Source organism: Manacus candei, unplaced genomic scaffold, assembly GCF_025592945.1.
Source record: "Manacus candei isolate 608988 ecotype Guabito, Panama unplaced genomic scaffold, ASM2559294v1 h1tg000017l, whole genome shotgun sequence".
Lineage (NCBI taxonomy): Eukaryota > Metazoa > Chordata > Aves > Passeriformes > Pipridae > Manacus > Manacus candei.
The window spans coordinates 15402171-15530660 of record NW_026138065.1 but is presented as its reverse complement, the minus strand read 5'-3'; the positions used below and the strand labels follow the sequence as shown (position 1 = coordinate 15530660).

Below are 128490 nucleotides of genomic sequence, written 5' to 3'. Positions count from 1 at the left end.
CTTCTTCCCCACAATCCCTTTTCCTCCTCACTGCAAAAACTAAGCACGTTAAAGGAAACAGATTTACCCAAATTACAATCCTGCATGTGAGCCAGCCAGTTTTCATGGTACTGCAGTCAATAGCATGTGCTCTTGGAACACACCACTTTGGATATCAAAGAGGGATTTGATCAGAAGGCTAATGGGTGTTCTGAGCAGCAACATTTGTCCCTCGGTTTGCTTTGAAAGCTCGTTTCCATGTACAATAAAAGAAGCCATACACTTTTGTGCAACTGCAACCCAACACCCACAATGAGTGATGTTGTGAAATAAGTGAAAGGAACTACTGATTCACTTAGTCATCTTCTGTCACAGATGCCCAATGACCAAACACTAATCGACTCTTTGAAATCTTTTTCAAAGTAGATCTATACAAACAGGGGGGAAAAAATTACTCCAAATACTTGTGGTTTTGTCGGTAGCTGCTGTGACTACTGATCAGTCCCTCTGCTGTTCTTCGGAAATAAGAGATGTGTTTGGAAATTCACAGTAGAAAGAGATGAACTGGCCTTGAAAACTTACCCTTAAATTAAGAAATACATATTGATACTTGAACTACTAATGAAAAAACACATTGTGGGGATTTTGTTCTCTTATGATACTGTATATCATGCAAATTAATAACAGTCTAGATTAAGTCTCCTGCTAAAATGATTCCTCAGGCTTATGGCTTTGAGATCAGAAAGTCTCAAATACACTTGCCCTGAGTCCTAATGTGCTTGTGCTGTAAATACTCCAGAACACTCAGAGAAGCAACTGAGCTTGACAGAAAAGGGACTGTTTCGTCCCCTTCTCTCCACAACTTCTGGAAAAAGGTCAGCTACTTCTGCTACTTCTCCTTTCTTCTTGAGACGGTGAGATCAGGAAAATACTAATCTCTTACCCCAGCTCCAGAGAGGATGAGAGGAGCCCAGACACTTGGTCTCCTGCTGGTTTTAAATGATTAGTGGCTGTTTTCCTGACGGGTTGTGTGTGCTAGTCCCTCTTCTAGCTTGCACTGCTGGTGAAAGCCCAGAAACTGCTTCCTCTGACCTCTGCAGGGTTTGAGTGTCTTGGTTTTCAGCCTGCCTTCCTTGTCCCTCTGGAGCATATGAACCATTCTCTCCCACTACAAGCACAGGGAGCCTGTGGCAGGGTGAGAACAAGTACACATGTGCTTCACAGGAGCAGGTCTGGGCAGCAGGGCCAGTATTCGGAGTATTGGTGGTATTCCTGCACTGGGAAGAGCAAAGGAGAGGTGTATTTGCTAGAAACCTGTGAGCTTGGTTGTCTGAATAAGTGAGGCCCTTAACAATGTTATTTGGACTGCAGTACTTGGAGGCATCTAGCCAGGATTTAATTCTGTCTTCTGCAGTATTCTGCAGTGTGCTGCTGCACACTGGAGTCATGTCCCTTTTCATTTTTCTCACCTTCCTGTGCTTTTCTCTGGCCAATTGAAATTTGAAAGGTAAAGAAGGAAGGAATTTTTTACAAGGATCTAGAAGTGCATGATTTTTCCTCTTATTGTGAGTTTTAATATTGCTGATATCCATCAAATTTACTTGCTGCCTGACATGTCAGTGTGAATATATGCAACTCTTTTTCCTGAGGATAGCTGAAGTGACAGATGATTTCATTGTTGGGTGTACAATAGGCATAAGTACAATGGAAGAGAAGGGCTGACATCTGTTATGGTGATATGTTTTCAAAAACATGTATTGTCATCTCTTTCTTTTGTGTGTTATGCAATGATAATTAGGAGTGGCAAAGTGAGCAGTCATTTGACTGCTTCACAGTGATTCAGTTTCTGCTCAACAATCTGTATTAGCACCTTCCAGTGTCTGACAGTGCAGTAAGTATCTTTGAATACCACATCTTTCTATTTCTGAAGTAGTGTGCAAACCGAAGTTTATATGAACTGACTGAAGTCAGCTCCAGATGCTTCCATTCTGTCCATGAAATGTTCACAGCATCATCCACCCTGGAACTAAGTTCAGTGTAATTTTCTATTACGCTGTGTTTTCTCTCTCCTGGTTTTCCCTCTACCCTGAGCATGAACTTTCCGTGATATTTCATGCCATCCACCATAACAGAACAGTAAAACTATAATACTGTAATGACCAAACAATGACTAACCTGTAAATGAACAATAATCTTTATGTCTTTGCTGAATTTGACTTGTATTCCCCATCTGAAAACTGCTGCAAGTCCAGATATGACTGATGGGTAATAGAGTACCGCAGCCCACTTGAGGTAGTAACCTGTATTCTCTGCTGATGGTCACATTTCCCAACAGCTCAGGATCCCACCATGTGGGGGTTCTACATTTTTTAGGTAACATGGTAGTTACCCAAAAGTCCATTTCTAATCTAAAAATAAGAGTGAGCAGGTAGAAGAGAAAAGCAGAGGAAGGTATAGAGGGGCCATAATTGCAAATACAGATCCAAAACCAATAGCTGCAGTCGTAGCTGTCAGCACACAACAGCACTCACTGTGCACTACACAGAGCTAAGAGGGACATTGAAGATGGTCCATGCAAAATCAGAGTTGATTCTTTCTGTAAAAGGTAGTTTGGGAAGAAGTTAAAGCATCAGCAAGGGAATCAGATGTTGGCGAAGAGTAGGGCTGATCTTTTGAAGTGAGAAAGATCACAACAGGAGAGGGCAACTGAGTCATAAAGAGCTTTCAGAAAAAAAATTTAAATGGGGTTGCATTTTTGTTTCCCTCACTGAGTGCTTAATTTTCTCCCCAAACACCCTGCATTCCGCATCACTTGAACATATGCTCTCCAGCCTATCTCACCACCACCATCCTATGTGCTAAGGAAAAGCTGTGTTCCCTGTTTGACATGCAATCTCTTTGTGATTTACTCATTGAACCTTTACATATGTAAAGCTGTTTTCCTCCTTAGGGGTGCTACAGTACTCAGCATTTTTTACTACTGGTAGCAATTTTCCATGTGGAGGTGACTCGTCTCCTCCCGCACTTTTTCTTGGGAGGTTTTTGCTTCCAAACTGAAGGTCTGAAAAGGCAGGCTGGGAGGGATGAAACCATGCTCTTGTTAGAGGTGCAGGCTGTTAAGCAACAGAGTGGAGATGGCAGGGCCATGAGGAGCCTCAGCTGTGCCAAAGCCACCACGACAGCTGTGGCTAATGAGAGCTGTGGTGACCATAACAGGCCCTGAGCTAGTCCTGTGGTCAGATTGTCAGTGCAGGGAGGGGTTTGGTGTGAAGATGTATTCCCATCCCTGTCTTGAGGAACAGGACTATCTGCAGCAGAAATCCAGGTAAGGCAACAAATTACAGAAGCAACTAGTCTCCCATGTCACTTCAACATGTATTGATATGTAGGGTTATTTTTAACTGTTATTTTCATCTGAAAAGTGGAATTAAGAAAAGCTAGTGAAGACTGAATTGCATCTCAAGATATAGACATTGTAGTAAAATCTGAATATCTGTTCCTTGATCTCTGCTTCTGATTTGCTATATAACATGGGTAAATTCCTATGTGTGTTCCGGACCAGAGACTGAGCCCTGTAGTCAGTCTGGTTTGTATGATTTCACTAGTAAAAATACAAAAGCTAGGAGATAGGATCTTCTGGCACTAGTATCAGCCTACCCTTGCCCCTTTTTCATGAAGATGATGAGGAAGGAGCTGTAGGTGAAGGTTTTGTGTTCTTTAGTGGTTCCACAGAGACAAAGGGAGACTGGTGGGGTTAGAAGCAAAGACAAGTGGAGTATGCAGGGCTCTGTTCCATCATAGCTATGTGCAAAAAACCACTTATTACCTACCAGTACTTCCCTGTCTCTTTGAAGGGTTGAAATTTAAGTAGTGAATGATGGTGCAGGCTAGCTTCATTTGTGTTTGGTTTATCCTTAGTCTAACTGCAAATATTTCTCTTTTGTAAGAGAAGATGAAATGTTTGTGCCTCTGTGGTTATCCTCACAGCAGCCGTAGCACATGTGGTAGATCTGTCTTGAAGCACTTGGAATGAAAGGAGACTAAATTACTATAACTTGTGCTTGCTCTTGATAAACTTGTCACAACTCTCAGGTTGTGATGAGTCACTAACTTGAATAACGGGGGGCTTTACTTCTTGTCCGAGAGCCTGTGGAAAGGATAAGGAAATTAGTAGGACTGCCTATGACTTCCTGGGGCGGGAGGCAGGACAGATAGTCTTTAAGACACATATATGAAGAAGAAATTCTTCTAATGAACCTGTCTTGAGTTGTTTATTGTCTGCCAGTGCAGTTGCTATTAATGTGGTGTGGTGGACAGTGTCCTGAACTACCATCAGCTGAAAAATAGTAAAAAGCTAGTATATTGGCTTCAGTCCTCCCTCTTTGCTTGTATGTTTTGCTTTTTACTGCTTGAGTTTCTTCTAGAGGTGATTTCCCTGTGTTGGTACTTGAAAAGGTGTGGGTGTCTTTGTGTAGGAAACCACCTGTCGTAGTGACCTGGGGAACTTATACTGAAGTGTCTGTCACTGGGCACTGACAGAAAGGCCATCTGAGTTCCTTTCAAACCAGGCCAAGGCCAGCCTTTCTGTCACACTAGGAAGCTGTGCAGGGCAGTGGTGATAGGACTTTTATAACTGTCATTACTGGATTATTCCAGCTGCAAAAGTGCCTGTGAAATTGGAGTCTGTGAGAGTCTCTCTTATGCAGTCTCTCTTATGGTTGCACCATCTCCTCCCAGCTTAACTCCTTACAAAAATGCAACAAGAAAGTGAGAATTTAAAAGGCAAAAAGACTTTCTTTTTCTTGGTCTATGCCTGTGTAAATGTTCACCTTCTCACAATTTTTTATGTGTCAGTTCTGACTGTTCTTGTGCTCATGAAACAGAATTAATTTAAAAGAAGGAAGTTATAGCTGAGTAGCAGTGTTCACTAAAAAACATCTCAGCTGTGTGTCTCATTGTGACAGTCTTTAAGACTGAACTTTTGGAATAAAGATATAATAACCTCTTATTCCTTGAAGGACCCTTTTTGTTGTTTAGTTGGGGTTTTTTGCTTGGTTTTTTTTTTAGTCATTTGGTGGTTTGGGTTGCTTTTTCTATTTCTTTGTTTAAACCATCTCTTCAAATTCTCTATTAATTTAAAATGTAAATCATACCAGGCTTCTCAAACATATTTCTTAAAAAAACTCTGCAGACAACCTTATTTCAAAAGCAAACTAAACGCTAAACTGCATTTTGAATATTGCTTATAGTTGCTTAGCTTTGTGTGTTTTAGTTGCATGACTAAAAAGCTTGTTTGTTGCCTTTTTCTCTTCCTTGATTCATCTTTTATTCAGTCCTTTGCATTATATTCTACCTTTTTCCATTTCCTTTATCCTTTAGGCAGCCTGGTTTCTCTCTTGATTTTTTTTCCTCCACTTTCCAAACATCAAAATTGTAAAAAAATAAGTTAAAACTGCAAACTGCTTTCTCAGTGATTCTTGTGGCACTTGGTGATGGACCTTTTTATTAATCTTAGTTTCAAGTCACATGACTGTATCTCTGTGACTAAGAGCAAGGGTGGTTTTGTTTGTAGTGTGGAATACTCCTAAAAACAATGGAGCATATACTTAGTGATTGGAGCTATAAGGAGACCATTCCTTAATTATGTATTTAAACCTTCTGTTTGTCACTTGCAGTCTTCATTTTAGTATGTACATGCTTCTTTGAATCAGGGCCCCCCTATCCCTCTCTCCCCACCTTTGTCCATTGTTTGACTAACAAAAAAAAATAATTGGGAGGTCAAGTGGAGAGTAAATTCAGAGGTAGAAAGTTCTTGATCATGTTTGTCTTTATTGCCACTTTATGTGGTTCTGCAGAATAGGACTGCAGTGGCATCAGAGGGCAGGAGGACTCGGTGGGGCAGTGGTGCTCTAACCAGTGGCAGAGAGGTTCTCTGTTCATGATTTTGGCCTGTCTTTGCCCCTTCTGTATAGGGAAGCAAGAGGGTTACTGATGGGTATAATTGACAGCTTAATAACCCAGAACTTACCATCTGCATGTCCTCTTTCTCTTCTTGGTTGGCTTTTGTCAACACCATTTAGGGCTGGGTGGCAGCAAGGTAGACAGAGGGCAAGGTGCAAGCTGTGGGAGGAGACTGGTCGTACCCTTACTAGAGATAGCTTGTTTATCTACCATTTACTTTCTATTCCCATTTTACTGGTACAGAGTTGAATTGTGCTGGTTGGACCAAGCTATGAATACTCCCACATTAAAGCTAGACCTTTTCAGTAGGCTCTTTTTAACCTGACTGAGTTCTCACCTGACTGAATGCATAACTGTATGGGCAAATGTACCAGCGTAATGGGAATGAGAGCACTGAAGAGCAAATTAAAAAGTGAGGAAAAGAGACAAGGGGCTGCTGAAGTTGGTTTTGCTGCTGAGAGATGTGCCTGTTAAATCTCAATGCAGCAGTGTGATTACAGCAGCAGAGCAGTGTGCGTTGTGTTAGATATTCACCAAGTGTGTCTCTTGAATATTCTGGAGAGGCATCTGTCCTCCCTTGTCAAGAATTGTCATGCTTAGTCAAGAACATGAGAATTTTATTATTATTATCTGACTAGATGAAGGCAAAAGTGGGGTTTACAGTTGTAAAATGTCATTCCTCTCTTAGAAATGTAGCCCTCCTGGGTAAGAGGGATTTCTTCTAATAACTACCAGTTTTAGGAATAGTCAAGGTACAAGGAAAATGTCTCAGTAACAATGGTACTCAGCCACTGCATGCTCTAAGTCTGCCTTTGGTAATTTACATGTGCAATCCAAATACCTGTGCCAGGTATTTTGGTAGCCACAACTGAGCACAGAGGGAGTTCAGGTCCAAATGGACAAACGCTTGCTGAATGTGATCTCCTTAGAGAATCAGTTGCTAAGAAATGCTACATGTTGGGATGTATCCATAATCCTACCAATAACAAGGTATGGTCCATTAAAACTAGAGCTGCAAAAGAAATTTGGCTAATCTGTGAAGATTCATAAGATGAGATTCCTCTTACAATATGGTCTATGATGGAAGAAATGGTAAAAGTGATTCTGGTCCATTTCCCAGCAGTTGGGAGCTAGGAATACTCTTGGATAAAGTGATGAGAACCAGTTTCTTTGCATCGCTGTTGGAGGGGTCAAACAGCCATTTCCTGCCACCAAGGAGAAAGCCTTGTGAGAAATACGTGTCTTCTGGCAGGTATTACATGTTAAAATCCTGCCACCATAGAGATAAATGGGAACAGGACTCTCTAGGTAAAGTATTTTAATGGGAAGCTGTAGGGTCCATCCTCTTACTCAATGCCCCTGCATTTCTTTTGGGCTTTTTTTTTTTTTTTTTTGCATTAGTATAGTAGAAAAATATTGAAAACCAAGCCTTGTGCTTGAGTGCCCTAAACACTATATGACAGATCAGGCTGTATTTTGACCTTTGCATTCCTGGCTGTATGACGCTCCAGTTTCTAAAGAAGGGATCAACCTTGTGATTGTGCACTCTTGGAAAGAAGTCTGACTGCTAGGCTATTACACACAAACTGTTAACTGCATTCAGGACATGTCTGCCTATTTGGACACAGAATGCCCAGCTATCACTTGCTAGTTTCTGGATTACACTGTGATTTCACCTGGGAATAGCCAGAATTAGGTCAGACTAGGCATCTGAGTGGATGAAAAGCAGAACCAGGGATGTTTGGGCCAGACAAGATAGATGCCTGGTTTCTTCTGACCTGAGGCTGCAGCAGAACAGTATCTCTTGGATGCCTAAGGAGAGGGGTAGGGGAAAACATGCAGTCTAAGTCTTCCTCTGTTTTTACAATTGATAATCACTAACAGACATAGAACAGCTTTTTCAGGTTATGGAGCACTGATTATCTCGGATGTGTTGCACAGGGAAAGGGAAAAATGCAGGACTTGATCTGTGTTTTGCTAAACTCATAGCACATGTGAATATGCTCCCCAAAATGAGGAAAGCCCTTTTCTGTTGATGGTAGAAGATTCACAAGAATTCACAAGAAGATTCACATAATTTGTCTCCTAATGACCGATGGGTGCTCAGCTTCCGCTGAAGCCAATTTTATGTGCCTCCTGGAAAGGGTGTTCTACTGATTTCTGTGAAATATTTGGAAAGAAATATTTTTGACAAGAGGTCTGGGATCATAAATGTCATCTGAAGTAGTTCCCAGAACTTTTTAATGGAATTAAACATGCTGCAGGGACACTCACGTCCCTCACCAGGATTCCATCCAACCTCTTCATTGAGCGGTGTTGTAATTGCAGTATGTAAAAAGGGTGAATGAATTGCTTTTATAGATAAAGAGTAGATTAGACATTTAAATGGGTCTTATTTAAATGCTTAAAGATGTTCTTATTTATTGTTGACTTAGCAACAGTAAGTTATGCGACTTTGCAAATTTTCATTTTTTTACAAATTAAAAAAAAAAAAACAACAACCAAAAAAACGAACCAAAAAAAACAAACAGAGAAAACCAAATGACAACCCAAACTGGATCCCTTGCCAGTTGGATCTGTGTTGGTAAACGGCAGAAAGTAAATAACAAATCACATAGTGTTGTATTTGAGGTTTTGCCTCTGTCAGTGTCTGCAGCCAACTACCTTTGAATCACAAGATAAGAGTACATGTAGTTCATGGATGCTTACAGTAAATAATGTGACATTTGGGAATGTGATACTGCAGGCTGTGCATCATTTCAACATCATCATTACCAGTATTTGCACTGGAGTACTTTTAGGATGCAGTAGCCTGTTGGGCCTCCAGAAGGTACAAGACATAGATTTATGTTGAAGTTCTAAATCACACAGAAGAGGAGGGGTTAAACCCAAGTTTCCTGTATCCCAACAGAGCAGTCCTTTAACCCTGCTTTATTTGAAATCTGAATGTCTTCATTTTTCATGGAAAGGTGATCTGTTTAGACATCTATCTCCAAAGAGGAGAGCTTCCAGGGAATTAGACACTACTCTCCAGGATTTTTCAGGGGGTTTATTTTGGTTGTTTTAGTTTTGTGGGTTTGGGGTTTTTGTGTGTGTGTTTTTTGTTGGCTTTTTATAATTATTATTTGTATGAAGAAGGGAACATCCTTCCCAGGAACAGCTAAGATGGTTCTTAGCTGCAGCTCTGAAATGTATGAAGAAATAACAGGCAAGGTGTGAATATCCAAATTCATCCCTGCTTACAGCTGTAGTTTAACTTTCCTTAACCCCTTTTGGTGCCAGCATTGAGGAGCCATGTTGCCTGTAGATGCTGGAGTTTTCTGAATCATGGTGGAGAAGGATAAGTGCAACTCAACAGTGCAAAGCTTTGATTTCCTAGGCATGGTGAACTTTGTTTGAAAAAACTGTGGGTCCAAAATTACTGTCTTTTTCTGTTAGTCTTTACCTCATGTGGTTATTTCCAACTGAATCATTCAAAAGACTGTGCTATTCAAATTTGATGAGTGCTAATTATCCACCTTAACAAAATGAGAGGACAAGGGGAAAACAAATAGGCTCTTGCGCATTCCCACAAAAAGGTTTCAAATCAGGAAAGAAGACAGGCTGCTTACAGGTAAAAGAAGCAAAAGGTTCCCAGCAGTGAGATAGTGGAAGTGAAATCTTTGCTCTCATTCCTGAGGCTTTTTGACACACAGTAAATTTTTTCTCCCTGTCCCTCCCTCCATCATAGCTGATCTTTTAAAGCTAGCAACTTCAGTGGTTGCTTCAGAAACTTCAGTAACATTCGAACCAACGTTAGTTCTTCAGTTTCAGCTTTTCTTGAGTTATTAGCAGCCCTTGGATAGGGATGCGCTCTTGGATCTTTAATTCAATTTGTGCTGTTTAAAAAAATTATTCTCTTGGTGGAGGCTGGAAGAATGCATTAGGACAGTCTAATTTGACCACTCTGCAAAGAAAGCATGTGGGATCTTGGCCAGTAATGCTTGCGGGTAACCCAGTGACCTAGTGTGTCTTTCAGAAATTTAGCCTTGATCTGAAGATTACTTGTAGCCAGCCCCTTCCTTGCAGCCTTGGGTATTTCAAATACTGGTAGTTGTTTTACCTTCCTCTAACAGATGGAGCCCTCTAGTTATAGTTACTCTCTTTGTATAAGTTCCTGTAGATTGTAATCAAGTTAACTTTTGACCTTCTCTTTGATACATTAAATCCAATCATCCTCACTATGAGACCTTGTGTCAATTTTGTGTCATTCTTATAGACAACTCTTTTTTTTTTTTTTTTTTTCAGATGGGAATGGCAAAGGGTCAAATTCTCAGTAAAAGGAGCTCCTGTGTACTAACTTGTGTTTCTAACATGGAGGTACCATGGCCTTCTCAGTATTAATGTGTAGGTGTTGGTTTATTGAGGTAGTTAAACATTAATATTCCTGTTTCACAAACTGAGAAACTGGAGCTGAGCAGTCAAATATCTTATTCAGGGTCAGACTGTGATCCACTGATATGTACTCCACTCTCTGCTGGATGTCCACAGCTCCTGACATCTTAACCTGAACACTTCCTCCATGATGACTTTGAGACAGTAGCTGTTAACATGATGTGTATGTGTGTGCACACCTTAGTTTAAAAAAAAGGCATCAAAAAATTGTTAGAAAATTGTTAAAGTTAAGAAATCTGACACATCAAAGAAAAAAAATCACTATTAAGACTGTTAATAGTCTTAATATAACCTTTTTCATACATTAAGGAAGTATCTCATGATGTCAGTGCATATGCTTTAATTTTATCTTTCTACAAATACTCCTCCCCTCACCAAGTATACAGACAACAGCAAAGGTATAAGTAGCCAAAAATAGAGATGTGGCCAGAAATGTTAAAGCAAATTCAGCTGGTAATTGAAAAGTGAATGTTACTTTCTTCTTCCAAAGTTACTGTAAGAAATGCCTTTGCTTTTGAAATACTCTCTGTAATTAGCATCTAGGTTGGACTCCTGCCATCAGGCTGAAGAAAAACAGATGATCTGATATATAAAAATGTATGTTTTGTTTTGCTTATAACAAACATATCTAAATAACTCTCTTTAGATACAAGTATAATTGATGCACCAACACATATGTTATTATTGAGGCACCAAAACTTGAAACAATATATAACTTAAAACAGGCTTTAGAGAAGCTTGAAAATCTAGCTGGCAGTGTCTAGAAGGAATATGAATTTTCTTACCAGGTTATGACCTTGCAAATTCCTTTATAGGGCTTGTTCTTTGTTAATATTGCTGAGGCTGAGACTATTGCATTTCAATGCATCTAAATTCCTTTCCTTTGTTTGCCCCTGGAATGTGTGTTCTTAGTCACCTAGCTATTGAAGGCTTGTGTGCCTTTTTGTCTCTAACCTGTCCTGGAACATTGCTGTCTCCATGGCAGAAGAGGATAGGTATGGCTGATAATAGTATCTATTTAATGCTTTCCTCAAATAATGTCTCCTGAGTAGGAGGAACAGGCAGACTAGAGCCTGTTCTTGAGTAGCTTTGTAAACTTCTATGACAGTATTTCAGACCCTTACAATCTCTACGGGGCAGGAGGGAAGACTAATATTTTCTTAGTTCAAAGGCCTACAAAATGGATAATCCAGTTTATCAGAAATTTGGATTATTCTCTGACCAAGCAAGTTGTGTTTTGGCAGAAGTAAACACAGTTTATAAAGACCAGTTTGTCTAATCAAGAAGCATGAGGATAGCCAGGACAGAGTTTAAAAGGACCCAGTTTGTTCAAACAGTAGAAGTAATATGACTTTTTTTTTTTTAATAGCATTTTACCATTGCTTTTAGAGGGAGATAAACCAAAAGATAGCTGAGAATTCTGCTTGGTATGTATATACATCTTATAGGTCCTAGTAAAATATAATTTATCAATCTGTGCTGTAACACTCAAAATCAATCTGTTAAATCAGATATTTGACTCAAGCTACCTGAACAATTCCAAGCAATGGAAGGGGGGAACCCCAAATATGTCCTTTTCTTAGTAACAATTTACAAAATGCAGGAAGAATAATCTCATATTGTATTGAAATAGTTCAATACATTCTCATAGTTGTCTCCTATCCTGTCACTACTAGGACTAGAGTTACTAGGATTTGAGTAAAGTTGGGTTTATTATTAACCAAAGCTTATGTAAGATGTTATTGCATCTGATTCTATTTTTGCAGTTACTTGGACTCTGTTGGTTTTTTAGGTACAAAATGCTGCCTGTGCGTAAGAGTGCTTATACAAGGAAATTGTAATTAGTACTGGCTTGGCAACAAACTGAGGTTCATAAGGAGGTTGGTGTGGCCAGCCTGTGCTTCCTGCAAACCAAAGGGTGATGTTTTGCTTTTCTGAGATTTTGAGGTAGGGCCGCAGGGGTTGGGTGAGGTAGAGGAGGATAATACCATGTATATGATGCAGCAGGCTTGAGCTGACAGGGTGCTGCTGCCACAGCTGGAAACCAGACCCTTTGAGGTGGATGCCATCAAGTGCTGCAGCACCCAAGCTTGAGGGAATCAGAGTCTGTGCAGGATCCTCATCCCGTGCATGCAAGGTCCCAGGGCAGGGACAGAGACCAGCAGCAGAGCTTGTAAGAGGAAAGGGAGCAGGGTGTGCAGCTCTTTTGCTAGTCTGTCACAGAAAGCTGACTGCAAGGCAAAACGTGCACCTCCTGGTTGGGTTCTGAATCAGCTCTGAACCTTTCCAAGAGGTTACAGGAATTGTCCAGAACAGTGCCAACCTGCATGAGCCTGATGGTGCTGCCCTCCATTGCATGCAGAAATATGCCCTTGTGCGACGTGTGGTTGGTGGATCGATTAAATACCACTCTACGCAATCAGTTTGTCCTTTTAAAATGTCTCAGTACTGCTAGTACTCTGTTGACTTCCCCCCTCTTCCTTTTTCTTTTTTTCTTTCTGGGAGGCATAAATGGAAACAGGAGAAGACCAAGAGAGTCAAAATCCCAGGATGGACACAAACAGGGTTTTACTCAGGAACAGGCATTCATAGCCTTGCTATGAATGCTGGGACATGGAGAATATCTCTGGCATTTTTTTCTTGCCATTTCCTATACTGCATGATGGCACTGAACTCCATATGCTCCAGGCAGGCACACTGCACCACAGTTCTGTTCCCTGCATCCCTGGCCTTACCCACTGCCCCAAATGTGATGGTGCAGCGTGTAGGTCAGTCAGTTCTGGCACATGAGGTTGAGGAACTGTGAAAAAAGCTGTGCTATGGCCTTGTGAGAGTGAGGGGAGGATGGTGCCTCACACATACATGTCAACCACAGTCTCTATTATTTAAGAGAATAGCCAAAATCTCCTGGCTGCTGTGAGTCAAACACATGGCACACTTAAATGTGCCATGGTCATGTGCAGCCTGTCAGGGAGAAAGAGCTTTTTTTAATGTTTTTGCTTTGCCTGATTCATTAATATATACAGAAATATATAGGTCTGCCTTAAACCTTTCAATCTCTGCTTTATTTTGTCCCACATCAGGGGAGAGAGAAGGAAGCAGAGGTAGAAACTGGGACCTGTGGCTCCTGTGTGGAAATGCACGTTGGTTTATGGTGAGGGATCCCATTATCTCTGACCCACTTACCTGCAGGCAGCCCGTCGTGCCTCGCTGCTGCTGTCAGCTAAGTACAGCCCTGGGGAGGCATCCTTTGCCATGAGCAGCAGTTGTGGCTCCTCACCTGTCACCCTGAGGGCAGCTCATGCTGGGTGTCTCCAGCTGTCCACATAAACCAGCCCAGGGTGAGATAGTGCCCTTAGAAACCTGGATGTTTTGCTGACTGAGGGCCCAATCTCACTTTCAAATCTGCCTTGTACCTGTCCTGAGGGTTGAAAACCTTCTGGGGCCTGAGAGCACCTTGGAGCTGCTGTGAAGTCTGAAGTACGTGTGGATGTTTTCTAGAGGAAGATTGCCAGAGCATGTCACAGCTGTCTCTGGCATGAAACTACAGAAAAAAGAAATGCAACTTATCTGTGCCAGTGACACAAAAGTATGAGGTAGCTCCCCCAGGTTTTATCTGAGCCATTTCAGCGTGGGGGGTGGATTTTGTGGTTCCTTAGGAGTATGGAGTGTATCTCAGGTTGGGACAAACAGCCTCAGAGCTTGGAGCTCCAGCTGTGGAACACCATTACTTCTGCTAGATCAGGGTGTGAGCCCCTCTGGAGAAAGGCCAGCATCTTGAGGAGGGGAAAATGAGGCTGTTGCGTGAGAGTTGGTGTCTTTGCCTTATCCAAGTCACAGACATAAACAGACGAAGGAAATAGGCTAGTTGATGTATGTTCTCTTGCTAAATAGCATTCAAATTAGAAATCTGCCTGCTTTTCCCAGGAAAGTGGGGGGAGGAATCTGCTTTTCATCTCTCTTCTCTACTCTGCCATAATTAAAGAAAAAAAAAGAAAAACAAACTAACAAAAAACCCAAACAAACAAAAAACCCCACCAAATAAACCAACCCGCAAATAAAAATAACTCTCAGGACCTTAATTGTCTTTTAATACTCCTTTGCCAAGCTGGATAGAAATCAGTCAAGTCTCAAAACTATTTGGGGTGGAAGGGTGGGGGTGGACTGAGAGTTCAATTGCATTTTAGGGCCATAGGACAACAATTCAGGTTGGAAGGGATTTGGGTGGATCATCTACTTCAACCTACTAACGGAAGCTGGATAAGTTATTTTAACTTATTAAATGAGGCCATAAAAAAATAAAACCAAAGCAAAAAACCCCTATTTACTCAAAATCCTGCAGTAATGACTGAAGACTGAGTGCAGCTCTATGTACGTGTGTTTTACACAAGCTGTGATTGCAACAGAGCAACAGTTCCTTGGGCTTTTGTTACTAGTTGTGCTCATATCTCCTGACCTTTCTCTTTGGAATAAAGAGGGATGGGTTGGATCTGAAGAGGCACTGAATGGTCTGGCCTGGCTCTCACTCTTACCTAGATGAGGAAGCCACGGCAGGATCATGCAGACTGGTGTTTTGAGGGGTGACAGAACACTTTCCCATAATGCTGGTTGCAGTGGGCAAAATCCTAGGGAGTATCTCCTGGTAGAGCACCGCTATCCGTAGGGAAAGTGAGCTGTTGCAAAAAGCAAACCCTTGTCCTTCTGTATGTCTCAAATCTTAGGAAAGATGACAGGGAATTTTTTGAAATAAATACAAGTAGGACTATGGAGAAAAAAATTTGAAAAATTAGATTATTTTGGGTTTTTAATGCATGGAAATCAAAGTGGCTTTCTATTAAAATCTGTCTTGCTTTTTCTTTAAAAGAAAGCAGCAAACCTTTTAACATTTTCCTATGGCACAGTGAATCCAAACACAACAGTGACAAGCTGGTTCATGGGAACCGGAAACTGAGGCAGGCTAGAAAACAACATCCTCAGGGGAAAAAAGGAAAAAAAGAATGTTGCTTTCAGAGCTGTTTCTTTTTTATTTTTATTTTTATTGCTGTCGGAAACAAGTGACCTACTGCAGCCAAGTAGGCCTGGGGCTAAAATAAAAGGATCTCCAGAAGGCAACCAAAATACACAGACCAAATGATGTACTCAACATGAGCGTAATTGCTACTGGGCGGTCCATTCCCCCTACCAATGTCTATCATTTTAATTTCTGAGGGAAAAACAAATGTAACTGGAAAGTTTCTGTGCCTCGGTTATTGTTCCCAAAGGAGGAAAAAATTGAGCAAAAGTGAAAATAGACAAGGACATGAAGTTAAGGGGAGAGAGAGAAACTCGAGGAAGATTTGATGTAAAATGGTTCTCACTGATATGAATGGAAGGATATAATACATAGAAAATAAGTGTTACTGTATTTCTGTATCTGTGTGCTGTAAAGTTGACAGATAACAAACTTAAAATAAGCCCACAATTAGGGCTTATTTTAAGCTGGAATGAGATGCAGGAATTGGATTGCCAGTTTTCAGTAAGACATAGGTCTAAGAATTGGAAAATACTTACGACATCATTGTAGTCTCTTGTTCCTGCCAATATGTGACTCCCTTGTGAGGCACCAATTCAGTAATGTACCCATGTACGCTAATGTAATTAAATGCAAAAACAATTAAAAGTGGACATTTGCCTCAGTCTGTATTATTGACATGGGAATAGCAAAAAGCAAAATCCTCCCCCCTGCATTTGTCTGCTCTTTCTGTGAACCTTAAAAGCCTCAGATGCTGACAGTGTGATCAATATGCTCTGACAGCTGTTTTTGATGACTTCTACATTCTTAAAACCTGTATGAAAGAAATTTGCAACTGAACTAATACACTCAAAACTTTTTTCCCTTATCAATTGTAACAAACCTTTTTGTTTTTCCTATGAGAAAGAGCTTTTTTTCATGAAGTAGTGAGCCAAAATTATAGGGAAGCATTTAGATGCTTGAAATAATCAAGGTGTTACTATCTCAAAAACTTAGGAAGGGAGACACTTTAGACTTTTAATTTGGAGAACACCAAGAAGTCTGTCTTCAGGTCCAAAGAATCTCCTTTTCCATTATCTGTTGCTAAGTGCACTACTCCCCGGGGGCTCTGTGTGATTCCAGTAAATAACCCCCATCAGATTTGGTTGTTAGTATCTGCTAATCTGGATTGATATGCAGCTGCTTGCCTTGGCTACTTATTTCACAGGAAAAATCACTTTTTATGGGGTACACTTTTCCCTACTAGCTTACTTTCTAGTGTCCAATTTTATCCCATAGTTTGCTTTGTGTTTCTGTAAGTACCTTCAGGTTTTGGACTTAAGATGAAGACTCTCAAAAATTCCCAGGCCTGTCTCCCACTGCTGGTGGAGACTGCTCAGTTGGACTGAATATGTTTAGCTCTTGTGAAGAGTCTCAGTCAGTTCCTGCCACATAATTGTTTTGAAGCTCTTTTCCAAAATCCCTCATGTTTGTTTACATCTTTCTGAAGTTCAGATGAAAATCCTCCTGGATTGTCACTGGCCTTGGTAAGAAATGCATTTTGCCTTTTCTGAGTCCAGACTTCCGAAGACTAAACTGGTTGGTTGCTCTGTTGTTCACGCACTGTATTGCCTGATCTCACTGTGTGGGACAAATTGGTTGTCACTAGAGTTTAATTTAAATGATGCAACTTTGCAGTAGGGATGGAACAGGCCCAGGTCTGATTTTCACACTTCCCTGTTACTGTGTTTTACATAACATTTGTCAAATTATTTTCCTTCCAAACACTGTGTATAGCTGATGTTTCCCCAAGTTTGATTCCATTTAACATTATCCTCATTCCTAACCCTATTTTGTCTTACTTCTGTTCATCATGTACTGTGTGGATGATGATTAAGATACCATTCAAACCTGCTTTCAACATAATTCAAAAGATACCGAGGGAAATTTGATCTTTCGAAACTTCATCCTTTTCTTGGAAGCACAACATGATGTTGACATTGATCCCAAAGAGAGCATTCAACCAAACAAATCAGAAAAGTTGAAGCAGTACTTTGTGTTAATATACTCTACAGCTTAAGTAAATCCATTGACTTTGTTAAAGGCAGGTCCTTAGACAGTATTACTCAACCGAAGTGTCTATTAAAGATCTTGACCTTCACTGATTTACACTGGCTTAAAGTTTTGTAAGAATGTGTATAGATATTTCAGAGTCCTGTTATTTTGTTTTTCTTCTGCTCACACTGAACTCGATGAACTCTTATTGTTAAGATGGAATAATTACACAACTATTGACAAACTGCTCTGTGATCTTCATTTTCAGCAATCTAGTTGAATACCTCCCTAATCTCAGGTATGTGACACCAGAGTTTAAAGAGAAGTATGTGATCACTGCAGTGTTAAAGGGGTGCTAAAGTGAACTTATCTGTTAAATAGCATACAGTAAATGGCTAAAAGTGAACTTTTTTGCTGTGGTTTCAATTAACTCATACACTTGACTTGCTGAGGTAGAGTACTTTTTTTTTAACCTCTGCTCTCAGTTCACTCATTCAGCCACTTCTGTGTAGAAGCACATGCAGATTTTGGGTGTTTATGAGAATCTATTTCATAAAGAGAGTGTCCAAGGTGGAAAATGTTTTAGGACCAGGAGGGAATGCAGTAAAAAGCAATGAAGACACTCAGTGAACTTGGTGGTGGAAGATGCCATGTGCTGCATTACTGCTTGTCAGCTGGCAGAGTGTACTAAAGTACCAGCGTGTGTGGAGCAAGCTTTCTCAAGCCTTTTTATAGTCTTAGAGGCAGCCCACCTATACCAGCCCTTAGGAGATGATCACAACAGGAAACTCCCAAAACGTTTATTCTACTGCATAACAATGCAGATTTTCCCTGGGAAGATAACTTGGTTTTTTTTTATCCTACTTTGAATTTCAAAAGCTTATTGATAACCTTCCACCTTTTCAGTCTCAGGGTTTGTGTACAAGAAAATACTTTTTCTATACCAGTATGTCTGGTGGAACAGCGCTGTTCCCTATAATGCAGCTGCTGCTCTTGCATTGTTCCTCTGGCATCTAATTAAAGTGTGCTTGAAAGATGTTGCATCCCAGAGCTGCCTTTCAAGACAAAGGGCATCCATCTCCTTATCCTCTGTCCCTTTTATGGGAGGCATCAGGTAGAACATGGAACTGGTGGTCTCATGTGCCAGCAATTCCAGACAACTGGTGAAAAAGCAGCCGGCTACTACGGGACCAGCTTGTAGCTGATGTATGGTAATTTAGATTGAGATCAGGAATGGTATAGGTTTTGCCTCGGAGACAAGGGGATTTGTTGTGGTGCCCGTGGCTACTCCCATGCCCTAAACACTGATCACATTGCTAGAGAGCCTCTGCAGTTTATTCCTCCAGTGGTTTTATGAGCTAACCACACCCGCTGCTGGTTGCTACAGTACCAATTTACAAGATTGACTGGTTTGGATGAGGAAACCCACATTTCCTGAGGTATCCCAGGCAGCTCAGAAGCCAAGATCTTAAGAAAATTAACAGAAGTGGTGATTTTTTTTCAGCATTCAGCTTTAGAGAAGGCTGTTTGTTTCTCCTTCTGTGGAGGAGGCAGCTGCAGACGCATGCTCTCAAACATTAGGAACTTCTGGTATTGTTCTTGTTGCAATAGTTGAACTTGCTGGCCATTTTTTTGGTTTTAGTCTTGATCCCACAATAACTTTATGCCCTAGGAGTAATCAAACTAGAGTCTTTGAGTGCCCTTACATAGGTGGCTGAGGGGCTGGGTGGAATAAGCAGATGAATCAGTCCTTAACCACAAAGGAGGAGAGGTCTGTATCATTCCTTTGCACCAGCTACATGCTGCTTGGACTCTTTGAGATGAGTCAGTGTTAATAGCACAAATTTATGTACTTCATATACTTTGTTTTCTCCTGTGTTAATCATAGAGTGTTTTGGGTTGGAAGGGCCCTTAAGATCATCTAGTTCCAAATCCCCTGCCATGGGCAGGGACACCTTCCACTAGACCAGATTGCTCTAAATCCCAACCAACCTGGCTTTGAACACTTCCAGGTACAGGACATCCACAATTTCTCTGGACAACCTATGTCAGCGCTTCACCACCCTCACAGTAAAAAATTTCTTCCTAATATCTTATCTAAACCTACTCTCTCTCAGTTTGAAGCCATTCCCCCTTGTACTGTCACTACATGTCCTTGTAAAAAGTCCCTCTTCAGCCCTTGTAGCCCCCTTTAGGTACTTGAATGTGCTATAAGATTTCCCCAAAGCCTTCTCTTCTCCAGGCTGAACAGCCCCAACTCTCTCAGCCTGTCTTCATAGGAAAGCTAAAGAGGCTGATAAGAATAGCTTAATGTAAGACAGGAATGGGTGTGGGAAGCTGAATGGTGAAAATACTTTTGAGCTGTGATGAACAGTTAGATCAGCTCATTTGGTCTTCTGGAGCTGCAGTATTTTTGCTGCAGCAAGGCCTTAATGCTTTGGACAACTCTTCTAGGTGGGGAGAGAGGCCAGGAGGAAGAGCCTGATCCACACCAGCCACAGCCTGTCTGGATCTCCAGTTGCCTGTTAGAGCTTTCCTGTGCTGGCCCTGCAGCTTTCCTGAAGTGCTGAAAGTGTCACAAAAATTATAGTTGGGGAGATATGAGAGGGTGGACTTTTTTTTAAAAAAGAGTTTGACATTTCAGTTAATGTTTTTTTAGCTGAAAGTTCCTAGAATTCAATTTCTTTTTCCAAAATTACCAATAACTGTCCTGAGAGAATCAGTTTACCACATCAGTTTTATAAAAGGACATTAAAAACCCCCCCAAAAAACAAACAAAAAAGACAGCTTGTAAGGAATTGCTGGCATAATTCTAAATAAATTTTTTACTAACAATTACTGTTAAATGCTGTGGAGGAACTCAAGGAACTAAAAATACAACTTGCAGTTCCAATTGTGAGCTTTGAAATATTACAGTAATATTGCAAATGAGTTATAGACAAGATCCAGCCTAGGGTAGTACAAGGCTAAGGCTACACATCTGGAAATTTCAGAATCAACCCATGCAAAATATGTAGCTCGAAAACAACATTAACACAGCAGCATAACTGATCGATTTTATGGCACATATTTAGCAAATGCTGAAGCATGTGAGTCTGCTGCGTAATGACTGCATCCCATGTAGCTGAGCTCCCTGGGAGTTCTCTTCATCTCTCTAGGAAGTGCTTTGGTCATTTTGCAGGGAAAAAAAAAGAGGAAAGATATATTCCATCCTTGAAGAGGCCATAGCCTGACACTGGTGGCATGCTAAAAAAGGGTGGAGAAAAGGTATAGGAAAGGATGAGAGTCACCACTAAATGATGGTCTGATTACACAACCTGGACATGCTCACAATTTGATGGTTTTGTCTTGATCCTACAACTTGAAGCAATCCACCACTCACTGCCCCCAAAGTCCCAGAGGCTTCCACAGCAGGCATTCCGTATGATATATTTTTCAGAAGGTTTTTGAAAATAACAGCAGTGACGATAATTACTGTTGGAACCTCAACTATTGCATTTCTTCCCTTACAGCGAAGTGATTTCTTTTTATTTGGTTTCCTTTAAAAATGATCTCCTAATCCTTACTAGTGGTTTATCCTATCAACTAGCTTCCATGTTCATCTTAAAAGTACTCAGGGTATACACTTTTTAAAATTTGAAACGCTCTTGTTAAATGTAGGTATCTGAATGTCCCACCTCCTAGCAAATACGTGCATACCCTCTCACGCAGAAGTATGCAAAGAAAGCTTTAAGACTCTCACTCCAAGTTAGTCTTTATTGTAGTTTTCTGGCAGAAAGGGAAACTGTTGGCCTGTGAAAGGATTTGTCACGTGGTCACCAAATATTCATAGCACTGGTAGTTTCATCTGCATGCTTTACCTGACAAAGAATCCAAGATCCTAAAATTCTAGTGCTACTGATCATATGGTTAAATACTGTAATAATAAGTAGCTACTGTAGCCCTAACTTAGATCCTGTTTGCAAGAGAACTGAATATGCCATTTTATATTGTTCCTTCTTTAAAACAAATACTCTTTGCCTGAAAGTGTTTCCTTTTAAATAAATGTCATGTGTGACACTTTTTGAAAACAAGAGGGATAACAGAATGGGAAATTACACTTGTTTACTTTTCCCAGTAATGAAAAAGCAGGTAATTTCTTACAACTTCCCTTTGCTTAAGAAATGTCTTTAACATCTTCATAGAAATGAGCTGGAAATTAAGGATCCAGCCAAGTGCAAGCACTGAAGTGCACACTTGTGTTCAAGCAGGAGTCATTATGGGAATTACTCATATACTTAAGATGGAGCATGTGCTTTATGTGGCTGAGCTAAGTGAGCTGGTCTTTCTAAATTCAAGATTATATTTATTTTCTTTTTTTCTTGGTACTTTTTTTTTCTCCTCTTATAATGTGAAATAGTTGCCTACAAACCTGACTTAAATAGCACAATTATATATGCTGATGCAGAGCCATACACTAACTCCTGGTTGCAGATAAACCTGAATATTTTTGTGAAAATGAGGACCAGGTTTACCCAAAATGCAGGTGTACCCCAAATGCCCCTAATATTGTTCCTTACCCACTCTGTTCATAAAGGCATAAAGAAGGTATTATCTCCTCATGTCTTTGAGTAATGAACAAACACAGACCACATCGCACAAGTGCAATGGGCTGAGCTGCTTCTGTTATCTGGTCAGGGGCAACCCTTCTCTGTGACTGCCCCACTAAACTCTTGCCAGTCTGATGGGGCTCTGCCAATGGGGTGCATGTGTTGCTCCTTGGAGAGCAGCAAAACCACCTTGCTGGGTTAAGATTTGGGGCCTCCTCTAAAGCAAGGAGCCTGATGGCAGCTCTTCCATCTCAAAAGTGCTGTGAAGAAAGTGTGCTGGTTTGCCTTGCTGCTGGTGTTAAGGTGCCTATGGAAGGACTCTCTTTGCTGAGGAATGTGGGTGGTGTTGGGATGAGCAGCTCTCTGGCCTTCTTCCTTCCTTGTGCTTTTAAACGTGCATATTCCTCATTCTCTTGTTTTGGGTGTGTGCAATGACAGGAACTTCCAAACAGAAAAAGAGGTGTCTTTTGTTATGGATGGGTGAGACACACCCCTACATAAAAGAAAGCCCTGCATAGTGGGGTACAGCAAATGGTTAATAGCAACCATATACTCTTATCTAGCCATAAGCATATTGGTTGTTCCAATATGTTGTTCAGAACTGTCAAACCTATTCTTCCAACAGCCTCATACCAGACTTCTTGCTTTGCTGCCTGATAGTTCATATCTTTAACTGTTGATGAATATCTACATCATAAATGTATTAGCTAACATTTAAAAAAATAATAATTAAAAACCTCTTAGATTTCTTGAGTCTTTTGATCTGCCATGGGCAAGTGCCCTTAAAGGACATTACTTTGACCAATATGATTGATATAAAACATTCTTTAAAAATTTTAATGGACAATTTTCTCCATTCATTAAGGTCTAAGGATAAAGTTAATCAAATCTTGGTTGTCCCTGGATAAAGGTTCCATGATGCACAAGACAGCAAGACTAGGAGCTGGATACTTGTTGGAGGATGTGTGTGCACTTCCTAATTTTTGAAAGGTGCTGTCTTTTTATTCTTTGCCGTGTGTTCACATGATTTAAACAAAAAACCTCAAAAAAACAAACAGCAACCAATTTTTTACAGTATTGGTGTTCTTGTAAGAACTCTCATATTTTTGCGCTCTTTGAGTTAGTCGATACACATTACTATTGGTAGTATAAAACTTAAAATATTTATCAAATGAGAGAACCCTCCATCTCTATGGATCTGGGTGCACAGATGGTATATGCAAAATGCAAAGATGTGAGCAGCTGAGGGACTCCTGTACATCTATAGGCCTCAGTCCAGAGAAGCATTTAATGTCAGTGTCTCTTTTCCATGGCCCTCAGTTGAAATACCCCCAGCCTCAGGGGCATTGATATATGTTATGAATCGTGATACTTCACTGCCTGAAGTATCTTGATATGACTCAATGCTAACAACACTTTAGATTTCTGCATTTTGGAAAGGAGAAAGATCAACATTTCCGTGGCAGGCAGACTCTCTGATTCAATGCACCTCTGTAGTACATGCTTTTTTTGGCATTGCTATGAGTAAGTTGGAGTTAGTATGTCTAATAAACATAAATGAAACCTGGAATATAAAACACAGGGCAAAAATACAGTGATTGGTTTGAGGCATACTTGTGGGATTTCCATTGATTTCCTGGGTTACCTATAAAAATCAAACTGAAAGAGCATAGGTTTAGATTACATATTAGGAAGAAATTCCTTGCTACGTGGTGAGGCACAGGAACAGGTTGCTTGGAGAACTGTGGATGTTCCATCCCTAGGAGTGTTCAAGGTCAGGTTGCATGGGTCTTTGAGCAGCCTAGTCTAATGGAAGGCATCCCTGCCCACAGCAGTAGGGTTGGAACTAGATGATCTTTAAGGTCCCTTCCCACCCAAACCATTCTATGACAATAACACTATAAACAGGTGAAGAACATGGTATTTGTTCAGAGAGGTGTGGAAGAAGAAGATGCATGTTTGTACTGCAGTCTCACTTACTGAGCTACAAGTATGTATATTGAATTTTTCCAGGGCAGGAAACTCTGAGCTAGTGTAAATTAATAGAGTTCATTTATCATGATGTTGCTGACTTTAAAGGAGGCACTTGATGAATTACGTAGCTGCATAAATTCAGTCTTCCTCTGTCAGGAACTGGTAAACAAGACCTATGCAAATAAATAAAGAAGAAAATGCTTAGGTTTAGTCTGTATTGCTATTGGAAGCCATTGCTTTTACATGGAGTCTCTGTACTTACAGTACTGACAATGAAGTCAGAAATAAAGCATTATGATGAAATTAATCCATATCTCCGTCAGAATTTCTCGTGATAATAAAAATCTTGCATAAAAGCCTATCTGTTAATGGAGCATAGAGACTGGCACTGTCTGTATGCTCCATCAAGCATTTCACTGTGGCCTTCTTGTGGAGTTTGTGTTCCTGCAGTGTAGTACTTAGGTTTGGTCTAATTCCCACTGCACTCAACAAGAACATTCTAACCCATTATTTTCATTTGAAGAGTGGTTAAAGCCTACAATTCCTTTCTCTTCCCATGCTAACTGGGTGATTGTGTAAGGAAACAAAGATAATCCTAAATTAGACAAGTTAAAAGAACAAAGGATTATTGTGATAGGATCAACTTAAGTTATTTTTTCTTCTAGTTGTTTGGGTTTTTTACCTTAAATAAATTTAAAAAAAAAAGGGATAGGGTGATGAAGAGAACTCTTTTTAGAATATGAGGAGAGCAAGACAAGCTGCATAAACTGAGGGCCAGATCCTCAGGCAGAGTAACTGGTGTAATGTCTCTGAAGATTTCACCTGTTGTATCTTAATGCCAGCTATGTCAATAATGTGTAAGCACTGGTAACTATTTAAGTCACTATTTCCCTTATATTGAATGGGAGGGTATGTGTGACAGATGTGCAACATAAAGCAAATTAACATAATGTAAAAGATGACAGGAAATAGTTAATAATTCATCAGTTCTGCAAACTGTGGTATCATGTATTTAGATGCCTGTTTGTTTCTATTTCAGTGCCTAGAAGACAGTTTCAAAATGTACTGTAAACAAGAGACAACCTTCTGTGAGACTCCAGTGTGTTAAACTCCTCCTGAGAATTTTTCTTACTACTGAAAGAACATTAAAAATAGTATTTTAAGAGACAATTGGTACTTCTAGGAAAATACCAATTAATAGAGAAGTCAACCTATTTCTAATAACCGTGCTCCTTTCCCCCCCACCACTCCCCGCTTTTTTTTTTTTTTTTTTTTTTTTTTTTTTTTTTTTTACTGATTAAAAAATACTTCCTGGTGCAGTTGGAGAACTTGGCAGGCAGTCTGCATTTCAATGGAGCACAACTACTGCCTTTTCTTCCCTTGGATTCTCCTCTCAGCCCAGCTGTAGTGGCTTCCTCCCTCCCCTGGCTCTGCTCCTTGTGCATCCAGGACCAGGTGTAGTCTGAGGCTGTGGTTATTTACATCAAAGCTTTAATGCTGTTCTTCTGGCAAAATGTTATGGAATTTTACCTTCCCAGATTTCAAGTCTTTTATATTCATGAACAGAAATGTTTATTAGGAGACAGTAATAATATAAAGCCCCGAAATACACTGAATTTGAAAAAAAAAATAAAAATAGAAAGCCTGACTGGAAACCAGAACACAGCACAACACAATAATACAGATAGATGTGTATCATCTTGGCTGCTACCTGCTGCAGTGGCTGGTAATGGAATTAGTCATAGCTAGAACCTTGTCACTGGGAGTTTTGTGGTGAAGGCACTCTGAAACCAGTTGTGAAGTCTCAAAGTCTGGTGTTCTATCACCAAGAGGCAGGATCCTTTCAGTGGTATTGACATTATGCCTAAATAAATTAGTCCACTGACAGATGAGGCTTTCCTTGGAAACCTCTTTTTCGTCATTGCATTCTAAGGAAGAGTAAGCAATAAAGTAGGCAGGCACCTAACTGATACCGCTGACAAAGCAAACTAGGCAATTTCAACTCGGTTATTCATAGGTTGTCATAACTTCAAGGTGAGGTTATCTCATGCAGTTATTTCTAGCGTTATTGACTTCTGCTAAAAAGGTAGTTCTCACAGTAGTGGTGACAAATGCTTATGACAAGTTTTGTAACTATCTTGTTCCATCTGAGGAAAATCAAAAGGTCTTGCTTGTACTCTTCTCTTGGCTCTCTTGTGAATTACTGAATTACTTCATAAAGTTTGAGAGTCTGTGTCTGCCTGTCCCTTATAAATTTGCCTGCTTGCCCTCTCCAACACATACCTAACCACATTACTCGGTATGATTGCAAAGAACATTGACAGATCCTCCTATCCATGTGTTGGGCTCTCCTGCACCACACAGCTCACTCAAACGGAAGCTTAGAAGTTGTCAAGCACCTGTTTCAACATGCTTAAGAAAGCATGAAAGAGCATAGCTCTTCTGCTGTTCCAGCACCACTTGAGTGCCTCAGAAACCTCTTCTTTTAACAATCTCCCTGCATGATAAGCTGAACTATACTTATATTGTTTGTAGACACCATAGGTGTGTAGACCAAGACATTCTCCCTATAAATTGCTGCTTGGAAAATAATGAGTGAAAAAGATTTCCTTCAATATATTTACTTATTTTCAGAAAAACACAGGTGGAGAGTTTTTGCTAGTTTTATTGGATAAGTATGTGTCCAGATCCATGATAACTGATTCAACTGCCCTGCAGTGTATTAGGGCTCCCTTCTTGTTTCTTATTTTGCTGTTGCTTGGGTCTTTTTTCTTTTCTGCTGTTTATTTTCTGATTTGTGAGATTTTGCTTGTGTACTCTTTGCAAGATTTCCTCTGAAACTGTGAGGTTTAGAACCTTTTTTTAATGAAAGTTGAGATTTTAAGCCACTTCCAAAGCAAAAATTACCAACACTAATGAGATTAATAGTACAAGTTAACCATTTCAATATTCTTGACTTCATAGAGGCATAGACAGAAGGAGACTTTCTGACTCACCTAAACTACTCTGTTACCTCGTGAATGTCATAAAATTTTTTTGAAAACTTACCAAGTGACATATCTAAATTATTTAGATGTTTCTTGCCAGATCCTTTTGCTACACAGCTATTTAGGCTGTTACTCCTCCAGGGACTGAGCACATTCTTCTAGGTGGGTACCTACCACTAGGTAGGGGAGATGACGCAGCTTTGAAAATACTGTCTCTGTAATTCCTCTTTCATCGTACAATTAATGGAGGAGAAAATAATCCATTGATTACATTTTAACTCTATTACATATGCACAAGTTCATAAGCAGTGCCCTACACACCTTTTGCCAATGTCATACTCCTGAATCTCTGCCTTCCCATGCCAACTGCAGGGGAACAATAAGACCAAATGAAGCACCTCAAGAAATGATCTGCAGCTCGCTCCCCCATTAGTGAAGTTTTTTTCACTAAAATCAAAGTTTATATAATTTAAGTCTCACAGAATCATTTAGGTTGGAAAAGACTATTAAGACTGAGTCCAACCATAAATCTAACACTGCCAAGTCCACCACTAAACCATGTTCCCAAGTGCCTTGGGAGATGTCTTTCAAAGACCTCCAAGGGAAGGTGACTATCCACTGCCCTGGATAGCCTGTTCCACTGCTTGGCAACCCTTTTGACAAAGAAATTTTTCCTAATATCCAATCTAAACTTCCTCTGTTGCAACTTGAGGCCATTTGCTCCTGTCCTATTGTTTGTTACTTGGGAGAAGAGATTGACCCCACCCTGCTACAATCTCCTTTCAGGTAGTTATAGAGAGTGATAAGGTCTCTTCTGAGCCTCCTTTTCTCCAGGCTAAACAACTGCAGCTCCCTCTGCCACTCTTCAGAAGACTTGTGTTCTAGAAATCTTAGTTCTGTCCTTCTCACCACAGCTGATGATTACCAGATGATTAACTTCTTTTTTGCAGAAGCTTTCTGACATTTGAAGTTTGTTGTTAGTCACTGTTCCTTCACCAGTCACCCAGAAGATCTCTGACCAATATTGTTGATCTCTTGTTTTGTCCCCTGTATCTGTCCAGTCAGCTATCCAAGTAAATCACATTTTTCTTACTGAATTTCCTTTTTTCCCCAGTCCTCTGGGTTTACAAAAACTCTTTCCTTTCTAATGCTGTCATTCAACACACACCCACAAACATACTATCTCCAGTGGATTATTGCCAAAAATAAAAAGATGCACCAGTACATTCTGTGGCTTGCCAGAGAGCATTAATGAAATGAAGAGATATGACAGTCATTATTGCTTCCGATCTAGAAGGCCTGCAATTTTGGTCCAGATTAAAACTGACTTGGTTGGTCAAGATTTGGTGTTGATAGATCCAAAGTAACTGCTATTACTCTCTTTGTTTCGTTCAATAGCATACTAGTTTAGTTATTCAAAATATAATTTTTCTAGGGATTTCAGTTAAGTCTGGAAATCTTGACATCTTTCTGGCATCTGCTCTATTTTCTTACAACCTCTGCCATCCCTTTATTTTTCAGAAGTAGCTGCTGAGTTTGCATATTCCAGTTCTTTGTTACAGAACCGTTCTCTATCAGCTCTCAAAGATTCTGAGTTTAGTCTAGGCCAGTCATTAAGTATTCTGTGACAAACATAAGGTGAGAGTGTTTAACTTAAGTATTTTTCTTGCTAACTCTGTCTATAATCTATAGGATACTTAATCCCTGTCACTGGGGTCACTGTACCAGCAGCCTGCTCTCAGCTGGCTTTGGGCAAAGTGTTTAAACACTTTGACCTTCTTGGCATTGGGTCAGTTGGCTGATTCATGGTCTGAATCATCACTCGGGTTTTCCTTCAGAGTTTCTTAAAAGAAGTGTTGTGATGTGCTCAAAAAGCTACTGCAGGTAGCTGCAGTAAGAAAGCTGCCCATACAGGCAGAATTAATGACTGATGTTGAGCAGTCTGTCAGTGATAGAGAACTTGCAAGAAAAGGAAATGAAAATGATAGAGCCATCGGTAGAGCTGTGAATGGTAGAGCCTATGCTAAAAGGGATTTAAAAATAAAAATTAAGAAAATGTTATTAGTTCACTTGAATGTAAAAACAGAAGAATAAGCAATAATCATAATAAGGCTGAGCAGTTATATTTGTGCTTTGTATTTGAGAGAAGTCCAGTGATGTAGAAATCACAGGATGGAATCAAAAGCATTTCAGTGTTACTCTTAAGAAACCAGGATGCTAAAGAGGAGTTGCTTGACTTGCATATTGACAGGCTGAAATTACTTTCGTCTGAGAGTTTTGAAAGAGGTGTCTGAGTGGGTCTCTCCAATACTGATTTACTCCACAGACACCTATTTGAAACCATGGAAAACATGAAGAGGTTTGACCTAAACTTGACATCGAAGCAGCAGTTTCAGAAAGATAACTTATGGTCTCATTCTGGGAAAGATAATGGAACAACTAATATAAGAATGGGTAAAGAATGAACAGGTGAGCTTGGTACCACACAGTAGTGCTCTGGTGTCACATACATCCCACTAAACAAAACATTTCTGGAAGTTTCGTTTCCAGAAATCATGACTGTTTAAGCAGTGTTCTGCTTCCTGTAGAACATTTCAGTTGATGTCATACATTGTTTATGTCAGAACCTAGAATAACTTGATTTAGTGCAAAACAGTATTGAAACTACATGACTGACAGGTCTCAAAATATAACTGTGATAGGCACAGTGTTTTTAGAAAAACTTGGCAAAACTTAGTTCTTCACCCAACCAAGATTACTTTTAACAGTGCTCTTGGAGTAAACAAACCCACCTAACAAATATTTGCAGCCTGTGCAAAGGCTGAGGGAGCACCAGATGATGGAAACTTGCAGCACCAGGAGAGAAGTGGTGGCGATGCTCGGTAAGCCTGGCACTGCCAAGCTCAGGCTCACTATGCAGTTACACAGTAAAGATAAAATACAGGCTGTGTTTGCAAAGTGCAAACCTGGAGGGCAGTGGCTCTGGCAGTAATTTAATCATCTTTGGCTGGATAACTTGCCAAACCTCAATATCTGGTGTGTTGGTAACCGTTAAGACTAATGTGATCCTTTAAATTTAAGAAGTATTTAAGAAGTGAATAATTTCAGGCAGTATCATCAGAACCTATGCTTGCTCTGTATTTTACACAGGAGATGCTTTTATGATCCAGTATAGAAATCACAGGAGATCCAACTGGTAATAATTAAAAGAGCCTAAAACTGCTTGTAGTGGGACACAGGGAGAAAAAACCTGCTTGAAGAGTCAAGCAGAAGGATAGAAGCTGATTAGACTGCAAATCGTGAGTATCTTACAGTCAAAAGGAAACGAAGTTGACAAAACTTCCTTTTCATTTTGAAAAATGTGTAACATAGGTAATAGAAGTCAGGACATTTCACATTTAGTATAGGTTTTCAACTGAGAGGATCAGACATTAGAGCATTTAATGAGTGATGGATCCTCGCCAAGAAATATCTAAAAGATATTATAAAACTTCACTGTGATATGATGGTTTATTGGCTTATATCTATGGATTTATGACAGTGGTATTTAATGAGTCTCTTTAAATGGAACATTTTGAGTGAAAGTGAACTGTCAGTTTGAGAAAAGGATAGAGTGACACAGGGAAAAAGCTGTGAAGGAGGAGTCTGGGATGGGTCTGTGGGAGAAGAAGGGTGGAAGGAGGAGAGAGGGTGAGGATTTGTAGCCAGTGAGGAGCTGGCATTTCATCAGCAGACTCCTACAGGACAAAAAGTAGTTAGGAAACAATGCTGACAGTGTCAGATGGCAGAGAAAAACATGGGAGCCTTTCTATTTCACTGAAAGGGGGAATGCTGTGGCAGTTCCTAAAGAGCACTTTGCTTCCTCCCAGCTTGAGTACAACCTCAAACTGCTGAAAAATCCCACTTGCTTCTCTGTTACTCCAGAATAGATGTTAAACACTTCCCAAAATAGCAGAACTAAGTATTTTGAAGGATACTTTTATGGATATCTTTTAAAACATGAAGATTAAAATGAACTCAGACTTCATAGGGAAGAAAAGAGAAATTCCAAGAGGAAAAAAAACCAAAACCCCTTTATAAGGCATGGGATATTTTGGTCAGCCAGAACAGCACTTAGTGATTCTCTTTCTCTTTTTCACTGTCTTCTTCCTTTTTGTGGCTGAAGTTCCCTATCACGAAATGGGTATTTCACAGCTTACTTTCTGTTGGAAGCTAATAGGAACTAACCATTTGTGTTGTTTACAGACCAAAAATCTCAGCTAGAAAGTGAAAGTTATTCCACATAAGTGCATGAGGAAAACATGCACTAACCTTTGAGCTTGGTACTTACTAGTCCTGCTTTGATTCTGACACTTGCCAGTAACACTACACGCTTCATGCCAGGAGCTGAGTGGTTTGGCTTCCAACCTCGGTAATTTCATTTCAATGATTTATAATCTATTTCTGCTATTTATTAAAGATATGCAAGAGTTTCGACATAAATTACTTATTTATCTCTCAGGAGATTAGTTCTCTCATTTGTTTGCCAGGATTTACTGGAAAAGAATTGAAAGTTGCCTTACAGAATAGATAGTTCAGGCTTGTCTTTGTTTTCATTCTTTTAAGTTGTGTGGTAGGGATATTGGGTATTTTCTGGTAGAATGACTTTAAAAAATAAGTGTTTTTAATGTGAACTAGCTTTTAATTTGAATATAAACTTCTATTGAAATTGCATGGACTCAGACTACAAAAATTACTGTTTTCATCAAAAAGCATCCATTCACAAGCATCTTTGCTTCCAGAACATTTTAGGAGATAAAACTACATAACATAAACAAAAACATTAAAACTAAATAAAATATGTAAGCAAAAATATTTAGGTAGAAAGCAAGAGTGGTGTTAATAATGTGTACACTGAGTTAATTCAGCTTGTTGGAGAACTCCGCTGAAGTCATTTATGTGCCTGTAACTGTGGAAATGTGCCAACACCCTGTGTTAAGCCAAATCATGAGTATCCAGTCAATGAAGGACTTAGAAACTTAAGTTCTTTACTGTGTTCAGGACAAAACACGATTTATTTAAGCAAAACGCTGATTCCCAGTCGTTAGCTTGCCTTTACATATTCCTACAAATTACGAATGGCCTCTTATTTTTCTGACAAAAATACGTGCGGATTTTCCAGTGCTTTGCTGGGGATCAGGTGCATTACATCACACAACTTGAAAGACTTTTAATACAGCATACAACTGGATAACTAGATGAAGCTCTGTGCAATCAGTGTTTGGAAATGGGTAGGTTCCAGGAAAAGCTTTAATATCCAAGATGGGTTTGAGCCGAATTGTTGTGATAACAACAATTTGTGCTGTGAGTTCAAAATCTTGCTGATTTTATTGAAAACTCGTGTCAGTGTGGACACTGTGCTCAATGATGGAAAATCCCATCGGTGATCATTAAGCATAATGAAAACAACTTGTGCTGTTGGTGAGAAATATCTCAAATTGGCTGCTGTAGATGCCTTTAATGTTGACTGGGGCTAAGGGAGGGTAGGAGGTCCTGTTCTCAGTTTCATCACTTGCATGGATGTTCTGCAGGACTCTTGCAGCAAAACTTCCTCTGGTGTCTCTGAAAGCTTGAGCGGGGTGTTCATGTGTCATTGTTCACTTCTGATGCAAGGCATGTCTGGGACTCTGTTGTACTTTGTCTCCGAGTTAGTGACATAATTCAAGGAGAAAACCTGTCGAGCCTGTCAGGCTGGCCGAGATTTTGGGCCGTACTGGTCTAACATGCTCCGCTATTTGAAAAATGTAATTGGAGGTTTTAGCTGTGTTCCCAAAGCCTTGCTGTTTGAAGAGAAAAAGAGTTCTAAACATTGTTCTCTCCTTTGGCTGCTGCACTTACCTTGTCTATAGGACAAATCATATAAAATCAGTAAGTCAACAACTCCCACAGTTGAGCAAATACTATTATTACAACCATTCTGAAGTAGAGTGTAGATGTGAAGCTCTAATAAACTTGCTAGAGACGGAGATTCAGAGGTTTTGGCACTTTTTGAAATTAATTTAATGACTTTTGAAAGACAGCGTGAAATGCTGGACCAGCTCCTTTGTCACTGGTAATGAAAGAAGAAAAAAACCAACTCTGTATAACTGTGTCTCAGATTCCATGTTGCTGCATGGGATTTTCAGATATTTGAAATCTGACTGTAGCTGTCTGTAACAATGCAAAAAGTAACTTGGAATCAGTGACTACGTAAGGGTATTTATGTAGTCCCCAACTTTGACTTTGTGGAAACTTAAGCTCCTACCCTAGTTAGTGGTGTTGCTGCTTAATATTGGGTTTGAATATGCAAAAATGGAATAATGAATTCTTATTTGAATATATGTGTTGTAAGCAAACTCACTAGACTGTCTTGGGCTCATCACTAAGGTTAATTTGTAGCAAGCTGTAATGGTCCTTGTTGTTTTAATTCTTACAACTACAGAAGGGTCAGGGGTTTAGAGAATGTAAAAGCAACTTGCAGTGAATTTAAATTTATTTCTCCACATAAATTGCTTGGGATATAATAGTTGTGGTTTCCTCCTACTCTTACTTTTTTCTTGGTGAAATGACACATTGTCATAAACTATATATTACAATGTAATGAAAAGAAACGTCCCTTAGTATGCACAGCCAGGGCCATTATGGGTAACAGATGCCTCACGCAAAATATGGAGCACATAGAAATGGAAGGAAAACACAAAGCATAGCAACGGCTTTGGGGGGAAATGAGGACAATTATCCAACTCCCTGTCTGTATGTGAATCATTTGTACTATTACCAACATTTTATCTCTACTTAAGAGCCTATAAATACTTCCAGAAGCACATCTACTTGAGAAACAAGTGTTATACCCCATGCTAAACAAATTTTGGACTGGTTCCCAAAATAGAACAAGTTTCAGGGCAAAGGGGGAAAAAGGTGAACTTTACTGTCACTCTAAGTAGTTGGGTTTCTGTAAGCTCTCGGCCTTTAAGGAGTCGACTTGTGAGCAGCAGGGGTGTCCTGGGTAGGTGGAGACTGTCCCAGATGTTAGAGAACTGAGTCAGGCTCTTGCTCCAGGTCACACCCTCAGGGAAATTTTGTGTTCGTCATTGACTTATAGGGAGCTAAAGAAGACCAGGTTACAGTTATCTACTGTGCGTATCTATGACTGCCTCCAGTCAATTAAGGTTTTCGAGCACCCAGGATATATTTGGGAGTAGTACAGCAGTACCTTTGGGGTGGGATTTCAATTACCAAGAACCTCACCCATTAAAACTAGCTTTTCTTTAGGACAAAAAAAACCAAACCTAAAAATCAGGCAGCTTCAGCAGTACTGTGTGATTCTGTCAAAGGATGTAGTGATAAGGAATTTACCTTTTTATGAGGGTTTTCTGCTCCTAGAAAACTCTTATTTTTGGCAGGGATGTAACATTTATTATTGCAGTGCCTGAAGAATTTAGGATTTCTTTGCAGTTTTACAATAATTTGTCACCTTCTTTAGGTAACAAGTGTCCACGGAGTTAATGAGTTCAGTGGCTTTGTTAAGTCAGTAATTTAAGAATGACTCTTTTAAAACAAATACTTTTCAAGACCTTTGTTAGACTAAATTACACTTTGCCAGAATAAAAACAAGGCCCAAATCTATTTGCCTGAATTAGGGTTAAATTAGCATTTAGTGCTGGGATTAAGAAGAGAGCTCACTGCTTCAGTTTCACTCTAAACTGAGGCTTCATGAGGATTATGAGGGAATTTCAGTGCTATACAGAAAGTCAACTTAGGTTTGAGCATCACCCCTGCGCCAGGCAAACCCTCTAGAAGTAACTGCCAGAGATTAAAAGATTTAAGAGCTGTACTGCCTGTAGTATTAAACTTTGTAAAATAAAATAATAATTTAAAAAAACCCAAACCAAAACACAACCTCTTGACTCTTTTTAAAACTCAGAGTTCTGCAATGGGCATGTTATGCTGCCTCTAAATAAATATTTGTTGAGTGACTGAATGTTAACTACTAGGCATTGGTATTGGCTTCAGTATCTGCTTCATACTTCATTTTCATTAAATTGGACTATTATTGTATTATACACCAAAAAAGCATCCATTAACAGATCATATTCCTGGATTAAGCTCTTACCTCTTCAGGGATTTTTTTTTAATATGCTAGAGTCTTGTTTGCATTCTACATGATGAATCAGGGTCCTGCTTAGCAATGCATTCAGCCTTTACTCTCTACAGGCCAATAAAAAAAAGTCCCTTAAAACCATAGTATTTCTAAATACTAAACTATTGAAGGTCAAGGGAAAACCCAAACCAAAACCACTCTTCATTTAACAAGCTGTATTTCATCTGTTTCTCCATTGAGCTTTCCCAATATTTAAAATTATATTCTTCAGAATCATGATGGGAGTATTTCTGTGTTATTTATCATGGGTTTTTCTTGTAAACTGATTGTATTGTAACACACTGCTGTATTAATTAGACTGTCTTTGACCACCTTTCCTTGGGATAGGCCTACAACATCCTCAGTATGTAATTTTGAAAAATGTTGAAAGATAAGCAGAGTAGTTTTAAGCCTTTTAATATTTACAGGTACATTCCCAACGTTTTGGCCATCATGTCTTTTTTTCATGGAAGTGTGACAGCCGAAACGTCTGGAATGTGTCTGTAAGTAATCAATGCCTCCAAATGCTGTGGCTTATCTGTGAGCCTTGCTTGAAGGTGTGCACTCCATATTTGGAAGCTCTCAAAGACATCTTAATGCATTCCCTCAAAATTACGTTTTAAACTGGCTGGTCCAGTATTGCGCATGGAGTGTGTTTTGCTTTCTGCCTAGGGTAACAGGGGCAGTGTTGTTATAGGTTGTTCTTAACATCTGTTCTTGTGTAAGAGCAATATATGTGTCTTGTTTTATGTTCTTGTATAAGAATTCTCTCTCTAGAATGAAACTGTAACAAGAGACAAAGGAGCCTTTAGGATATGTGTGCTAGCTGAGGTGTTGTTTCCTACTTGGCAAGCAACTGGTGCCACCACGGAGAAAGGGCACAGCTATTGACTTTGCAGAGGGTATATCTATACTGAGACACAGGCACACACCTGTGATTATGAAAAAAGGCATGAGTGAGTGTAAGAGACTGGTTGCACGAGGAAAAGTACTCTTTTTTTATTTTTTATTTTTTTATTTTTAAACCGTGGTTCAGGCATTTTTTTATATTTCCATCTGAATAGTACCCACTTGCATTTGTGGACCTTTTGTGTTCTATCTAGCTTATAAATATCACTTTTCCCCTGCTAACAAATTAACCTGAAGTTTGATATTTTTCTGTTTCGTTTGCTATTCTGTGTAAAAAATGTATCCTGACTATATCTTATTCTGGTATGAGTAAGTGAAGAATTCTGTCTCCTTCCTTCAAAGGTTCAACTGTGTTGCAATAACAAGGCTCTCCTTTCTCCCCTTCCCTTTCCCATAATGTCATTATTTGTTATTACAAGCATCAACTTTTTGCTTTTGCAGTATTGAGGAGACAGAAAAAGAAAGAAAACGGGCAGGGATTATTAATGAATCTCAAACACTATGTCCCCTCAATAATCTGCTTTTAAGAGCTGCTTTTAATTTTAAAAAAGCGCCTCCTCAGCAAAAGATCGAGTATTTCTCTTCTGAATACTTCTGACTACTCTGGAGCATGAATTGCTGAGCAGTGTCAAACTTCTGTATGTTTTACTAATGCTCTTCAGTCAGTACAGGTGCCAGTAGCATGCATACATAAAACAGAGTACTAGAAGTGCTTTCACTTCACTGATGATGGCTATGCGCATTCAAAGTGGTGCAAGTGCTGATTTGTATGGTTGATTACATACATATGCATATCCTGAGAAAAAACAATGCAGCATAACTCGTCCTAAATCAGTGGTGTGTTTCAGAATAAGTGGCAGTAATCAGGAGCTTGCTTGTATCTTGTTTGGGTGATGCCGTGTTCCTGCCCAGGAGCACTAGAAGGATGAGCTGCCCCAGTTACTACCCTGTGCAGATCACCTGAAGATTGCTTTTAGGAAATCAAAAGCTCTCTATTCTATTCCTATAGCATCTCTAGAATAATTCACATAGGAGCAATGTGGGTCATTTCCAAAATTTTCCAGAACAGAATGGATAAGACCTAGCTGCTTGTATTTTCTCTGACCACCAAGAGCAATGAAGCCCCTATGTTGGCTCTGTTGAAAACTTTGGTGGAGGGAGCAAAAACCGGAGTTAACCCCTGCTAAGGTCAGTTCATGACATTTTCTGAGCCCTTTTACCCCTTCCATCAGCTTTTATCTCAGTTATACCTACTAGGCTAAGTGTAAAATGGTAAAACATAGCAAATGCAAGATAAAATGTAAGGAGTAACATGGAAATACGAAATGAAAAAAGCCCTTACAATGGCTATAGTAATTGAGAGGACAAAGTGTGCTTACTATTAGTTCAAGGTTTTGCTTGGCTTTTCTGGCAGCTCTCGTCTCATGTGGGTTTTGTAGAGTAAATGTGCTCGCTAGTGGTGTGGCTCCTATTGAAGCTTCTGAGTAGTATAAGATTAGAGAAAGTCCACCTTAGGGTGGGTACTTCTGTCAGTAAATATTGACTGATCATAAAAGAAATCAAAGCAGTAATGAGGTGCATTTGAAAATAAAATTGTATGATTTTTCTCTATTGCTCTCCAGCAAGGACAAAAGTTTCTGCCTCTCTGCAGTTGCCAAGGGATCCCTTATTGTCACAGATTGCTTCTAATAAAATGACAGTGCTCTTAAAGATGTATTTAATCTTCCCCTCCCTGAATAGTCATGGGAAAGAGAGGGAATTAACAACTCAAGTGAGCTCTAGAGGACAGGCCATTTATTTTCTTCACGGTCAAGTTGGAGAGTTCACTTGTCAGAAATAACAGTATGGACAACTTCAAGAGGGAGCCATAAGAATCACTCAGGCTTGCTTCACCTTCCTGATCCAGCAGAAAGATTCAGGTTTCGCTGGGCACTGACCTGTGCTGAAGCCCACTAACCTGTCTGTGCAGAGGAGGACAGGACAGGTGTTGGCTCTTGGGTGGCACTTAGATGTGAATTCTCCTGTTGTCAAAGAACCTTTAGGCCTTACTGGCCAAAAGAGTAAGAGATGTAGACTGTTAATCAACTACACCATATCGATGTGGGCAGAGCCAACAGGTCAATGAGCTAGACCTGAAATAATGGAAATTTACTGAGTGGTTTAGATTTAGTCAATTTGAATGCTTTTCTTGTCTGATTTTTGAAGGCAAGTTGTTTATCGAAGTGAAGTGCTTTAAGATACAGCAAGGACCATTGACATCAGCAGAGATCAATGGAGGATGAAGAGGTCTATTTAATCTAGGAAATGAGTGACTTGGCTCTTTGATCCTGTTGCATTCTCTTATTCCCAGAAGGTTAAATTTAGTCCTGCATACACAAATTTTGTTTGACTAAGTTTACTTAGGTTTTAAATATTTGTGGGTTTCTTTTGTTTAGGTTCTCTTGTATAACAAGTAAAAAACCTAACTGTTACCACATAATTAGGCTGTTGCTGTGTAAGCATGTGTAACTCTTTTCAGACCTGAGAACAGAATATGCAAATTCAAACACAAATGCATTTCTTTGAACATTCATACTGTATAAAAGGGGGGGGGGGAAAGGAAAACTCCCTCTGATCCATTGTACACAAACTAGCCTGTGAAATGGCATAGGGAAATTGTTCAAATTTGAATTACCAAGAAATAAGTCTGGTTTGGTTCACGTTGCCTACAGTAGTTCCATTTCCCAGAAGTAAAGGAAACCCAGTGCAGCTTAATACAAAGGTGCATGTATTTTGGTTTGAGATGTAAGAAAACATGAGGATAAGACTGCAGTTTCTACCATGATGAAAGACAAGATCAGAAAAATTCTAGTAATCCCTTGTCTAGCAACGCTAGTTGCTTTGGTATAAAATAAACAGAAATCAAAGTGAGGGTTCTTTTTTATTATTATTTACATTTAACTTAACTGCAGCAAGCCATAGCAGGTGCTAGCATGAGATGGGCTTTGGCACTTGCCAGAGACTCGCTTCACCGTGTGTCAACACCAGGAGTTTTAAAAGTGCCTGAGCCGAAATATACAATATGACATAGAAAATAAAATCGAAAAAACAAGGATAGGAAGGAAATCCCATCAGGGAGGCAAAAGTGCAGCCCCCCCTCCTCCTCCTCTGCACATCCCTGTGCCCGCCGCCGCTGTCACGCTCTCTCCTTTCCGTGCACGACCGGGGCCGAGCGGGGCCGGGGCAGGGCGGTCCCGCACGCCGGGGATGGCTTCCGGGCTTCTCCCCCAGCCCGCGCGGTCCTTATGGGTTTTACTTTCTTAATTTTAAGTTAAATTTATTTTTTTTCAACACCCCCCTGCCTCGCACTGAACGGGGGATGCTCCAGGGGGCGAAGACGGGGCCGCTCCCCGCTTGCGGGAGTAGCGCCCGGCGCCGGGGCAGCCCCGCAGCGGCTCCGCGCCGGCCGGGCAGGTGCCGCGGCGGCCCCCGGACCGCACTGGCGCGGAGACACCGGAGAAAAGACCTCTCAGAAAAAAAAAAAAAAAGTTAAATAACTAAAAGACATACTAAATAACTAAAAAGTTAAATAACTAGAAGATAACTAGCAAAACAGCGGCGGATGGGACGGCACCCGGTGCCCGCGGGGCGCTCCCCGCGGTGCCGGCGGGGCGGGGGCGGCCCCGCTGACCCCCGGCCGGGCCGGTGCTGGGGGCGGGGAGCCCGGGGCGCCCCGTCGGCCCCCATTGGCGGGCGCGGCGGCGGCGGCGGGGCCGGGCCGGGCCGAGCCGGGGCCGGGGCGGAGGGGGCCGGCCCTGCCCCCGCGGCCGGCGGCGGCCCAAGGTTTAAAGTGAGAACTTTCTGCGGGCGGCGCCGAGCTGTACAGCCCCGTCGCCGCGCCGCTCCTGCCCCGCAGCAGCAGCCGCCGTCGCCTCCCCCGGGCGGGCCGTACAATCCTCGGCAGTGTCCTGAGACTGTACGCCCGCCTCGGGGGCGACCCGGCCGAACCGGACCCCGACCCCCGCCCGCCGCCGCCCGCGGAGCCCCTGCGTCCCGCGGGCAGGTGCTGAGCGCGCCCCGGCCCGAGAGGCGGCGCAGGAGCCGGCACAGCCGCCGCGATGACAGCTGACAAGGAGAAGAAAAGGTGAGGGGCCGCGGGCGAGGCGCCGGGCTGCTCGGGCCGCTGCGTCCTCCTCTTCCTCCTCTGGCTGCCCCCTGCGGCCGCGGGACTCCCCGCGGGCGGGCACCGAGGGCGGCACTGCCGGCGGGGCGGCGCGGCCTCGCCTCTCCCCGCCGCGGCTCCTGTGCGAGGGCTCGACCCGGAGCCTTCGCGGGGTCCAACTGCGGAAGGAGTTGGTGTTGGTTCGCCCAGCCCGCGCCGGCAGAGGGGCAGCGGAGCAGCGCCGCGCCACTCCGGGGCAGCCCGCGTTCCGTCCGGGCCCCGCCGAGCCGGGGAGCGCCTGCCCCGGGGAGCTGCCCCCGCCGGGCGGCACCGCGGGCGGCACGTCCCGAGCGTCCCAGCCCGGCTGGGCCCGGCGGAGGCTGCGGGCAGGTGCACCTGGCGGGCAGGGCCAGCCTGCCGGTGCGGGATGACTGTAGTTAGTGTACGCTGTGGCAGGGCTTGATACCAGCGAGGACTGAGTTATTATGAAGTTGGTTTTCCAGCTGAGGACGGGGGTTTTAAAGGTAGCAGCACCCTTAGCAAAACGTGTTTCATAATTGACGTCGTGTGGATGTAATTGACAGGCTTTGTAAACACTTACAAGTTGTATAAAGCTACTGGGTTTTGACACCTCCTCGCTCCAGCCCGAGACGCTGGACGCGGTGCGCGGAGAACTCGCATCTCCCGTGGTTCGTGGAGCGCCTCAGCTGTCAGCGGGTTTTCCCGCAAGGCCGAGAGCTCCAGGAGTGCCCAGCGCTTCGTCTGTCGCTGCCCTTCGAGAAGGATGTAAATCTAGGCATTCCCACACTGCCATAACGACTCTTTCAGAGGGAATCAAAATAACGTACTAGTTGTTTCGTACTTGCGTTAAAGAGCGCGTTTTCCTCCTGGTTCTTCAGAACGACCGTCAAAATAAAACTCAACAATCCGTAACGCAGAAGTTATAGGTGGAGATTAAGTGAAGTATCTACTTGTTGCTCCAAAGCTATAAACATTCCCTGTGGATGAGCGAGGGCGCTGAGATAGGGAAAGCTAAGCAAGGGAATAAAGGTCCATGAAGTCTCATACCAGCATATTTATTCAGTCTGTTTTGTATAGCAGGCAGTCACAAGAATGACTTCATTATCAGCACAGGTTACTGTTCTGGCTATAGATTCTGTTCATAAACTATGTGATTTACAGACTAAGAATTTTGTGTTGTTATGCATTCTATCCAGTCGATGATGCAGTAAACTTTAAACACTGGTTTTTTATTTTTGTAATAGCTTCTTTTTTACTGAGTCACTCTATGACAATGTAATAGGGGAGGTAGTGTAGTATAAATCATACATTTTCCATGTAGTTCTGTTTTCCTCAGTTTATCAAACATTAATGTGTTAAGGTTAAACAATTGCCTCAAGTGTATTTTGTTCTAGGTATCAATCTTCTGTGCAGGGTATAAAATATACACACATTTTGTGTCTTCCTATGTTGAAAAAGAGAATAAAAAATTCTACCACAGTGTGATATAAAACTACACATACTACTATATAACTACACAGTGTGTAGTTATAAAAATGTGTTATAGTTTATAACGAATGATAAGAATGAAGTAGTGTACATATTGGAAATACATTGCATTCATTGTATCACCTCATTTTAATGGGGCATTCTTAATCTCTTCGGTTTTAACCTCTCATTTTCAAGCACAGTGAGGGATCTAACGCTGTCTAATCTTGTAGGACAGTACACTGAGGTGCTTTGTGGAAATATGACACAAACTTCATGGGACTGAAGTCTGAACCCTAATCCTGATCCTGTCACTGATTTTAAGTATTGTGGCATTCAGTGACAGTTTTTCTGTTTCTCTCAGAAGTAGGCTAGTTATTATGTGGCTCATGGGATTGTTGCGTAAATTAGTGTTTGTGAAAGAACTGGGAGAGTGTCATACGAGGGATTTCAGAGGGATTTCAGACAGCTCGCTTGTGCCTCCCTGTCAGTGTGCATGTGTATATCCCTAATGGGAACATACCCTATGTAGCCTATTGAAGCAAGATGTTTTTCTTTCTTAATTTTCCAGTACTATTATAGAATAGGTTTATTGCCTTGAGTTCAACAGTTGTTGTATTATTTGGTTGATCTCTATCCAGATATGTAGCTAGGAACTCTTAACCTGACTTGCTAATGGCATTTATAAATCAGTTTCACAGAGAAAAGGTGGTGGGGGTGTTATGGGTAATCTGGTTTACCAGATTTCCAGGCAGCTCTGGAACATATGTTTAGAGGAACAGTTCTCTTTACTATTAAATAAATGCTCTATGGAAGATAATATTTGATTCTCTTAATAATCCATTTAATTTGAAGAGCATCCTCAGGTTCTCATTCAAAGCTCTGTTTGTCAATAGAAAAGAGCAGTTGCTTTATTTGGAACCAATGTTACAGCACTTTCAAGAAACTGATTTCCCACATTTAGAGTTAGTCCAAGATACAGAGCTGAGATTAATATGATTATTCTTTTAACTTACTTTTTAAAAAAATCATTATCTACACGGTAATAAATACTTTCTTAGAATGCCAGTAATTAGAAACTGGGAAGAGGAGGAATAAAAGGGTATAACACATTTTAGCAAAATAGTAAGAGCTAAGGAGGAAATATCTATGATCACTGTGAAGTACAATGACAAATAGTACATAGGTCTCAATGTAATTAGAGCAGTATGGTAGAATATCTTGATGTGTTTTTTAATTATTTAATCATCATTTTTTTTGATTGTTTGCAGAATATGGTTATTTTGTTAGGAAAGGATGGTATGTTAAACTAACTGTTCTGGATGGACAGCAGCGTATGTTTGAGGTTTGAAACCAGGCTCGGGACAAGTTAAGTATGGCTGAGAAGGACACGTCATTTGGCTTCACCTTTTCAGTTGTTTTGTTACTTGGGGATTTCAGTGCTTGTTTTCCAGTTGTATGAAAAATAAACCAGTTTTGCAGCTCAGGGTGTTTCTGTGCTAGTGGTCCCCATACAGTACTGTTTTGTGATCCTAACTATGTAGTGTTGTATTAATGTGTTTAAGGTCTTCTGGTCCAGATAGTAAAGAAACAGGATTGCTCCCAGTTATTGTCTAGGTAATTGACTGTTTTCAATTACCCTTTCACTTTGGGCTTTATTTGATGTTGAGCCCCTCTAATGAGACACTTTGTGCCTCAATTTTCACTGACCTTTCTGTCAGGAGAATAGCTCTGCCAAGCTGAGGTCACTCTTGGCCCTTCCTCCTCAGGATGAGGAAACCATCCTGATGGCACAGCTCTCCAGAGCTCAGGTAGTAGTTTGCTCTTAATGGATGTAATTTGGATGCCAGGAAATGGGAGCATTTGGATGTGCCAAGGTGTTAAACTGCAATTTTCAGGAAGTGTACCGTCTCAGTTTTGTTCTACCTAGTATATTTTCTGTTTTAACCTATGTCCCTGTTGCCAGGTATATTACCTATTGCCTGTTATTCTGTGACTGTGGTGGAATAGACGATCTCATCCATTCTCTTGCCAATATAGGTTGTTCCTTATACTCTTGTAAACCTCACTTTATGCATTTCAGCTTATAATTATTGAGCTTTGAACACTTTCCTTTGCAGATTTTTTTCATAGATTACTCAACTTCGTAAAAAAATTGTTCAAGATTTGTTATTGCTCAACATCTTCCTGTGCATAGCCCACATATTTAATTTACTTTGTTTGCTCCTATGTCAACATCTGCCCCTGCAGTTTTTCTTATTTGGAGTTATCAGAAGGAGCTGTAATTTCCTGAATTCCTGGTGATCAATAAGTTGAAATTGGCTGTTTAACATGTGCTTAGGGCATGTTAACAATAAGCAATTTGATCTTAATGTTTCAGCACCACAAATACAGACACTTCATTGCTTGCAGGTCATCTTGAATGATCCTGGCCGGTCATACTTATCATACTTTGGTTTCACCCCTTCTGCTTTCTGCATTCACTGCCCTTTCTGCATTTCTACAGATGTGGAGAGGGCTTTTCTACCAGAGGGTGGCCCAAGGATACAGGAATGAGGAACGTCAGGCTACGTTCCTGCCCCCATGTCTCCCTTTGCCTGCAATGGCACGCAGCAGAGTTTGGGCCATGCTCTGACTTGGCAACCTGGCCTACTTGTGAACACTTTATTTCTCTTGCCCAACTCCTGTGGCTTGATCTATATAGAATCAAAGCATTTTAGCTTAATATTTGAGCATAATGAAGGCTGAATGGATTTTGCTGTGGAAATTGTGTACAATGTGAGTGCTTCCCAGTGTGTACCATCCTCCCGAAGTTTTTGAGGATTCGTGTTTCACCGGGGTGCTCCAGGGGCTTGCTCTGCTTGTGTTTAGCACCTAGAGTAAATTAAAAATCCATCACCCCTTGGTATACAGCACCTTTCTGTGTCATATCCCTTTCTCTTCATTTTCTAATATCAGTCATCTTCTGTCATGTATATCTTGTGTGGGTCATTGGGAATGCCTTGCATATTGGAGGTACTCCACTAATACAAGTTTTTTGTTTATACTGCAAAATTCAGGAGACCCATCATGAGTATCAATAATGCATCCTTCTGTCTTTCTATAATATTTCTTACTATGACGGATTCATAAACGTTAAGCATTTTAGTTTTCAGGTTCCAAGCAGGGAGCTGCTGCTAGGTGTGGTGGGGGAAGAAAACTTCAAGCATTGAACTTTTTGCTATTGTTTTCAAATGGGTATTTTTTGAAAACTGAGAAATAGGATAAACATTAGAGTAAGGGAATGAGCAATACAAAGGCACGTTGTATTTAAAAATAATTTAGATGCATGAAATGGATTTATTCCTCTAAAACTATTTGTGAAATGCTATTGTGTTAATTACTCCAATATTCATATTCAGTGGCATATATATCTTATTAGTTATAAATTTACTCCTAGTAGCTGGCACAAGGTTGAGAGAACACTTCTTTTAAGTTAAGAGAAAGTGCAAGTATGGATATTATGCAGCTGGCAGGTTTTTTTCTCATTTATCGTTCTTGTGCTCCATTTGCTTAAAAGGCAATATAATAAAGGCTGAGGATAAAAATCTTGACTGTTTATTTAAGAAAGACTAACTTCTTTCTTAAATTTACAGAGCTACTTTTCATGAAGACTCCTGAAGTATGTAAAATGGAAAACTATTTTACCGTGCATTTGGAAAGTAGCTTATTGAAGTACAGTAAGCCAATTGGCTGATAAATAGTGTTCCCAAGTAACTCATTTAATTATGCTCTTTACTTCTTGAGCTCAAATCTAATTATGATTTTGGTTCTTTCCTCTGTGACTTTATTTAGGCTTAGAAAATTTAGCTGAAACAAAATCTACCGTAATAAATTCTGATTAAATGGGCATATTTAGGCCTGAAAACAGTTAGACTTTTAATTTAATTTACTTGACTGTTATTACAAAGAGTTTGGGGTTGGATAGCATCTCCATTATGCTTCTCTGTCCATTGCATTACATGATACAGCAAATATTAAATATTCTATTCTATGGAAACTCATCAAATGTGTTGCCAGACTAGAAGCAAAGTTGCTTTAGTTGAATTTTTATGTCTGATCTTCAGTTGAAGATGTGCCCTGGTCTTGACCCTTCCTCTGTGTGCTAATATGTGGAATCAGCAGGTTTCTTTGATTTAGGGGAATGTTTAGGGTGTTGCCTCCAAGAAGATTGTCTGAAAAATTCAGAAACTTTACACATGCTTTATGTTAGCCTGTGGGTGCACGATTAATACTGGCTTATTACAGCTTTACGAACAAGTTCTGTGCATCTGGGCAGGAGGAAAAAACACTTTGTTATTTTGATCCTGCTCTCAAGTGGGACAAAACCAGGACAATACAGCTCCTTAGTGGTTTTCATTGCTAATACAAATATGTTGAACTATCCCCCAAGCTTCTTCATTCTGCTGTGTATGTATTTAAACAGTGATTTGCTTTCAAGCAAACATTAAGTAACATATGTTTTAATCTCAAGCATTTGTGGAGTATCCATGAGACCAAACTGTTTTCCAAAGAGATTTCAACAACTTATTGGTGTTTCCAACAAGAAATGTATCTCAAACTGCATCTTGGTTTAGCCTGGCTGCTCCTCTGGTCCTTACTCCTTGAGGCATGTCCCTAAATCCCAGCTGTGACCTGCATGAATGAAACCTCCAGGCTAGAATTTGGACAGATTGTAAAGCAGGATTGTGAGGGAAAGAACAACTGACTATGGCCATTTAAGGGATTTGGTTGGGATTTGTTTGCTTGGTTTTTTACTATATAAGTTTAACAGTCATTGTCCTGCCATGATCTTAAGATAACTCGAAGCAACAAATACATCTCCTCAGCTATTTTTGCCCAGCTAGGTGTAATGGTGATTAGGTCACCATTTTCTCTATAAATGAGTGCTTATTTTGCAGTGTACCAAAATAAAAGTAAGCTTAACAGAATGATGATCCTTCCACAAGTATCTGCTTCAGACCTTCAGATCTGTAAAATGACGGATGGATTTATGCAATAGGTGGTGGGCAGATGATGCTATTTCTTATTTATCTGGGCTGCTGTCAGACCTACCTGAAGTTTCTTTGAATTTAAAAAAAATATCTGCTTTCTGCAGTGCCCACAACCAGTTTAAGTTTTGGATATCTTGTTGCTTTTGGCCTGGAGGCTATCCCTGGAAGCTGGAGCTGTAGCCACAGCCGTGGGAGATACCTGTGAATGCCCAGCCTTAGGATTAGTGGGTTGCCTTACTCTCTTTTTTTTATCCCTATAGAAAACTCATGAGTGCAGAGTGCACTCTCTTGCCTGCCTCATTCCCCCCCCCCCCAAAATTAGTCATGCCCTGTTGCTTTCATCTCCTTCCCTGCATCCCAAGCAGAACAGAAGGCTGAAGCACTGCAACATCCCTTTATGTTTGAATATGAAATACTATGTGTTCAACTACTTCTACAATTAACAATACTTTTACAGTAACATTTTGGAGCTGGAGCAATGTGACCAGTCTCCTTCTCTTTCAGGAAATTGTGTTATCTAAGGAAAAGCTAAAATTAGAAGTGATATGGGTAGGGTTGTGCGTGGTGGGGTTTGTTTGGTTTTGTTGTTTGGTTTTTTTTTTGTTGTTGGTTTGGGTTTTGGTTGTTTTTTGGTTTTTTGTAATTGAGGAGCTCTCCTAATGGATGAATCATGTGGGTGTGACTTATGGCACTTGATAGCAAACAGTCTGTCTGAAGGTATATGTGCAGTAAGATTACCAGGATCATTTAGAAACTGTTTGGAACCACTGAAACATGAACTTAATCTATTGTAAATATTTATTAAACATTATCTAATATATAAAAATACATTTGGTTAGAGTTAGGTAAATGAAGGTAAGATATAAGGTGCAAGTTTTGAACAATGGGTTACTGAGCTGCAGATGCAGTTGGTAGACTGAATATTTTCTGCAAAAATAAATATTTTCTTGGAAAATAATTTTCCAGAGCACAAGGAAACGAGCTAGTGTTCTAGTTTTAGCTATACTGCTAAAATGAAGGGATTGGATTGAGAAATTGTCAAAACATTTGGAGATTGGTGAAACATTTTAGATTTGGATTCATTTTTATACGCTTTCCTGTGTTGCCCTACATTGTTAATTGAAAATCAGATGTTTTAAATTTCATTTGAATGAGACTTAGGTAATTATTAGTCTCTTTTTAATGTAAAGATTTTTTTTTTCTTTTTTCCCTCCTTCCCTCCTTTCTTTTCTGGTGTTTGACTCAGTTGGGCTTTTTTCCAGATCTTCTTTGTTTTACTGAAATCCACAGGACACATACATGGTGGCTTGACCTCAGTCAAGTTCCTGTCTTCCTTTCAGGAGAAATCTTTATCTGCTAAACCAAGATATTAGGTACTCCTTTTACACTAGTCATGAGGGCCTCATCACTTGAGGCCTTGAAATCAAAAGAGTCACAATCTTTCAAAAACTGCAATCGCTTAAACAAGTTACCAGATCTGATGAAGATACTCAGTTGTGTTTGGATTGGGTTAGGCAGGAAGTGTGACTTGATGATGGCAAAGGTCTTCTCTAGCTTTGGTTATGTGAACAGCTCTTTAAAGACAGTAGTATAATTGAAAACGTAGCAATAAAGGCCCTCCATAACCCCTGCCCACCTCACTGGCTCCTGATATGACAAACAAGAAAGACAAAATATGGGAGAGATGAAAACAGCATGTTGCAGAATTTCTAAGTTGTTCTCAAAAGGCATGTTCTTGAAAACCTGCCTATGTATGGTGAGAGAGAGAAATGTTTGCCTTTCCCACAAAAGCTATTGCTTTAACTAACAGATGTAATAATATCTTGAAATATAGTTATCCAAGGTGATATTCGCCTTTGGTCCAGTACATGTGGGTTTTTTAGGTAGTCAGCTGCTGAATCCTTATTTTATATATATATATATATATAACTTAGGACACAGAGGGTGGTTTGCTGAATGACTTCAGTTTAAGAAGCAAATACAATGGCCTGAATAGGTTGTATGAAATCTTAAAAATGTACCCTATTGTTCTTCCCTTCTTAAAAGGGAAAGCTGGTGCTAATTTAGTGTCAGATGCCTTATGAACTTTTTTAATCTACATGGGAAAAATCCATTAAGAGCTGATAATTTTGGTGCAAGTTTTCTAATGTTGTTCAAAAGTTACTCTATAGTATTTTTCCTTTAAGATATATTCATGTGCTCGTAAGATAAATATTTACTTTGGTAACAAGCTTGAAGGAAGTATGAAGTGAGATGGTTATTAGGCAGTTTTTATAAAGGTGGTGGAAGTTTTTATAAAGGTGGTGGAAGCTTTAAAGAACATTCCTTGTATTTTGTTTCACCATTAGCATATCTAAGGTATTTACTACCATAAAAAGGTGCTTAAACTCTTAGTATCACAGTTGTAGTCATTTGCACTTGCATTTGTATGATAAACTACAAAGTAACCCTATTCAGCCATTGTGTTTGGGATGTTCTGGTGTTGGTCTATAAGGCCTGTACCTTCTTTCACAATCGTATCACCCTCTCTGCCAGTAAATTCTTGGTGTTATTGGGTACTTGTTGTCTCACTACTTCAAAGATCTTTGACATTTAAAAACCACCCCACTCTGTATATCTACATTTGTAAATGGGGAATGTTTCCAGGAATGTACCAAGCTTTTAGCTGTCTGTACAATTTATGTCCAAAACTTGTTGCAAATACCAGAGTATCTTCTGAGATTATATGTCTTGTTGTGGCTGGTTAGATTTTCATATGCCATTATAATGAAATAACATAGTCATCAGCTGATGACAATAACTGTATCTGCAGACTTAGGTATTTATGGAGGGTATTGAGTTAAAGCTGATGGGAAGTTTAGAACCAAAATGGTTTTGGAATGATCTATGGAATGTCAGCATCATACACAGATGTGTGAGAAGAAGTTCGGCATTAAGTGGCTTTATCATGCCATGGCTCCTTAGGCAGTATTTCTCTGGAATACAAAGCTGATGACTAATTATAGCTATACTCCACTCCAGGATTTTTTATTTTTTAAGGTCTCAGTTGCTGCTGGTGTGTTTCATAACTTGTGAGAGAAGGTTGGACATTGGTGAAAAGGCTTAGGGTATTTTTTCTGTACAGCTTCTGCTAGATAATTTCTTCTAGGAAAGCTGCATTTGTCTAATTCGCTGAAGGGGGAGAGCCTTTGGGAAGAAGTTAGCATTTTGGAATAGCCTGTGGATGTTGCCTTCATGTGAAGGAAAGAGCTGTCTTTGAAGGAGAAGCAGGGCTTTGCTTACTACTGGCTTTTATCTGTCCCTGAATTTTCCCATTCCTTCTCTGTTGCAAAGGAAATCCATGACAAATGTTGCTCATGGTTTACTTCTTCCAGTTATCCCCATATTGACCTGGAAGACTCATTTCCCGTTGTCCTTTAAGCTGACTCTTGTATTTCAGAGAATGCAGAGAGTTGGAATTTGCCAGTTCTTGCACTTGAGATGGATAACTTTTGCTTGCAGAGGAGGAAACCAATACCCCATCTAGCCAAGACAGATCATGATGCTTGGTCTTAACAAAATAGTATTACTTACACTTTTAAGGAAAGAAAGATGTTTGGGGGGTGTTGACCCCCTTTATTGCTTCATGCAACACTTTTATGTGAGTGATTAGGAGGAAGATTTCTTGTTTGACCGAGGGAACACAGCTTGGTTCAGCTGCGGGTGGGCTGTTTTTGTGCTGCAGCTGTAAGATTATCAGTTAGTGTTAATATATCTAGTTCTTGGATTTTCCCCTGTAAATGATTTGAAGGATGTGTTTATTGCCATTACTAATCAGAGGAACATTTTTATGGTCACATCCTTTCTGTGCTCAAGTTGTCTTAACACTTCTACTGGCTTTTACGTAACAGCAAAGCCGAGTTTATGTTCCCAGTGATTCACAAAAGGGGACTATCCTGTTCACTTAGGCATGTGCTGGCTTGAAAATGAAATAGAAGCAAGTGCAGATATCTTGAGGGAAACATAATGCTGGTGTTTCGAAACAGCCATTATTTCTCATTTAAGAAAAACCAGCCCCCCAACCCTACTTTTGTTTGTCAACTGCACGACTGGCCTGAACAAAGCCTCTCTGGCATGAGGACCTGGGCCAAAATGTAGTGAAGCTGAATAAAATCATGTTTTGGATTCTATCTCTTGAACTTGTTCGCCACTCTCAGTAGAGCTGGCTGTGAAAGCTGTGTCTGGTAACTGACCTAGCTGCTGAACAGCAGCTTCGGCAAGTGGGTCTTGCCTGTGCAGCTGCTTCTCCTGTCTCCTTTCCCCTCCACACACTCCCTGAAAGCCCTTCTTGCTTGGCCTGGCTCTTTGTCTTGCTGGGTGCTTGGGACACTGGGTTGGTAATGTAACCTGGACAGTGTGACTGATCGCTGTAGTTATCCTCGATCCCCGGTCTGGAAAACTGGGATGGCAGTATATCCTTCCTTCCACCCTTTGTCTGTCTTATTTATTTAAAATAGACTGTAAACTTTATAAGGTAGGGACTTTCTATGCCTAAGACAATGCTCTAGATATGTTGGCAAGAAGCTTGTGTGATAAACCTAACTTGAAAATACTGTAGCAGGGGGTTCTCAAATGGAAGGAGTTTGGTTATCTCTCACTCTTATATTGCCTGGTTAATTGCTTTCTTTACTGCACTGCTCCGTATTATTCCTCAATATGTAGGTTACACCCATGTCCTGATGGGTGACCTACGCCTTCGCTTGCTTCACCTTTGAATTTGTCCCTCCTGTCATATAAGATCTGTGTGCAATTTAGCCGCCCCAAGCAATTGAGGAGATGGGGGGGTGGCGGCGGCGAAGGATTGCAACACCCTGAAAGCATGTGGGAGATGATAAAACCCCTTATTCTTTCAGATTTCATCACAGAGCAGGCAGGTGAGCAACCCACAGGGCAATAAGAATGAAAAGGAAGGTTTGACTGTCATACCAAAACCAGTCTTTTCTGCAGATGTGGAGTTCAGTAGGGTTTCAGCCGGCAATGATTTGCTCTCAGTTTCTTTGAACTGAGAGCTGTAAGAAAGTAAAGCGGTGCTGATATGTGGGGTTCATGTGACATCGGTTTAGAGGTCAGCATTCACAACCTCCTTCACACAGCCTGTGAATCTTCATTCAGTTAAGGCTTCTCCTGCATATGAGTGGCAGGGTTGGCCTGAAGATGGAGCAGGCACATTCTTCAGTGTAAAGAAGAAACACTGAGAAACCCCTAACATTTTATACCAACCTTTATTGGCGGCTTTGCGTACTGTATGCTCAGGCCCTGAAGAAGATAATGAAAGAATCTGTGTTACCTGTATAGCACCGCTTCTTTCCCTTTGCCTGCTAAATCTTAGGACAACATCTCCTGCCCCCCAAAACTAAATGTCACTGTAAGCATGGTATAACTAAATTTTAGCTTCTCTAAGGGCAATTATGAAGCAATAAACCACAGTGACCACCACTATTGCTTTCTGACACTTTTTAAAAAATTCATTCTAAAGGAGGTGGATGACAGCCAATGGTGCTTACTCAAAAAGTAGTGACTTTTCAGTGCTCTTTCAGCCTGGAGAATAAAGTGAGCAGGGAGCAAAGTCTACATTGCAGGTCACAGTAAGGTGCAGTGATGGCTAATGTGGAGCAGAGGTGAAAGAGGAAGAATGCCTGCTGCCTGACCTGTTAAAACCTTTAAGAAGAAATCGTGCCAACGTGAAGTCATTATAGAGCATTCCTTTGGAAGGAGTCATGTGATGAATACATTGCAAACATAAAATGATTTCATGTTGTATTACATTTCGGGTAGGTTACAGCCGTGTAATGAGCTTACCGAGTCATTTGTGTGTTGAGCTGTGTGCTCCTGTTGGGAGGGTTTCTTAGTTTCTGTTTGTTCCTTATTTAAAAGATGAAGTACTCTGGCTTTTGTACCAAAAAACCCTCCAGCTTCATAATGTCTAGAACTTTGATCAAAATGGGGTTCAGTTTCTGCCTGAGACCTCTGGGTACGGCTTTGTGAAAATACCTTTGAGGAAAATATGATGTCAGCTGTGTGTGGTATGAACCTTTATCCTCTGAAAAGGGAGTTTCATGATGGTTTCACTTGGGTTCTACTTCTCTTAGCTGGTGGATTAAGCAAATTAAATGGTCAAACAGTAAGATATGAGGAAAGCAGAGTAAACATCTGTTCTTATACTGTTACTTGTATAGGAAGTCAGTTCTGATTCACATTTCTAAGAAGGAAATATTTGGTGGGCAAATCTATTTCAGTGCACTCTATTTTGAAAGTAGTTTGCTCTCATACCAGGAGATGTTTTAGGACATACAGTGAAGCTGTGGAATATGAAATCACTGTATTGAAGAAAAATGAAGGGAAGGCCTCAACCTAGAGATGTACTTGCTGTTGAGAGTCAAAACATCTCCCCCTCCACTCTGAGGAAAGTAAATTCTTTACTGCTTGTGATGGTACGTATATTATAGTTTGTTGTAGCTGAATATGAATTGCATATAGGAAGTCTGGAGAAGGATTTTGGCTCGGTGAACTACTTGGAAATGCAGTAATCAAAAGAAATTTAAACAAATGATGAGACAGTGATTAGATGAATTATCCTCTTCTAGCTTGTTTTCTTAAGGTTTACATGTTTTCAGTGTGTCTCTGTCTCCATTTCTGACAGAACTGTAAAGACCTCAAGAATATTAAATACCTGGGAATAGGTGTTGTGATGGCTTCAAGGGAAAATTGCAGCACAAGCACTTTCCCCTGTAGAGACGAGAGCCTTCTGTGGCTGAAGAAGTCCAGGTGCCAGCCAGCTACAGGCTTTCAGCTTGCTGTGCCACAGGTACCAGGATCCACCAGGAGCCTGCAGAATCTGGAGAAATGTGTTTTTCCTGGTGCCCTTGTTGGAAAAACAGCTTGTTGTTTTTGTAGCGTGGTTCACTAGTTAACCCTTGTGGTGTTTAAAAACTTACTGTGAGATATTTGCCTTGCCGTTTAGTAGAAATAGATATGGATAGAATGTTGTTCCTTACCCTGGGAATTTCTGAGTGTTTCTGCGTGCTTAGGCCTTACTCGTTTTGGATGAAGAAACTGCTGTGCAACTATGATTAATACTAACACTCGATACTGTGAGGTATTTTAGACTGGCCACATGAAAACCACCAGTGTATGCTTGACTCAGGCCCTGAGAAGTGCAACTGGACTTCTTTCTGCTGGACAGGAATTGCTGACTTCAACTGGAGAAACAACTGCACTTCTCAGCAACCATAACTCTGAATCCGACTGTAGAAAGATCTGTTTTGGTTGGAGAGGTCCAACTGTGTGTGCCTTGGTGTTGATTGTCAGGGTCATGATTAATTTTGGGCATTGTTATACTGGCAGTAACAATGAAGGCATTGTCACCACTAACATTTTCACTTTCCTGTGTTGTTGCAGTGCTTGTTTAATTATTTTTGCAAAAACAGTATGTTGTGGGAACCTTTTCATGTGCAAACTGGGTTGAAGGCAGGAATCTCTTGTTAGGAGTTGCGTATGTTTTCTGTTCCCATAAGCAGTGAAAATGACGAAAACTTTTAAAATTGGTTCATTGGCGTTGGCAATCAGTATCTACTTGAGATCTCTTAGACTTCTCAGAATCACTTCCCTCAGTCAAGGCAGTACTACTGTTTGGGTTTTGTTTGTATTATGTATTTGCTGGAAGGAGAGCGCTATTGTGTGTTTTTTGAGGGTGATTACAAACATAAAATAGATTCTCTTGAGAACGCTTTGTCTACTCTCATCACAATTGGTAATTGTTTTGTGTTGTGTAAGACTTTGCATGCTGTGCTTCTTATTTGGCAGCATGTGTGTGTGAACCTCAAAATGGATTTCCACTTCCAACATCTTATCATTGATGTTTTAAAGGTGAATCCTGGAACAAAGCATAAAACTTCTCTGAACTCATTGCAAGATAATGAATGTTTACCAGATTAAGGCAAATTTTTTCAGTCATTTTGGAAAACAATTTTGCTGCGTTTTAATGAATTTCTTCTCCAAGTGGGACCTGGGTGAGGTAATTCTCAGAAATGAAAGAAAAGGCCAACCCCCAAACAATTACTTTTGACGTGGAAGCAGACTAAAATAGTGTAGTTATGTGCAAAGTGGGTGTCATCTTTTTGTGCCAAGTGCATTTTCTGAGGTCATTCCAAAATGCCAAGGGAAAAGGAATCCATAAGCCTCACATATCCTATTAACAGAGAGCCTTGAGGTAGAGATGGGCAAGATGCATGGAAAAAATGAGGCTTCAGCCAAATGTTTTCTTTGTAGGTCACTTATTGTAGTTGAAATTACAGAGAGTGTAAGAACAAGTGATCTATTAGCAAAGCCATGAAAACAAACCATTTGCCACTTAACAAGTGTTAGCCTAAAATATGCCTCAAATTTTAAAAAGAAGTGAAAACTTGGTGAAAAGTAAGACCCGGGTTTATCTGCATTTCATCAGGTACATGGCGTCCTGGAATTTAGCCCATTGGCAAAAGCATGGGGAGTGTTATCCTTTGCAGCACTGGGAATGTTCTCTGCTGAATTTGGCGCCAATGACCGAGCTTTGCTTGTTAGCTGAAGTTCACACAGACTCCTTGCCAGGCCTGCCCAGAATGCTGTCTCCTCTGACTTCCTGTGGTCTTGCATAATATTTCCTTGCTTCTTGTATAACTGCAGCTCATTCTGGTCACTGCCCAGTTTATACGGTCGACTTTTTAAAAGGCCAGTCCTGCAAACGTGCAGCTGAGCCATGTCAGTGGCAGGAGGTGTCCCGGTGGTGACGCCAATGGAAGCGCCCTTCCTCGGGGAAACCGCCGGCAGCGGGGGTGTATGTCAATGCCGACATGTCTGAAGGCAATAAAGTTGATTGCTGCAGCCTTGTGACGAGATAAGCGTGAGGCATGACTTCAGATTGACTGCACCTCTGAAACATGTGCCGCGGTTGCTCTGATTTCTGTAACAAATATAGGCTTTAATTAAGGATGGGAGAGGCGGCACCGCACGTGGTGTATGAATGGAAGCACATTTTCAGAGCACTGTGAAATTCTTATTATTGCTAGTAGTGACTAGCAATGACAGTCCCCACATTTGCCTTGAAAACATATTCCAGGTATCCAGAGTATTTAATGATAGGAATTTCAGAAAATAATATTTTCATTCTGCTGAATTTTAATGCTTCCACACAAGTAATTTCTGCATTTGTCTGTGGTTAAAATATGCATTAGTTTTGCATTCCTGTTGAAGCAAGTGTATTTATTAATGTTTACCATTTACTAGCCTGCATTATTTGTATATGTGTTTTGAAAGTGAATTTCATAGCAATTTGTGTCTGTCTCTGTATTTATGCTGATTATTTTCCAAATATTTGTGTTTGCACATGTATTTATGCATACAACACTGAGTGTTATTACAGAGCTTTGTCAGTAACTCATTTTCAGAAAGAAGCTTGTCTAACATGACGCTTTCTAGAACCCCCTTTTGAATGTAGTTTTCAAACTGTTACTCATGTACTTTGGCAGCCCTGTTCCTGGCATGGCTTTGAAAAGCTGAAGAGTAGAGATTATAAAATAGTCACTTCAGTATGTTTGTAAACTTACTCAATAGACTGTACTGATTTGTGTGTATGTCTTTCAATTAAATGCTATCTACTGTGAAGAAACAAGAATCATTCTAAGAGAACACATTAGAATTGATTTAGTTATCACAGTTATGTGAGATTCTGTTTAAATTGTGTCATAACGTCATCTTTTCCATGAATCCGGGTTATCCAGTTGTCGTAGTGACTGACATAGAAAAATTCATGCTGGCTACACATGACTTCTCGCAACATTGTCTTTTAATCTGATTAATTTAATGGAAAATAAACTTTTACTGGTTAATGTGTGTTACGAGGCAGCTTTCGTGGTCACTTAGAAGTGGTTTATTACCTTGTATTCTTAGGATCAACATTTTAATTACTACAGTCCAACTAATATAATGCTTGGGGAATTGTTAAAGTAATATTATAATGATACTACTGACATCTAGCAGACCATGTTTTAGTATTGGGAATGCCAGCATTTCTGGGGGGTGTTCTTTATATGTATATAAAAATAGATAGATACACACTGCATTTTTGGCAGATGAATTCAAAGCCAGAGGTCCTAGTAGGGCTTGACCATACAGCTCTAGCAGCATGGTTACCAAGTGAACCGGGTTGACCTCAACACGTTTTGACCAACGATGAAGAAAAGCCACTTTATGTGCCAGTACCAAGCTTGCTGCTCACTGGTGGGTTCAGAGTCCTGGATAAGCCATACAAATATGAATTGTATGATAGAATTAGACTGATGCTGTATTGATCCTAAGATTAGGGAAGAAGCATAAGAATTGCAAAAGGTGATGGGCTGAGAATTGCTTAGCCAGCTAGAGAACACAGTTCACTGTCAGTAAAGAAGGATTTTCCCTCTAAATGGAAACAGTTAGTGAGAAATGTTAAGACTGGACAGTCTGTTTCTTTTAGAAAATATTTGTCCCTCCTGTGTAAATAACTTTAAATGATTTCAGAAAAGTTGTTTTGGCTTATAAAGTCAGTTAGAAATTTACTCAGCTTATAGAGTAACGAGGTTTAGGAACTCTTGTTCAAAATAGATGGATTGAGCCTTAGTACTTGTATCAGCAGTGTTAGAAAGGCACACTGCTCTCTGAATCCGAATGTAGCCAAGTGTCAGAGAGATCCATGGTCACATGGGCATGTTCACTTTTCTTTTTTATTTGATGATTTAGAAATGTGCAAATAGGCACTATAGGAGATTTAAGGGTTTAGTCCTCAGCTGTACAGACAAACACAAAACCACTGCATTCAGTGGGATTTTTGTCCCAGTAAACAGCTCGGGATTATGCACTTGTATACGTGTCTAAATATGGATCTCCGTCAAGTAAACAAGCGTGTAGCTGTACGTGGTAATCTACTTTCAAAGCTGGGGAACACCCTGTGTCCCTTGTGTGGCTGAGTACATGGCCACATCTGGAGCTTCATGTGAGCTTGTGTTAAGGACACTGATCAGCCATCCCCATGTGTCTTGCCGCAGGAGGGGCTTGAAAGGTATCTCTGAGGAGTATAGCAGTCTCCGTCACTTGGCTTTTGGTGTGGTGAGATACTGCTCTCCTTTGAAGGATGTGTTAGGGCAGATACACACTTTCAAAACGCCTGTGCTCACAGATAAAGGTAGAAAGGGTCGCTTATAAGACTGCTCCGTCTTGAAGCTGAAGAGCTTGCTCAGTGTTTTTCAGGCTAAACTTTTACAGGGGCAAGAATTAACTTTGTATCTGAGGAAGAGACTGTGTAAAGACTAACTGGAAAAAGCAGAAATGGGGTTATGCATACAGTGCCAAATAGCATTAGAGTGTTTTTCATAAACTCTTGTATTCTGCAGCTGTCAAAGCGGGCATTGTCTACAAACCTCTTTCATAGGTGGTGTGCAGAGCGGAATGAGAGACTTCTCATGTAGGTATTATTGTTGAGAAAGAGTTGCTGATTTTTATTTTATTCTTAAAATTTTAATTTTTTTAATGAAAGTTGCCCAGAGGCTGTAGTCTGTCAGCAGGCAAAGCCAATGTAATGTCTTGTGACATTACAGCAGAACATGCAATACTGTGACTTGTATACTGTCAATAGGGACCTGTGCACATGAGGGAATGCTGTAGGTGTGTAACAACAATTTTATTGTATACTATAAAATCTGATCTCTCTACGTACTGAGGACCTCAGGAGTTTTGAAACAGCTTCTACTACTGTCTGAAGTAGTAATTCAGTATACTTAGCCTCTTAGAGGCTAGGTCTAATAGCAACAATTAGTACATTTGTATGGTTAAGTATGCTTAAAAAGCTTAAATGGGTGTGGTTTGAAAAAGTGAAATGAAAGAACAGTAAAATTAACATTAAAACTCAGCATATACTATGGTGAGGAAGTATGATCTTAGCCATACCATAAAAAATAGAGACCTGAAAAGCTCCCTGGTTGACAGATCTGTCAGAACAAGCAGAAGTGAACAGTAAATGTTAACTTTTGCTTATGGTGCATTGCTTTTTGTTTGAGTTTTCAAAGCGTTAGGGTATGATGGGGATGGAGAGATGTGGAATAAAAATTATGAAAATACACCTTTTTGAAATGTCAACCAAAAAGTCTCAGAAAGAACAGTGACATCTGAAGTGTGAAAACTGCGTTTCTCAAAATAGCAAAAAAAAAGTTTTGCTTCCTTAAATAAGTAAGTACAGGAACATTTCTGAAAAAAAGGCAAAAAAAGCTTCATGCAAGGGGATCTTTAACAGAGCACAAGAGGTACAATTTTCTTTTGCTGGTACTAGTGCCCCTGCAGGCTTGGTGAGGTTGTCTTTTGGGTGGAGGTGGCGTATGCAGCCTGGGGGCTGGGAAGGGACAAAGGGGCTCTGCCCTTTCTGCAGAGCCCTGTTCACCAGCATGACTTTCTCATGAGGAGACTGCTGTAGGTTACTGGCCTGGTGGGAGGGCTGGCAGGACAGGACAGTGAGCTGTGAAGAAGGCTGATGAGTTTCAGCTCTTGAGTCTTATGCTGGTTTACCACGGCATGCAGTTTCAAAAGGTTTTACTGGGGCTCAGGTATATGCTAGACTTTGGTCATCAAAAGCATGTGTAGCCACTAGAGGTTTGACTGAACAGACTTTCTTGGGGCTGGTGCTCAGGGGAAGGCTGAGAGGTGTGGAGGCTGGGAGAACATTTTGGGGAAGCATTTCTATGCTTATTCTGTCCTTCTCCAAGTGTCTGCAGATGGAAATGGGCTGATGGGATGATGCTGGGCTACATCAACCTTTCACCTTGCACACTAGGGTTACTCCTGTGTATTCCACTGTAAGCAAGGGTACACCAAGAAGGTAGAAAAGGTTGATAAAGGGGCAAACCAGCTTCCCTTTCACTCTATCCAAATTGACAGCAAAACCCCTTAATGTGTATGAATCAACTTTTAGTCTGATGGTTAATAAATTACACAATAATTATTTTGTTGCTTCTGCCTTGCTTCCACCCCCCCCCCATCCCGCGCTGGCCCAGGGAAACAAACATTTGCTACTAGCAACCATAATAATTCCATACCAATTATTCTGCCTTTTCTCCAAATGACTCGTGTTTTTTTCCACAGCAAAGCACATTTTTACATATCCTTAGGACAACTCTGGCCTTGGTCTAACTCTGGGGGATTACAGAGATAAGATACCAGCCATGGCTAGCATCATCTCTTGATAAACTGGAACATCAGCAGGGTGCAGAATTACAGCTTTGAAGGCAGAGAAAATGGTATTTAGGGCTCTTTGAAAGTCTTGTTTTATGGATTGAATAGAAATCATGAACAAACAGATTTTTACAAGGATTTACTGTTGTTAACTTTTGCAGTAATTATTGAACTGCTTTCTTGTTGCTTGAAAATTGGTGCTCTCGTTTGTTTGTCACTGTTCAATCAATGGAGTTAAATACTTGGTAACAAATTGCAGCATGGGGAAATGCTAAGGTTGTCTATTTCAAGGAACATTTGAATACTGAAAACATAGGTAAAATTAAAGGTGAAGGTTAATGATTTAATAACAAGGTCCTCAGGACCGTGCCTTATGTCTGGAAGGCAGTAATTTGCATTTACTTCCTGTAGGATGACTGCTGAGGAACTGAAGGCACTTAGCATATGCAGATGTTGAGACTCTTCTATATATATCATTATTTGAAAAGTATAAAGTCTGTGGTGGAGACCTGTGAGATGTCATAGGAGAAGGAGTGAGGCACTGACAGATAGCAGGGTGCTGGTGTAGGCAGAGAGTGATGAAGAGAGTAGTTGGTTATGTGTCCTCCAAAAAGCTTGAAGGGCACCAGTATGGTTAATAAATGCAAATAGGCTCTCTTTAGGAGAGGGATGTTTATGTGTTAAATAGAATTGTATATACAGCAAATCACCTTAAATATATTTTTGTGGTTACCACTACTTACATACAAAGCAAAACCATAATTACAAAGCTGTTCTTGTTTTTGAAACATCCTCGTGCGCCAAAGAAGTTTTAGGTATTTGTAGGGCATGGTAATGCCAAAGAACACCTGAGTGTGAAAAGGATAGGTTTATGGGTACCAGCTGTATTCACAAAACCAGCTGAAGCTAAATTCTCATTTGCATCATGTTAAGAAGACTTCAATCTTCTTTGGCTATTTGACATTGGTTTCTGCAGAACCCGCGTGCACACAGCAGATGTTGCAGGCAGTGGGTGGCTGGAGATGGGGCACCTGGGGCAGACTGGCAGCCTCAGGCTCTTTGACGCCTCCCTGGTCCTGGTCAGACTGTGCAGTACGTGCAACAGCATCATTAATGTCCCTTTGTTCTTCCCCACTGCTGTATGAACTATGAACGGCTTGGGGCAGAAAAATCTCCTTATGTTAAGCTTGCTGATGATGACAATGTCTTTGAAACTCAATAGTTTCTCTTTGCCTTTTTGATTGTGCTGGTAGCTTCTTCTGGAAGAATCTCTGTTATGTTGTCTCTATATTTTCTAAAATGTTTCAAACAGTTCAAGGAAAAGTGTTTTGTTGGGTTTTTGTTTTGTTTTGTGGGGTTTTTTTAACTTAGTTTTATTTTATTTGTTGATTGGAGACAGTTTTAGAAGAGTAAGTTCTAACTGCAAGTTCCTAGACAGTTCAGCACACACATTCAGCAGCCTACCCTCTCCTACCGATGTCCCTGGTGTTGTTTTAAGATAAATTATAGATCTGAAATAGCATACAGGTCAGATGCCTAGCACAAGAGCCAAAGGCTTCAGCTTTGGCAGAGTGGCCAAGCTCCGACCAACTGTATGGCCCCAGGATTCCCCCAGGTTAGCCACAGGGTATTGAACTTGCTCCTCCAGTCCAGCAGAGCTCACAATCTCAAATTACTCTGATTATTCACTGGACATCTGCTTAAAACAATAAAAAAGTGTGCACAGCCCCAAATCCCTTTGTAAGGCTTAATAATAAATCACAAATCATTTTGATACATTAGAAAAAAACCTACACAAAATGTCTATATGTTTGTAGTAAAGGATTTGTTTTGTCATCCTTTCACAGCACATTTTAAAGAGTGTAAGAAGCAGTAACTTCTGCAGGCATGCATACTAGTACTAGTTGAATATGTGACCATTTTGTGCTTTTGCCTGCCCTGCTTATGCCCTGTTCAATATACTAATGGGACTGTATGGGATGAAAATGGCCACAGCACTTTTGCTGTTATATATAAACTAAATTTGAGGAACTTCTAGTGTTTGTTATGCACAGTGAACCTCTGGGAAAGCTTCAACCTCTGACCTCTGTAGTGGGTTATGACAGGGAAGATTCGTAAGAGCTTGATTTAGACTCATCTCTGAAAAGCTGGTTAAAAATATTCAACTACCATGTTCTTCCTCCTCCTCCATCTCAGTAAAGGTTCTCTTAAAATCCATGCTCTGACACTTCATTTTTGTCATTACTTTGGGAGCCCTGTAGCTAAGTCTGCTTGTAAGGAAATGATTAAATTATATTCATCTTTGTGCTTTAAAATTGCCTTGGTGGTAGTCCAAGAAGTATTTTGCTGCTCTTCCAAATTTCCATGTGCTTTAATATTAATCTATTTTCATCAATTTGACCTGCCCAGCAGTAAAATTTGTTTGTAGTTGGTCATGTAATGATTGCTGAAGGGACATAAAAACTAAACTAAATTTATCTGAGGCTTTTAAAAAACTTATTCTAAGAAGAGTAAGAGGTTTATTAGAAAATGGCATTTGGTAGTATTTGGGTAATCTGTCACAAAAGTGAATAGTCAATAAAGAAATTATGGTAGCAGAACTCTTTAATTTTGCTTTTGAAAGGTAGAATATTCTTTCTTTGAAATACTTTGTCACTAGCTTTTAATTTTGCATCATATAGTAATAAATGCTTATGCTTGGGTTGTGGTGGCAATTTCAGACTAAACAACTGGTAATGACATTATTTATTGCCTTTGAGAAAGAGCCCTTTTATGTGGTTTGTATATCACAAATTAAAATTATCCAAATATCTAGAATTAAAGAATATTATTTTAATGGATAATGCAAGTGGTCTTTGAAGCAAGCCAGAATATCTGGCTGTCAGTTCAGACTTTAAAATTCTAGTTGACTAGTACAGCTTTTTTACTAAGTCAAATTGAAAGGTTATTTCATGCAAGAACAGAAGTGACCGTATTCCTTACTAGAATGATTATTACTATTGACTATTACTTACACTTTTAGAGCAGTTGATAATATGTTGTTGTTTTTCTTTCAAAACTGTTTGTAATCAAAGCCATTATACTGTCGTTTAAATGGAGAGGCCACTGTCTGCCCAGAACAGCTGGGTAGTTACATTAACTTCTATAAATAAATTTATTATTTTAGATGAAAGTTATAAAGCAATCTGTTTACCTCTACTGAGGTAAGTAGAATAGCTGAAAACATTACTAAAAACAGGATGAAGTGGAGCATTAGAAAAGCATAAAATCCTCCAAGGGTTTTTTATGCATATTTGATATTTTGATCAAGCACAACTCCTCTGTGGTTTTGTGGTCTTAAGAAAACTGGAAGTGCTATTTCACTCTTCAGCTGACTGAAATGTAGTATTTTCCTTGTTTAAAATATTGATTCTCCCCTATTGGCCTGAGATGTTTTTGGAAGCAGATAGAACTGAATTGGAAAAAAGTATGAAAATACAAAAAATTGCATTAACTATGTGGAGCGAATAAAAACATTAACATGAAATCTGTTCTCCTTTAGAAACATGTATTGGTTAGAAAGAGAGATTTCAGTGCCACATATGCTGAAAATGTGGTCTAAAAGCTTTAATTTACCTTTGTCTGTCAATGTTAATGGACAGAGCAAGTGCTGGAGCTGCTGTAAAACAAATCTGTTTTCCTTTTGTCTGCTGTGCCAGATAATGAAATAAAAGCTAGATTATCACTGATAAAAGTCATTTGCAGAAAAGCATTGATAAAAATATAACAGCAGAGCTTGTCATTAGCAGTTTAAATGGATAATGTTTACTTTCAACCTACCTCTGTCCTCTGGTTTTTATTGTCTTCTCCCTCTTCCCATGCTAGGAAGGGCCTTTTCAATGGAGGCTTCAGGAAATAAAATTATGCTTGTACTAAATCCCAGCATGGGTAACTTTCTGAATGGTAACTCCTATTTTTTTTCCCTTCTTTTTCTGTACTGCAGTATTGCCAAGTTAAAGCTTGCACACCGTTTGAAGTGGGATTATCAGTATAATTTTATCCATCCCACCTTGAGGAATGTGTCTGCTAATGACAAAAGCTGAGAAAATGGTTTCTCTCATTGCAGCGCTGGTAGCTCCTATCATGAGTTACATGATATTTACTGTGAAAGCCTTAGTTCTTTGAGTAAGGTGTGTAGGTGTGAGACACATACTTTCCTTTAGAGAAGTTTGAAGTCATGTCCCAGCTGCTCACAAAAATTCAGAAACCTGAGCCCTGTGTGTTTGTGTATTCTTGGTGATTCTAGTGTGTATGTAAATGTGCACACACATGCACAAACATTTAAATTTTATAATTTCCTTGTAAACCAGACTTATCTTTCTTGAAATTGTCATAATTTTTTAAATGTTTGGACTTTGGATTACTTTTACAATGGGTAGCCAGTGTCCAGGGTAAAACATTAGCCAAAAGGATGCTTGGTATCTTGCAAGAGATGGACCTGTTCATTGGTGCATTTGTAGTTTGTAAAAGTATTTATTTAAAGAACATTGAGTTCTGAGGGACCAAATAGGGAACAACTGCTAAACTGCTAAACTTGCAGTACCTAAAGTATTTTATATTTGCAGCCTGGACACTGCTGTACAGCACTTGCCAGTTTGCAAATGTCAAGGACAGTTACCCTCTCACATTCCTAAATGTCTTGCTTCTGACCATCCTTCAAACTACCTACCCTTTCTCCAGCTCCTCCAGCTATTGCTGCCAACTGCTGTTTCACTGTGCGGCTGCAAGGACTGTAATCCTTGGGAAGCCTGGATCTTGTTGCTCCAGGCAATCTGTGAAGAACATGAACTTGCTTTTGTTACCCCAAAAACTAAGACAAGGGCACCTGAAAAGCTGGGGAAAGTCTTTTCATGTGGGTAGCTGTGTAAAGTATTAGCTAGAGCACAGTCTTGCTGCTGCTGGTCAGATAGTTCCTTATAGGCACAGGCTAATACAGTGTGCAAAGCTACTATTGTTTTCATATTTTATTTTGCATGAATATCTTGATTTTTTTCATGTGTAATGTAGGAGAAAATATCTCACATATGAACTTTCCAAAGTATGTTTATCTGACAAAAACTGTACTGTAATGCTTTACTATTTATTGTGACTGAACGCTGTTGTTATAAATATATAATGTTGCAATACTTCTAGCTTTGCTTCTGTATTATGTCCATTCTGTGGGTAATGCTTTATTCCCTCTGCAGCTTCAAAGTGTTTAGAGGAAAAATAATGTTCTATTAAAAATGTGTTTATGGCAGAACTGGTAATTAAGTTCTTTGGCAATACTGGTCAAAGAGGTGAAAGTTGTCTTCCAAGATGCATTTAGTTGCATAATAACTAGATGTCAATACAATGGAATAACAGCAATGCCATATCAGAAGAAATCCTAAATTCTGCTTTACTGATATAAATGCAAATTTAGGGCAATAACCTGAAAGAATGGTGGCAGAGGTCTGCTTGCCAGTGTGAAGTAGCAGGTGTACTCTGGCTTTAACAGACAGGCAGGATGTGATGCACAAGGTGATTCTGTTCGTGGCATGTTAAACGCAACTTCAGTGAATTAAAACTTTGGTAAGTAACATCAAAACTGTATCACTATAGCTGGAAAGCAAAGCAGAGTAATGCATTGGCACCGTGTTTACACACTGGTTAAAAAAAACATCAGAGAACAAAATGGAGTAGCAAAACTGCTGCTTGTTTAGAAACAAAGACCAGAGTGTGAATGCCAATGTGCAAGTAGATACAGGGGTAGCTCTGGTGTTTGCCATATTTCCTTACTTGTGATCTTGGAGGTATGAATGGATGTTGGACAAAGCAATTTCACTGCAGAAAATGGTCCCCAGCTCCCTGATGACAGAGTGAAATAGAGAGGTAGATCATAAAACTGCTGAATCGGCAGCATGAATGATTGAGAGCTTTAGGTACATAGTGTCTCTGCTGAAAACTCAGTGTAAAGTACATAAGGAGATGCACCGTAGTGCAGAATTAAATCCTCAGGATGGCTAGTCTTAGACTAAACTCTAGTTTGAACTTTCCATCCACCTTCAGGGAGGAGGTTGCAAGGGCTCAACACCTCCTGGTCTGTGATGTGAGTGCCAGAAGCACACTAGAAAATTAGCCTTTTTAGGTAATTTAGATGAGCAATTGGACCAGAGATAAAGCATGTAAGACTTGAGATATTTGGACAGACAGCCATGAAAAGAAGTTTATTCAGACCAAATTGGAACAAGCTTTTCAGTAAATGAAATTGTCTCTGCTTCATGGGACAGCTATCCTTATTAGAGGAGCACATGCCCTTCTCAGAACAGCTGGGAATGGTCTTGAATGGGCAAGGGATAGCATGGGGCTCGCTGAGCAAACAGCCACAGGACCTTCCCAGAGGTGAGGATGGAGCAAATTAGTGGGCAGCAGCACGGGAAAAAATATTTGAGCAAACAGAAAATAGATCCTGACGTAAGGTTTATTCTTTTTTTTTTTTTTTTTTTTTTTTTGAGGATTGAGTTGTTTTTGTACAGTTGTAGTCATATATGTTTGTATGAAGGTACCATTTAATAGAAGATGTATTTCCTTTAAAGTTTTTATGCAGTATCTTTTCTTCTTCTCTACAGTATCCTTGTGGAAATGAGAAGTGGCTCATTCTATAGACCATTTCTCATCTACTAAATCTGGATACATCAGACTGACGAAGCTACTGCACGGGCTGGGTCCTTTTGTTCTTAAGAAGTGTTATTCGTGAAGTTAAACAGAATTAATTTTTGTCCTCCTGACAGTTCCCAAAGCTTGATTAAGATGATCTGTGCTTGCTTAACTAGGACTTCACAGAGTCCAGATATTCCTGTATTTCAGGCACACTTGTACCTTTTCCCCTCTGTGAAGCAAGACACTCAGGGTGAAAAGTTCTCCACTTCTCTCTATCTCATTCTAGGCTCTGCACTTGGAAATATTTTCCATGGTCTTGAAGCCTTTCTACATTCATGGGATTTTTTCTGGTTGTGTGCTTTCCCTTTCCTCTCCCTGAATCTCCTGACGGCACTCCCAGATCTTTCTCCCATTTTCTGAATTATGTTATCTACTTCCTCCAGAGAGGGTTTGATAAAAATCTGGTTTCCAGTTCTCTCCATGCTTTGGGCCTCTGTGTTGAAGAGAACATCATTTAATGGACCTCTGTTCATGGTCGTTCTTACTTTCCTTAGTATTAATTTCAAATGGTTCTCAATACTTTTATCAGGTTTTCTATAGTGAAATAGAATTGTATTCAGACCTTGGAAATTCTATATCGCAGACTAGCTAGAGATTCATTGTTTCTGGGCCTGTGGAATTATTTGAAACTTCCATTGTTTTTTGTGATAGACTTGTAGAAAGGGTTACTTTTTTTCCATGCATAACCCTTGTTTTATTTAAACTTCTTCCAAAACTGTTGTTTCTACCTACTTTCTCTTTTTAATCTTCATCCTTCTCTCTTGGTAGCCAATTAACAGAGCAGATGTGGAAATCTGGATGTTCCTTCCCATGCTGAACAGTTACTGCATCCTAGTAGCTCATCTGGTGGAAGAAGTGTGACATGTCCCAGGGGAATCTGAGAGCAAAGTATTTCCTGTTTATTGGCATTGACACAAGACAAGAGAATATAAAATAAAACTTATTTTGAAGAGCTGTGTTCTGATCTCCTATCCATACAAGTTGGGATAACTCCATTTAAGTTGATGTGCTGAGGTGAGAATTGATCCCAGGGACAGGTGTGATATAATCCCTCAAAGGAGTGCTTGGGGAGGGGAGACTTTGTGGTATTGCAGGCTAGTCCTTAGTCCTGGACTCTGCTGTGTCCCCCTATGTCCTCTTTCTTTGCACCACAATTGCCGTTGTTTGGATGGAATTTCAGATGGTTTTTTTCCTCCTTCAAGTGCTTGAGTTCCCTGTTTGTGTGTGGGGATGAGTGTTAGTACTGGATCCCTGCTCTGAGTTGGAGTCTGATGGGTCAGGCATGGGACATCCCACATCAAGGATGTTTTTCCCCATCGTTTTGTTGCTGTTTTGGTTTTAATGCTAAAATGAGGAAGTGAGGAATTCAACATTTCAAGATGATAATTTAAATAGCTGCAGCTTCCAAAAACATGGGAGAAATACTTTTGAGATGGGCTTTGCAGCTGCTGCCTGCAGTCACCCTTTGGTTTTTACTGTCTAGAGCAACCCATCTGTAGAAATGTTTGTGCCTGGCAAAGTGAGTACTGACGGTGTGTGACAGTGAGTACTAGTGAATGGTGTAATTGTGAAAGCACCTAAGTAATGACTTGCTGTGGCTGGTACATGTGTAAGGCAGAAGAAGAAATAGCATTCACTAGAGTAGACGCAAACACTGTATTTCTGGGAACTGGGGTGAGGGGTGTTTGTGTGGGGGGGTTTATCTCCCTAAACCCCATAGCTTATCTTGCTTGTTTCTCTGTCTCTCCTCTTGCCTCTGGCCAAACTCCAGTTTGCAGTTCTGCATTCTTTCCTGCTTGGCCTGACGTTTTCTCATGTTAAATGTTGTTTTTGAATTTGCACCTAGTTTCTGCACAGAACATATCTGTGATGCAAGACCTGTTGGTTAGGAGATTTTTTCAGAGTATGAAACAGAGGCTGAAAGGCAAGTGGTATTGGGTTGGCCCAAAATAACTTCAGACTTTTAAAAATAGGCAGTAAGAAATTCTTATGGAGGAAAAAGAAAATCTGTACAAATATTTTGACAGTGAAGATGACTGACCAGTAGAGCAACCTTCTAAATGTTGCAGTGGCTTCGCTTTGATTCTCCATCCTTGAAAGTTGCTTAAGTTGGTCAGGTTGTTGTTTTAAAGAAATACGCAGATTCAAATCGTATTAATTCAAGTGAATCCTGCAACCTCTGATCTACAGGTTAGACAAGTTGCTGGCATTCTTCATTTCTGGGCTGATGAGGCTTAATGCTGTCATTCATCATTCCCCAGAGCTGTTAGCAAGCCAGAGCTTCAGGGAAACAAATCTTCATCCAGGTTTTTAATAAAACATACTGTAATCACAGTGAACCAAATCCCTGTGTCTGCAGAGGCACAGGCCTACACCCTACCTCACTCTGATTTGCAGCTTAATTGAAAATATAGCAGATAGAGACTCTTCTCTTTCTTATTACATTGTGGATTGATTTTACTGTGTCTTCAGAAAAGTTTTATCAGGCTTTTGTTGGTTAAAGCTAAACAACCTCTTCTCAGCTGTGGTAAACATTTATTGGTAGATAATAAATCTTTATTTAATATTAGTTATGAAAATCACCAATTTGAGCCGAGATATTGGGTACCACTTAAGTGGAGAAACTGTGGTTGGAATGTTCACCAACATGTGTTTGCTCTGGTAATGACTGTTGTTGTCGTCCAAGTCCTTGGAGATTTTTCACAATGTTTTTAAGTTTTCTTCAAAATCAATAGAAATTGGTGGAAGTTTATTATCTGTATGAGGAAATGATAATAAGAACAGTGGAGAAAATTTATATAGGTGATTGTTATGTACAATATTGAATAATTAATTTTTTTTAAATCAGGAATAAAATCAATAGTATGTAAGTAAAGTGTATTCCTCTAAGGCTTGTTATTTTTTAAGTGTACCATTGACTAAAAACAAGTTTAAATCAAGTTAAGTCATATTTGTACAATTTAGATTGACTCCATTAGATGTATTATGCCTTGCTCTTTAATTATGACTTGTTTTCCTTATGCCTTGTATTATACAGGTTTCTTATTCTTAAATGTATTTCACAATACCATAAGTCTGTTCCAGTAGAAGTTAAATATTTATTCCTGTTCTGTAGGAAAGGAGTCAGGGTTTTTTTTCTTGTCTATGAAGGGGTAAGAATGTTTTTATAACTACTCTTGGCCACAGCAGCATGTTCTGTACAGACATACCTACCTATACTGCCATACAAATACAGTTCAAAAGAATACATTAGTGCAAGAAGCGATGTTACCTTTTGGATTCAGCTTGTATCAACATGTGTACGTGGTGCTCTCTCTGCGCCTGCCTCATCCCTCCTCTGCACTACTGTTTGGGGTAGGGTTGTGGTATGATTGTTTTTCAGTGTACCTCAGCTTTGGCCTCTGTACCATCCCAGTTGTGTTTTCTAATAACAAGATCATCAGTTTTGGCAGTGAGTGCAACTTCTTTTCTATTTTCCCTTTATTTCTTTTCCTTTTCTTTCTATTTTTTTTTTTTTGACCTTTTCTGAGAAAGCAGTTAGTTTTTGGAAAAAAGTGCAGTTGAGTTGGTTAAGTTATATAATCTAGGGAAAAGACAAGAGGAATAAACATTGTTTTCCAAGAGCTGCTGTAAGGAGGCACAAGGTATGTTTACAAAACAGCGTTGGTAGTTACTGAGATGAGAGCACCCTCACCCCTGCCTTGGGAAGTACTGTCTGTTTTGTATAATTTGTGACCACTTACATGTGTACTGGTACAGTTGCATGCATTTCAGCATGAGCATCTTTGGCTTTCTTGTCAGAAATTTGGTTGCTATATAGTTAGAATCAAAGCAGCGAATACTGAGGTACCACACCCTTGACAGATGCATAGTTCTGAGAGATCTCCAAGGCCTGCCTGGTTGTAACGTGTTTCTTGTCGAGTAAGCTGACATCTGTGGATTGTATCAAATGAAACAAAGTCTAGTTTCTTTTCTGGAATAATTGATTTTTACCTACCTACATTTTTCATAAACAGAATTTATTAAAGTTGACTCCTACCTCCTGACCTCACGGGGTGATGGGACCAAGATGGAGATGAGAATCAGGCCCAATATATGCATATATGCCTTGTTTGCTTACCATTAAGAATAAAAGCTCCAGCAGGAACAATGACAAGATACTTACATGTTAATTCATAGTTCTGAAGTAAAAACCAGAAGATATGAAGAGATGTGACCACGTGAATTTACCTTTGTATACATACAGACTTACTTCCTAACTTTGCTGCTTACCATTTTCATTTTTTCTTTTTTTTTTTTTTTTGCCTAGAGTAACCATCCTTTGATTGTAGCTATTTACTTTGTGTTACAACACAGACTGCCTTTATAGCAGTTCCCTTTGAAAGTTTGTGTTTAGCAAGTAATTATTCAGGGTGATGTGTCAGAGGAATTAGTGCTGTTTCCCGACAGAACCAAGCCTTAAAATTTTTAAAATATTTGAAATACTGCAGTTGAGTGTGGAGTTTCTTCCTCAAGTACCAGAGTTTCAGTGTCCCTCCGGCTTCTGCCACAGCAGTGGGTGCCAAGAGGCAGGTCAACAGTGAGAAGGCTCCTCAGGTCTTTACCATGAACTGAAGGTATGTGTTTTGGGGGTACTGATTGCCCCTAGATAACATCACTCCAGGCTCTGATTTTAGCTGTAAAGTTAGAGGAATTGCCTAACTTTGCCGAAATGACTGCTGGTTTTCTGGCCAGGTAGCTGAAGTAGCCTGACTCTTTGGTACAATCCTTTTCCCTTGTAGTAAGTGAAGAATACAATTTACCCCAGCTCAAGCTACTGAAGTTCAAGTTTTATCGAACTTAAACTAGTGGCAGACTTGAATACTAATGAGAACTTGAAATCACGGCATGCAGAGTTATCACTGTTCCAGTTTACTCAATGACTTAGTTAAGAGGAAACAGACAATTAAAAATCAAATGTATAAAATAACAGCCCTCTGAAAAAAAAGCAAGGGTTAAGAATGAACTGTGTCCCAGGATGTTTGTACAGGCAAAACCCACACCCCAGAGAGCAGAAAATGTAGCCTGGCTCTCAGAATCTGCACTTGATCATTGATGCAGGAAGTGGAGGAAACTGTGTTACATGGAATAGTCAAAATTTAGAGCATTTGTATTGTTATTTTCAAGAATTATTATTCCCTGCTTCCCAGAGAAATGGCTGTTCAATTTTTCCTTCTGGATACCCATCATCTTACTGTGGGTGGCTACAAGTCGCCAAGAGATAGTGAAGGAGAAACTGTTAACTTCCACCAAAACCAAGGGCACGTTAAAATGATTAAGATCCAAAAAGTAAAGGAGGCTTGGTAAATAAAGATTTTATTGCAAGACTTATTTTCTTAACTTTATTATTAGAAGATTTGACGCTTTGGAAGGACAAGATATGACTTATTAATAGACAACGCTGGAAAGTAATTTTAACAGTCATTTTGAACGTTCTCTAGAGGAGACATTTTAAATTAGAGTTGGTGTGTGCCACCACTGCAGTGTTTAGAGCATCCAGTACAGAGACCTTGTGCTTGAAACAAAGTTGTTATGAAGTGACCGAATATCCTTTGTCAATGCTCCACTGTTTTTATACACTGAACTTCTGAGGGTGCTATCAAGGGCATTGTCAGAGAGAGCCCAAAGCCTTAGAAGAAGGAGCTCTTTTTGTGTTCCCGAGGCTGGGGATTTCACCTGCTCAGTCTTTGCTCTGTTGGTAACCTTGCTGACTGTGATGGAGACAAACCTCTGTGAGAGCATGGCCTCCATACCTTCAAAGGCTGGCCTCCAGTTTTCAACTCTCTGCTGATTTCAGAGACCCATTTCATTATGGATTGACTTTATTGCCTCTTTTCTGTCTTGCTGTTGTTTTATCTGAAGTATTTTATTAGTTCTAGCTGAAATTGGCAGAAAAAACCATCACAGCCAAAATGCATTGGGGTGGACTGTTCTCTTTTATAGCAATTTTTTAAATTGAGCCAATACATTTACTTTATGATCCCTATAAATGCTTGCTATCACTTATTTACTAATCAATACACTTTTAAATTTTGATTACTCTGAAAATTAAGATGTCTGGATGAGTCAGCTTATATAGAGAGCCTGGAGATGCATGAGAGAAGAAAAGTCGTGCAGGGAGGTTTTGGTGGATGCTTGCAGACCTCTTAAATGGCTGTTTGGTGAAGATGTCTGTGTTTATGGCTTACTGATTTCTTTTCAAGGGTTGGAGAACCTACAAGATATTGAAAGGTGGGCTGTTTATTTTCCCTGTGTTGTTTTTATGTACTGAAATATTGTAGTGAAAATAGCTGGGTGGGGTGTAATGAATGTTTTCAAAGACCGTCCTTTGAAAGAGGTTTTTTCCAGCCCTTGGTGGTCACCACCCATTTTCCTGAGCTGTGCACGCCTCTCTCATTGTTCCTACCCACAAAGGCCCCTTGTGTGTCAGCAAATGTGCCAGCATGGAGAGCTAAAATGTCGCGGTATATTGGTCCAAACCTGCAGAAGCACCAGGGTTTTCACCCACAGATGTTAGTGGGTGTTGCCCAAGGCATAACACAGCATTAGAACTTGGGATTTGTCTACAGTGTTCAGCATGACCCTCTTGACTGGTTACAGATGAGTGGGTTTGAGGCTGAAGCATAGGTACACATACCACTGATAGTAAAGTCGTACAATGGCAGTGTTTGTCCCTTAGGCTTGAAATAAAGCTTAATTGAAAAATTGTCCTTGTTTACCTGCAGTTGCACCATCTTGAAAAATAATGCTGGGTTGTGGTGTGGTATGGGCTGGGATGTGGTCGGTGCTCCATCTGAAAAATGAGGCTGGTTTTGAATTTAACTTCTGGACACCCTCACGCCCCCCAGCCTGCAGATTGCGCTTCACTCACCTTTAGCTTTAACCCGCTGGTGAAGAGATAAAGCACATCCTTTGGTATGTGTTTTTTAGAGTAGGTAAATAGTTGAGTTATCTGAAAACAGATCTTAGCAATACCTCCTGAGCCTTTGAGCAACAATATGTATGGACCTCTAGATTAGCTGTCAAAACTGACTGATTACTACAAGTAATTCGAGACAAGATAAGGATCTGTGATCTCTCAAACACAAATCATTGATAGACATCTCAGGTTGTGCATTGTCATAACCTTATCCTGGCCCAGTGCAATTCCAGCGATAGCTGTGTTGCAGGGACTCGAGAATGTGTAAGTGGAAACTTCGGAGAAAAGCAGAGTGGTACATTTGTCACCCAAACAAAAAATGTGGCTGGTTTGAAAGCAAGTTCAGTTTTGGCCAATGTTGAAACAGTCATGTCTGTTGTATTATTTAGTGAGTTTGGTGGTGGGCTTTTTTTTAGTCTGCAGGTTATTTCTGAAGCCTGCCTTATCTTGGCTGGTGTCAGAGCTAATAGCCACAGGGAAAGAATCCATGATCCGGTATCTTGATGGAGCAGAGTACTGCAAAACCGCTCTGGGGAGGGAAGACTGAGTTGAGATGATTTGCTGCTCCTCTGAGATTTGACCGTGCCCTGGGCTGCTTGTTTCTCCCCAGATTTCCTTAATATTTGAGAAAATGGAGGACATGTTTCACTGACCTGTTCTAAGTGTGGGCTGCAGCAGCTTTACAAGGGTGATCCAGAGTTGTTCTGACCCTTTGTTACCAGCACTGGGGCTTGCTGAGCATGCAGTGACTTGGAGCATGATACTGCTCTTCCTGAAAACTAAACCAGAAGAAAAGTCATCTGACCCTAATGCAGGGAATGGATTGAAAAGGCAAAAAGGCAGTGCCTCTACCTGCTCTAACAGCTGATCAAACAGCAGCCTGGAGGCATCTCTGCATGCCTTGGGCCTTTTGTGAGGCTGTGCCTTACCCCAGCTGCAGTGTGCTTGACACATCCTTTGAGGTACCAGGATTGTGCTGGCGTGGCAACTGCGGGACAGGCTGCAGTCGAAGCATCGTAAAATAATCCAGGAACAGATTAATGGCTGCCGAAATCCTAATACTTATCTCTCAAGTTCAAGGTACTCATAAACTAGAGAAAAAACGGAAGAACATAAATCCTGTAGATGTTGTTTTGCTTACTATGATTAAATTTATCAGACTTTGTTGACATATTGTGAACCTAAATGCTTTGAAGAAATGTAAGTGCTCCTGCAGCCTCAGTGCTGTTTGCAACATTGAACTCCCCAAGTACTACTTAGCTGCTGTGACAACTTCAGTTGCAAAGTGTTTTTCTTTCAGTAGCTGCATTAAATGTAGCTAGTGGTATAAAAAAGATGCTAGTGCTGTAAACATTTTAAAACTGTATAGGTATAATGCTTTTTGTCTCAGAACCACGGTTTTGTTTTCCGTTGTTTTTTTTTTTTTCCCAGAAAAAAGTGCCAGAAATGTTAATGAAAATAAATAAAATACAAATCCAGTACAGCTTAATTATTACTACTAAAGGTACCATCAGAACTTCAGACACTGGAGAAGTTATAGTCTTATGTGTGGCTTTAAAGTACATATAGAGTTTATCCTGTCTAAGCAGCTGATATGTTCCCTGTTCAGGAAGCCTATTCCTGGATGTGTTACCGTCAGCTCTGGTGGTCCTAGGGTGATATGGAATTAGTGAATAATAAATACGTTTGAAGTAACCAAAAGTTTGGTATTCATTTAGGCCTCATCTAGCCTTTGGTTTTAAACTTAGATGAAGGAATTCCATCACATATGGCAGTAGATTTCAAGCTTTGCTGAACTAGCAGTGATTTGTTATTTAATGAGTATGTACAGAAACACAAGAAATCCCTCAATCAAGCCAAGGAGTTGGTGGTGAGTTACTGTAAGTTAGGGCAGCTTTAAAGGAAGGGTGGAAGATACTTCATTTCCTTATTTTTGTAATAGCCCTTTCTGTTAGTAGCCTTTCTTGTTACCTTCGAACTCTCATTTCCTTTATTAATGAATTCTCCATTTTGGCATTGTTTGTATTTGTTCTGTCTGTGTACTGGGTACCGTATCCCAGTGGGCAGCAACACTGCTTTAGCACTTGCCCTCCATGAGCCCTCCACATATTTCAAATTGGTGGGGTGGTTTTTTTTCTCTGTCCAAAAATAACTCTATGTCCTTTCCCTTCCTTTTGCTTTTGCTGTTGTGCTGAACCTGGGCATCTGGTGTCTTCTCAGACTTTAGAAGTAATTATTTTCACTGGAGAGAGGTGTACACATAAACATGGCACTGTGTATGGGTTTCCTTCACAGCTTTCATAGTTTGACCCAAGTTCCTGGTGAGTGAGTAAATTGCTGTTTCTAGCACTTTTTATTTACCAATGGTTACTTTTATTACTTTAATGGAGGGAGCTTTCAAAAGCACAGCATGTCATCCAGAATAAACTGCTTGTCAGGTAGAATGGTTACAAATACTTTTAAAAGGAATTTTAAGGCTAAGTAAGCATGACTGCTGGCTGCTTGGTGTCTGCAAGCACATCTCTGGGGCAGTCAAGTGGTGTGGTTCTGAGATAGCTATGGACTGCCTCACAGTCAGCAAAACTCAGTTTTAAAAATTATCCTGGTTCAAATAATGTAGGGATTTGCCAAGCAGAAGATAATGCAAAATATAAACACAGCAAAAAATGCATTTGCTGGTTTGAAATAAATCTTCATTGTTATCTAAGGTAGTACTGCCTGTTAAAATATTTTTGTTGAGTTTTTACAGGTTTTAATTGGAAAATATTTTTTATGCTAAGCATCTGATCTTTTTTCATTTATTTGTACTGTATTTTCTTATCTTTGAATCCATAGAATGCATTTTTCTTGTTCTGCAAGTTAGCATTTGAAACTTTACCTTTAAACCATTTGAAATGAGCATTTACTACAGAAATTTCATGTGACAACTTAATTCTGTGGATTCTTGACCTTTAAAGTGCTGAAGCTAGAAACATTTAATAACCAGCCATTGGATATAAAGTAATATGTGTGTTGTTTTACTAGCTTGCATACATGGCAGTTTGAAGCAAAGTCCAAGGGTCACCAAAATCATGAAGTAAGCTCAAGCGAGTCAATGTACACTGCGTAATTCAAAGAACTGTCCGAACGTGCCACGCAGTGTGTATGTACGAGTGAAGGCTGCCGGGTTACCTATAAGGTATTTTTCTGCGAGGTGTGGATTACAATTTCTCTGAAAGCTTCTGTGATCTGGAACCTACAAGGTGGGAGTGTAATTCAGTGCAGTTGGTGCACTGCTGAATCTTAAGCAAGTGTGTGTGTGTACACAACCTGAGTATCGATCCATACGGACTTGTGAAGAGCGGTGAAACCCTGAGGAGAAGATTGCTGTCTTGGCAAGTCCCCTCCATCAGCTTAGAGGAGGCCACCAATGTCCTTGACAGAAGGGAAGATCACTGAAGCTGACGACCTGGCACCGCCATCAGCTGAGTGGGTACCAAGGGCTTGGAGCAGGGTAACTGCCTGCAGGAAGGACCAGGGAGATGTACGGGTGGAGGTGGTGGGCAGGGGTTACTGGTGGAGGCGAAGTACTGGTAGGATTGCAACGGCAGAGAGCGACTACAGTCACAGTCAGTGGAAAGAGGACTGAAACCTCAGGTCAGTCCCTGTCTGCTGAGCCAAGGAGGGTTGTGTGGGTGCCTAACCTGACTGCGGATCCTTGAGTGACGCTGTATGCCTGTGCCTAAGCTCCCAATGCAGGGGGTGGTCTGTTTGCCCAAACACTTGTTGGACTGATCCCTCCTGTCTCTGGGTTTCTGGTGCCTTTCAGAGATGCTGCAGAGGGCAGTGGCAGCAGCGCAGCCCCCAGCCCGGGTTGGCTGCCTCAGCATTTTTCCTGGCTGCTGGAGCCTGGAACTGCCACAGCAGTGGGCAGATTATGATCTTCACCTCAGATGTGCAAGACCTTTGTGTGCAAGCATTTCCACCTATTTCAGTGAAACTGTGTTGCAAGGGCCTGCTGGAGATGAGCAAGAGGATAGGAATCTGGCTCCTGGGATCCATGCAGGGCATTCCTACATCGCTTTGGATGCCTTCAACCTTTGGATTTCATGCTCGGTTCCTGTGCATGGGTGTAGCCTTGGGACTGGTTCAGTGTTTGGGTTCTTGGGAGAAGCATGGAGAACTGCTTCTGAAAATTTGAAAGCTTCACCTGGGAGGGCAAATACTTGCCAGTTGTTTGTCATCTCTTCTCATATGTGTTGGCCTGTAAATTCTATTTTCAGAGTGCAGACTAAGAATGCCAGAAGGGAGTGGGAAATCATGTAAACAACTGTCCTGAGGGTACAGTGCCGTACTTGTGTTCTGTGGCAGGGAACTGCCTGTGCTGCCTTAACTCTTCCATTCTCTATGCCTTGCACACCTGTAAGCACTGTGGCACCAGAGCATCATCCAGCAGCCCTGAGAGAGTCCTTGCTGGGAAGCAGCACCTCCCCATTTCTTCTCACTGAGTCTCCCGACCACCCTCTACATAGCCAAATCCTGGATGGAGTCCCCAGGCCCATTCCTCAGCTCAGTCTCCCTATTTCCAATAGAAATGTGAGCTTTTCCATTCCTTTCTTGTTTTTTTATTGGAAACAGTAATGCTGAAGGAGTGAGGGTCGGGGTGCTCCAAGGAGTCTTCCCCTGCAGTACCCCTGGGCCCTGGACCAGTGTACGGGTGGCTTGATTCATGGTGGCTTTCTTCTCTCTCCCCTCTGCACTTCTAAAATTTGTCAAAGGTTTGGGTGAATGAGGTTTCTGCTTGCGTTGCTTTCTCCAAGCAATGACGCAGGCATGTGCTCTTTTTCTGCCACGTAAGTGGGTGGTTTATGTGCTAGGAGGGAATGATTCATAAATTAGCTAGAGCTTGGGCCTTTTCTCTATTGCCTGAATGATGTGTGAAGAGGGTTTGGAGTTGGCCTTTCCTCCTGGCATTCAGTCGGGCAGGTTGTTAGGCAGTCACATTGTCACTCTCCAGCTATAGGTAGTCCGGCCTCACCTGGGGTGAAATGCATAACATGGGAATAACTGCAGAGAGAGTTGCCTCTGGTCTGCAAGTGAAAACCATGAAAATACTACTTTTTGCAGAATTCTGTCACTTAACTGCATTTTTGGGAGGCACTTGCAATCAGGATGAGTAAGCACAGGACTGTCTCTGAGATGGGCATCCCTGGGAGGGCCAGCAAGCAAAATGGATGTCTTGGGGGGAAGTGGGATTGGGGATGTTTTGGATCTCGGTGTGCTTTATCCTGGGTTGTCTACAATAACAAGGAGACTCGAGGGTGTGCTGAGTGAGGGAAGATGTGGGGGAAATTGAGGTGTAGGAAGCCACAGGGGGAAATGCTTAACAAGCAAGTTTTTTGTTTATTTAAAATGACAATGGGCAAGTGAAAAGTCTTTTGAAAGCACAGGCAGGCTGATTCCTCCACTTGTTTTCTGATGTGAGAAAGCTCCTGTGAGGTGTGTAATGAACTATGATGTCTCTCTGTAGAGAACCTGAGCAAGACAGTCAGAAACAGTGTTGAGGGAAAGCATCTGCAGCAGAGAGAAAGAAAATCTTTCTCTACTCATAGCTTAAGTTATTAGAAACCTCGAGCAACCCATGGTTAACGAAACCAGCTTGTTTCATTAGCCACACTTCAAAATTATATTTACAGAGGTTAGCAAAATCAAATATTTTTCTTTGTGGCCAGAATGATGTCATGAGAGACCGTCTCTTATATAACCTGTTTTTACTGCATAAATTGTGACCTGGCTTTGTCCTTGGTTCCCAAAGTTTTGTATTTAAATGAGGAGGGACTGGATTTTGTTTTGACCAAGTTGGTTCTAATGTGAAAATTGTAGCATCTAGATTTAGACGATTCAAGTTAAATTTTTCAAGAGGCAGAATATTCACAAATATTACCACAAAATTTTTGTTCTGTTTGGTTTTGGTTTGTTTCTACTCATTTATTTTGTTAGTATAATTAGAAACTGAGATTTGTTCCCAGTCTAGCATCTTTATAGGCACAGTTTAGGCACATTTTTCTTTAGAGAGTATATTTCTGAAAGTTGCATTGGTATAAGTGTTTTACATGACTCCCCTGTACCCAGCACCTGCCCCAGGAGAACATGGGGCATTTTCTGTTGTGTCTTCTCAGACAGTTGTATGAAGGGACTTTTTTAATTACATGGATGTAGTATGACTCTTACTTGGCAAGGAGAAAAGTAGTGAATTAGTGTCACTTTGTGAATATCTGGTCCTTTAGATTCAGACTCCTGTGGGTCAGCGTTCACTTCACGGATACCTGTGAAGTAATTATCAAAGTTGGATCCTGCCATTCTGTACTGAAATGTGTACAGACCTTCTCCAGCACATGCCTCCTGTAACAGAGACCAAGTTATAAAACAGTCATCTTGGGCAAAACAATTGTGAAAGGTTTGCCGAGGGCTGATTGTGGATCTTGAGAAGGTAGTTTAAGAATTTATGAGGCCCCTTGCCCTATTAGCACACCCACTGCTGAGCACCTACCTGATTGCACACGTGCCCATCATGTGTTTTGCAGCATAAGGGCTCTACTGCTCTGTTTTGAGCCCAGTCCTGCTTTGGATGATGATATCGAGTGCCCAGCCTTGTTTGACCCCAACAAACATGCTATTGTAACTTTACTCTTGGCATTTAGTGCACATCCTGGCTATTTTTCCTTCTTTCTAATTTATGAAACCTCCAGTGGTTTCAGTGCTAGAAGCTGCTGCAGGATCTCTGGGTCTTCAAGAAACAGTCATCTTCTTTAGAATACATTACTATGGATTAACACCATTTTTCTACTCTATGCAGTTTTGCATGACTCTGGTCATGATTGGAACAGTTTCTAGGATTAAGTAATGTGATTAATATTTGTTTTCCTCATAATCTTAATTCAACAGAATATACTTATTGAAACTCCTTGTTTTGATAGGGTGGGGTTTTTTGGTTGATCCATTTTTAGTTTATAGGCTCATTATTTTATATTGATGTTGGAAAAAGCAGGTTGTAGGCTGCTTCATTTTTGGGAGTCTTGCAAATGGAGAGATGCTGCTGGTAATTCTAGAAGTGAATGTGCAGCCACAACAGCAAAAACAGAGCAACTGATCTACTCCACACCTTGTTCTGTCTGTTTTGTGCTATTCAGTGCTATTTGCACTGGTGGACTACTGCAAGAGTCTATTGTAAAGAAATTTATTCCTCAACTTATGCAAGTGTAGGAACTTGTAGTATCAGCAGAACTACATGGGGCTGAAATAGCTGATGGTTTTGAATGGATTCAGGTGCTTCATGTTCTAAAATAAGAATCGCGCTTTATAAAAGAACCTTGGTGTCAGTGGAGTTTCCTCTTAAACTGCCCTATTCCAGAATCCTATAAACGTATTCCTGTGTTTCTCACATGTTAAATTTAAATTTGTCCCTCGGTGGCTTAATTTTGCATACTTGCTTCATAAAATGTCTTCCCCTTTGTTATTTCCTGCTCTTCTGTTCTCTGTGGAGTTTTAAGGCAGTTAGCTCTATTGGTCATGTTATTTTACTCAAGAAAGAATCTGTTTTCATAGAAAATGAAGTCATGGTGATTTAATTAGAATAGCTTCTAGAAAGGAGGACTGTCTTGCAAGCAACAGTATTTTCTTTCCCATTTTGTATCCTTTATGGTCAAGGAAAGGTGTTTTTCCAGAATAGTGTTGGATTAAGAGCTGAGACAGTTCTACAGACCAACACAGTTTGATATTCTATTACTACTTTTATTTTAATGTGGTGTATAGCCATTGAAACTCTACAACATTGTAATATCTATGACACAGTTCTATACACTGTTATTGTTCTAGCTTTAAAATGGATTGCCACCCATCCCAGAGTAAGTAAATTTAGATTGAACAAATAAAAAAAATTATTTTTAATGTTTCCTGAATCCCAGGAGTAATAGTTTGCCATTTCATTTTGAATCTCTTGCCTAAGGCAGATCTCAGTCCTCACACTCAGTGGGAATTCAGGGCATTCAAAGGCTGATTTGTGTAGAACCAGAGCCCTTTCCAGCTGTGACAGTCCTCTCCTAATTCCCATTTTAAAAGGAGCAAATAGATACTAAATTCTGACCAATTGATTTAAACCACTTGACAGAATGGATTTATTGGTGAAAAGATGAACTCTCATAAATGCCTCTCAAGTTGTGAATTGCATTTCAAGAAATGCTTTTTCCTTTCTCTTCTTTACCTATCAGGAGCAGTTCCGAACGGAGGAAGGAGAAGTCAAGAGATGCAGCAAGATGCAGAAGAAGCAAAGAGACCGAAGTTTTCTATGAACTGGCACATGAGCTGCCTCTGCCCCACAACATCAGCTCCCACCTGGACAAGGCATCCATAATGCGCCTGGCAATCAGTTTCCTACGGACTCATAAGCTTCTGTCTTCAGGTAACACCTGGCTAAAAGAAGTTAATTTTTATTGCTAGTTGATGGCATCTTGGTAAGATTGTGCATGCTCTTCTTTGAGCGCAGGGTTACTAAAATAACAACTAGTGCAGGGGTTTTGCCTCTCTAAAAAACCTCTCAGAACTCCTGAATGTGATTTATTAAGCTCAGTTACAAGAGTTTAAGCTTTTAAGAGTTTAATCAGAATTCAAACATGCACCTTAAGCTTCCATGCTGAAAGAAATAAATTTTGATTTGGCATGGCAAGCATCTTTGTGCCACCACATTCAAAGAGCAACTGGGAAGTTCTGGGGGTCCAATACTTTGTCTGAAAGGACTAATTGTGCTATCCACTGGCAATAAATAGTATGTAGATTGTTTATGACAAGGTAGACTAAGATAGCTAAAACAACTTTTAAATACTTGATGTGAATGGATTCTATGTAGAGTCTTGCTCATGTTGGACTAGTAAGAAATGTAAATGAGCATAATTTTTATAGCCTGTGAAAACTGATCAAATCAGCAACATTCTTATTTTGCTCCTATAATTGAATCATCATTTGATGAAAATCTGTGGCTTGAGTAGCCTGTAACATCAATGAAAACAACTGATGTTCCAGAAGAACTTTCACACAGTGACCTATAAGTGTTAAGAATGCGAAACAACGCCTGCATTGTTTGGGAAAGGTAAACCCAAAATTTCATCTTTTACTTCATTAATGGCAAAACTCCCAATAAGGTCATGATTGCACTTCCTCTTTTCAGAAAAGTTGAGTCATGCCATAGCAATTATTTTGATAAATGTTATTAGGAAGTATCCCATTTTGTGGATGAGTATGCTGTTGGTTTGTTGTTGGTTAGTCTGAAATATATGGCAAATTCAGTTCTATTTCTGTGTGCTCTGTAATTTTTTGTGGCGCTTTTGGCTTCTGCTAAAGACTATTGTATAAAATGTAGGTATTTTCATCTTTGCTTATAGAATGTGGTTTTAACATGTACTTCTGTGAAAAGTAAAGTTTATTTGCTGAACAGTGTTTGGAAATCATCTCTGATTTCGTCATGTAACTAATACTTGAAGAAGTTGCGTTGCGTAGGTAGGTAAATGTTCTTAACTTACCATACAACAAGCCAATTTGTTAGCAACTTTCTCATAAAAAAAACCCTGCAGTTCTTCAGATATTTATGTGGCATGAACTAGAGACTGACCCAGCATAGGAAAAGCAAACTTTGGAAAGGCTGTAACATATAAAATAAATAATTTGTATGCTTGTGAAAATTGACCTGAAATAGTTGGATGTTGTCATCATCAGAAAAATACATTTGCTGGACTGCAAAGATTAAAGTGAACTTTTCAAATACGTTTACATTTCTCAGTGAGGAAAAAATTACAGATGAAACATTTATTTTGATGCTTCTGTAGTCTAAAGGCTTAGACTCATTTGATAGTGATGACAACTCAGTATGTATATATAATATTCATACATACATATAAAGATAGGATATTTCTGTGACAGTATTTGAAAAACAATGTGATTCATGCAGCTTTTCTTGAAGTACCACCAGTACCCAGCAGTTAGAAAAGAATCTGGAAATAAAATGTTACGGTAGCAACAGGCTGTGCTTTAATATTTCATGCTTTCTCTATGCTAGTTATTTCCTTAGCCTTAAGCCTGATGCACTCACTTCCCCAATATTAACTCCCCCTAAATATTAAATTGAAGTCCTCTCATTAAAATTTGTGTTGTTAGTCAAGTGCAGATTTGCCCATGGCTGCATCTTTAAATAGCAGAGGTGTAGATAACAGTTTCAAAGTCTTTGACGCTTCTATTCTGAGGAATTGAAATTAGGGTACTTTAAGGGGACTGATTTTCAGGAAATTTTGGGTATTATTTTCTGATAATAAAAATACATCTAAATGAAAGAACTCAAGCCAGAAACCCATGTCTGCTGCTCATCTACTACTCTGAGTATAGCTAATACTTAAGTTACATTTTATATTTTTGATTGTGGAACTCTAAAAAATGTCAGTCTTTATAAGGACATTAGCTTTCACTAGAAGGCCATCCAATTTAATTTAGAGTGGTAGGTTTTTGATGCAACTGTAGGCTCACAGATGAAGAGGTTTGCTGCTTATCATGCTTTGACAAGCATGAAACAAGATGGAAACTGGGCTTGTGTGATGTTTGTGCTCGTTAATTCTTGCTTTTGCTCTAGACACTTTCTGAGCCCGAAGCAAAGCTGCTGCAAAGGTTTCATGTGCATATTTAGCACCCTGGAACTTATCCATAAATTCGTTGTTGCATTTGAGAAGTCTGATTTGACTGATGGGGAGCATGGAGGATACTGTGTCGTCTATGACAGGTGAACTGGGAGGTGGGGACGTGAAGGTACATGAGAAGCAAATGCCCATCCCAGCCTGCAAACCCCCTTTTGTCTTTATTGAAACTGTTTTGATTATTTGGGTTGGAGTATATACTGGAGTATATACTCCCAGATTATTTGGGCTGGATTATATACTGGAGTAAAGTGAGAGTACTTGTTCTGTCATTAATTAGGACATTGAAATAACATTTACTGCATTTTTATATACATACAGTGTCACTAAAAGAAGCTTGCAGTGCAGCTTGAAAAATGCTTCAAACTATAGTAGAGAAAAAACCTACTGCTTGATTAGCATTTCTCTTATTTATTCTATAAAAACCTTCCAGAACACCAGATTTTATTTTGTATTACTGTTTGTGGGCTTGATTCTCAAACACATCTCTCCGTTTCAAGGCACTTTTGCCTGAAGCAGAAAAAGGAAGGCCCTTCCCAGGACTGCACCCTCATTTTTCTGCAAGCTGATGCTCCAGATGGGATTTCAGAGATGGCCGCAGGCAACTTGCCAGCCTCAGTCTACTGGCATTGGGTGTCTCATGCCCCTTCCTATTATTCCCTGACTCGGAATAGGGCTTTTCACTTGTGTAACTTGGGCTGTTTTACTAGCTGTGTCTGCATAATGATTATTTATCTGTCGGGAAGCCAAGACCTAGGGAAATCTATGCCATCATTCTTCCAGCAGGTGAATGGCAGAGCCCCTGAATCTGAGCCCTCATTGAGAGCTCTCCTGCTACGTGCCTCCAAAAATCCTGACTTTTGGATTGCAGGGTACACATCTCCTGCAGGCGTTGCAGGGCCCAAGCTTGGCCCTTGTATCCTATCATAATAGGAAATAGCTGGTTGTATATCTCAGAGTTCAAAAGGGTAAAAAATACCAGGTTTTGCTTTATAAAAGTTGCTGCTTTACTTAGTAACACGTTTCCCTTTGATTTTCACAGTAGGCAATTCTGTGTGGGAATGTTGGAGAGGAAGCCTTTAACATTTAGAAATGCAGGCTGTTCGTCTGACGGCCTGATTGAGATTAGTATCACAGGAAGCAAACTGAAACAATGGCTTTATAATACTGTTTCCATGTTGTGCACAGAACAGTACACGGTATAATTGGAATGCTAAGCAGAAATATTTAATTATGATAATCTTAAATATTTTTCAAGATGTCTCCTAATTCTCTTGGCATAATACATTTTTGCCATCGTCACATTCAAATGGTTGGGATAAATTTAGAACTGATCTTTGTTCATTTCAAGTAAAGGTTTTGATCCCATAAAGTTGCTGCTGAAAATAGGCCTTCTGATGCTTATCAGTGGTGGAGCTTTTGGACTTCAGATCTTAAGTTCTTCAGTTCAGTCAGAAAAACTGTTAGCTGTACTTTTCCCTTATTATTTTTAGTGTAGCTAGTAAGTTAGGCTAATGCTTTTTAGGGGGATTAATAGATGGCCAAAGAGGAATAACTGGCTTTTGCTAAAGAATGGCTGTCTTGGTTAACAGCTAACATCATGACAGTTGCTAAGGCTGACTCAGATATTCTCTTTTTGTCTGAATATGAAGAAGAGAATCCATTTCAGGAAGCCTGTATATGCAGTGCCAATAATTTTAAGTGTTTATTTAAACCATGCTGATGCTAAAGGCATTACAAGAACCAGAACTCTTTGGTACCAGTGAGTTTCTGTGTGGCAGGACTATGGACTTTTTAATCAGGCTAATCAGGCTATCAACTTGCTTTAATCCCATCCCAATTGTGTGGTCACCCAAGTGTATCTTCTGTGCAGAAATCCAGTGAAGGAAACTGGCTGGGAATTGCTCCTGTGCAGGCAGACAGCAGCAGAAATGGGAACAGGGAAGCAGACAGGAAGTTGTTTGGGAGAAGGGAGGCCACAAGGAAGCCAGTGTGAAGTTGTTTCAAGGGAGGGAGACAACAGAGCCGGAAAGCCAGCAGGGAGCAGAAGGGAAAAAATAGCTTTTCTCTAGGCTTTTAAGCAAGAGGACAAACTGTGGGGAGAATTGGTGTGGGCATTGTTTTTGAATGTCTGGACAAGCTGCATCTAATGTCAGAACATTGTGGCATAAAACAGTGCTTTAAAAATAGCATGTCTACTTCGTTGCTTTTATTAAATTAGAAAAATAGTTTTATAGTGATGCTAAGAATGAGAGTGGAGCCAGGTGCTGAGTGCTTCAGCTGCTCGAAGGGGTGTCCTTATTCAGGGAAAGTGCACCAGAAGGTCCCATGGGTCTCAAAACCTGGTCTGATGGGGTGCTGTATCCTGCCATTCAACACTGATGGCTGTAGGACTCGAAGCAACTTCCTGGGAGCAGCATCTGAATGATTTGGCTAGATATAAACTCTGCAATCAAAATGACACTAGCATGAGTGTTCTCTTTATCCAAGTTGCTTGTGCACTTGGAGATAAGAGCCCTTCAGGAAGCTTCAAGTTAAAGAGTAGCTTTTTCTTGATGTACCTAAATTGGAAGCTTTTATTGAACACGTTGAGAATATCCCCTTGAACAGGATGTACTGCCCTGTCAAGACAGAAAAAAAGGGGAAAAAATCAGTTGCTTTCCTTTGATGGAAAACAAGAAACCAGGAAGAGACAAGACTGTCTCAAAGCTGCTCTCTCTGATGCAGGATGAAGCTGCTGTTAGATCTTCCCTAACTTTTGGCTGCTGGCATCAGGCAGTTTTTACAGCCCTCTGGAGTGGCAGCTGTAACCTGGTATCTGCTATGCACAGTATCTAAGTGGCTTTCTGGTACTTATAGGAACCAGGATGAGAGACAAATCCAGGAAAATTCTGTGCAGGTGACTGTGTGACCTCCAGTAGAAACACATGTTATCACCATCTACCTCTGAACTAACCAAAAAGGCCCGTTTGAGTCAGATCAAAGGTGTTAAGAGGAATATAGGCTGTTTGCTAGGAGGTTGTTTATACCTGGGCATTTGTTTCTTGTAAGGAGAGCCTGATTTTTGAGCCTTCAGACTTGTTCCAGGAGGTTGGACTGAAGGAAATGAGCAAGCATCTACGGAAAAAGTGTTCTTAAACTTGGGAACAGTGCACATCCTGACAGTGGGAATTAATCAAAGCTTGTTTACAAGAGCTATTTTTAGCATAAAAGGTTACTATAAACACTGCAATAAGCATTTGCTATCACAGTTCAAAGTTTCTTTTCAATAAATAGTTACTACTTTGGTCGTTAGAAAATTTATCAAAATAAATACTTATCAAAATTTAATACAGACTGAGACATGGACTGAAAAATACTGTATCAAAATTTGCTGCAGTAATAAATGCTGCCTTAGGGCAATTTGAACAGTGGATGACCCTTCAAATGCTGGGACATGAGACATGGTTGATCTCTTTTGGGTTCTCCTGTAGCTCTAACAGTCATCCCAGAGAGGCCACTGCACTTTTTTGAGGCTTTCTGACATGTTTCAACATCTTCTGATGTCACCTAGACACGGATTCTCCTCCTGTGTAGGCTTCACAGCGTAACATGAACACAGTCTTGGCCAGTCTCCATCAATGTAGCTGTGATATGAACACTATATTACAGCACTTCATTCTGCTAAATGTGCTATTAACTTATACGTAAAATGACCTATTAGCAGTCCAGTCTCCATGCTATACTGTCATGGTGCCCTACCTGAGGTGCTCCCTTTTGTAGAGGGGAGATGAAAAAAGTTTTAGGAAAAAAAAAAAAAAAACAACCAAAAATGCATCCTTATTTCAAAATTCAGTTACCAACTATTTTGAAAAGCAATGCTAAAAAAAAAATAGAAAAAAATCAGTATAAACTGAGTCCCACTGTTACCTTTCTTGAAGACCTGGAAAATCTGGCAAGTCTACGTGGGGTGCTGCTATCTCGATAAAGTGACCTCAGACCTACTGGAAACCAAAGGCTGAAGTTCTGCCCTCAGCTTCTCATGCTTACTTCCCACTTCTCTTTGGTCCCAGCTTTCTCAAATATTTTCCACCTGAAGCTGAATTTTCTTATGCTAATGCCCCAGTCCAGCCCCAAGGTAAATTAATGAAGAAAATTTAAAGCAAAGTGAAAGACAATAGGGATCCTTCCTGAGGAGGAGCTTGCAGTAGCCATGCCTTTATTTGTTTTTCATCTTCAAGATAGAGTCTTTCTAAAGCCAACCAGGTTTTTACTAGTGGCAGTGACTGAATTGCTTCTGATGTGTCAGTTCCTAAAGTGTGTATACCCTCTGTGTATTACTAGCTAGTAGTTTTCACAGGAGAAAGGGAACATGCTATAATGCTGAGACTGCAGACATAGGAGGGACTACTATTTATTATTTATATTACTATAATTATACCAAGTTACCTGATACAGGGCATGCTAGGGCCACCACAGTGATGCCCAGCATATTTCTTTGCTGCAGACTAAGGATCCTCAGGTAGCTGATATGTTTCAGGGGGTTAGTACAGATGACACCTTCTGGGACTCTGTTTGCAATCACCATAAAGAACCTGGAAGCAGCAGAAGGCATGCACCTTTGGTGTGTCCCCCAGTGCTGGAGCTGCCCAGGGTAGGCTGCTGGGGGCTGCTCATGGAGGACAGGCAAGGAATAGATGGGCAGCAGTAGCACAGTGGCTCCTGGAGGTACCAGCCTGATAGTGCCTACACTTTTCCTTGCTACAGCTGCTCCGTCTTTGAAATGTGAGCATCCGCTATTAAGTACTGCAAGAAACCTGCATCTGCCACCTCCCCTTTTCCTGCCGTGGTAGGGCTGCTAAGAAAAAAGGATGGGGTGCAGTGGGGTTTATTGAGTTACCAGGGAAGCTGGAAGGTGTCCGCAGAACACTTGGTCATGATTTGTGGTTATGTTAGATGGGGTGCAGAGCAGCACAATCATCCCTACCTCCTCTCAGTCCACATTACAGATTACTCCAGCTGGACGAAGATAATTTTAATAAAAACAGTTGAACTCTGATCCCACAAACCCCTTTAACCACGTACTTTAAAGCTGACTGTATCTTTTAAGTGCTGTGCTCAGCTCTGACATTAAGGGTTTGAACCTGCAGCCCTAATGTGAGTGATCCTGTGTCCTCTGTGTGTGTTTGTATAAGTAATATAATTTATATACATGGAAAAGCAAACTTAATCATCTGATAATACAAGTAAAGTGTTTGTCTTTCACTGTTGGAGGCATTTAAGAATACAAATGCTTTGAATAGCCTTCCTGCCTTTGAATGGTCATGTTTTGTTAATGCAAACTTAATGAGCTGGGAAAAAAAAATGGAAAGGAGGGTCTGGGGTTAGAGCTGAAAAGTCATTTTTTCTCTGAACCCACACTTGGCTGATTGTCTTGGGCTATAGCCATGATCCCTGCTGAATAAACCATTTGTTTGCTTCCGGAAAAGTAAAAAAAGACCCTTGACATTCTTTACGCAGCAGAAACAAGCTTGGGAGCAGATGGTCACTTACCTCTTTTTTTTTTCCCCACTTTTTTTTTTTCCTTCCCTAAATGTCATTATGGTCAAAGTGCATACTATTCAAATAATATTATTGTGTATTTTCTGTATTTTAAATGCTAGTTCTGATGTAATTTCCTGAAGTCATTTGCTTTGTACTGAGGAGGAACTGGCCCCTGTGTGTGTAGCTAGAATTGCAGAGCAGGGACATGAAATGATAAATCCCCAGCCCGTGCTGGCCATCCCCAGAGAGTGTCAACCTTTGCTTTGTTGAGAAGCAAAGGGTGATAAAGTGCTCCCCATGGCTCCAGGGCTGAGTCCATTTCTTCCCTTGTTTGCATGATGGGTGATGGGCTGCTGCCAGGGAGGGATGTTGCAGAACAGGAGGATGCAGCAGCAGCAGCAGCCAGCATTGTTTTTGTCACCACTCATCTGTTCCAACAGGGCTTGGTGGGCTCTGCATTGCAAGTGTTCATCCCTCTGCATTTGCTTGCAGTCCATCCTTAGGCACTAGCAGATGCACTTGCAGGAGCTATATAGATCAAACTTAGCCTTTAATTATAACTCATTAATACTTCAAAGTAAAAACTGCACTAGTTTGGCTCAGCCTCTTCCTTATCCAAAAAAATACCAAACCCAAACCACTTCTAATAATGTTTTACAAAGCAATACTCCATTCCTGCTTCTAGGCTTCTCCCCAAAATGAGTATTTCAATAAGAAAGAGAAGGGAAATTATCAGTGTGCTGTTTCATGAAAGCAAATAACAAGAATTAAAGACTTTTCTCAAGTGCTAACAGTATGTTTGCTATAGAACAAAAAACTTTATGCTGAAATTGCAACATTAAACCAACAAAGAAGAGCAGCTTCTCCAAGAAACTTGTTTAAGAGTGCCACTGTTCTTGCGAGTAAAGCTGATGCAATTACCACTGGAACCTCTGGGCAGCAAAATTGGTGGTGGGGCCAGCCTGGAGCACTCTTGTGCCACCAGGAAGGGACACAGAACAGAATTGATGCAGCTCTTCTTATGTCATTCTTACTGCCAAGGGCTATGGAGCACCTTTGATCTAGACAGTACTTAAACCCTTGTTGTCTCACAAGGTCATGGTTGTTTGGGGTTTTTTTTTGCTTCGTTTACTGGCTTTCCCCTCCCAAATTCAGAGCCTTACAATGATATATATTTGCAATGACTGATAACAAATGTGTAGGCTAACTGACAAAACTATAAAGATAAGCTCACCACAGCATGTCTGAGGTACAGAGACCAGATGCAATATCTGTAAATAGTTTTGTAAAAAAATAGTTCCAGAAGTTTCACATAAAATATATAAAGAAATTAATGGACCAGCTCCTACACTGGAATTTTTCTATACTAGTCATCTGCAAATCATCCCATGAAAGCTTCTTATTCATGGAACTGAAACATGTTTAAAAGCATAGAAGGGAAACGGACTCTTGAGTGACTGGTATTAGGAGAAGCAGTGCCTTCCCTTTTCCTCCCTGCTTGCAGTTTTGCCTACATACTGCCTCCCATCACAGGAGATGGGCCATGTGAAGCACATAGCTGAGGGCATCACAGTGCCATCAATTGTTGTGACAGTGCAGCCAAAAAGTACCAAGAAAGCTTATAACAAACAAACAAAACAACAACAAAAACAAAAAAACACTGTAATAAATATTCTAGCATGGCCTTAGATTTCAGCTCAATGGTGGCATGTCCTTCCCCGAAAAAGTGTAAGATGAGTCTGCCTAGGCAAACATCTGAGACATAACCCGAATCTGAGGCTCTCCTCCTTGTGGGACAGGAGAAGTGTAGAGGGGTGACGAAGCTTGTCGGAGTTTGGTGGAGTGGAGCACAGGGAGTTCTGATGTCTGCACATGAAAAAGTGGGATGGATCTGTGGTTTTCCGAGGAATACTGAGATTTATGGAATGAAAGATGGATTTACCCAGAACGATTTCAAAGGAGAGGTTTTCTAATTTTTCTTCTAGAAGTAGTGTTAACAGATGTCTCCTTATTGAGTGGAGAGGTCTATTTAGACATATTCTATAGGAACCATATTTAACTTCTTGGAAAACCTGACCTGATGGAAAAAGTCCTTTGTTAGATGTTTGTTCGGAATACACAAATTACTTACCTTCTGTAAGACTTGCCGTATACTTTGTGCCTGTTAGGAGGTACAAATGTTGTGTGTGGCCAAGAGAACGTGCACAAAGAAGATGCACTTCAGTGCCTGAGTATGCTGGTGTTATTGACTGAAAACACATCTTGCAGAAACATACTAAAGGTGAACAGAGAGTCTATTGTATTTGCTAGAACGTTTAGAAAAGTATCTCCTGCCCTTCTGCTAATAAGGGCATCATGCCTTTCACATGCTGTTTAGGAGGCCCCACCAGAAGGAATTTGTGGAAATGAAATTTTAACAGCAGGAAAATATTTTGTCACCTTGTAGCTGGATGTGCTTGCATTGAAAAAGGCTGGCTAGGGTGCTGAAGGCTTTAAGTGCTATTTTTTTCTTTTTTTTTTTTTCTCAGTATGTGCTGACAATGAGAATGAAGTAGAGGCAGACCAGCAGATGGACAACTTGTACCTGAAAGCTTTGGAGGGATTTATTGCCGTGGTGACACAGGATGGAGACATGATCTTTTTGTCAGAGAATGTCAACAAATACATGGGTCTTACCCAGGTAACTTGTTCTCTCACACTTTCCTCTCTTTGTAACACAGTTCCTAGAAACAAGTCCTATGCCTAAATGCAAAAAACCCAGCTGTGTGTCACTGCAAAAAAAATTGGAAATAAAATATCTTATTTCTCAGGCAGGTACCCTGCACAGCAGACAGTAGGGGTGGGGAGTTCCCTTTCCCTTCCTATCAAAGTTGTAGTGTCTTTGGTGACTGCAAACTTGCCTTCATAGATATTTCCATGGAGAGAAGGCATTTATTTAACTTGTGCCTTAGACTATGGGACAGGAGGGATAGAACTGCTCTTTTGGGTCCCCCCTTTTCTGCTTTGTGGATTGGGGTTTTTTCCTTCTATGTTGAAAATATCCAGTGGTGTTGACTGTTAACTGCACTGTGCAAATCCAAAGATAAGAGAAAATAAGAAGTTATGGATAGGATAAAAAAAGGGAGGGTCACAGGATTCATGTTTGTGAGCATCCTGTTGATGCACTTAGTTCTAGTGACCAGTTTCATTAGAATAAATTGTATTTGAAAACAGATAAATACTGTCAGTTGCTTTTATTTGACTAAGTGTAGCTCTTCCTTCTGCACAGGTGGAACTAACTGGACACAGCATTTTTGACTTCACTCATCCATGTGACCACGAAGAAATTCGAGAGAATCTGAGTCTGAAAAATGGTAAAAATGCAAATAAAAAAGTCACTGTTTGCTTTTTAAATAACCAAATGAAGTAATTTGCTAGCAGTAAAGATCTGTTAGTCATGGTAAAGAGAATTCTCATTCCTAGAATAATGGTTAACTGTTATTCAATGCTTTGCAGATTTGTTTTGTTTTGCCAAATATTGCTTAAATATGATAGCATAAGGACTGTTTATTTAGTGTTTTCCTCTCATCGAGTTAATACGGGCATACTGTTTTCAGTTATAACACTTTGGAAAGATTTGCGTGCTGCAAGCTAAAACACAGGTTTAAATGCACAGAGTCCTATTTAAGTTCCACTTAAAGTTTTAGGTCTGAGCCCTACAAGCTGCTCTGCAATGGTCCATGCATCTTTGATGGTCTCTGCAGGTGAATTATCTGAGAATTAGTCTCTCATTTCTGTTGAATCCTTCATGCTTAAAGGTAGAAGAAATTAAGAAGGAAAATGGGAAAACTCATTTCCCATTTTCCTTATACAGGTCCAGGCTTTGGAAAGAAAAGCAAAGAGATGTCAACTGAGCGTGACTTCTTTATGAGAATGAAATGCACCGTTACCAACAGAGGCAGAACTGTTAACCTCAAGTCTGCAACATGGAAGGTACCATATTTGATCCATAATAAGTGGGTTTGATTTTAAAAAACATTTTGGCATGTAGAGAAAGTGCATTCTAAGTTTGTTTCCTGTTATTTCAGGTTTTGCACTGCACTGGACAAGTTAAAGTGTATAACACTTGCCCTCCTCACAGTCTGTGTGGATATAAGGAGCCTCTGCTCACCTGCCTTATAATCATGTGTGAGCCTATTCAGCACCCTTCAAACATTGATATCCCCCTGGACAGCAAGACCTTCCTGAGTCGCCATAGCATGGACATGAAATTTACCTACTGCGATGACAGGTAAGCTCCACTGATTTTTCCTTTCTATAGGTGTTTCTATCTTCTTGAACAAAGCAAAAAGTTCTTCCAAATGCCCTACCATGTGGACCTGGTAAGCAAGAACTAGAAGAAAGTACAGTCCATTACCAAAACAGCTATTTAGTGGCTCACTTAATCCACCTCAAATCTCAATTTAGGCAAAATGGTGCTCCTGCTGTATTTCCTCCTCCTGCCAAGTGAGGAATTCAGTTTTGCTGGCAGATGATGAGGCAACTTGGGGTCACAAGCATTAGCTTCTTGGGGATTAACTGATAAAACTGAAGAGTATGCAGCATCTCTGTTCTCGTGTTTTTGAGAATGTCTCAAATGGTGCCGTATGGACCTTAGTCAAGGACTGCTTTACAGTTGTTTTGGCCCAGGATGCAATTATCGGTTAGCTAGCAAGTACTTTATGATCTAAATTAACTAAGAATTGCTAAGGCACCCAGAGTACCTGCAGCTCTGAAATGGGGTTGCAGCCTCTTGCTCAATGAAAAGCAAACAAACTTTGCTGGTTATCTATCTGCTCCTTTTAGTGATGAAATGAAGGGGAGGGGATAATCTTGGGTCAGGTAAGGGGCTGTGTCCTCTGCTCCCCACACTTCCCTCTTAAATGGAAAAAATGGAGATCCCCCTACACTTCACTTGCCTGATTTCTCCTGGGATCTCAAAGGCATTTTGTGCCATCTACCTCTTCTCCCTCTCTACATATTGTGATAGCTGTTTTCAATGTGTGTGAGTGAGCCAGAGATCCTTTCCGATGAAGTGTCTTCCTGTTCCCCATTTACCCAGAAAGTTCTGTCTTTACTGCTGTGAATTTGGTGTTTGTTTTGGGGTTTTTGAAGTTTATGAAGTCATTCCTGAATTTAAGATGAACTTTTCTGCCTAAAGAAACCGGTCTCCTGAAATTCAGATGTGCTAGCAACCTCTGAGGCCTGTAGGGTTATCAGTGGGATATATGCTCACATTTTACACAAAAACTCACAGGATTGACAACTTATTTATTTTTTTCAACCTTTCAAGGTTTTTTTAAACTTTGCTAAGTAAGATTGTTGTTTTAAACAATGTAACGAAGCAACAGTATAAACTAGCAGTGTTAGCAGCTGTGGATGAAAGCAATATTGCAAGTGTGAAACTTGTGACCGACCTTCTGACCTCTCTGAGAATTGAGCAGCAAGTATAACTAGAAATGGCCTCTCATGTCATCACAATCAGACATTTTTTTTTCTTTGTTAATACTTTCACAATGAAAATATTGAGATATCAATAAGATTTTGCTGCTGCAGGGGAAAGCAACAATATGGGAATGATTTGTTATTAAAAACAGTGTACCTCTAAATTACTGGTGCCATTCAGTGGCAGGCTGGAGGAGAGTAGCAGAGGATTTTGCTTTACTGCAGCATTCATGTGTCTCTACAAGACTTAATTCATAAGCCATTGTAAATGAGAATTAGAGGGACTGATGCTATCCCATTAAAGAGACACATGCTTACTTTAAAAATAATAACATATTATACCCCATCTTAAATAGTGGGTATTTGATTTACAGAGAAAATATTTCACATGGCAGTGAAATACAACAGCTTCCTCTGGAGGATTTGACTTGTAGGGATTTTAGAGATTCTTTTTCTTCAGAACCAAACAACAACAAAGCAGCACATCTTATACTAGATAGTTTTGGTTGGATGTTTCATTCATGTTTTACTGAGACTTTGATAAAGCTGTAAAAAGCCAGTCAGGCCAGAGAAGGAAGAGACCTCACAAACCTTTCAGGTTCTTCATAGCAGATCTGCCTGGCTCTTGCTTCCCTCCCAGAAGAGATGTTGATTTCTCTCCAACAGGCAACACATCACTAGACACATAAAAATGCAAAACACTCAGCTGTTCTTATCAAATTCGGTGCTGCTAGACAAACTGCATTGAAGGAGCAGCTTATGCCAAGTATGTAAATCCCGGCTGGGGAGTGGAGGAGGGAAGGCAGCATGTGCCAGTCAGATGCCTAAACCCTTTTACATGTACTCTGTCCTTTCTGCAGTGATCCAGCTCATTTCTCCATAAGAGTCTGTGTCTTTCCAGTTCAGGGCTGATGATATTGAGGGCAGTGTGCCTCCTCTACCAGGCTTCTGCAGCGGTCCTGGTATGTTCTGCAGTTCATCTGGTGTGGACAGGTCTGCTTCCTGGGAGCAATAAGTTTTTATTTTCAAAGCTTTCAGTTAAAGAAATGCTAGGATTTCTGAGGATAATCTCTTATGAGGAAAGCTTATAGCCTTCGTCTGTCACAAAGCAACATGCAAAATATAGGCTGGCTACCTTACAACACCTAGTAACAAAGACAAGTTGGCTGATATGAAGTACCTTGATTCTTTTGGCTTTTCCTTAGGAGGGTACAAGGTAGGTGCAATATGAAGCAGGCAAGACTGGCCATCCCTCATTTAAAATGTGTGAGACAGTAGCCCATATAATTTGCCCTCCAAAAATAATTATGTATGTGGGCCTATGACTTGCCAGTAATTAGGTGGAAAATGTTTGTAGTCTTAAAACAGTTTTTGCAAGGTGATGAGCCTGCAAAGAAAGGTTTGTGAGATATGAATAATAAATATGGTTGTTCTGTTAAATGCCTGCTTCAACCATTCCTGGAGAGTGATTTAAAAATGTTCCCTTGCTCCACTTATCTTGGCTAAGTGGTTTACAGGAAGGATTATTTTAGCTGTAATACAGAAATGCTGACCAGTGGTACAATTTAATAATCCAAGTGAGGATTTATTTCAGCTGCACAACGCTTTTGTGTCAGGGAAGATCACCAGTGAGGGTGTTTTAGTCAGGAAAAACGGCATGTCTTTGTACAAAGACAATTTTGTTACTTTGGTGTCAAAGCTAATGCTCAGCATATCTTCCTGTGCAGGGCCACGGGGCCAATCAGTAGGTAGGAATAGCGGCAGTATGTTTCTGTGGTGGAGAAATCCACAAAACGAAAGTGAAAACTGTATCTGAATTTGATAGAAAGCCCTAAAACTGCTTCAAATGCCCCAGCACATGCAGTCTGAGCCTTTATGCTTTAAGCACAACAAAGGAACACCATTGGAGGAGAATGGGTTTCTGAAAGCATTTGCTTCTCACCTTCATTTTTGTGACTTCTCACTTGCTGGGGAGGGGAGAGGAAAGCACTCTTTGCCTGTAGTTGCCGTGGGTAGCATCTGTGAGGGGGGAGAAGGATAGATAAGGAAACAAATCTGTTTTGCATGGGATGAGATGTGCAGGTAGAAACTCTGGAGGCTGCATCACCAACAGGTTCCCTGGCACTGGCACGCTGAAAAGTTTATGTGCTTTGTTACTTTAAAGCTGTGGCTTGCCATTGGATGTTGTATGTTCCTGATTATAAGAAATACAATTAGTAATACTCTAATGGCAGTCATACGCTAATGGAAGAGTTGAAGAAGAAAAAATGAGTGATGGAGGACGTATGGTGATTCAGAATAGGATGGTGCAGGAAGAAGTAATGCCATAATGCTGGTCCCAGTTAGGTTTCTCATGTGCGTATACATGTGGAATTCAGACTGTGCCTGACTGAGGAAACTGAGTTGTATTGTGCTTCCAATTATGTCCCAGTAAAACAGCAATATGCAGGCACAGGACCTTGGATGAGGATTTAAGTCAGTTTGCCATTTGACTTATATTTGGGGAATATTTTTAAATTAGGTGAGAATGCAAATAAGCATTTGAATGGACCTCTTGTCCCTCCATCCCTTCTCAGGGGAAAATGCAGCATGGAGATAACAGTGAAGTGATGATATCTGAAGCCAAAGATCCACAACTGACAAAACTGACTTTTGTTATGTGTCATATTTAAGAATTAAATGTGACTAACTTCTTTTGCTAATAATGAGACTCTGATTTAGATGGAACCAATGAGTAGGAGTGACAGAGTCCTGGTGAAGATTTTCAGGTATCCATCTAGTTTTTTTGCCTAGTAGGACAGATACACCTGACCAGGCCAGCCATCCGTCTCAGGAGTGGCCAAGAGTCCCAGGATTTTGCATTTTGTTTTTGTTATTGGCCTGGGTTAGAGTAAAAGGAGCCATGAATATTTTTGAGAGGAAATGTGGTTAGTTGGCAAGACTACCCTGCTGCCTGCTGTAGCAGGCTGACAGAGTGCTTTACTCCAGGCATAGTGTCTGTGTTGGGCTTTATTTTTTTTTTCTCTTTTTTTTTTCACTCATTTCACTTTAAGTATAACTTTGTTTTGTTTGTTCCCCTTAAGACCAATTTAACTTCAATAACCTGGTAATGGTTTGAATACAAAAAGACTTTGTTAAGAGATCCACACCCTCACACACACAGTCCACACATGGCCCCAAAAATATACACCCAACTATTTTTTGGGGCAGTAAACATTAGAGCAGTCTTTCACAAAAGAGCCTGACTTCTCAGTCCTGATGGTTCTTACAATACTGTTTTGACTCAAGAAATGATATACGATAAAAACCTTTGTGCTCCTTTAAAGGGACAGAAAAGCACAATTTTAAGAAAAACCAAAATACTTGAACTAGCTCATCTTGTAGGAGAAGCAGCCTTTGAAGCAGTGAAGTTTGTTGCTTTGCTGTGTCTCAAAGAGATAAAGTAGGGCAAGGTTGTACAGTACTAGAAACAAAGTTCAGATCACTTCTTTCCTAACTGTGCATCCTAAGCACAAAACTGTGCCTTTGCTCCATGTTCCAAAAATTATATATTAAGGTACTTAAATATATTGTATATTAAAGGAAACTGAAGTAGAACTCAAAAAGCATTTAAGTGGTGGTAGCTGGGACAGATCCCCTACTGCAGATGGCTACTGTACACCTCTTTACTGTGTTTTCTGAGATTTTGACCTCAGTATATCATGATGACAAGTTTAGCTGAGAAAACTGTAAGTGCCAGTCTGGAAAAATTAAGATTCCCCCAAAGGTATTTGTGTTCTCAGAAATGAGTGGTTAACAGGAAAATAAACAGTCTCGCAATCTACCTGTTGTTTTCAACAAAAAATTATTATCATCTTCCTAATTAGCATTCTACAGATGCAAAGGAAACACAAATCTTACCATGGCAGGAATGCCACCCAAAACCACCATGCAGTTTGTTTTCTAATTTTGTCATTCCACAGCTTGCACAAAGAGCAATTTTCTGTCTGGTGTCTAAGCAAAAGTAGAAGTCTTGTGTCCTGGACTCAGTTTTGTAAATGACCCTTTGGTCCCATGGGGTATAGACGTTTCCCTGAATTTCTTAGTTATGTAGTCCTCCTTCTCATAGCTCCATGGAGTGCCTTTTCCTTTGCACTTTGTCTTCTGTGTGTTCACTTGCCATTTCGTGTTGCTAAGAGGCTCCTGTAGAAAGCACGCGGAGCTTGGAGGGTGCACCTCCCTGGCAAACCTCAAAGTGATGCTCAGGTGAGATCAGTGCAAGGTCCTGTGCCAAAGTACTCGCTGCCTCCTGGCCCAGGTGCTGTTGGGCTCTTGGCTATGGCCAGTCTTCTTCCATGAACATCTTGGGAGAGTCACAGGATGGATGTGATGGAGATGGAGATAGCTGTCCACCTAGATCCTAGTGCATAATGTGGCATGAAATTGTCTAATCTGATTTCCAGCCCTGCATGGCCTGAAGCCTACAAGATCTTTTTTTAAGCTTTTCAGGGTCAACAGCACCAGAGAAGGAATAAAGGAGGGTGTGAACTGCCAATTCATGCACGCAAAACTAATCCAGATAACAATTATTGGAAGAGAGGGTGTTTGTTTTAAAATAGTGGCATTTAAAAATGTATCTAGGAAACACTGTTCAGCCAGTTTTAGGATTTTTTTGGGGAGTGGGAGAAAGGAACACTATATTTTTTTTAAAAAAATAATTTTTATCCCAGAAGTCTTTAAAGAGAAGTGGAATGAGTCTGAATAGTGTTAACAGATCAACAGGTTGGTCAAGAAAGGTATAGAGGCTGTTTAACCATTTGTTATGATTTTTAAAGTAACTATTTTAAAACAATTATTCTTTATTAGTATTTCACTGTTACCAGGCATGGGTTTAGAATTTAGCCAATGTTGTGGGGTAATTCTTTGATATCTTATCTTTTTGTGTAATATGTAGTTGGTTGTAATAAAAAGATACCACCTTGCTAAAGTTAACCACTTGCTAACTTTCATCCAAGATTATATTAGATCTAATTAGACATTGTCACAGCAGGATCACGCCACAAGTCATTCTGTGCCATGAAATGACAAGAAGAGTAATTTTATAGTGAGGGTGCTCATTATGAACAATGAGGAGCAGTTTGAAAGGGGGAATTACAGGATTGGAATACACAATTTTGCATAGAGATTGCAATTTCTATGTGATAAGAGTTAAGAGTCCTTTAGCCTGCTGTAATGTGTATTTTTTGCTTGCTATCTGAGTTCCACTGTTGACACCCATGAAGGCTGTAATGTGGTTTTGGATTTGCACTGATGCTGCTGAGTACATGATGCTTTTTTTCCCCCCCATTATCTTTATTTCCTTTTCCTTCTCGCTGCTCAACCCCCACTTGGCTCTCAGCTCCCAGTGACTGGATTAAGAGTAAATCCTCAACTTCCTGAATTTTAAAATCCTTCTGTGATGAGCTCCAAACTAACTGGGATGTTTTATGATACTGGACCATTATATAACCAAAGGCCATGGTTTCTGTTTTTAAAGACCATGTATTTACACTGGTCCTGGCAAAAGCCTCTGCTCACTTACATCAGTGTGTCCCAGCTGGCTGTGTAAAGGCAAGCAGCAACTTTATTTTGTAAGCCTTACTTTTCTTAGGGCTTCTTCAGTATTTGTTGTTTTCAGCTCTGATGACCAACTCATTATGAGAACTACTTTTCAATAAGAAAGAAAAAGCAATTGTGGTTTCAGAGAAAAGTTACAGATTTGACTGGGTTGCAATTTAAAAGCTCAGAAGCTTCTCAGTGAAGAGAGTAAAAAAACCAACTCTGAAAACTGATCTCGAGAATTTGCCCTTTCTTGGTCTAACTGTAAATGTAAATAAAACTGTAAACATAAACAGGAGAATAAGTTTTTGAGGGGAACCCAATACAAGCTATAGCTTTTGCTCAACTAAAGCATTATAAACCCAGGTTTGTTCTATGGAAATCAGGCAGAGTAGTTTTCAGAGTGACAAAACTGAGGTATCCTGGGGCTATGAGCTACACAGTTCTATGGAGTCGAGAGAAAAGCTGACTCAGTGCCTTGGTGTTCAAACCATACACAAAATAGTCCCATCTTATTTGTCTTCCCTTGCTGGAGGGAGATCCAGAAGAGGAATGCCATGCTGTTGCTCAGTTTGTTTCACAGTATTTACATGTCTGTCTTGTAAAGACGTGCTTTTGTCTGGAGGGCTGGGCCAAGGCTATCCTTCAGGGAGTACACAAACCTGAAGATGTCTCCCTTAAAAGTAGCAACACCACAAATCAAACGTGGTGATGGCAGATAAAGCTTTTCCAAGAGAGTTCAGTGACAAGGCATAAAAGCTGGACACTGCCATTGACAGCAGTGATGTGCTGCAAGATGTGACTATTCCTTGCAAGCCTCCCAGCTTTTAAAAGTTTATGACAGCTTCAGAGTCATTTTGTAGTCCTTTCTGCTACTGCTCTCTGCTATGTTATTAGAGTTTAGAAGCTAAGAAAAGGCAACCAAGAGTGTCACTGTTTTGTAAAACAAAATATAGTATAATCTTTGCTTTTGAATTATTCTTTTACTTACTGTGTTTCCTGTAAGTTGCATGTGATGGCATTTCAAATTGAATTTAGGGAAACAGAACATTTTTCCTCCACCCCCTCATTAGAAAAAATCATCTGCATAGTTTGATGACCTATTTTCTTTTATTCAGGAACTTGTGAGAAATTTTGTCTTGCCTGAGTACTCAGGAAGACTCTGAAAAAAAAAAGTCTAGTTTTTGAGATCATAGCTTTCTTTGTGTAAAGTCCTACTTAGTTTGTGGATTAGTCATCCAAGTAACCTAATCCATATGCTAAAGTTCTCATATAATTGAGGAACTACTAAGTAGACAAGCTGATATTTTTTAACTGCCCTTAATTTCTCACCTTGCATTTTTATTAAATGCAGTACCCAAAGTAGTGATTTAACCCTTTTGCCATGTGTTTTTTAAATGCCCACATAATTTTAAACCTGTTGGTGCTAACTACTACGCCCCTCACATGTATCTGATTTTGAGTGGTGGTTGTTGGGAGTTTCTGCATCTAGTGGACAGCTTGAGAACTTTGTTATTAATAGAAGTTTATACCTTCTATTAGTGTGCAATAGGCCTGGGAAAATTTGCAATACACATAATGACATCACTAGGAATTTTTATTCTAATAGTAGTACAAAGCAGTTTATTCTGAACATGGAGATATTTCAGAATGCAATCAGAAGTCCTCTGCAGCTCCTGATGTGTTTAGAAGTTCAGAATTTCTCATATTGCTTTTTTTAATTCTCTTAATCTAAGGACTAGAGCTGATAGCTGCCTTCCACATGTAAGCATAAGGCTACAGTGACCTGAATTTTAAATATTTGCCTTTTTCTTAACCAAGAATAACAGAGTTGATTGGATACCATCCAGAGGAGCTGCTGGGTCGTTCAGCTTACGAGTTCTACCATGCCTTGGACTCAGAGAGTATGACCAAGAGTCATCAGAACTGTAAGTCACATTCTTTTTTTTCTTCATAGTTTGCATGTAAAGCATAATTTGTAGGTACCTCAATAAGGAGTTGAAAATAAAAATGCTCTTTGTGTGCAGATATTGTCCCCGAACAGTATTTACACTTTGCTAGAAGGCTTACAGGTTACTGTGCTTGCCTACCTGAAATCTTCTGCTGATCTTTCCAGAGGCTCTGTTTTTTGCCATAATTAAAACTAAATTTGGATGTTAGAGAGGAGAACCACTGTCTCTCTAAAGTATAATGCAAGGTTCAGCTGAAAATTTGAAAAGCTGAGTTAGGCAGTACTAACCTGGTGAGAAGTGCATTTACCGATGGCTAGGAGAGTGGGGATTGTTCATCCTGGAGAAGAGAAGGCTTTGGGGTGACCTAATTGTGGCCTTCCAGTACCTAAAGGGAGCCTACAAGAAAGATGGAGAGGGAATTTTTACAAGAGCATGTAGTGAGACAGGACAAGGGGCAATGGCTTCAAATTGAAAGAGAGTAGGTTTAGATTAGATCTTAGGAAGAAATTCTTTACTGTGAGAGTGATAAGGTGCTGGAACAGGTTTTCCAGAGAAGTTGTAGCTGCCCCATCCCTGGAAGTGTTCAAGGCCAGGTTGGATGGAGCTCTGAGCAACCTAGTCTGATGGAAAACCCCCATGTCAGGGGACTGGAACTAGTTGATCTTTAAGGCCCTTTCCAACCCAAGCTTTTCTATGATTATCCTTTTGGTGTGCCATTGGGCTCAGCAGGAAGAGCAGCTATAAAGGGAAATACGAAGAGCTTGCTGCAGTGTATTTTTGAATGTCTGTCTTTTGCTACCAAATAACAACTATCTTCCCCATCCAAACCAGATGTGCAAGGAACCTTTCTAAAAGTGATATTCATTATACAAATAATATCTACAGCTGGGAACAACATCTTCTTGTTACTCTTATGCCTAAATGAACTGCCAGTTTTAACTGTTCTTAATGTAAGGTACCTGATTTACTCTGGGAGCAGAGATTAGATCCAAGATCTGCTTCCTCTCTTCAGAAGGCCATATAGTTACCCTTCCCCTCTCTATCGCATAAGGTGTCTTAATAATGGATTTAAACCTTCAGTCTCTATCCAGCTGGTGCTTTGGCTTGAGACAGTGTGGTACAAATGACATTTCCTTGGCTGTTATGGCGCTGACCCAGTGTATTGGAGAGTTCTCAGCAACACATCACTAAAACCTCTGCTACTACTCTTTTTATAGACACAAAGCAAAGCTGCTAGACTGCAATCTACAAGCTCAAACCCAGCCCTCCCCCCACACACCTTGTAGTTGCTATGATAAAGGTCTCTGTCCTCAGGAAAAAGCCCATGACTTAGGTCATGTCTGTAGGGAATTGCCCACCAAACAGATCTACAGAAATTATTTCTGTACTTCCCAAAGAAAAGGATCAGCGAAGAATAGCTGTCTGACCACAAGGGGAAAAGGGAATATCTGTTAACTCCAATGGCAAAGATTCAGGACAGTTTTAAGTTGAAATATTTCTTGAAAGAATGTTTGGCAGTGATAAGAGTTGTGTGCTATAAAACAGTGTTGATACGAATCATCCTGTTTCCAGAGCTGCTTAAAAGAAAAAATAGATCAACCCATACTTAGCGAAAGTTATTTGGGAATATATTTTTTTAATTGTTTCTAATGTAATATTTTACTGGTTTTAACAGTGAAAAGGAATTAGTGATAATTATAGATAGAATGTTCTTATCCTATGCTGAGCTATCGACAGTCATCCTGTGAAATCAGGGGGTGTGCTGCACTGGTGCTTTTGAATTTTAGAGTTGCACTTCTAAGAATGGACAACTCCACACAGGGAATAAAATGGGAGCTGGCAAACCCATTGGCAACAGGAAAGAGGAGGAGAGTGAGCCCTTGTTTGTTATCTCTAGCTAGTTAATGAAATGGGAGCACTGAGTTGGGACTCGTCCATGTAAGGATCTCTGGAGAGTTTCTAGTACCCCCTGTAACCAGGCATTGATTGAGTTTGCTCCTCACTCTGGCAATTCAATTAAAGTCACGTAAGTGCAGAGTGTATGTCTAGATAACATTTGTGCCTACTGAAAAGGGCCATGTCCTACAAACTTTTGCTGTAGGGCATGAGGACTGATCAAGAAGCAGAATGAAGGCAAGAGTAAGTCTTAGAAGGGTGTTACATCAGCAGAAGTGCTCAAGGCACTGTGTACTGCACAAGTTAGAAATGTTTTAAGATCAAACTGTTTCACAGTGTTTATGATAGCATAGGATCAGCATGGATTATCTTTTTACTGTGAGAAGCACAGGACCAAAGTCTGTACTGTCATAAATGCTGTTGCCCACAACATAACTATCAGTTTACATCACCAGCAAATTTGACCCTTTTAGTTTTTCTAACATAAATACTTCCCATGTCTGCTGGGACCGTCAGACTTCTTACCAACTTGGAGAACAATCAAAAAGACTAAGTGACGGCAGGCTGTGACTTCAGAAAACACACATAAGCTCTCCAAATAGGAAATGCCTAGGTTTCATTATGTGTGCCATGGAGATGTTGTCTAATGCACAGGGTTACCAAGCAGGTATACAGCTTATACAGACCTTACTTGTTCCTCCAAGCATGTAGCTATGCAGAACTTATTAATTTTCCCTGGCTGTATCCTTTTATACATGGAAATATCCACCTCAAAATTCATGTTCAGCACACTTGCTTCTATTAAAAAGTAATCTTTATTAGAAGTATGCTATTGTAGGATATATGTATTCATGCAATAGAGCAGTCATCAATTCTGACAGTGCCAGCCAGCTAGTGTTGTAAAGACATATAGGAAATAGAGGAAGGAGACTGAAGTTTGAAAAGAAAAACTTCAAGTGAGTCTTGCGTAGAAGCAGAACCCCTTCCCTTTCCTTCCATCTAATTTAGTGATAAATCATGCTTGTTGCAGCTTTAGGTTAGTTCTTTTTCTTGAGGTGAAATAACAACCTCATGTTTAAGCAAGCCACAATAGTGTTTGTGTTCATGGCTGGAAGTATAGTTGCATATAGAGTACGAAAGTCTTAATTAGTCACTCTGGAAGGGAAGACTGGAGTGCATTTGGCAGCATTTAGCATACCCAGTTTTTCATGTTACACAAGCAAGATGAAAATTCCTGTCTTGTTACATAAATCTACACAACAGATTGACTGTAGAACTGTATTTTCCAATTCAGCAATTAATAATCTATGATTGTTTCCACTAAGAGCTGGTCTTGTTGCCATTAAAGCCAATAAGAATTTTGCTGCTGACTTCAGTGTGGAACCAAGTGTCACCACCTGGGATCTGCAACTTGGTAGTACATAGCAGAAGTTCAACAAGCCTTCCAAGTGAATCATGTTTTTGTGTTCTATTAAATTCATCCCTACCTTCCCCCTCTCTCCACACAAAGATAAGGAATATAATTGGAGATGTTGATTCAAATGTTACTGGTTCTGAAAAGATACAGGTAATGTATACTTTATAAAAAAATAAAGAAGTGAGAAGTTCACTCTGAAGGCAGATCCTTAAATGTAGCGTTGATAACAAAGTCAGCAGTTACAAGTGTATTAGTAATTTATGAGATTACCCCATGGAGGGATTCTGCTGTACTTTATTATATCAGAACATGACATGCTTTGAGTAATAATAATAAAAAAGATTAAAGCAGTAAAAAGCTTCTTTGTAATGTAACAGGCGCCTACACTGTGACTCTTATTGATGAGCTGATGATTAGGAAGCAGTGTAATTATGTTTCACAAGCAGAGCAGAACAGTCCAGTCACTAAAACACTTTGAAATGAAAGCCTTTTGATTTTGTTCCACCAGAAGTATTTAATCAATAAAAGTAATGTTCTACTTTGTCTAAATAAATTAAATGAAGGATGATTAAATACTCCTAGGAAGAAAACAAACAAACCTCAGAAATAGAAGGATAAACACAGCAACAATTATCTGCAAAACAGTTGTTGCATTTCATAGGCCTGAATTTGTACATTTGTATGGTGGTGATGTAGGAGGGACTGACAATAAATAGCTTCTGTTAATGGCCATATTCACAAGGAATTTTTTTGTACAAAGACTGCGGAATCAATTTTCCAGTCCTACTGAGTCAAATTGCATTATTTTTTGGGCATTAGTTTGATGGCATACTGATTTGGGGCATAAAAGCTGTTTAGAAGGAAAGGTTGCCAGTGTGTGGTCAAAGGTTTGGTTCAGCCAGTTCCCACTTCTACTGCTACTCAGCACAACTATGTCTGCTTACAAGTACAAGCTTTTATTAGTATGAGTATTGCTTGTGTATTCCAGCCCTAATTTTATTGCCATTGATCGTCAGTATTTTTCCTGAACTGACTACTTTGAATTACAACAGGCAGGACACCATATTGCAAAATATTGGAGGGAGAGGGCAGCAGGACTGCAGATTTTGCCCTTCAAACCTTTAAACAAAGCTTTAAAACTGAGTTGTACTATCATCAGTTTATTTCTTGAGAAACACGGGACAGCTCAAAAAACATGTTGAGTTATATGAACATTATTAGATTTGGTCATATGGGTCTCGGTTCCTTCCAGGCTACTAATTCCAGGCTATTGCAGAGGAACAGCACAGTTCAACTAGAAGGAGAAATACAGTAGTTCAATGGTTTTTTTCTAGATAAAACAGTCCCATTTACCATTCTTAGTTTTGATGCTTTTTTATGACTGATATTGCTACTTGAGCCTCTTAAGACCAATGCTGTGCTAATGACACCCTAATTTTATTTGTGGTTTTGATGTCTCCAGCTTCTAACTCTAAGGAATATAAAGAGAAACCATGAGATTTTTGATTTTTGGAGGGGTTTTGCCTTTGCTTTTTTTTTTTTTTTTTAGTGAATATAGCTTTTAAATCATCTGACTCTTGTATTTCTCAAACACCTAAATAAGGAAACTATAAATAGTTTTTCCTAAATAAATTCACTTTTCTACAGACCAACTTGGGAGCCCAAACCAAGGCACTTCTAGAACAGGGACTCTCAAGAAACGTTGTTAGCAGGCATTATTTTGGGGGAAGTTTTGATATTATATTAAATTTTTTAAATCCCATGTTCGGATCTGAAGACTCAGACCATCTCAAGAAGCCAAATGCCAAAACTCAAATTTTCAATCTTGTGTGGAAACCTCAAATGAATGTCCTCTTTTATACTTAAAATGGCTGAGTTTTCCCAAAGTTAAGCAGCCTTGGTTACAAATGTCTCGGTGCAGTTCTGCATAACAAAAACACAGAAGTGGGTTTATTTAAAACAAACCTTACATGTTGTGTGTTCCTGTCCTGCTGCATTATTTATATCTCTGCCCCCTTTTCTCAGTATGTACAAAAGGTCAAGTAGTGACAGGCCAGTACCGTATGCTTGCCAAGCACGGTGGATACGTATGGCTGGAGACCCAAGGAACCGTGATTTACAACACGCGGAACCTACAGCCACAGTGCATCGTCTGCGTCAACTATGTGCTGAGGTAAGTTGTACAGGACAGAAAAAGACACATGTGGATTCATGTGCTGGAAGAAATGCAATATTTGGAGGAACTTTTGAAGGGTCTATTTATTCAGTGTTGTTATTCTGAAATCAGTTTAGTCATGTTTGTTCAGTCTTGTTTACTGATGTTAGACATCGATGAAAAATGTGGCATGCCTGTTCCCATACACACTGTTGAAATACACCACAGCCTTTCTCTTCTGCAGAGTGGCTGCTGTGCTCATACAAAGGAGTATAAAGTCTGCACTGAAGATTTTATTGTGTAACACAACAGCTAGATTGTTTTGTTTTTCTAATGCTGTGACCAAGAGATAAAATTAAGTAGCAGTGGTATCATATGTTGCTAAGAGATGCTGTTTACCACCTCAAAAATCAGGACCAATCAAGAATTTTGCCTTCATTTGGCAAAACTCAAGTTTTTTTGGTCCCAGTTAGGGCCAAAATAGGAAATACTTATTTGAGTGATAGTCTGGGTCATTATAGCCTCGACTACATCTCTTTAAAAAGCAGAGCAACAAAGCCCTGAGTATTCCCACAGAAGTCCTGACCACACTCTCTGCGTCATCTGAGATGGCGGTGCTCGGCAACGCTGGAACCATGCCTCGCCTGTCGAGAGCCTGGCATACAACTGAGAGGCCAAAATGGCTTGTAGAGCCCCAGCTTTAGAGAGTCTGTACTGCCTACGTTACCCGTATCTTTTATTTGTAGAGTACAAAGTGCCTAAAACATATTTTCTTGTTAGTGAAATTGAGAAGAACGATGTTGTGTTCTCCATGGACCAAACAGAATCGCTCTTCAAGCCTCACCTGCTGACGATGAGCACTGCCTATGACAGCGGCATCCCTGGGACAGAGAAGAGTGACTTCTTGTTTACTAAGTTAAAAGAAGAACCAGAGGAACTTGCTCAGCTGGCACCAACACCTGGCGATGCCATTATTTCCCTGGATTTTGGTTAGTATTTGTATAAATTATTTTCATACAACAAAGAACCACGTGTGAACCTACATTTAGAAACTTAATAGACAAGGTCTGTTTGCTGTTTGTACAAATTGGGAGTAATGGCTAAAAGAGCCCACATGCTCACACCAGTGGAAAATTTCTGTGAATGAGAGCAGAATCAGGCTTTCTTGCTGACTAAACAACGTGCATTAAGTCTATGCCAACTTATTGTCATGGCAACTAGGAGCAGTGTTTACTTTTAATGAATAGCTGCAGTTATATCATAACACTGCACAAGCTAAAAGCATTCATTAATATTGTTAAAACTCCATCCAGGGACACAGAAGTTTGAGGAAGCCCCTGTCTTCACCAATGCTGTTTTGACACCAAACAAAGCATGGCCAGTGGAAGTGAAAAGCCACCCTGCTCAAGGTGAAACACTGACGATACCGTCCTTTACAATGCCTCAGATCGCACCTGGCAGCAGTACTCCTAGTGCAAGCAGCAACAGTAGCTGTTCCACGGTAAGAAGAGCTTTAAAAAAAAAAGAAAGCATGTTATGTTTTGTATGCAAGTCCATCAGTATACGTAGACAACATTTTCATGTTAGCAGTCCTGTCTCGTTGCTTATTAACAAGGCCCGGTGTATCTGTATCCTTCCTGTACTGCATATACCTTAAGGATCAATGACAAAACAATCAAACAGGAACTATATCCTGCCTTTACATTGCAGTCCTCATTGTCTCCCAGCTGTCCCTCAGTAATTACTGCTATCTATAAAACAACTAATAGAAGGACATGCTACCACCTTTCAGGAAGTTAGCCTTAAATAAAAAGCCAAGGTAAAATTGTGTGGTCATGAGGAACATTGCTCCACACCATCCTCTTTCTGTTTGTTAACTTGAAAGTGTGATCTTTAGGAAGCTTACCCAACTCTGGCTTTTGAAAGCAGCTCCATGGAGTTCCCCACTGAAAGAATGAATTATTTCATGGCACTGCCCCCAAGAGCTGGAGCTACTCTTAGATGGCCTTTACGAGAGGGTGTCCAATCTTAAGAAAAGCATGGAGATACTGCTGAGCATCTCTGTCCTTGACAAAAATATTTAATATTGTACATTCTTGGTCCGAGATGCCAAAAAACATTTAAACTAAGATGACAAGTAGGTTCCTGTATTTGGTGCCTCTGTTTTGTACTGACAATCTTGTGTTGGAGAAAAGCATATGATAGAAGTGGACAGTTTTGGGTTTTGAGGACGCTAAACACACATTCAGCCATTTGCTTTTCATAGGAAAGATCTGTTACTGAATAGCTTGGTATAAATGACATGATGCTAAGCCAATACCATGGTTGTCTTGCTGCTTAAAACAAATTGTTATTTTCGTGCAGCCCAGCAGCCCAGAAGATTATTACAGTTCCGTGGATGAAGATCTTAAGATTGAGGTGATTGAAAAACTGTTTGCCATGGACACAGAATCAAAAAGTCAGTGCACCTCCCAGGTAAGGAACTATCTCTTCCAAAAGCCACAAAAATCAGTCCCCTGCTAGCAGACAGTACAGATGCATATTGTATGTGCAGATATTGTGATGCAATACACAAACGGCATTTGTACATACACACCAAATCTTTCATGCACAACGCTAACAAAACAATGCACTTTCAAAAACTGGAGTGTCAATTTCTGTCCCTAACTCTCTGAAGCACTAGGTTTGGAGTGTCACTGGTGGCACTGCTAAGAAGAAAGGAGCACCAGAGAGCTTTCAGAATTTGGAGGCTTCTGTGGATTGGATATGTAACATAAGCAGCAATTTTTTTTTAATCATGACTAATGACTAATGAGCAAACATCCTTTCTAGAACAAAAAATAAATAAACTAATTCTTGCAAAACAACTAAATGAGAGAGGAATGCCCCTTATAGCACACATCTCCTTTAACTACAAAACAGAATCTAATTTTGGATATATTCCTGTTTTACCTCTTGGAGGTTTTCAGAGAGATTTGACAATTACTTGCACATAAAATAACATATGCTTTCTATCTCCTGCATCCTAATCAGGGTGTAAGTGTAGAAATTCTCTCTATAAATAAATAAATCCACTATTGTAACATTACATCAAGTGAGCTAGTGAATAAAAGGTGTGGGCCTGATTCAGCTTATGTAACTTTTGATACTTAATTGAAATGCCTTTGTTAAGAGCTTATGCCTCTTTATAGTCAAGAGAAAAGAACAGGCACTGCTAACTGGTAGCACAGACCTTACACTCGTCTGCATCTATTAATCCTACAGAAGGTTTGGGGTGACTGGAGCCCAAATGAGGTGGTTGCTTCAATTTGCCAACACAATTTGCAGACTTAAATAGGCTGTAGTACATGTTCTGAAGAAATTTCATCTAAGCCTGGACATAGAAATAGAAATTAAAGCAAGAGAAAGAGTGGACAGATAGGAGGCAAGTGTGGATCAGGATCAAACTCAGTGCAAGACTTGACATGTGCAAACTTCGGTATTGTCAGATTTAGCATCTGTTTGCTCAGGTGTGTCCGACCACATCAGCAGCTTCGGTGGGGAAAATGAGTGTTAGAAAAGTGCCACAGGGGTGTTATGAGCTGATTGGTGGGCCAACATTGATTATCCTCTCTGTTCAACTTTGGTCAAATGCCAAGAGAAATGGATCTGGGTATGACAAGTCCTCCAAAAGAAAAAAGAATACCGATTTAAGTGTGGTAATGTCCTTCCAGCTAAATTTTTTCCACTTTTGCATTTTTAGACACCTTTTTTCATGTAGCTAGATTATAAGAAAGCTGTGTTTTCTATTTTAGCATGAAAAAGCCTGAGGTTGAACTATATGCCACATGTTGTAGAGTCTTGACAGACAAGTTATTCAAAGCTTAGTGTGATCTACTTCAGATCACACTGATGTTGCAGGCTGTATGCAAGATGCTTTACTAAATACTGCTCATCTGGGAGGGTTTTTTCCTTCAGTTTGTTGTCTTAATTTTGCTGAAGATGATATGACGAACATGTACGCTAGCATAGAAATAAGACATCTTTAAACAGGAGCTGGCCGGTTTCATGTAGGTAAATTTTGCATATGGTGATTTTTCAGCTTAACATCTGTTAGTATTCCGTATCACACTAAGTGCCACAACTATTATTAACTTTGAGTTTCTTTATGAACTTACTTTATCTTCGCACAGACTGACTTCAATGAACTGGACCTTGAAACCTTGGCTCCTTACATTCCTATGGATGGAGAAGATTTCCAGCTCAGTCCAATCTGCCAAGAGGAACGTCCTCTCTCTGAAAATGCACAAAATACCCAGCAGAGTCTAAGTAGCATGAGTACCATCTTCCAACCCGTTGGTCCTACTTCACAGAATCAGTTCCTCCCAGAGAAATATTGCCCACAGATATCAAATGAAAAAATTAACCCTGGTGGTCATGGGTCCCTGTCATCGGTGTTCTTCAACAATATGAGTAGGTCATCACTGCCACCATACCATGACCAAGCCAGCACTCCTTTGTCTTCGATGGGAGGAAGACCGAACACCCAGTGGCCACCTGATCCCCCATTAGAATATGTTCCTGCTAAATGGAGACTCATGGATAAATACTCAGGACCCCTATCAAATTCCCCCTCAGGGCCACCACTACATTCTCCAAGGGTGCCCATATATAAAAAAAGGTAAGTGCTTTTGTAGTACAACTATGTATTTTACTCAGAAAATATTTTGGGGGATGAAAAGGGTCGTAATCTTGAAAAATTCTTTTTCTCAATTCAGCTGGTACAATTTTGTTGTGATAGGCATCGGACTGTACCTCTGGGGAAATTAATGTGGTGCTCTCCCAGTGGCAGTGAGTCTGGTAGAAGCTGAAGTGGGCAAATTTTTCGTTGCCTGTAAGGATATGTGAATGGATTTCCTGCTGATCAGTTTAAAATTACACCATTAATTTTGCAAAGCATGCTTGACATACTGAAAAGACTTACTGGTGCAGCAATAAGCAGGGACCTGTGCGTATTTTCTCACCTGGCATATGTTTCCTTCACAACAAAAAATGGGGAAGAAGGAGGGATGAGAGCACATTATTGTTGGCATATGTAAATACTACAGCTAAGATTTAAAATTACAGGCTCTTTTTCTACAACACTTCCTCACCTTGTTTGCTTTATTACACATGTAAACAATATGTGCTGAGATGTAGATCAGAGGCTACAGTCCTAGAAGTTGCTTTTCATAGCTAGACATTTCTAAGTAGCTCTTGGGTCTTTAGTGTTGGTCACACTGAAATGTTCAGGAAGTACATAAAATAGTAATGGTCATTTTAAAACCTGAAGCTGTGCAGTTTGCTTTTTGGGATTTCTTGTGGGCAGAAATACCAGTGTCTGAATATGCATTTGGAAAGAGAGGGTCTGTCCCCAGTTAGCGACCTGTGTGTTCATACTTAGTATGCAAAGCAAGGGGACAGACATGGCTCTCAAATCCTTTTCTTAAAAATCGCATGACTTTCTTTTTCCACAGCATTTCTATGTCTGCTTGGAGATCCCTAGAGGCTGTTTATGCTAATCTTTCATTAGTCTTTGATCCCAAACGTCAAAAGTCTTCAAAGATTGTGGGATGACTAATAAAAGGAAATAAAAAACATTTTACGTTTGAGATCTGTCCACTGGCAAGTCTCAAAGACACCTTAAATGTCTTTAAATGAAAGAAGAATATGTATAAATTAATCAGATGATTGAGATTTGCTTCCCTGTGCACTCATGGATACCTCCTCTCCACAGGCCCCTGGATGCTTTTGTACAACGAGGTATAGATATAAACCCAGCAAGAATTGCTCTGTCTAACAGTTTGAAACTGAAACGACAACTGGATTATGAAGAACAAGCATTGCAACAGCTGAGTGGGGTAATCATAAGAAATGCACCCCCTTCACAACTTTGGACTCCCCATGGTTATCACTGTAATTGTTTGGTTTGCTTTCCTTCACATTCTAGGGAGATCCATCTGTCATTAACCCATCTCACCTAATGTGGAAGAGAATGAAATTTCTCAAAGGGGAAAACTGTTCCTTGGTTACAGAAAAGAAATCTCTCAGCACAAGTGTTCTTACTGGTAAGACAAAGTGGTTTCGCAACATTATATGTTGAAGCACAATTTTAAGACAGGTTGAATAGATACAAAAGCTCTTTCAAAAGGAAATGTAAATAAGCTCTGTAAATATTACACTACACTAAAATTAAAGATCAAGTTGTATCGCTAAGAGCTGAACAATTTAAGGTGCGTTTGATAAATACCAGGTAGTTGGTTTCAGGTACGTTCACACTTGCTTTGGAGATAATGGAAATCAGCTTAATGGAGCTGGGTTTACCTCCTGCTGATAGATACAGTTTCTCTACAACACTGTGTTTCCTTACACATGCATATCTTGTGTGCAATACTACTTCTAGAGCTAGTGCTCTTTCTGGGCTTCCTTTTTGACAAGATGTAGATTTGCTTACGCTGTGACACCATCACTCCAAAGATCATTTTGCTTTGGATTAGTATTGTCTACTATAATTATTACAATGGCTTCATTTAATTTTTTTTATATTATTTAAATGCCAGATGAATTTGTCTATAACTCAAGAGGTCTGAGCCAACCAATGAATCAACTGCAACTGCAGCAGCGGCATCAACCCACCTGTGGCAGTCCGGGTGAGAATTTGAAAGCAGGAGCATTTCCCCCTCCGTTTTACAGTTCCCATTGTCCGGACTACAGTGTTCAGCCAGCTCATAAAGCATCAGGTAAGAGCTGTCAAATGCAGAAATTGGAAAGTGTTGGTATTTAGTTCCAATACTGATTCCGTGAAAAGAAAACATATAAAAAAATATGGAGGAGGATGATAAGCTAAGATCCAAATACGTACTGCTTCATAACATGAAAAATTAGTTCTGTGGTTTAGTGTGATACTTAAATGTTAACATTTGTAATATATAAGGAAAAGTATTTTCACCCTTCCTTTCAATTAATATCTTCTTACCTTGGAGGTCCTGTCATCCTCCATCCATACTCTTGTCTTGTGATGGAATTGTTTACATCGTACTAAACAACTTCACTACAGTATTAACATGGAAGGTTTGTAGGTTAGAATCTTAACATGTGCCTTCTAGAAGTTGAAATAAGTAATTAAAGGGGACGTGTATACATTCCTTTTAATACATACAGTGAGTGGATGTCAATTTAGAAACTTTACTGTTTTCTACAGTTTTCCTCACGTACACTAATATAATTTTTCTTGGAACAATCTAAATTTGGAGGTGTGACACGCTTACAGGAGTTTAAGTCAGAATGGTGCATAGGTTAACTCTGGCATATTGACATAAAATTGACCAAAATAAAATCACTACTGATATAAACAGAAGGGGGGGAAGAAACAAGTGCTCTTTCTGGTCTCAGCACCATGACTCACTTCACTAATCTGTTCCAGGTATGACCAGTCGTCTGCTGGGGCCCTCCTTTGAACCCTACTTGCTGCCTGAGTTGACAAGATATGACTGTGAGGTGAATGTCCCTGTTTTGGGTAGCTCTACACTTCTGCAGGGCAGTGAACTGCTCAGAGCACTGGACCAGGCAACCTGAGCGGGCCTGCAATATTCTGTGGCCTATACTGTTCAAAACAGCTTCAGTTTTTAAATATATTTTTGCAAGTAGACAATTTCTAATACCAATACACTTTTACAGGATTTTACTTAGATATTGAACCTGTCCACATTACCAAATAGTGGCCTTTTGAAGTTACTCACTTTATTATTCATATTAAAGAAATACATCTACTGTATTTTCTCTATTGCAATTAAGGTTGTGTTTAGAGAATTTGATTACCCTCCCCTTATCTCATTACCTGTAATTTATATTCTGAAATTTTTTTTTTCAAATTTCATGCTAATAAAAAGCTGTGGTATAAATGCCTCATCATGTAATACTTTGGCTGTAGTACTGCAAAGATTTACTTTTATTGCCAAAGATGAATGAAACAAATTTGATCTCCAACCACAGTTTTTTGTTGATCTGCCAAATTAAAATCCTTTGAGTCTTTTTGTTTTCCAGCATTTATTTTATTGTAACTTTAATATCTTTTGGAAAAGCATACTAAGGAAAAATCCCAGCCTTCTGCTTCCCACCCCTTCCCTTCATTTTTATACACTTTGTTGGAAGAAATGTGAATGGTGAAATGCAATGTTTGTGGGTATCTGTGAAAGTTGCACGTTGTAAGCTTTTTTCCCTCAGAAGCAAGCCACATTCTCAGCTGCCTTAACCTGGCTTAACTCTATAACCAAGGGAGTCCTACAGCTTTGCCCCAGTGGAGGATTTAGACCTGTGTTTTCATTTGTGTTGAAATTTCTGGTTTTGTTCTCTGTTTTTGCCTTTATTTTTTACACAAAACAGATCTTTTTATAATTATTATTTCTCTCTGGGTCAGTTGTTAATCATCTCTTGGTACTTTTGCTATATCTATGACACAACAACTTTAAGAGCTGTTTCTGCTAGAAACTAGTAGTATTTGTTATGATGTTGCTGATATTTCAGGAATCGGAGCAGTGGCCAGTACTAACACCTCTGCCCTTTTTCATTTTATAAGCTAGCTAGCAATATAATTGCAAGATCGAATCATTAAAATTAAAAGTAGTATTTCCCAGTGTATTAGGCTAACTCAGTTATAGGTAGACAAGAAGAATTAAGGATTTTGTAGTGAGATGAGTGGCCAGCAGCGAGGTCTCTTATTTTTACTTGCCTTAGATTAAAAGTCATTAAAAGACAGCCAGACATTTTCAGAGCTCCTTTCCAACTATCATTAATTGTCATGCACATATTTGAAAAATAAGGCTTTGAATGCTTTCAAAGGCAAAGGGGTTTGAAAGTTGAAATTACAACATATCTAAACAGCAAATTACAGTAAAAGGCAGGTGAGCAGTTCTGACTTTAAAATACATAGACCTAGATCTGTGTTGGTATATATCATCTTCTTTCCTCCACTGATATGAATCACTGTAGCTTCATCGAAGAAAATGGAACAGTGGCAATGTACTATAGCTAAAAATCTGGCCCAGAAACTTAGAACAAAAATATATTTTTTGAGATTTCTGATTCTGCTGAAGCTTGGTGTATAAAATTGCTTTATATCATGCACTGACACTTGCAGAGAGAGAGAGCCTTGGGTTCATAGAGCACTTCAGAGTTCGCTGTGTTAAGCGAGTCTTAACCACACACACTTAGAAAAGCTGAAGACCTTTTGCTATTGGTACATGATGTAAAAAAAATATAGTCCCTATTATAGGCAATCTTTCAAGAGTTTATTACCAAAAACAGTCTACTCTTAAAGTGAAGTTATTACTGTGTGGAAAAAATATATTGCAAACTTCAATATCTGATGAAAATTGGCAAGCCAGATTTGACAAATTTGCAGTGCACTGACTTAAGGCTTCAAGGATTAAAGACACTTGAATACTGCTCTTCTGTTTCTTATTTGTGTAGTTTCAGCATTAAAAATGTTATACCCTAACAGTTTACTAAAACACTCTGAAAAAAATATTCCATGTCTTAATATTAATCATACTTTTTATCATAATTATTTCATAATCTATATTGCTGAATTCTTATTGACAATATTATAACTGTATGGGAACTTTAACTTGATAAGGAAATGTATTTTGACACTGATACCTTATTAAAGTATACTGATCCTAAATTCTTTGTGACTCATTTGCTATGAATTTGTTATTTGTTGTATCATTGTAAAACAAAAGTATTTATTAAATTATTTATAGAAAATAAAGGTTTGCATTGATCTTTGAAGAATGAAAGAACAATCAAATGTTACTCATATTTGAGAGCTGGGAAGTAGCCTGCCAAAGGTCCATATTGTGAACTGCTTTGTAGAGTTTATCCATCTTTCCTCAAATGAAGAATTAATGCCCTGCAGACCACTGCCCTTCTGAAACATGACCTATGGTTCAGACTGCTGCTTCCATTTGAAAACTGTGTGTTTCTGTTTGAGGAGCTGAGGGTGCCTGTTGTTATGCTGCACTTAAAAAACAATTAAGCCAACCAAATGACAGTTTAGAGGCAGAATTGCCCCAGTTCCCCACTTCAGTTTTGGTGGAGTAACAGAAGCCATCATATTCTAGCAGTCCTGATGAGCCCATGAATTTGCTTTCCTCAGCCAAGCCTTCCAAGCCTCTGCTTTACCCACACAGTCCTTTTATCCCAGTGCTGCAGTTAAACAGATCACTCCTTTTCCATATAGGAAATGCCAGTTATGCCTGTGTAATTACACTGATCCCATTGAAGGAGGACAGACACATTGGGAAATTAATTTCCAAACATGCACTTAAACTTCAGACTGGGTGAGCTGTGTGGAAGCTGATATTGCTTGACCCTTCTGATAACTGCCTTTGAAAGATGCAGTGCCCACACAGGCACCTGTGATCTTCCCAAATAGCAGCAAATCTAAGAACCTGTGGAAGTGGGCTATCATCAACTCCTTTTCTAGACTGGACACTCAGCAAGAGTAGAAAGTAAATCGTTGCTTCTAAATCTGTTGTAATTAACAGTAACCATACAACATCCAGCAGTGAAGAGGGACCGGTGGTGTGACTGCAGCCTTCCCGTTTTAAGTATCCCTTGGATCTTGGGGCACGTGGACAAAGACTAACTCAGCATATCAGATCATAATCCAGCTGAGGATTAAAAAAAAAAAAAAAAAAGGCACAACAAACAATCTCTTAAATAGAGATGAATCTATCAGATCAATTTCTTTGCAGTCACTAACTGATAATATAAAATAGTGTTGTCAGGCATTATTATTTGGGTGTCCAAACATAGCTGATTTTTAGCGCTCTCAATCTGGAGTTCCAGAATTTACCATTTCCATGTTCAAAGATGCTGAAGGAACATAGTAGATAAACATTTCTCATGTTGGTGAGTTTTAGTGATTTCTCCCTTACATATATGAACATCCCAGACAGCTAAACACTGACATTACAATTTACATACCCCAAAGAACCAAACCCTGGCCAGAAACACAATGCAAACTATGTATTAATATTTCAGTTTTGTTCTGCTGAACGGGGATTTATTACAGCTTTTAGATTTTTTTTTCCTTCCCAGTAGGGCAGCAGAAGTGCTTAAAATTCAGCTGTACATCATCTTTCATATCCTAAAAGCTCCACTTCTTGGCATCAGATCTTGTATCTCTAACAGCATAGCACTGCACCCAATGATGTTGTTCAGCACTCATTATATTCTACTGAAAAATCAGCCTGTTTCGCCAAGCTCTCATGACTTGGGCTGGTCTCCATCTCTGGCTGATTGTCAATTCTATCATCATCTTAAAATGATCAAGCAAACATTTTTTTAGAACATAAATACAATAGGAAATCCTCAATAGGTGATTACTAATAAAAATACAAAAAATCCCAGAGAACTTGGATAACTATCTTTTCAGTCAAGACACAAAGTCCTAAACCATATTGAGATCTGTGGACATCAGGTGATACATCACACTCACTTGCAGCAGTAGGCAAAGCCCAGGAAAACTAACAACTGCTCTGATACTAGATGGTGAAGGTTTCATCTGTTACTTCTCCCTAAGCTATTCACAGACATGCCATACACACACACACACACACACACAGATTTATTTCTTTTTAAGAGCTACAGTGGAGAACTGGAAATATTCATCTACATCTAAAAAAAATAATTCTTTTTTTTTTTTTTTTCCCCTCCAACTCCTAATTATAGGTTTTCCAAGAGAGGAAGAAATAACTTCCAAGAAAAAAGTAGATCCTTAACAATATTTTCTTAGGACAACAAGGTCTATCACACATCCCTGTCCTGCTCCCTTAGTACAAGCCAACAGCTACGTCTGAGCCCACCCCTGCCTGCAGAGGATTCAGGAGTGGATTCCAGGCTCAGATCACTGCTGCTTTCTTTAGTTAACTGATGCAACAAAAGCACCATGGGAAGGCTCCAGTAACCTGGACATACCCCAGTTTTGGGTGTTCACATTAAAAATGCCTTCAAACAAAAATAAAACAAAAGTGACAAAAACCTTAGCTACTCAAACATTTTTTTTTTGGTCTGATCAGCCTGCAGTTTTGGCAGCTTGTGATGTGCCTCAGGTCTCACATGGAACATTTTCCATGAAGAAGGCCTAACTTCCTGTAACCAAGGAGTTAATTCTCTTCAGTCACACCTTCCAGTTAGTAATGTGGTTAAGATGTCTCATTAGGGATCAGCAGCACATACATGAGCTTGGCTTGCAAAGGCTACCTGTGAGACAACCAGCACCTGCCTTTGACACTGGACAGTAAAAGGCAGTTGGAGGCAGCAGCTGCTGCGTCACCCCTTGTCCACCATCTGCTGTGGAAATTGCTGCACCTTAAACGCACTTGGGTTGCATCTCAAAAAACCCAAATCACTTTAGCTTCATTAAAAAAGAAAAAAAATAAACTATCCTCCAAACTCCTCACTTGAAAAGTCTGTGTTTAGCTCTCGGAACTACAGACAAAGCTGGCAAGCTAGAAACTCAAAGGCACCAGCATCAGAAAGACTTCCCCCCACCAGGCATACTTTTAATATTATATATTTTTTAAGCTAATGATTTAGAGTCTAGCTGTTGATCTTTGAAGGACTGCCACTGGCTCTGGTGACTGAAGCTCTGTCTCCCCACAGCACTGGCAAAGGCAAAACAACAGGGAAGTCTTTTATGGCAGAAGAGAACTACCCCAAGCACTGTTTCCTCCAGGCATATTGATGTCATCCTCCAGCATGTAGTTCTAGAAGGACTAAAGTTCCACGATAAACCACACCAACACAGGAGCAGCATCTTGACAGCTTGTTTATCCATCAAATGTTGAATGTCCTCTAGTCTCTCAACACCTGAACATGTTTCTTGGCTGCAGCAAGCAACCTTTATTGTTTAGTCTTGATTCCTGTCCTTTCCTCTAATCCCAATGCCATTTGTCCCACTAGCCCTTAGTCTTTACCTAGGTCTATGGTTTCATCATTCAGATTTCTACCTCATGCTGCCTTCCTCTTCTCCAGCTCACCTTCCCCTCCTGACAAGCCTGCTCCAATCTGCCCCAACTCTACATACACCTCCATGCAGGCAGCAGTTTTTAGCACAAATTTGGAGACTTCCACTGTAGGTTTTTTCTTGTCATGTGTTTGCCTTGGCTGTCTCTTTGATACAACTATCAGGCAGACTCTCAGCCCTTTTTGGCCAAATGCTCAGCTGCTCTGATTATTGAATTGAGCTCATGTTGAAAATGTCCAAACCCCATTCCCACTCTAGCTGCTGGGCATAACAAACCACAGTCTTTGCCCTGACATGAAAGCAGATTTAATGCTCCGACTCATAAGAAGCTAGTGCAACCCCCCCAAGAGCTGCAACACCACCCCCAAGCCATGTCAGATGTTTTCCTCAGCTCTTAGATGCCTGTTTCCGTTCAAGCAAGCAATGGTGGGGTATGAATGAAAAAGATTCTGCTGGCTCACAGATAACATAGTCTCTTTCATCAGCCCCTTGACACTGTGCTTCGAGAAAAATCCCAACAAATTTCAGATGCGCGTATAATTTATCCTGCAGTTCTGGAAATGAGAGCAGAGTTGAGCAATTCCCCAGATGGTTGAACTCTGGTCTGTAAAGCCAGAACAATTTCTCAGCCATAAGAGGAGCAGGATGGGTTTGCTCTTTTAGTCCTGTCACCATAGAGCTAACAGTAGTGGCAAGAGTATCCATATTTTTGGTTCCCCAAACTGTCTTCCCATACAAATAGTTGTTTGTTCAGGACAACAGTTAAGCCTGAGACAGAGAGAGGCACGTACACTTGTTACAGTGCTTCCAGATGCTGCTATGTGCTTGACTCACAAGCTCACTTAGGGTATGATTTCCAGCTTATCCCTCAGTGTTTTCAACCCTGGGCAATCACTCCAGAGTTTGGATGTCCAGAACTTGGGGAACCCTGTGGTGCCACAGAGAACAGTGATCCATGGGGATCTCCCTCTGTCCAGTCGGAAAAATCAAAGGTTAACATTCCTACGGGCAAACTAAAACCCACTCACATGTCCACTGGAGAGAGTGACAGTAAAGTGATTACTATGGCAATTCAGCAGAATTTTTCAGAATAAAGCTCTTTCTAAAGACATTGGCAGGAATGCATTTTCCCAGTTACAACTGTTTATGCAACTAAATTTTATTTTATATTCTCAGGGGAGAGGGGGGGAGAGAGACCCCAAACAAACCCAGCAACTTGAAAATCTTGCTTTCTCTTTCTCAAGATGTTGATAAACACCAAATTTGAGATAGAAAGGGAAAGTACAAACACAAAAAACCCACAGCTGTCAAAAACCCAGACCAGAGCACACAGCTCTCTGGCATAATTTTGTAGCAGAAGTTGCACAAACTTCTAAGTGGCAAACTGCAAAAATTGACTCATATAATGAGCCTCGTGATCAATACAAATATATATTAATTTAGTTCAGCCCCTCCTCCACACAGCAGCACCACAACAGTATTACACTGGATCAAACGAAGCATAAAATGGGTGTCGTCACCACCCATTTTTAGATACGTCGCATGACATCTATTGGCTTTTTTCCTGGAAGAGCAGGCAGTACTAATTGTGTCCATCGCTTTACTGCTAACATAGATAGGGCTGTCCTTAACTGCAGCCCCCAAAACACACCGGAGTTCACAGAAATCAAACCGATGGAAGTTTACTGGGAAAACAGGTTGATCTTCATTATTTTAACTTCGGTTGCAAACATCTCAATGAGTTTTCCCATGCCTTGCACAACTACAGAGGTGCTATTTTTAAGCATATTTACACCTTCTAACACAGCTTGTTCACAAGTTTAGTTTTAATCTTTCGTCAGTTTTTGGAGTGCATACTGTGGTCTCTTTCAGGGCCATTCTGATCACCACAGAAATCTTAAAGGAGATGCCAGCACTGAATAATTTTTGGTCAACTTCCTTCTCTCCTCTCAAAACCTCTCTTCTGTAGAAGAGATTCTGTTTAATGATAGACAACATCTTGAACAATTATGTCCTCTGTTTGCTCTTCTCTAGCACCCCTTTTTGCCTTCCCCCGATCCACAGCAAACAGCCACCCAAGCACTGAGAAGTGGACCTAAACCTAGCTTTTGTAACCATCATCTGTATCTTAATATACCAAATAAGCACTTTAACTCGTGCTTTGATTTTTAGAGGGACTTCTCCAACCCTGGCCACCACCCTCCTTTGCATGTTCTTTCTCACTTCATGCAAAACAAAGAAGAAAGTATCTTTAAAAAAAAAAAAGAAAGTCACTAAAATACTTGTCTGGGTAACTAACAGAGGAACCAGGAATTAATAAAATATCTGGAACTCACTGGTAAGATAGGGAACATTCAAGTCAACAGTACTCTCATTCTTCCTTCTGCAACACAGTCCTTGCTGGGCAGAGTTTCTTTGCACTGAGATTTTGTATTAGAAACACACACACTTAGCTAAATTACACAAATTCTGCAAACTTATGTTGAAAATAATAAACAGGGTTAAAAGTGCCCAGGCCCAGTGCTCAAGAGCCACAACAGGTGCCTCTGGATGGCAGACTGCCACAATGGTCATACTCAAAACACTTCTGAAACCTGCTCAAAAAAGTGACCCTTCTTCCTTCCCTTCCCTTTTCCCCACATACTGCCTCCTTTCCATGGAAATGTCTCAAAGAATATTTTGATTCTTATAGACAAAATCATATCCTGACTCATACCTAGGAAATAAATCCCATGTGTCTATAAAATGCACACTACAAAGGAGTTGCTAAGGGGTGAGCATTCAAAAGACCCTGAAAAATGAGTCTTCTGGAGAGCTCGTGCTCTCCACAGGCACTTCCAACCCCAGCATAGGAGCACCCAGTGTGTTATATGACAGGCTGCGGCCATACCCAGCAGACACTGCAGCTCCTCGAGTCATGGGTCACAAGTGCAGTGGCTGAACAAGCTGCACATTTCATGTGCTGTCCCCAACACATGTCACCTCTACAAAATCCATGTACTTAGATTTAGCACAGGTGACACACAATTCACTTATACAGGGAGCAAGAGGGTAAATAAGCCTGGCAATGCATTTCCATGGTTCATGGAAATACTCTGTGGTTGTGCATCACAGAGCAACGTCACTCATGCCAAAAGTTGCTTAACAGGAAATTGCCCGAGGAAGCTTTCCAAATCCCATACATTCCACTTCCACACCAGACCCCCGAGCTTGACTACCCGAAGAGTGACAGCTTAGCATACCCACTACACCAGTGTCCAAGTCCACTCTTCCCAGGGAGCCAAATGGTAATGGCAGCAAGTTGCTAGGGCCAAAAACAGTATTGCAGGGTCCCTCAAGCACACTCGTGCTCAGCACTATCACATACCTCTTCAATTTTCTAGAATCCCCCAGCCATACCTCCCTTTTCTCACTACCAAGATACCAAATTCTTCTCTTGAGTTGTATTTTCGCAATGTCCAACAGTATTCAGAAATCCTTTTCCAGATGCTTTTATTGGAAATGCAGACCACACAATTACAAAAGGAGTTCTGGGGATCTTATCTGTACCAACATGACTAATCTTTGAAAGTAGTATTTCAAAATACTACTTTGAAATACAATGACACATGCCTTCAAATTGGGCTTTGTTTTTTTTTTAAGTGAGTTACAGAAGAAAAAGGATGTGCAGTCACATGCATTAGCACACACACTGCATTTGGACAGGCCTAGTTTTGACAGTATGAGACATACGTATAACTACATCCTTTTATAAGCAAAGAGATATGTGCTTGTGGGACTAAGCTCTGTCAAAAAACTAGGCATTCAAAATCAAATTTTAAAGATAATGTGTTGTAGCTGTACAACTTGTACTAGAAACAGGAGACTGCTGCACCTACACCACACGGTGCCAGTAACCAAAGTAATGCTGAAAGAGTAAATTCATCCTCCCTTCAGCATCTCCCATCAAGATCCAACCAAACAGGTATTTTTGCAACAGTCAAAGAAACAGGACAGAGTGCATTTGAAGGCAGAAGTCAGTAGGATACAAAGAGGCCTTTCTGAAAATAGTGCCAAGTATTCTCTCAAATTTTAAAATGGAAACAAGTAGCCTGTCATCCATTTCTACCCAATCATAACATGTTCCTGCCCAACATTTTAATTTATTACATCTTCATTTTTTCTGCCCTATTTAAAAATAAATAAATAAGTAAATAAATCACCTGACAGACTCATTTCAGCTTCTTGGTGTTTCCCATTAGCAGCTACTGAAATGTAATTTACAGGCTCTAAAAAAAACAAGCTACTTTGAAAACTTAACTTTTTAAACAGCTCAGAGAAGACGGCTGTCATCCTCTCATTTCCAAGCAGCAGTTTGTGTAGATTTTAGTACAATCAATTCATGTCTATGTCATGTTTCATTTTCATGCTTCATTTTACAAGCCCACTAATCAGACTAATGAGTGTGAATGTGAAGAAATCCCTTTGTTTCAAGCTGAACAGCCTCTGAAACCACAGTTATAATGGCCTTTCTTTGCTTATTCATTTCCTGTTTGCTAGTAAGAGCAAAAAAAAAAAAAAAAAGGCATTACAGAATTTTTCTGCTAAACCCTAAAGGCAAAAAGCCATCTTAGTACTGTGTCCCCTGTAATTTACGGGAGCTCAGGATGTATATTCATGTAAGGGAGTCACAGTGCTTTCCGCTTTGTGAACATGCTTAAATGAAAGTAAAATCTTATTAACTGCTTTGGTAGGGTCAAGAATATGCTCCATATGTTCCAAAGCGGTGGCTTAAGACGGTCCAGTGAGCAAATGTCTTTCTGCAGGCATCAGAGAATTTATGCTGGCCTGACCACACTCCCACATGGAGCTGTTGGTTCCCTGTGTGACTGTGTACAACGTGTCTAGGACCTCCACAGAGACTGGGATCTTCCTGGTTCCTTAACCTGTCTAAACCATGAACCACATGTATAAAGGCAGTCCGTGGTACAAGACAGAAGATAGAGGTAAAGATGGAAATTCTTGCTTGGGGATTTGTTACAGAGCCATCCCGGGCTGCAATACAAACCCGCCAGTGCTCCTCAGAGCTTTTTGTCACACGTCAATAGGATACTGAGAGACTCACCAAGAGATTCACCAGGGTATACATTCAATTATGGGACAGTGCCACAAGAAGTGACACTGCCACCCCCCCCCCCAACTCTGATAAATTTGAAATCGTAATCTCAAAACTGTCTTGACTTGAACTTGCTTATTCCAAGGTTGGAGGTTTTTTTTGTTTAACATCACACACAAATCTCCATCCCAATCCTTGCTTTGGACAGCGAAGCAGTAGTCCCAGCATGTAATAGTAACCACAAAATACTTTGTTTCTAATCCTCTAAATGCCTAAGGAACTGCCCAGACCGCCTGTGGAACAAGTGACAAGTACATTGCAGAGTTAGGGTCACAGAGCACTCCATGTTTACCATCAAGGTTACTGTGACTGTCACTAGACTTGCTCAGTATGAATATATAAGGTTCAACCATGGTTCAGAGTTCTCCGAATGATTCTGGATATACCTGTAAAAGAGCATGGAGACAGGGAGGGGGCAAGTTTAGCATGTAGCACGGTGACAGCACAAGCAGCATAGTGCCACGGTTTACACCTGAGGATGGCTCCCATTCAAAGCACAGTGTATATACAGACAAAATCCAGACAACCCATTTCCTCCTAAAGCTAAAAGCCAAACACAAAAACACACTACTGCTACAATACATTCTAGGCTATGACAGAAGTTTTAAGTCCTTCACATGTCATCTAGAACATTCTGAACTGAAAGTCAGTGGGGCTTTAGGGAATTAGTGGTACCACTTACTGACCCTCCTGTTCTCAACCAGTCCATAGGGAAGGAATGAAGATGGCAGATGACAGATTTATCATTGCACAGCAGGGGCCAACACTACCTCCATATAGGCTCTGCCTGGTTAACCTTCAGCACTTCCCTCAGGGAAAGGAGTACCACTGGTCAGAAGACAGAAGAAGGCTTTTCATATCCTGTCCTTTCCCACTCCTGGAACAAAGACAGGAGTCTTTGTTGATATGTGATACCCATCATGTATCAGGTGGAGCCTGGTTGTGGAAAGAAATGTGGAAGGACTGAGGCAGAGCTCATGGTGGGTTACGGTACCAGTCTGATGGCTGCTACTACCACAACATATGTGTGTGACTATTAGCCAGCGCCTACATCCATCCAGAGAAATGAGACATTTGAAAGTGCTTTTGTTTTCCTCCTTCATAGGAGACCAACTTGAGCCACTCATCAGCAGTACCTTGGCAGGTAAATAAGAGAGATGATGGATCTGAAGAATTCTGTGTAGAAAAAGCATTTTAGCTTTCAAGTATCTCAAATGATCCTCTGATGTTTAATTAAGAATAATTAAAGAGTAAAAAAAAAAGCCTGAATCCTTTCATGAATACTTCATAAGTATATGCTAGTTATTTCGAACAGGAGCTCAGTTCTAGGGTGGCAGACTCCCTTTGCACAGGAGTCGAAGAAAAACAAACTAATCTGTTAAAGAAATAGAGCAAAAAGGTGTCCGATTTCTTCCAAAATTTTTTTTTTTTGGTCAACAAACTGGTTAGTAAGCTGAAACAAGATGACTGACTAATGACAAACCGTGATCCCTCACAACCAGCCTCAAGACATAGGTGTTATTAAAAATCAACATGTAACTTTACATTTGAAATCTTTAAACATTGTAGTGCCTCCTAGACTTGTAGTGCCTCCTAGACATGAGAAAAGAATAAAACTGCCTGAGCAGCTTGTATTTGGCATAGAAAAAGAGGGTTAATTAAGGAGTTGGGTTATTCCCAAACTGTGCTGTTCAAGAAGCCCCATTATACCTGCTGCACAATAGGTGGGATCCATTTTCTTTCAGCAGTGCTTAGGTCAGATGTTAATTCAAGACAGTATCACATTTAATAAATACTCCCCTAAGACAAACTACCTTCTGTCGAAAAGAGGTGAGTTATGTCACTGGGAGTACTGCAAGGGAAAGTTCACTGAAAAGGAGACATGGCAACCTATTCTCAAGCAGCTTTGAAGATGGAAGATGGAATACTGTTTAGAGCCATCAGGGATAC

The 128490-nt window shown here is 40.1% G+C and overlaps 1 protein-coding gene across 2 annotated transcripts; it reads left to right on the top strand.

The window, feature by feature from the left end:
* Window positions 1-39858: 39858 nt before the first annotated feature.
* Window positions 39859-118092, top strand: EPAS1 (endothelial PAS domain protein 1). 2 transcript variants are annotated; one of them, XM_051782863.1, is made up of 16 exons: window positions 39859-40159; window positions 81889-82079; window positions 92403-92554; window positions 93143-93227; window positions 93728-93846; window positions 93942-94144; window positions 102736-102842; window positions 108205-108352; window positions 109115-109323; window positions 109648-109835; window positions 110699-110809; window positions 112507-112994; window positions 114090-114213; window positions 114303-114420; window positions 114913-115092; window positions 115776-118092. In XM_051782863.1, exons 1-16 carry the CDS (start codon window positions 40134-40136, stop codon window positions 115925-115927), a joined length of 2601 nt encoding a protein of 866 aa, XP_051638823.1. In that variant the 5' UTR covers window positions 39859-40133; the 3' UTR covers window positions 115928-118092. The 2 variants fall into 2 exon arrangements, with proteins under 2 accessions (XP_051638823.1, XP_051638822.1); XM_051782862.1 differs by lacking the exon at window positions 39859-40159 and adding an exon at window positions 76906-77110.
* The last annotated feature ends 10398 nt before the right edge of the window (window positions 118093-128490 follow it).

Excerpts from the sequence above, each read along its gene's own strand:
- EPAS1 (XM_051782862.1), top strand. The coding sequence starts at position 77,052 with ATGTCCTTGACAGAAGGGAAGATCACTGAAGCTGACGACCTGGCACCG. Across the intron at positions 77,111-81,888 it reads CTGGCACCGCCATCAGCTGA|GAGCAGTTCCGAACGGAGGA; the intron begins GTGGGTACCAAG and ends TTTACCTATCAG. Across the intron at positions 94,145-102,735 it reads TTTACCTACTGCGATGACAG|AATAACAGAGTTGATTGGAT; the intron begins GTAAGCTCCACT and ends TTCTTAACCAAG.